The sequence below is a fragment of the Armigeres subalbatus genome, chromosome 2, assembly GCF_024139115.2.
Source record: "Armigeres subalbatus isolate Guangzhou_Male chromosome 2, GZ_Asu_2, whole genome shotgun sequence".
Taxonomy (NCBI): domain Eukaryota; kingdom Metazoa; phylum Arthropoda; class Insecta; order Diptera; family Culicidae; genus Armigeres; species Armigeres subalbatus.
In genome coordinates this window covers 1,652,784-1,774,679 of record NC_085140.1, presented here as the reverse complement: position 1 = coordinate 1,774,679, position 121,896 = coordinate 1,652,784, and the positions used below count along the sequence as shown (strand labels likewise).

Genomic DNA, 121,896 nt, shown 5'->3' with positions numbered 1-121,896 from the left:
TCAATCGTCTAAGACGAGTTAAGTAGCTCCATTTAATTCCATCAATTATTTCGATATCTTTGCAGATACGTATTTCAACCACAACTGTGTGGTCGTCCTCAGTGTCTCGTACTTGACTCGACGCAGTACGAGACACTGAAGATGACCACACAGTTGTGGTTGAAATACGTATCTGCAAAGATATCGAAATAATTGGTGGAATTAAATGGTTACGTAACTCGTCTTAGACGATTGAATATTTTGAGGTTGCAACAAAACAAATCGGAAAATTTAGAGGATTTTGAAAACATTTTTTAACAAATCCAAGCAGTTTTTTAATATTATTTTTCATTTTATAATTAATTTTTCATTATCACACCGCCCCCCACTAAACTTTCGGACATAATTTTAATTATATATTTTTCTTATATATTTGGATTTAATGAATCATTGCGTCCCCCAGAAAAAAAATCACAAAAAATCGAAAAAAATAAGGAGGAATTGAACAATTTGTGAAAATTAAGATATTGAAATTAATTAAATCCGTCCGTATACTACCTATATGTAAAAAATAAATAACCAGCTTTTCGAGATATAATTCTTAACCGACATTTATGCAACAAATAGAATGTTATTCTAATAATCGTGTTCCTTTGTTACGTCTAATATGTTACATTTACCATACGAGAAGTTTAAAATATTCTCACTTATTTGAATAAAAGACGAATATTTGAATCCTTTTTTCTCACTGCCAATGTACGGTACAGGCTTCATCCATTATCTGCGATTTAAGGCTACCCCAAACCTAAGCGATTTCATGTGACTCTACGCGTTGCAACGCAAACATATGCTATGTGCGGGCCTCTTTACGCTTCCATACCAACGGCAGCAGAATCGCAGTCGCCAAGCGACGGGGAAATTCGCGCCGCGTGTGTTTATAAAGCATGAATAAAATATGAGTATCCAAATCCAATTGGGAAAGCAATCAATTATACATTCAATTACAGCTGAACTAGGGTAAATTCTATTAGGTTATGTTACTACTCTTCGACTTCTGAATCGAGCACACATTCATCACTTGATGTTTTACTGATAGTGATTACAGGAATTTTCTCCACCCAGGAAGACGTTTTCTGTTCATTTATTGTTTTAATGGATATTTTGTTGGAAATGGGGTCATTTTGATTCGATTCAATTTGGTTATTATTGGTATTTTGTATAAATTTTCCAACTGCAACACATTCATCTCCAACTGCGGATTCTGTACTACAGTCCGATGGTTTCTGTAACGCTTTTTGCATCATTCGCTGCAGTAGTTGACGATGTTTATTGTTGGGTGTATCGGAATTATGGTTGCTATCGTTAGATGCGGACTGTATCTTTTGATTTGTAGAATCCAACACTTTATGCCATGAATTTGAAAGTCCATTGATTCCCTCATTTTGTTGACAATGCTGATTTGTTGCTATTTTGAACATTTTTCGCCTTTCTTCCGTACGCTCTTTTCGTAATTGTAATTTCAAATCTTGATTTGCTTCCCTCAGTGATCCTGTTAGTGATATAAGGTAATAAATGATCAAAATCAATAACATCAGTAGTGGAATTATTGCTGCTGGTGACACAATGTATCTAGTTATAGCCTCCGGTATAATATTCTGAGTCGCGTTAGTAAGGAGGTGGTAAATTCTACTAGAATGCGAAAATGGTCCACAATGCCAAGATGGTTCTAAGAAAACAATCGCGTAGCTTACAGGAAGCACACATAGAAACAACATAGTTAGCAGCAGCGCGAAGTAGAAGTTATTAGATCTCGATGCTCTGTAAATAAGTGGATAAAATATTCAGAGATTTTAAAATCGATTTTGAAGGTGATATTTTACCTAAATACAACCTCGTGTGGCACATTACATGTGAGAACCGTCCAGGATCGAAGATACATTATGATTATTAATTTAAATATATTGATGACTGCTAAGCCTGGTGAAAAAAACATTCCCATCCAAACCATTCCTTGATTGTTTACCAAGTGGAGAATATTCTCTGCTATTTTGAAATCGCCATACTAAAATTTAAGGATAATATTTTAGTCGATACTGCATGCTTTTCATCTAATTCTTTTTTACTTTTGGAAACACTTTCTCCAAATCCCAACACCAACAGTTATTCATATAACGAACGAACAGTGCTCTTATAAAATCGATAGTTATTGTTGAGATGATAGTCATGAGCTGAAACGATAACAAATATTGCCTATAGTTTTATAAAATATGTGAGAAAACAGAAGCAGAACGCCAACCAAATAAAAACTGAATTACGTATTTATAAACTGCTTACTGAGTGTATCCATTGTAGATGCAATTTAAAAATCAAGAATGCAAGAAAGATATAACGAATGTGGTAGGTAATCTGGAAGTGTGACAATAACATACGACATACAAAGTGGTATGAGATAGATTTGATTTTGTAGATGAAATTTTTGTACTTTTTGCTATCCCATGTTACTTGTCATAAGACGAGTTTGTAGTATACCACTTGACTGTAACTTTACAGATGCGTATTTGTTACAATCAAGTTTTCAATTTTTGATAGAAACCTCTATTATGGGTGCTATTCACCCGGGTGGTGTATAGGGCCAACTTGAAAGATCTACATCCTGAGCGATGTTCAGCTATCGCTTTAACCTGTTTCCAGGTTAGATTTCGGTCGACTTCTTTTATTTTTTATTGAGGCTGCGCCGCCATGAGCCTGAGCCTCTGGGTCTGCCTCTGCTGTGATATCCCGCTTGGTTCCAGTCTAATGCTTGTATACAGATTTCGTTTCCGCCCCTACGCAAGGTTCGACAGATTCGGCCCACATCCGATACCGAATTTCAGTTGCTATCGACCATTTGTGATGCCACCAGGCACAAATTATGTTCCGTAGGTTCTGTTGATAAAAACCTGCGTTTACACATTTTTTCCTGCTCGAGTGTACTACTGCGACATTAGTTATTAGAACAATTGTAGTTTTATCCGTATCCTTAGTGTATGCGTGCATGTTGAATCACTCCATTACTATTGAGAAGCAATGCAGTATCGGTTTCGATACAGTTCTTATTTTGTTTTCTCAAGAGCATTATGACAAAGTCCCGCTATTTAGACCCTTCACAGAGAACAATCTCATTGAAGGCGCGCTCCTTATCAATAGGAAATATATCCTTTTTTGTGCATGTACATTAGCATTAGCATTAGCATTGAGCAATTCGCACAAATTCGTAGGTGGTACAAGCCAAGACTTGCGGTAAGACGCGCGGCTTCAAAGCAAGACCATGCTGAGGGTGGCTGGGTTCGATTCCCGGTGCCGGTCTAGGCAATTTTCGGATTGGAAACTGTCTCGACTTCCCTGGGCATAAAAGTATCGTCATGTTAGCCACATGATATACGAATGCAAAAATGGTAATTTGGCTTAGAAACCTCGCAGTTAATAACTGTGGAAGTGCTTAAGTAATGAACACTAAGCTGCGAGGCGGCTCTGTCCTAGATGTAATGCCAATAAGAAGAAGAAAACAATCCAAGACTATTGTATGAGAGTAGCATCATTTTCATCCGATACCACAGATATTGATTTGGGACTAATCACTATCTCTTAGATGGAAGCAATGCGCTCTCCAATAGTCGAGATCTGTCCTGGCCACGTCCTTGCGAATGCTGGAAGGGGAAGGATGGTTAGTTGGACACCTACTTAAGAAAGATGCAGAGAACTCTACGACCTAGGTGCCACGGGAGGTTTTGGGAATGTGTGGAATAACCTAACGGTAGGAATCGTTTTTGGTAGAACGTAAGACACAGAAAGAGCTAAGATAGAAATACAAAGTAGGAAAGGGACGAGCCTGGAATTGAATCCACGACCTCCTGCTTATAAGGCAGAAGCTATAGCCACTAGACCACCGAGCTCGTCTTATCCTTTTTTGTACATGTGCACATTAATAAAGAGAAAAAAACACCTGCAGCCGTTAAGTGTCCTCCACCTATACACACCATGTTTCGATAGCATATAGCAGCTCATATTCCTAGTGATGAACTCTAGTCAATAAAAAAAATCACTTAAATATATTTGTAAAGTTATACTTTATAAAGTTAAATAAAACCCGGATTTCACGTTAGAATTAAAAATTCGGATTTTGGTTCGTTCACTCATCTGCCTGTTTTTTCTAGATATTTCGTAAAATCGCAAAAGCAGCCCTTTCTTTCTTGGTCCGGTTGCCTATGTCGATGTTAGTACTGCCGTCTGACACCCTTGGGCTTCCAAAATATTGAAAGCTTTCAACATTATTCACTGATTACACGGTTACTATAAAACTGGAAGGGATGGCCGCGTTTACATTCAACGATTTTGTTTTGTTAACGTTGATGACTAAACCTGCCTAAGAGGAGCCTGCAAAGTCGTTGTGCTTACTCTGCATATCAGAGCGCCGTTGAGCTAGGAGTGCAACGTCGTTCAGGTGCTCCATATCCATACCATTACAGGCTACCATATCAGCCCGTGGTTTGGTTCACGGTCAATCACGGTTCACGGTCCTTGCCTCACACTGGCTACGACCCGGATGGGGTCTGACAAGACCCGGTTGTGCAGCACTCTACACGAGCAGACCTCGTCGAAGCAGAGTACGATTCTCTCAGGAACCCCTTTGCGTCTCAGAGCGCCCCACATATTCTCGTGATTAGACGGACGAAAGCTTTTTCGTAGTCAATGAACACCTAGTAAAGCGACTCTTGGAATTCGTTGACCTGCTCCAGAATTATACGGAGCGTGAGAATTTGGTCCACACATGATCTGCCGGAATCTGGCGTGTTGCCGCCGGAGAGTCGATCTTCTCCTGAATTCGGGCTAGGATAACTTTGCATAGAAATTCGAGAATGGTACACAGCAACATAATGCCTCGCCAGTTATCGCACCCTTCACCCTTTTTCGTCACCTCCTAGACCCTAGTAGCACAATTCACATGTGTGAGCCGAGTATCCTTGACTTGACTTGACTTTTCACCGAGGATCTTATTAAAACACAATTAATATAAAAACATTTCTTCTCAAAAACTTGAGCACATGTTTGTCCGTGTCCGTGGGTACTGTTTTTTGTGTACAAAAAATGTCGTCTATTGATTTAAATGGGTCTAATGTACTTTATATTTAAATAAACATCCATCTTTTTAGTATTATGTTATTCAATCCAATGTACACGTTTCCGTTCATAGTGAAGTAAAAACATCTTCATCTTATCTCAAACCAATAATTTTCAGAATATCCACGAGTGTTTGATCTAATGTCACATCCTTCTGAACCCAATGTCATCCCAGATGATGGTGCTCATTATAAATGAAATGTTAAACTTACCAAGTCCATGATTGTCAGCTTTGCCAGTTCCTGTCCGAACATAGTTTCCCAACATAAAGTTCGTATATCTGCATTCTTGAATTTGCCTTCATTCGAGTTTCGCAATTGTATTCCTCTGCTTGTATCTAATGCAATTGCTACAACTTCTTTGGTGCTGTCAGTTGCAAATGGTAATTCTGTAGTATTCATCAAATTATCTAGGTGGGGCGCTTCGGTGGCTTTTGTAATCTCTGTTGTAGAATCAGGATCGTTTTCACAAATCCATTGAAAACATTTATTTTCTTCTTGTTCATCTTGTTCTTCTGAATAGTAGTAAGATTCTAAAAATTCATCATATTTCTCAGTTACATAAGTATGCAACTCTGTGTAAGTCATTGTTTGAAAATCAGTTATTTCTGTGTCCGAATGAAGAGCTCGTGTTACTTGTTCGACGAGTTCATTGGTTGTCATGTTAACATTTTCATAAATGGCACTCATATTCAGTTCTCTTTTATTAATTGGAATATCTTCAAATTCATCATTTGGCAATTTTCGCATTCTTTGCTCCAAATAATAAGCAATATCATCTTCATCATAGTCGAATTCGTCATCGGGTGTGTCGAGTTTAAATTTTGTATCACTATATGGTGTAGTACTAGTAAATGTTGCAAATGATGAATTTAAATTATCGTTTTCTCTATATGATGTCATATATGACGAAGTGGAAGAATCATACTCTGAAGTATTAGATGCAGGTAAAATTGTGTTGGACATATTTGAAAAAATCATAGTCAAAATGGCAGCATTTATTGTAGTTTGTGTGGGACACTTTATGAATAATTTGTAACAATTGCTTGACGTTTCAAAAGCGTCTTGCGACAATGTGAGCGACATAGGCTTAAGAATATAATCCGTGAAAAATGCCATATTGGAAGTACTTATATTGTTGAATGAATGGTTTTTCGCTAATGTCAAACAAAGACTGTCACTTGTAAAATTTGAGGGTTTCATTCTACGGAGCTCTTCTGTCATGTGACTAATCTTATCAAATAATGCAAAAATGAGAGAGTACAAGTTGAGTAAATTTAAAACCATAATTCGTGCCAATTGTATTCTCAACTGTTTTCTTGGGTGATAGTATTCAAGCAATCCCAACGCTTCGAAAATAATTGGGAAGAAAAATGTAATCAATGACATTACAATAGTTATTTCGTTTCTGGTCCACCATGAATCTGTTTCCTTGATATCCATCGAACGCTTTACGACATGTACTACAGCGAAAGCCGATATAGCTAACAAAGCTAGTATAAGAAAGTTGACAGTTATTCGTAATAATATTATTCGCCAGCTATAAATAAGACAACATTATTAAAACACGTTACAAGACTTAAAAATAATTCAAACCTTACTTTCTAGTATCTTTCTTTTTCTCTGCTTCCTCCAGCAGCGCTTCTTTAAAGCCCAAAATAATCGATGCCATTCGGTTTTGTGAAGTTTCAGTATGACCAATCATATAATCCCAGCCAGTGAACAACTTCCAAGCGAATACATATTCATCATCTTTTGATGATAACTTTGACATTCGTGAATTTTTGGCCATCCTTCAATTGAATTAGGTAAAAATCTATGTTCATCGAATTTATTATCAATTAGATCACTTACTTCTTCAACGTAGCTACGAAGCTGTATATGTATACTAGTAGACCAGTCAGAAAATATGCTAAAGGTAAGTTATATCCCCATGCAATTGCTCCCGAAAACGTCGAATAGTAGCTGAATAATTATTTTGTTGTTATTCAAACAAATTTTAATTTTGAAATATGAATCAAAACTAATATTTACCCATAGAATAAAGAAGAATATTTTAGTCTTCCTTCGAACTCCCAAATGGTACTGAAATTCGAAGAAATCGCCTGCTCTTGTGGGGACATGGTTTTTCTTATATCGCATTTAGCACGCTCTCGATTGATATAAATTTCTTCTGGCATCATTACGAAAAGAACTAACGTGAACGATATTACTACGTTCACCCAGAATAGCCACCTGAGAAAAGTAAAATATGAAGCAACAACCGATCCAAAATGTGATTCGATTTCTTTGATTCTAGATTCCCATGGAATTAGATATGTAGAAAAATTAGTCATTTCTCGTAAAAGCTGTCGCCATTTCTGAAATTAGAACATATAAAATTAATTGATTAGATTATAATTAAATGTATACACACCGTCGCAAGATAGATGTTGAATTGTGTGAGTAAACTTTTTGCCGATCGGGATGTGAAGTGTTCCTGTAAATCACCTTCATGTTGTACTACATAGCTTTTGGCCTGTATATGAAAAACAATTATTTTTTTCTAATGTTCACCTTTTCGATTAACATGACCTACTTGTTTTACAAGCTTGATTTTACGTTTGATACTCCATGGCTCCATTTTGACGGATTGCAATACTTCTTTATGTAGACGTATATTTTCAAATATTCTATCTTGTTTTGAATCATCTCTTCCGTCTTCCAATGTAACTGCTGTTCTGAAAATTTATTAACACTAAATATGACCTTTAATATTATACCATTGAAGCGGTAACAAAATTATGATAGTTTCTATATTTTGAGTGTTTTTGTCTAAGTACATACTCGAATTGTTGAATTAATAGGGGAGGTGGTTCGGTTGTGGGCACCGTTCGGTTGTGTGCACCCCCACGTATCTTTTGACAGAAAGCATTTACTGTTATTCTGACATCTGTCATTCATTTGCTATCGAAACACGATGTTTTGTGCAGAATACCAAACTAGATAAACTACTTTGAACTATGGGCAATTTTTTTTTTCTACATAAAAATCAATACATAAATTTTGTTTGACCTTTTTCAAAGTGTCATAAAATGGTGTGATTGAATTAAAAAAAAAACTGAAACGCTGCCAAATTCAATTGTGGGCACTTTTATTGGTTCGGTTATGGGCACCTTCTACATCTAGCTTTCCATTGGTATAAAAATGTAGACATAATACCAACTAGAACTAAAGTTATGGACTAAATTCAAAAGGGTGCTCACAACCGAACCTCCTCCTCTACGAATGATACATGGAAAAAATCCGTGGAAGTTTTAGACAGTTAACCTTCTGTCTGTGCTCAAAAAAACTTACGTTGTCTGTGCTCTGGGGTCAAATTGACCCCAAATTGAAATTGCTATAACTTTCTTAATGTTTGACCGATTTTGGATTTTTGGGGCTGTTTCGAAAGATATTTTAATCATCTTTCAGGTCGTTACCAAAGATTGATTATTGGTGGGCGGGTACATCGCGGGGAGGGGTTTTAGTGAACAAGGGTACAAAAACAGTGATTTTTTATGAATATATTAGTTATATCCGAAAATCCTACCCATTTTGAACTGCACCTTTTTAAAAAAGGTTATATAGGAAGGTGTGTGCTTTGGGATGAGGCGTTGATAAGTTTAGAACTTGGCCGCCAGGTGGTGGTATATTTGAATTCATTATTTTAGACTACTCAAGTAATTCCGATATAAAGAATTCTCCTCAGTGTAAATATTCCTATCGCACAAGTTTCAAATTTGTTAAAATGGCGTCTTGATCAAAGGTCGTCTAGTGGGAATGGACTGTCTTGTGACGGAAGTAATAATTGGGAATTTTACAAATAGGCGGAAAATTGTCTGATCTTTGGTTACGCATGTAGACCCAAAGGCCTTAATTCCGGGGTTTTCCTGGATGACCTAAAACATATTCTGCGAACACATTCTTTTATTCGCAGCATCGCTGGAACAGGTTGAATACAAAGAAAACTTTTGATGAACTTTACCACAACATTCATGTTTGTCAAAAATGCTACAAACCAAAATACATCAGATCTCACAAGAAACAATATACTCAAATATAACAGCTCACTAGCGCCGCATCTTGGAACAAGTGCTCATTATATTGAGCACCGCTTTGTAGTCCTGAACATGCTGAACAATGTTGCCGAATACAACTTGGGTATAGGTATGAGGGATCTCAAGCTAAAGCAATATTTCAAACATGCAAGAATATTGCAAGCACACTAGCGCCGCCTGTTTGTAAATTTCCTAATTATTTATTCCGTCACATGTTAGACCATTCCTACAAGACGAACTTTGTTAAAGACGTCATCTTTACAAATCTCAAATTTGTGCGATAAGAATATTTACAATGAGGAAAATTCCATATATCGGAATTACTTGAGTAGTCTAGAATAATGAATTCAAATATACCACCACCTAGCGATCAAGCTCTAAACTAATCAATGACTCATGTCAAAGCACACGCCTTCCTGTATAACCTTTTTGAAAAGGTGCAGTTCAAAATGGGTAGGATATTCTGATATAAGTAAAATAAGCATGAAAAATCACTTTTTTTGTACCATTTTTACGAAAACCCCTCCACGCTGTGTACCCGCCCACCTATAATCAATCTTTGGTAACGACCTGAAAGATGATTAAATTATCTTTCGAAACAGCCCCAAAAATCCAAAATTGGTCAAACATTAAGAAAGTTATAGCAATTTCAATTTGGGGTCAATTTGACCCCAGAGCACAGACAACGTAAGTTTTTTGAAAAAAGTACACTGCAGCGCATATTTTCAAGATTTTTCAAGCAAATTTGCACCTAGGAGACAGATCTCGGCGAGTTTTATCAAACTACCAAAAATTAGGAGAATCGGTTGAAAACTAAAAAAATGGCAGCCACTCAAAGTGGCCTGGGGTCATATTGACCCCAGAGCACAGTCAAAAGGTTAAAATGCTTCCATTTACCTCCGTTACATTCACTTTAGTATCAATAGATACGTATTTCGTTTTCTACTTGAAAACTTCTTCAGTGTTTTGTTATTGAGTCGATCAATTCGCTCACTAATTAGGCAATCTGATCTGTACCGTTACTAGGGATATAAGGAATAGTCGCGCAGCCAAAAGTTATGACGATTTCCGTCGTCTCTTCTTCACATAATTGCTTGCACGTCATTATAGATGGAGTGGTTAAAAACATAATGGCGTTTAAAACAAACAAATAGTAAGAACTTTGGTAACATACATGTTTCGATAACATTTATAACGTCTTCATTATTACCATGAATTAATAAAAATCTTCGCATGGCAGCTGCCACTTTAAGAATAACGATTTGGTTGCACGTTGAAATCTAACGTCGTGCGCGTCATTGACGATGCGTAGAGTAGCAATGAAGACAATACAACTCGTCGCTAGTAGGCTTTTCTTGCTGCGACGATGATTGTCAGCCCTGGATATGAGTCATGCTCGTAATTTGAGTCAAAAAGGTATTAAAACTTTTCCATATATTTTTTTGTATGGAGCATAAGAAAAAATACGCATTGTTGGATACGCCGTGATGATGAAAATCGCAATCATTATGAAATGTCTCGGAAAAAAAGGTGAATTTAAAGTTCAAGTCGATTTTATAGGAGACCCTTGAAGACATGTTTCAGTCAATAACTTCGACATGCAATGGCCGATGGGGCCAATTTTCAATAAAGAAAAAATAAACGGCCTTTTTCGTCGAATGCAGCTTATTACAAACAAATCAGCCAACAATAAGTGTTTCCAAAAAACGTGTGCCCCACATTTTTGTACACATACATACATTACGTCAATTCGTCGAACTGAGCCGATTTATAATTGTATATTAAGGTAGTCAGGGATAAGCTGGAATTGGTAGATATTGTATTCTACTTACTCTCCAGAGCTAGTTGTGTACACGCTTGATCGTCTTCTATCGCCACTGGTTGATCCCATGATTTGGCTTACTGGACTTGAAGCTCTACGATGTCGTCTAGAACCACGTTTTTTCTTAATGCTTGCCTTTCTTTTGATAATTGCATTCAAGCTTGCAGAATAATCCTCGTCTCCTGTTTCTTGAATTTCAATCTTACTATAAAGGCACTTGTTTATTTTGTGAAATTATCAAATGAAAACACAGATTACTTAAAAATATTACCTTAAGAAATTTCGCTCTTGTGGTTTCATGTCTGAAAGGTTTTCAGATGCGAAAAATACGTCATTAATAAAACGCTCCCGTTCTATTTCTTCACAATCATTGCTGCTTTTGTTCACATGTGTGGCCCATGTGACCGATAGTTGTGGAGAAACTGATGAAGGTGAAGAAATCTGTTGAATGGAATGAATTAGATTTAAAATAATTAAAATGTTTTTCGAAAATCAAATTAATTACGGTAGTGTAGAGAAGAACCGATGAAATATCAAAATTCATGGAAAGACAGAAACAAAAGAAGGTGTAATTGTCCATTGACCACTCGACATGGTCATTACAATGTTGGAAAGTCAATTTGTGTATGCACAGTATGACTGAGAGTTGTGGGTTCGAATTCCATCGAAGGAAAGTGGTAACCTCCGATACATTTTTTGAATTTTTCACATACTGTGCATATGCACATCGAGTTTTCACCATTGTAATTAAGGTTATGAATTGTCAAACAATGAATGAAAAAAGAAATTTTTCTCATACTGATAAAGGACTATCCTTAAGTACGTCACGCCTTCATAGGAAGTGGGAGATTCGATAAGCGTGACAGTTTTTTATATGAACAGCTGATCGGTGAGGTCCCTTATTTTATGCGTGGCTTTTATCATTTTCTTAATAGAATGCTTGTAATTACTACATTTCCAATCATTCTGCATTGGAAACAGAATTGCAAGGAAATCAAATAATCGCTGGAAATGATCGCGAAGAAAAAAGGTGACCAATATGCCCACGGAATAAATCCACTGTTTTTAAACGATGATTACGAATAGTCGGTATGCTCTGGAAGTTGAGTCAAGTTTGAGACACTGAAGCAAGTACGCCATCTTTATTTATTCATTTATTTCAATGTTTAGTTTATCTTTGTAAATATATTTATTTTGTTATTTAAATTATAAAACTTTGCATGTATAGTTGCGTCTTTTGAAATAAACCTTTGTCTTGGATCACCGCAAGAATAGTCTAGAAGAAGTACGCCATTGAGTTACCTACGCTAAGAATTGAGTCTTATGAGTTCGCTACAGTCAGCTACCAAAGAAACACATGGGCTTTGCCAGCATATAGCGCATCATGACGCCAAAAGTAGCGCGTGGCTTGCGGCCAACGACCCGCACGCCGGTCTTTTCAAGTTGCGTTGACCTTTGGCTTGTCCGGCATTCCACGCTTGGCACGATTCTTAGCGAGCAAGCTTACTGGCTAATTTGAATCGTCTGTGGGAATGAGATGCACGATTTTGGGGGATTTCGTGGATAAATTCTTTTGATGCTCGGGTTCGCAAATTTCAACTTCGTTGAATTTCGCGAACTCTGGAGACAATGTCTAAAATTCCGCGGTATCTGAGGAATTTTCCAACTCAGAATCGTTCACTTTGTTCCGTTCCGTGGAAGAGGCAAAAGCGGTCACTTTTGATCCGTGCCGTAGTGTGTTTTTTAAGGTGAAATGTGACATAGTTTCTTTGTAGGTTGTTAGCTAATATACGTTCTTTGTTTCCCTCTAGTAGAGCATAAGTTAGTAAAGCTCAGTATCGTCTATCTTGTGAGAAAATTGTGCAAGTGCAGATCCGTGTTAGAAGAGGTAAATCATTGAATTTGTAATATGTTAGATAGTGTCTCCAACTTCGTGCGTATGTGCTATTGTGTCTTGCAAATTAGGTCCGTGGCAGCATTGGTGAAGCCGACACACTACCCCTATTATTACGCCGTTTTTGACCCCACGCAACTGCTACAAAGGTTCCCAGGGTACACTTGGCCGGAGAAGGTTGCGAACCGTCTATTGCGCACCTTTGGCAGGCGAAGCCAACCACCGCAAATCACCGTAATCAACCATCGAAAACACCATCAATTTCCATCGTTTCATCGTCCTCCTACGGCATAGCAGCAAATCGCCGTTGTCATCGTCATCGTCAAGCAAAGTACCGACGGCGCATCAACTTTCGTTTGCGCGCCAGGAGGACCATCGGCGCTGTACCGCACCCACGCGTAAGCCCGCGCACCGTATGAGGGAGTGAGAGACCAGCAACATCGACGCAATTAGCCGTCCGTCGGCGTGAGTTCCGGCCCGGAGTAGTGCTTAAAGCAGCTCCGGCCCATCCGTAGGTCCTCCCCATCAAATGACTAGCTAGTACAGAGTGAGTAAAATGCATGCATAATTGTTTGTGTCGTCCATGGCCATGTGACTCAGTTAGAGGCACAACAATTTGTTTTCGTGAGTCGTCAGTAGCCCATTGAGGACGGCTCCGTGTGAAGCTCATCGCATGTGAGAAGGTGAGTGAGAGATTACCGGAGAAGTTTGTCGGGTAAGCAGATGCCGGAGATACCGCTGGCGAAGAGAAATAGCGAAGAAGAGGTGTAAAGAGGTGTACGCACGTAGAGAGTAGAGATTAGGGAATTGCACGCACACTATAAAGCGAGTTAGAGGGAAACCAGAGGGAATGCTAGGCCTAGGCAAATGCAAGGAATAAAGAAAGTGCATTAAAATCCATGTAATCTTGATTGGGAGCTTCATGTATGGGAGGAATCAGAGCCGAAATAAAAATCTAAAGTTAAAGCGTTAGACTGGTTCAAATGACAATGCGTGCAGTTTGAATGTATTTAGTTGATGTCCTTTAAAGATTTTATGTCGCTTCGTGGTCGAGTTTAGTTCTTTGTTGTTGTTGTATTTACTGGGTAGTCACCCGATAGGTAGCCCCACGTTGGGCGCCAGTTATAACGGGTCGGCCAGTCGCGTTTCCGGTTTAAAATTGGGCGGCTTATGCGCCACTCCTGGAAGGAGACCGCCCAACAAGTTTTCGTTGCCCGGCTTGAGACCTTCTTAGGGGAAGGGTCACTTTTCTTAAAGAGAAAGCTGACCGGCTAACCTAAATGCGTCCGTCGTACTTCTCGTTTACGAGTGGACTGCACCAATTCCAGGAGATTTCCTGGATAAATTCCTCCGATATTCGGCCTGGCAACAAAATCATTCAGGCGGGGTTTTCCTCATCGGACCAACCCAAAAAGTTCCTGTTTCACCCCGTCCAAGATTGGAAACCGGTCAAAAGTCAAATCGGGTGACTACCCAGTAAATACAACAACAACAAAGAACTAAACTCGACCACGAAGCGACATAAAACCTTTGAAGGACATCAACTAAATACATTCAAACTGCACGCATTGTCATTTGAACCAGTCTAACGCTTTAACTTTAGATTTTTATTTCGGCTCTGATTCCTCCCATACATGAAGCTCCCAATCAAGATTATATGGATTTTAATGCACTTTCTTTATTCCTTGCATTTGCCTAGGCCTAGCATTCCCTCTGGTTTCCCTCTAACTCGCTTTATAGTGTGCGTGCAGGTTCCTAATCTCTACTCTCTACGTGCGTACACTCTCTTTACACCTCTTCTTCGCTATTTCTCTTCGCCAGCGGTATCTCCGGCATCTGCTTACTCCGACAAACTTCTCCGGTAATCTCTCACTCTCACCTTCTCACATGCGATGAGCTTCACACGGAGCCGTCCTCAATGGGCTACTGACGACTCACGAAAACAAATTGTTGTGCCTCTAACTGAGTCACATGGCCATGGACGACACAAACAATTATGCATGCATTTTACTCACTCTGTACTAGCTAGTCATTTGATGGGGAGGACCTACGGATGGGCCGGAGCTGCTTTAAGCAGTAGTCCGGGCCGGAACGCACGCCGACGGACGGCTGATTGCGTGGATGTTGCTGGTCTCTCACTCCCTCATACGGTGCGCGGGCTTACGCGTGGGCGCGGTACAAGCGCCGATGGTCCTCCTGGCGCGCAAACAAAAAGTTGATGCGCCGTCGGTACTTTGCTTGACGATGACGACGACAACGGCGATTTGCTGCTATGCCGTAGGAGGACGATGAAACGATGGAAAATTGATGGTGTTTTCGATGGTTGATTACGGTGATTTGCGGTGGTTGGCTTCGCCTGCCAAAGGTGCGCAATAGACGGTTCGCAACCTTCTCCGGCCAAGTGTACCCCGGGAACCTTTGTAGCAGTTGCGTGGGGTCAAAAACGGTCGTAATAATAGGGGGTAGTGTGTCGGCTTCACCAATGCTGCCACGGACCTAATTTGCAAGACACAATAGCACATACGCACGAAGTTGGAGACACTATCTAACATATTACAAATTCAATGATTTACCTCTTCTAACACGGATCTGCACTTGCACAATTTTCTCACAAGATAGACGATACTGAGCTTTACTAACTTATGCTCTACTACTCTACTCTACTACTACTCTACTACAAAGAACGTATATTAGCTAACAACCTACAAAGAAACTATGCCACATTTCACCTTAAAAACACACTACGGCACGGATCAAAAGTGACCGCTTTTGCCTCTTCCACGGAACGGAACAAAGTGAACGATTCTGAGTTGGAAAATTCCTCAGATACCGCGGAATTTTAGACATTGTCTCCAGAGTTCGCGAAATTCAACGAAGTTGAAATTTGCGAACCCGAGCATCAAAAGAATTTATCCACGAAATCCCCCAAAATCGTGCATCTCATTCCCACAGACGATTCAAATTAGCCAGTAAGCTTGCTCGCTAAGAATCGTGCCAAGCGTGGAATGCCGGACAAGCCAAAGGTCAACGCAACTTGAAAAGACCGGCGTGCGGGTCGTTGGCCGCAAGCCACGCGCTACTTTTGGCGTCATGATGCGCTATATGCTGGCTAAACCCCATGTGTTTCTTTGGTAGCTGACTGTAGGGAACTCATAACACTCAATTGGGTTGTTTAGGGGTATATATGTTTTTACATATTTTGAATCTGCATAAAAAACTAAGCCTAACCCCAATTTTTCAGAATTTTTGGAAATCCGGAACTATTTTTAATTTGCATTTTAAATTTATATGGGACTAAAAATTTGTTCTTATGCTGCATGGGCCAACTGTCATTCTATGAATCTTAGTGTCATTCTATCGATTGAAATGGCTTATTGTTACCTGTATAAAAATGTAAATAAAAGGTTTACAAACAAAATAAAAATATGTTGGAGATCAGAAAAACATGCTCTTTATGTTAAACTATAAAAAACCTCATATTTTTCTTTGCTAAACAACCCAATTCTTAGCGTAGGTAACTCAATGGCGTACTTCTTCTAGACTATTCTTGCGGTGATCCAAGACAAAGATTTATTTCAAAAGACGCAACTATACATGCAAAGTTTTATAATTTAAATAACAAAATAAATATATTTACAAAGATAAACTAAACATTGAAATAAATAAATAAATAAATATGGCGTACTTGCTACACACTGAAGAAGACTTTGCTGTTCAGGCTAAAAAAAATTTCTCTGTTTTTTAATCTGTAACTGATTTTTGCAATATCAATGTTGATTCATTTAAGAAAAATATATAGAAAACATCTAAAAACAGTAATTTTGAGCTAGATGGCACAATTTAAAATGAAGAACTATGATACTCATTCAGTTTTTTGCAGAATTTGATACGAAATGTTATGCTGAAAACCGCGAGAAAATTAGAGTTAAACCGGTGAAGTTATTAGCATTCTCTGGAGTGTATTTTGCGCATATTTCGTTTCTTTTACAATAGAAAAGTAATAAATTCACCCACACAACACTTGAGAAAAATGCTAATAACTTGCTGGATAAATTCTAATAATATCGCGGTTTCCACCGCGATGACGTATTTGTTTTTTTTTTTTTGCAAGAAGAGGGTGAGTATTTTAGTTCTTCATCGTAAATGGTGCCTTCTTCTTCATTGGCATTACATCCCCCACAGGGACATTGCCGCAGCTGATTGTTTATTAAGCACTTCCACAGTTGTTAACTGCGAGGCTCCTAAGCCAAGTTACCATTTTTGCATTTGTATATCATGAGGCTAGCACGATGATACTTTTATGCCCAGGTAGGTCTAGAAAATTCGCAACCCGAATATTTCCTACACAAGACTTGCACTATACGATTTAACCTCGCGAGCTTTAACTGTTTAGTCGACAGTACATTTGTTTACACAAATAAAATTATATATTTCTCAAAACTATCTTCCTTATCAAAATAGTTTGTACTATCATAATGCATATCTATGAATAATATTTAAAAAAAAAAAGTCAAACCTTATCGAGTATCTCTTGCTTGACCGTTTGTGTAGCACGAAAGACAATTTAAAACTAAAAGGCTGTTCTATGATGCTCTATTATTGCTATGGTCGGATAGCCACCCGACGTGAAAACGCATTTTACGGTCTGAGGAAAATTAATTTCTTTTTCTTCGCGGGAGCTCAAATGTTGGTGGCATGCATGACAACGACAGGAAATACATTTATTAATTTTCAGTTCACCCTGAAGTTTGCCTCTCGAAGCTCAGCATAACCCAAAAAGGATAGTTCCACCTACATTTTCACTGGCCGGTTATGCTTATATATCTGTTCCTTTTCATTCCCATTCTTCTGGGGAAATCTTGTAAATGATTAGATTTGTGATGATGATAACATTGAAGTGATAGGCGTTTTTGCTACATTCTTCCATTTATATTTATAATAAAGAGTCACGCGACCCACTATTATCTGATACTGAACTTATTATCCGTGTTATAGGTGCATCTTTTAGGGCTGAATCTATTTTGAAAATCGACACTCTGATGGATACTATACATACCTCGTCATCTAACGCTTTTGATAGTTTAACATCTATGGATAATCCAGACGGCTTTCGACTTTTTAGTGTATCTGATTTCAAAATTCCAGAAACCTTTCGTTTCATAGTGGGCTTTGATTCGTCTTCAGCCATTGCAGTTCACACCTGTTGCTGGCTAATGTGTGTTGCGAACCTTCACTCTCTCAATGAAAAGGGAATAATGGCGATAGAAACGATGATACACCTGCTAAAAGTCATGAATTTCTTTCACTAGACAAGTAAACATTTGCATTTCATGTTTGATTTTTTTACACGCGAAGCACAAGATAAACTCCTTAAAGTGACCGATGATTCTTTCCTGGTGTAAATGCAAACATGTAGCTATGTAATATATAAATACTCTTTGAAATTTCATTTCAATTGAGCATTACTTTTCAAGAACAGTTTCAAACAGTTGTTAGAGTACTGAAATGTATGTATTAATTATTATTGATTGAGTTGTTTTTATATCTAAAAGAATTAATTATTCTCTATCTATGATCAAATTATTTTCACAACGATGGTTAAAAAATATTTTTGCTAAATGATTGTCTAAAAAAGGGAGAAATCCAAACGAAATTAAATATGCGAATGTTTGACTTTCTACAAAGTTTCAAAGATAAACGAGCTCCTAGAAAAGAAGGTGGGAGCGACTGCATATATTTCCTCTTTCCTTTGTAATAAAAGCACACGCAACGATATTAACGTTGAAAGGATAGAACTGAGTTATATTAAAGCAATATGTAACACCACGTTAAAGCAATATGTAACACGATATTAATAAGTTTCCGAGCCTCAGCAGTTTATTTCTCGATTGAAATGGTAGTCTTTCGAAAAAACTACGAGAAGTATAATTTGTCTCTGAACTACAATTAAGGGATTGAAAAAAAAAACTGATTTCAATTGTTTGAAACCGGTAGAAAACGCCTTAAACTAAACTAAATTATTTCAATCTATAATGTCCAACTCGAAGTTAAATGAACACATTTTTCAAAATTATTAGATTGAAAATATGTGTGTTACATTTACTTCCACTATACATATACAATGTATGTTATACATACATACTTTTGTGGTATCGAAATACGTATCTGTTTTCTGCGCAACATTTCATATAGTGGAAGTAAATGGAAGAAAATTTGTTATTTTATAAATGTGTAATTTCCGCTAAGACACTCGAAAATAATTAATTATCGAATGTTTCACCCAAAACATGTTCAATTAGTTACAACATGATTACAATAAGAATCGATTGGAGATTTTTCTTGAGAAACAGCGGTAGAAAAAAAACAAAAGTGGTAAACAAGAAAATGCTGAAGGATCGATATTCGGTCCAATCTATGAAATTTTCTCGACTTTCCTGGGCATACGAGTATCATCATGTTGGCCTCACGGTATTTGAACGGATGTGAGGTAAGGATGTGTTCTATTACAGCTACTATATCATCGACGAGAATCTGATAGGTGCGATTAAACGAAATCCAAACCGCGGGCTGGTATAGTTGCCTATAACCAATGGTTATTAACAATGGAGTATCTAATAGCCTATTCAGATAACGACCATTTACAAAGTATTTGAGATGAAAATTGACAATGAGAAATAAAATAAAAATTAGATGAGTGAACTTTCACATCAAGATAATCTTTATCATGTCAATAAATTCGTAATCTGAATAGGCTATATAGGACTTCAAAATTTTGATGACGTTGCACTCATTCTTCTTCTTCTTCTTGGCATTACATCCCCACACTGGGACAGAGCCGCCTTGCAGCTTAGTGTTCATTAAGCACTTTCACAGTTATTAACTGCGAGATTTCTAAGCCAGGTTACCATTTTTGCATTCGTATATCATGAGGCTAGCACGATGATACTTTTATGCCCAGGTAAGTCGAGACAATTTCCAATCCGAAAATTGCCTAGACCGGCACCGGGAATCGAACCCAGCCACCCTCAGCATGGTCTTTCTTTGTAGCCGCGCGTCTCACCGCACGGCTAAGGAGGGCCCCAGGCGTTGCACTCATACACTGATGAAAATGGACGTAAGATTTTCAAAAGTGAAGTGCGGCAGATTGGGTTCGAATCATCGATGTTGAAATCGAGAGGCCTGTATAATGTAGACCATACGCCCATCGATATTAGTGAGCTCAACGACCTTGCCTAACGCTCCTTATCGGCATGTTTAGTCTCTTCTCTTGTTTAGCATGTTTAGTCATCAACGTCAATTAAACGAAATTATTGATTTTTTTTTTAAATCTTTATTAAAGTGGTTTTTAAATTAAAAATAAAGTGCATCACTAAAAATTGAAATTATTGAACATGAACACGGCAGCCCCTTCAGCTTCACAGTACCTGAATAATTAGTGGAGATTTTCAATATCTCGGTAGCCAAATGGCGTCAACCGGGGGTATCAAGATCGACATATGAGGGGGGATCGTGAAGGCATTCGCACTTGCCGTTTTTCATACAAAATGGTCAACTTTGGAGATCTAGATCTCGATTGCGTGTGAACCAATTTTGCTGAAAATTTGACCAGAGCTCAGATATAACTTGAATTTTACCACACCTGAATTTCGACCATATTGATTCATAGGGTAAAAAATTATCGCGGTAATACCAAAACGATTTTTTTGGCAAAAATTGATTTTATAATATCTTGAATACTACAACTCTTAGTGTACAAGTATATTCCGCAAACTTTTTGTATTGCCAAAATACGCGTACAGTACAGTGTATCTTCTGAACGCCTTGGCCGATTCAAACAAATTCGGAACACAAATTCTTCATCATAAGGAGACGACGATAGAAGGTTAGGGAAGCTCTTTGGAAAAGAGGGGAGGTATGGGGGGAGGGGTATTGTTTAGCAATCGATCAACTTAATGTAAGTCTTGAACCCCATGACCGATTTGTTTCAAATATTGTCTGTTCTGATCAAGCGATTTTAGTGGATGTGGATAGGTCATTTTGAAATGGGGAGGGTGTGAGAGAGGGGTATTGTTTAGTTATCGATCAATTCATAACTTCTGAACCCATTTGTCGATGTTCACCAAATTCGGAATGAATTATTTGAATTGTTGAATTATTGTGTATTTGTGATCTTCATAGCTGAATAAAATGGATCCTGAATAATTCGCTAGACAGATTTCATTTCAGCATTTGATTCAACTAATATTCGACTTGGCCTATTTATTTGTTTACCACCTTTATTTGAGGTCAAACTAACGTTTTAGTTTTTTCACATTTCAGCACATTGGAGAAGTTTATCAATGTGCTGAACTAATTATTTTCTAAATTCTCTGTTCGACTATGATGTGATGCTCTAAAAGGGTGGTCGAATTGAGTTTGAATAGTAGATTAATAAGCAAGCATTAGACATTCTTCTTGACCTTTGTCCTTCTTAACCATTGGATTTACCCTTTGTCGAATCTATCGCACAGTGGAAGAAAACTTTTAGTTTTTCCCAGTGTTCGATGGTTATGACTTGCTGAACAATGGTTGAAATAAAAATCTCGTACAGTTATTAACAAACTGTAGTTTGACAGATTGGCTTGTTGAATAAGGGTCCAATAATGATTCATATTCAGCCATACGATTATTTATGTTATGTGTCGAGTTGGCCATAACTTATAAATCAAGGATGGCGCGGATGACAACGTTACCGGCGGATGATCAAATGTCAGCAGTTCGAAACCCGATTTAGCATGTAGCTGAATTAAGGCTAAGTAAAATGCTTATTAAAGGATTAACAAATCAGGTAATAAAGTTGTTTTTCAAAATAAGATGTTGGAGCTATATAACTTCTCCAAAATTGTGTGAACAAAGCCTGAACAGAAGTTGCGATAAGAAATAGTACAGACATTATTCAACACAGTGCTGAATTAAGTCATCACACTGATGTTAGTTAAATTAGTGAATGTTTGTTGGGTAAGCAGCGATGCGGCAATGTCACAGTGGGGGATGTAATGCCAATAAGAAGAAGAAGAAGAAGAAGAAAACGAACAGTTTAGTATACTTTTTTATCGCATGGGTCAATTCAAACCAAATTTGTAAACACGTAATCTCTACCCAAGCAGCACAATTGATGCAAATTTGGTTGCTGCGACTTAATTGTACCCATGTGCTGCTCGGGTACTCAAAGGAAACTGAATCATTTGCTTGAGAAACTGCATAAGTCCATTCTACACTATTTGTCCATTCATCTGTTGTATGGTATCTTTAACTTTTTTTTAAATCCTTAAATTTAGTTCAACATTGCCTCACTGCCTATGTTCTCAGCGCCATTTAATAGTTCCTCGAAGTGCTGATTAGACCTTTGGATCACCACACGTTCGTCCGTCTAACGTTATATCTATCGTATTTATAGCTACTGCTCTTATTTTCAACTTTGCGCCCCCGGCTTTACAAAGGAATCGCTATAACATATACTCATCAACTTTCGCGAATTCCATATAGCGGGTGGTATGGACTTTAAAAACCCTGATTAATCCACCTAGCGGTGTTGGTACCTTTCTCGTGCAAAAATAAAATAATGAGAAATATGAATGAATGCTTTTTAGCGTGTTTTGCGCATAGAAAATAGTATTTTGATCATAACTTCTGATGCCATAGTCCAGTCTGGCCAATTTTCGATAGCAAACAATGGGACAGGATTCTTAGTCGAATGGAACTTGTTGCGAGTAAATCGGCCAATGCTAATTTCAAAAAAGTGTGTCTTCAAAATTTTGTGCACACACACACACACACACACACACACACACACACACACACACACACACACACACATACACACACACATACATACACACACAAACAGACATCACCTTAATTCGTCTAGCTCGAGTCGATTGGTATATAACACTATGGGTCTCCGAGCCTTCTATCAAAAGTTTAGTTTTGGAGTGATCATAAAGCCTTTACGTATACTTAGTATACGAGAAAGGCAAAAATATGATTAGTGATGATGGAATTATTCCGTTGCTGAAATCCTTCGAGCAGTATGGAGCTGACACATACATACATACACACTTAAAGACATACACGTTCTCAGTTCGTCGAGCTGAGTCAATATATAGCCTTTTTTTTTCTTCCTGAACAATGGAGGGGGAATCTGCTCAACAGACAACCTGGGTTGACCAGGAAGTGCGGGGTTAGGGATCACCGAGGGAGGCAGGACTACATCACCGACCCGCTAAACCGTTTAAATTGCCGCCAAGCCCATAGTCCCTTCGGTACAACCAGAAAGTAATGCTTCAAAGGGGGGCCATGGTATCGTGCCAGCGAGTTGCCGGCTTTCCAGGTGGCCTTACTACGCCCTATGTCCTCGAAAGGTGAGAATGGTTGACTTCGCGCCTGCTTCCCTCTGCACAACTGGTATCAAGAATGATGATGCCGCGTGCACCCCAAATTGACCTTTCTGCGATAGGGCCTATTCGCCAGCACACATAGGGACTTGCCGACGCGAGGCCTACGCCTGCCCCAGCCTTGACGAGGACCCCTTTCCGTCCTCGGGCTCGGAACCCGCCCGGTTGACCGACGCCGCGAAAGCGACGATACCATGTTGTTCTTTGCGCGGCCACTTGTTCGATAAAAGGATCGAGTTCGACCACAGAGCATGACCACCGGTATGACCCATGAAGCCGACTCCGATCCCTTGGACCACCTCTTATTTGCGCCTGAACTAGCCATCCTTGAGTCCACGCGCCACCTTCTGTGTAGCTCCGAGACGATTTGGGCGATAGCCGATAAAACGGCGTTCCAGCCAACTTCATCTTTACACATCCTCCGAACCTGGGAGGGAGATTCAGATTAAAAAAATATGAATGTCAGTGCAGACCTAACTTTAGTTGTCATGAAACGTCACCGCAGACCTAGCTGAAAATGTTTAATAAATGGGGAGTATCGATATTGATCATTTGCTTGAAAACTATAAAAAGCAGAAAATTATATTGAACATTATCAATCTATATTTGAAACGACGGTTGTTGAACAAAAAAATGCCTAATACAATCGAACTGTGAAACTCGTTTGAAAATGGTGTCCATTGTAGAGAGAATAGGAGACGTCTAGGATACATCTTCTTGCAATGATTCCCTTTGTTTATCGCTTATTAATTCATTATCTGCATCGCTCGTTTCACGTTCTTCAAAGTCAACCCAATCCGCAACTACAGTAAAAAAAATTTTCGTGATTTAATTGTGAATAGTCGGATTTTGACAATTTGAAAAATCTGTAAAGTGTTCGTCGTCCGAATCTGGCATATATGGTGAATGAATGGAAGATAGATTTCGCTTTGCAACTTCTGTCTTTTCCCACCCGTTATGAAACAAGCTACTTCGAAATGCAAAAGAAAACAAAAACACATTTGCCAACATGAATAATCAATCTGTGCCAACCATTTCTTTAAGTTTCTTCAAAATTCTTCATATCCAATTTTAAAAGTTCCTTATGAATCATCGATAGCGATAGATGTTGTTTCATAAAAAAATTTAAATTACTCAAAAATTGCAAAGGATCTTTTCCAAAATATCGATACCGTTAAAACGGTTAAAACGATATGATTTTTCACCGTTATACTTTATCGATAGGTCAGAATTTTTGATAAGAACTTTAATTTGAGGGTTCTTCAGAGGAACATCGAGAGTTATCTTTTGTGCAGATTTTTATTTATTTACTAGTCGACCCGCCAGTTGTCCTGCGTAGTAGGCGTAAATGCGCGTTGTGAACTGCCCATGCGAAATTTCCATACGATTCATAATTTTAGTTTTTCAACGATTTACTCAACCTTTCTCGTGATTTTGCATAAGGGAATATCATATAAACCCGTCGGAAACGATAACGAACATATTTGCTGAAGGAATGAAGAAAATCCATCCAGCCGTTTTCGAGTTATGCGGATACGAACACAGATCATTTCATTTTTATTATATAGAAGATTTATTTGCTTAATCGTTTATCGAACCTGGAAGAAATAATACTGTAGAACCTTTGCTCAGAGATCTTAATCATTAGACCACAATGTAGTTTTGATTGGTAAATAATAGCTAAATTGCATTAACATTCTATCCCATATAATTTTCATTCAAATATAATCAATATGTTGGGGAATTATTTTCCTTACCCCAAAACATCAATTACCGGCAATGTCCTTGTGAAATGGTTCTTCATGACGACAAGGCTATCCCTTTATAATCAAAAAGATAATGTCGTTATATTCAATAAATTTTTATCTCAAAAATATAAACAAGATAACGGAGATAAACAAACGCCAAAATACCGATGATTCGATGAACAAAAAGGGATAAAGGTGCAGTGGTGATCATTTATGAAATTATTTGCCAAAATATATCATTGCATTGATATCATACTTACGAGAATTTAGATAACGATTCATTGAAATTTATATCATTATAAGGAATAAATTAGTGTGCAAAAATATCGACAAAATTATTAAATTTTATATAAATGACTTTGAATGAGTTTTAATTGTTGAGTTGGTCGAGATAGATGCTGACAAGAGATTCGTATTTCATTTATACTGAATTTAATCCGCCGCATTTTGTGATTCCCTCCATATGGAAGGGAAAAACGACTATGTTTCGGACACTTCTTAATTCAATACTCCGGGAGAGAGAGTTTCACGAGACACTTCAAATTTCAAATTCCCGCGCTCGGAACGTTATATGAAACTTGAGAAAGTCACGCACCGGCTTCAATGAAATCAACGAAAACATCGATGACACACAAAACAAAAACTGGTCAGTCCGTGTTACGCTTGCTTTGCTATATTTTGCTGGTCGATAATTTTCTTGCGTCATGACGTTTAATTTTATTGTTATTTCGTGTGTAGTATCTGGATCTCCCTCCCAGCTCCGAACTAGGTTGTCCGGGGTAGTGTCCAGAGCACATGTGGCAAGCATGTGGTCACGCATTGCGCGAAAACGTGAGCACACGAACAACACGTGTTCCGCAGTTTCCTCTAAACCTGCGCACACCAAACACTCGGGCGAAGCCGAGCAAGCCAGCTGCGTTACCTGCACTTTGATTTTGCAGCACGCTTAAACGCCGGGCACATCGAACCCCCCATGGGGTGCTTGCTGTTCACAGCTTTGCTGGAACAAATCAAACAATTGGGAGGGTTCGTGCAGCATTATGCCTTATGTCCCTCCAATCCGCAGCGTCGGCAGAGATTGCTTCTGTCAGGGCCTTTGCAGTCCCATTGCTTGTGCCCCGGTTCCAGGCACTTGAAGCAAACTTCGGGTTGCTCGTATATGCCCACAGGGCACACCAACCATCCCACCTTGACGCTCCCTAACTTGACCACCTTGGAGGCGTCCGCTGCAGATAGCCGAAACAATGCTACCTGCGTCCCTGTCGGACCTTTCCCTAGCCGAACGGCTGCGGTAGGCGTCTCCACTTCACACCGTCGCCGCAGTGCAGTGACGAGCGATTGGCGCCTACCCTAGACTTCTTGCTACCCTCATTCGCCTGGGCCTTCTTTTCGGCCCTTAACGTCTTCGGTTTCCTCTTGTTCTTGACCAGGGTCCAGGAGGCGTCATCCCCCTCTATTTCCCTGGTCTGAGGCGGCTGAGAGCTCTCAGCCTGCCGTAACCCTTTACCACCGTCTTTCCTAGGTGGACGGACCTTTCCATGTCCTTCCTCCCCCCGTTTTGGAGGTACCTGACCGGGGTTCAGCTTCCCAGCCCCACTACTCCTTGTTCGGGTAGTAACCTCCGCGTTTTGAGCGGCCCCCAGGAGCTCATCCCCTGGAGACTGTCTCCCCGTTTTGTGTCTGCTCCTTTGGAGCAGTCACCCCCGACGTACCCGCAAATACTTGAGCCTCAGTCTGGGTAGACTTTGGCACCACCGTCTTCGCTGGCACGCCTTCGGTCGATTCGACCTTGCCCGATTCCGCGAATCCTTGGGCCTCAGTCTGGGTAGACCTCGACTCCACCGATTTCACGGGTTTACACTTGGCCGTCCCGACCACCCTCTCCAGCTTGGCGTCCAGCATCGACTTTCGAAGTTTCTGCAAGCTCCTCTTGAGGTCCTTGCTGATATTATGCTTCGATGACGCAAAGTCGATGATGGCGTCCAGCTGTTCTGTCGCCACCTCGAAGGCCGAAAGCCCATTGCGTTTGCAGTTCATCGCCTCTACAAGCCATGGGCCGTCAATAACCTTTACCGGCGTTTTCTAGCCGAGAGGAAGGTTGAGTGACCCACGCTGGCGCTGCGCACTCAGCTGCCGACTATTGCCTCTGGCCTCCTAGGCGGAGACCTGAACAACCCACCTCTTGCGAAGGGGTTGTCGCCTACACTACTACCACTAATTGAAGAATTGACTTGGTTTTCCATTTTGGTCCCACGAGTTGATCGGGAAAAGAGGTCCACCACGCCAGAGCCCAGCATGACGCGGTAAGGGACAATTACTGTGGAGGGTGCCCAGGTACCCCACAGGCTCCGTTAAAGGCCTAGCTTATTATTTCACCCCCCTGGCCATGCATCCCCTCGGCACGGGTCGCTTGACGCCTTGGGATTAGGGGTTAGGGACGATGGTCGCGGTCTAACTCGCAGTGGCCATGGGGAGGGGTCGTCAAGCCCTTGGACAAAGTCCCTGCTGCCCCCCCCCATATATAGCCTTTACGCGTACTTAATGTACGTGAAAGGTAACAATGAAATTATTGAAATCAATGAGTAACTGCAGTTGAAAATTTTTTGTACTCACGATCCCCTGCTTATATGGCAGAACGGTAGCCACTATACACTTGATTTTTTTCATCGAGATCTCAGCATTTTTTGTTTATTTTCCGGAGGTGGGCACCGTCGAGCTTCAACAAACATGATTTTTGCCGAGATATCAGTAAAAGTGACGTTTCGGTTGCTGAGATACAGTAAATATTTTGCTGAGAATAAGTAATAAAAAAAATTTCCGAGCTCAAAAAAGAAAATCTTAATGTGTAGACAACCGAGCTTGTCCACGATTTTTTCATATTATCAATTAGCTATAAATTATTTAAGGGGAAGGGGGCTGGTCTTTGGATTGTTAACAAAATCAATAACAAATAAATAAAATGAATAAAACCAATAAATAAATTAGTTGTTTATTACTTATATGAACGTGGGCAGCAGGGATTATTTTCAAGGGCTTGACGATCCCTCCCCAGGCCATCTGCGAGTTGTGAGGCTTGCCTAGGATGTGGTGGGGTTGACAGTGGGCCCTGTTGAATTCCTATAAAAAGCTGCATGTATCCGCCAGTAGGCCCCACCAAAGCGACCGTGTGCCGCTCAAAGCGCACAAGCCCAAGTCCTGGTGTTAGGTGGGACGCTAAACAGCCCTGACACGACGGCCCTTCGACGAGATAGGAGGTTTGCGCAGGCCCAATAAGCCGCCTGGAAAACCAATCATTACGAACAATATAAGAGATAATGCGACTCGATATAATCGGCAATGACCTAGGCGACGAATAAAGGATCACGATTGGAAGCTTGGAACATGGAACTGCAAGTCGCTAGGTTTTGCAGGTTACGACAGGATAATCTATGATGAATTACATCCCCGCAACTTCGACGTCGTGGCGCTCCAGGAGATTTGCTGGACAGGACAGAAAGTGTGGAAAAGCGGGCATCGAGCAGCTACCTTCTACCAAAGCTGTGGCACCACCAACGAGCTGGGAACCGGCTTCATAGTGCTGGGTAAGATGCGCCATCGTGTGATTGGGTGGCAGCCAACCAACGCAAGAATGTGTAAGCTGAGGCCGTTTCTTCAACTATAGCATCATCAACGTGCACTGCCCACACGAAGGGAGACCCGACGACGAGAAAGAAGCGTTCTACGCACAGCTGGAGCAGACATACGATGGATGCCCACTGCGGGACGTCAAAATCGTCATCGGTGACATGAACGCACAAGTAGGAAGGGAGGAAATGTATAGACCGGTCATCGGACCGGATAGTCTACACACCGTATCGAATGACAACGGCCAACGATGCATAAACTTTGCAGCCTCCCGCGGAATGGTAGTCCGAAGCACCTTCTTTCCCCGCAAAAATATCCACAAGGCCACATGGAGATCACCTAACCAAGAAACGGAAAACCAAATCGACCACGTTCTAATCGACGGTAAATTCTTCTCCGACATCACGAACGTAGGCACTTACCGCAGTGCAAATATTGAATCCGACCACTACCTCGTTGCAGTATGCCTGCGCTCAAATCTCTCAACGGTGTACAACACGCGTCGAAGTCGAACGCCGCGGCCTAATATTGGGCGGCTACAAGACGGTAGACTAGCCCAAGAATACGCGCAGCAGCTGGAAGCGGGACTCCCAACGGAAGAGCAGCTAGGCGCAGCGTCTCTTGAAGATGGCTGGAGAGATGTTCGATCCGCCATTGGTAGCACCGCAACCGCTACACTTGGTACGATGCCCCCGGATCAGAGAAACGACTGGTATGACGGTTAATGTGAGCAGTTAGTGGAAGAGAAGAATGCAGCATGGGCGAGGTTGCTACAACACCGCAAGAGGGCAAACGAGGCACGATATAAACGGGCGCGGAACCGACAAAACTCGACTTTTCGGAGGAAAAGCGCCAGCAGGAAGATCGAGACCGTGAAGAGGCGGATCAACTGTACCGCACTAATAACACACGAAAGTTCTATGAGAAGTTAAACCGTTCACGTAAGGGCCACGTGCCACAGCCTGATATGTGTAAGGACATAAATGGGAACCTTCTTACGAACGAGCGTGAGTGTGATCCAAAGGTGGCGACAGCACTACGAAGAACACCTGAATGGCGATGTGGCAGACGAAGATGGCGGTATGGTGATTGACCTGGGAGAACGCGCGCAGGACATAATATTACCGGCTCCGTATCTCCAGGAAATCCAGGAGGAGATTGGCCGGCTGAATAACAACATAGCCCCTGGGGTTGACCAACTACCAGGAGAGCTATTTGAACACGGTGGTGACGTACTGGCTAGAGCGCTGCACTGGGTCATTACCAATATTTGGGAGGAGGAAGTTTTGCCGCAGGAGTGGATGGAAGGTGTCGTGTGTCCCATCTACAAAAAGGTGATAAGCTGGATTATAGCAACTACCGCGCAATCACACTGCTGAAAGCTGCCTACAAGGTACTCTCCCAAATGTTATGCCGTCGACTAGCACCAATTGCAAGGGAGTTCGTGGGGCAGTACCAGGCGGGTTTTATGGGCGAACGCTCCACCACGGACCAGGTGTTCGCCATTCGCCAAGTACTGCAGAAATGCCTCGAATACAACACATATCATCTATTCATCGACTTCAAAGCCGCATATGATACAATCGATCGGGACCAGCTATGGCAGCTAATGCACGAACACGGATTTCCGGATAAACTGACACGGTTGATCAAAGCGACGATGGATCGGGTGATGTGCGTAGTTCGAGTTTCTGGGGCATTCTCGAGTCCCTTCGAAACCCGCAGAGGGTTACGGCAAGGTGATGGTCTTTCGTGTCTGCTATTCAACATCGCTTTGGAAGGGGTAATACGAAGAGCAGGGATTAACACGAGGTACAATTTTCAATAAGTCCGTCCAGCTTTTTGGCTTCGCCGACGACATAGATATTATGGCACGTAACTTTGAGAAGATGAAGGAAGCCTACATCAAACTGAAAAGGGAAGCCAAGCGGATCGGACTAGTCATCAACACGAAGTACATGATAGGAAGAGGTTCAAGAGAAGACAATGTGAGCGAGTTTGCATCGGTGGTGACGTAATCGAGGTGGTAGAAGAATTTGTGTACTTGGGCTCACTGGTGACTGCCGAAATTGATACTAGCAGAGAAATTCGGAGACGCATAGTGGCTGGAAATCGTACGTACTTTGGACTCCGCAAGAAGCTCCGATCGAATAGAGTTCGCCGCCGTACCAAACTGACAATCTACAAAACGCTCATTAGACCGGTAGTCCTCTACGGACACGAGACCTGGACGACGCTCGTGGAGGACCAACGCGCACTTGGAGTTTTCGAAAGGAAAGTGCTGCGTACCATCTATGGTGGGGTACAGATGGCGGACGGTACGTGGAGGAGGCGAATGAACTACGAGTTGCATGAGCTGCTGGGAGAACCATCCATCGTTCACACCGCGAAAATCGGACGACTGCCGTAGCCAGAATGTCGGACAGTAACCTGGTGAAAATGGTTCTCGACAACGATCCGACGAGCACAAGAAGGCGAGATGCGCAGCGGGCAAGGTGGATCGATCAGGTGGAAGATGACTTGCGGACCCTCCGTAGACTGCGCGGTTGGCGACGTGTAGCCATGAATCGAGCCGAATGGAGAAGACTCTTATATACCGCACAGGCCACTTCGGCCTTAGTCTGAATAAATAATAAATACTTATATGAACGTCTTTGTGGAAAATGCACAATTATTGAGTGTACATTTTTTCTTCACTTTACGGTGATTATACAATCAAGCCAAGTGGTGAATTTCAAATTCACCACACGGTTTTTACTCCTATTATCAAAAGTTCAAATCTAGCGTAATAATGTTCGTACAATGCTGAAATTAAAGTCGATTGTTTAGCATAAGCAAGCAAACGATCTACGGATGTTTTATCCCCATGGGTGTATGTGGTTCTCTCAATTCGTGCTCTTGAAAAATCACTAGAAAAAGCACGTGGTTTCCAAGATGGCCGATTTGTGGCTTTGTTGTATAACCACCTTACCTCCACTGCACAATGTTATTTGTATTAACAGATGCGTATTTCATTTCCTACATGGAAACAGTCGATAATAAAACACTGGCAAAGTTTCCAAGTCGAATATGAAATACATATCTGCTGATACCAACCATTCCGTATAGTTGAAGAAGAAAGTTTACATTCAATAATTAAAATATTTGTCAAATCAGGGTTTGAGATAAAGACACAGAATGGCTTCCAAAATAGTACCGAACAAATAAATAACGAAAAGTACCCATTACTTAATTTAGAATTTAAAAAACACTTTAATAAAGTTTAAAAAAAAGTACGAAGTTTGTAATAAGGCAATATCTGATGTTGGGAATGTTTCTCTATCATTTCAGACAAGCTAAGACTTCAGATGCGAATCATGAGTTTTATTTTGAATGGAAAATGAATTATAATTAAAATTTTGTCAGTCTTGAACATTGTTCTAATCAAATAATTATTGTTCAATTGTCTAAATTACGTAACTTAAATTAAGTATTTTTATCCTTATGTTTTATAATATAAATGATTTTTTTATTGTTTGCATATTAGTCAGAAATAAAATACTTTTCTTACTGAAAATAGTAAGGTTAGTTCAAATATTATAGTACCATATGATAATATATTTGTATACGTAGAATTTCAAATAATCGATCAATAAGGAATAACAGTTTAGTACGTACTACTTTTTCTTCCTCTCCTTTTATATTGAGTTTAGTAATGACACAAAATATGTCATTTGTTCATTATTATATTTCAGCTCTTCTTATCTACAGTTGGAAAAAATTCGCTTGTCTTGTCATTATTAGCGAACAATGCTATGGCGAATGGGAGAGTAGCTTAACAGTTAAAAATTTTCTACTTCGCATTTATTACTTAAAATGCAGTTTTAAATAAAATTTATTTGTACTTAACGAAAAATATAGTTTCAATATTTCTCTTTCAACTCTTTCGCAAAAGTCAAATCATTTTAAAAAGTAGTTACTTTCCCTAGTTTCATACTTAGCAGTTTTTTGCGTTTTTTCACATTTAATTTACTCCACAAATTACTAGTTCCTTCAATCAGAAGATATTCGTCACATAAATCTATATTTTGATGATGCTGTTGATCTTTGGCTAGACTATCGGTAATGTCTGCTTCTGATTTTTGATTTTTTTCAGAACGAGAGTCCCCTGAAACGAAGCCACTTTCTGGTCTTGAGAGTGTCTGATTTTGGTTTGTCCACTGCAGTTGATGAAACCATCTGGCTACCTTTGCCGTTGATGAAAGCTGTAAAAGAAAGAAAAAAAAACATTAAAATACGAATTAATTTTTTTTTGACGGATTAACTTGACTTTTAGAAAATTTGAATTCTAATCTGAATCTAATTAACATAATATAATCCCCTGTCATAAACAAAAATAATCACCCTTATTCTTGTTTACGGACGAACGATACTTTCGAACGAATGCGATTCGTTCGAACCGTTCCTCCATTTGATTTTGCTGGCGTAAACGAGAATGCACTTCAACTTTCGTTCGAAAGCGCGTTCGTACGTAAACAAGAATATGGGTGTTAAACTTTTCCATTTAATTCCTCCACGTTGTAAACTTTACAGAGACGTATTTTGACCTCAACTGTAAGACCGTCTTCAGTGTCTCGTAATTGACTCGACTTAGTCGGGGAAGTCTCGTGGACTTTTGGTATACCTGTTATTTTTTTAGTTTGTTTAGGTGTGTGTTTTTTTAAATTCATGACACCAATAAGGAAAGGAATAAGAAGGATTCTTTTCGCGGGCCTCACGTTGTCTTCTCTTGAACGTCATCTTATCATGTACTTCGTCTTCGACGTGTTGATGACTAATCCAAACCGATCAGCCTCATCCTTCAGTTTGATGTAAGCTTCCTCTAACTTCTCAAAGCTTCGTGCCATAATATCTATGTCGTCGGCGAAACCAAATAACTGGACGGATTTAGTGAAAATCTTACTACTCGTGTCGATCCCTGACCTTCGTATTACTCCCTCAAAAGCGATGTTGAATAGCAGACACGAAAGACCATCACCTTGCCGTTATCCTCAGCGCGTTTCGATGGGACTCGAGAATCCCCCTGAAACTCTAACTACGCACATCACCTGATCCATCGTCGCCTTGATCAACCGTATCAGTTTATCTGGAAATCCAGTGTACGATTTACCATTTTAAGGGCACAGAACCCATACACAAACAAACTCACATATTGCACCTTTTTCTCTGTGTTTGAAATGATTTTGGTTATTCGAAATAAAGCATCATTTGATGTCTTTTTTTCAAAATTTAAAAAATAATTATTTGTTGATGCTGAATTTTTCTACGGACGCGATTCATAAGCACCAGGAGAAAAAATAAAAACAAACCGTTCTCAATCCTGGGAGTAGGAACGGAAGCGTGCACCTTACGGAAAAACGCTGCCCAACACTCCAACCGAGTCTAGAGCAATTATCTGTGAAATCGAAGATCGATTTTTTTTGTATTTTTTGATATCAATGAAAATGTTCATATACATTCTTTGTGATCAAAAAACATAATTTGCATAATTGATTTGCCATTTTGACTCTAGCCTAACCTTTGACAAGAGCCTAAGCCAAAACACATTGAACACTTTCAAAAAAATATAATATGAAAACAGCTTGTCCGATGCTTTTGGTGTCTTCGGCAATGCTTTAGGTAATTATTGGGGCTATGTGAAAAAAATATACGCTGGCTCGGGAACGAGTGAGCGTACTCAAGGACTGAATCATTTCTAAACATTTCTCATAACGCAAAATTTTCAATGAAGCTTTTGGCAGCGCTGAAGTTGGTTCCTTTGATATAAGTCGTACGACTGATGAAAGCTTTATGTGCGATGTTTTGTTTTCCGTAGCAGAAACAGTTTTCCTGCTCGGGAAGTTCTGATCAATTGATTTATCAAAACAACCACGCCTATAATAATCCAGCATGTCCATGCAAGTCCCAAGTCCCAAGAGCCCTTGAGAATGCTTCACCAATTCACCATACTTATGTTCTGGGTTCTCCAATTTGTTTTTGAGTATAAATCAATTGGTCTACCAGGCAATTCTATAAAGCTCATGTGTATAATTTGGAATCCAAAATGGTTCAATGTAGACTAGATCATATATGCATCGAATTTATTTGGACATAAAAGCGTACGCAAGATCTCTATGGCCTTACACGGACATACTGAGTTGCTATCGGATTGTTAACACGCGTAGTTTACCTTGTCGACCAATTGTTCTGAACTTCTGAACAATTTGGTGAACAAAGCACATCTGCATGGGGGAGGTCCCTTCATCAGTGCTGCCACCTGGAAAAGTTTAGAGAAAAAGTAGAACCATGGAAGTTTGACATGGCATGATATAGAAAATCAGAATTAAAATGTCTCTAGAAGGTTATGAAATTTTTTTTGTCAATCAATGTTTAGTTTGAGGATTTAGGAATTCAACAATCTTAAGCATTAACTGCTTTTTCGAAAAAAATATAAAAATGGAGATATCATGTCTATTTTGTGTGCTTTTAAAATTCTAACCCCGTAAACCAAGATTTTTTTGACGAATGTCCTTAATTTTTGTTTAATAACAAAAATATACTTCATTTCCTATACCACACCGTGTGAAATTTCAATGATTCTACTTTTTCTCTCGATGACAGTTGGTGGTCTTCTCCTCCCCTATTGGAGATTGTCTTTCACTTGATCAATCAATCTTTCTCGCTGCGCACCTCGCCCTATTGTGTCCGTCGTAACACTATCGAGAACCATTTCTAACGGGATATTGTCCAACATTCTGGGTAAGTGCACAGTCGTGTGATTATGGCGATGTTAACGATAGTTGGTTATCCCAACAGCTGAAGCATCTCGTTGTTCATTTGCCTCATCCATATACCGTTTTATATCGAAAATATCAAATTGGCCTTTCACGAACATTGTCCCGATGTCGAGTCCATTACTGCCGTAATATGGCAAAGTTACGTATACGCCATTTTCCAAAATGGTGTTAACGAGTAGTACTCATCGTACTCTTTATCAGGAAAATGGAAAACATGTATGTTGTAAGATGGATTAGGATTAGATTAGGGAATACCGATCTAATGAGCGTTTTGTAGATGGTCAGTTTGGTACGGCGAAGAATTCTATTCGATGCGTTTTGCGAAGTCCACAGTACGTACGATTTCGTGCCACGATGCGTTATCAGTGAAAACACTCCCACAATTTCATTACTACTGCGAAAGAAGCTTTTCGCAACTTGTTACAATGATGAACTGATTCAGGGGGCTCCAATTGCGAGAGCTCGGATCTGATGATGCGTTTCAACTTGTTTTACTGTGCGAAAAAATGCTCCCCTAAGAAAATAAGCGAGGCGTGCCACGATGCGTTATCAGTGAAAACACTCCCACAATTTCATTACTACTGCGAAAGAAGCTTTTCGCAACTTGTTACAATGATGAACTGATTCAGGGGGCTCCAATTGCGAGAGCTCGGATCTGATGATGCGTTTCAACTTGTTTTACTGTGCGAAAAAATGCTCCCCTAAGAAAATAAGCGAGAACGAAGCGGTGTATTATAACTTATCGGTGGAAGTAGCCTATCAAATTCTTTTTCTTGTACTTGTATGCAAGTTTTTGTCTTTCTTTTATCGTTGTGCGTTATTTATTGAGAGCAATTCCTGCAAACAATGATCATCTAGATGCTTGTATCTTCACGTACTCTGCCACCTGAGCACCTACTATACCTGTCTTGACACGGTGGTTTCCATTTACTAACTAAGACGTGGGGCCTCCCTTAGCCGTGTAGTAAGGCGTGCGGCTACAAATCAAAACCATGCTGAAGTTGGCTGGGTTTGATTCCCGGTTCGGTCTAGGAAATTTTTGGGTTGAAAATTTCCTTGACTATCATCGTGTTAGCCTCATGGTATACGAATGCAAAAATGGTAACTTGGCTTAGAAACCTCGCAGTTCATAACTGTTGAAGTGCTTAATGAACACTAGGCTGAGAGGCGGCAATGTCCCAGTAGGAGATGTAATGCCAATAAGAAGAATAACTAAGACGACCATCAGATTTTCATGTTCCATTTCGGGATGTTCTTCTTCCCTCCACAAAACATTCTCATAATGAATACTCTCTTGTTCATTTTTGTTTTTTTTTATTAATATTGTAGAAAATCATCTATATTTACATTCCATGGCATTTCCAATGCATGTACCTAATCAATTTTTTAAATGTGAATTAGATTCTTTAAGTTGAAAAGCAGGCCAAGTTCCAGTTGGAATGTAGATGAGAAGAAGAACCATTTGAAGAAGAAGAAGAAGAACCATATATGGCATTCTATTTCTCCATTTCACATTATTTCGTAACATACTTGTTCACAATCTATCGAATGACTTTCAAATCTTTGATTATAATAACTACTTTCGATCTACTTCCTCATACTTTGAGTAGGATAGACCAATAAACAAATTATTCAATATAAAAATCGAATATAGATAACACTGCATTATTGTTCTATCTATCAATAGATAAATTGAAGTTTCTTTTCTAACGATTTAGATCACGAGCGGTTCGGATTTCTATTGTCCAGTTTGCCACAGGCCCTACAGTGCTTATACAAAAAAGTCAAAAAATCTTAGAAAGCTCGAAAACCGCGCATATGTAAATTGTTGGTGATTTGTAAAAAAATAAACAAAAATCAATTTGGAGAGCGGCGCTGCGAATATACCGTTTTGACTCAAATTTTGAACATAATTCATATTCCGAACACTTTTAATAATGGCCATTTTGGCTTTATTCATGTAATTCTTTCCATAGGATCTTGAATTCGTTTGCAATCTTGTTCCTCAGTATGGAAAACCGATGAAAGTTTTATTCTCAGAGTGCCAAGTTCCGGAATATGAATCATGTTCATCGGGATTAAGGTCAAAACGATATGCACATGACATTAACAGACAAAGCCGACTAACAGCGAATTGTCGGTTTCAACTATTCTCATGTGAAAGAATTGTGCAAACCAAAAAAGACTAAGCCAGTGGCGTTACCTCCACATGTGCAACCTGTAAACTGCAATTTGCACTTAAAATTTGAATTTTCGATTTCTTCATGCCTGCCGTATCCTAACGGAACTATCAATTCTATACTTTCGCGTCTAAGATGATATTAGCATTTCCATATCATTCGATTTCTTGTTATTTTAATCTAAAAATTAATTTGCATTATTGTGAAATTTGGCGATTGAGTGAACATAATCGGAAAATATGCATCTCATTTTTGAAGCCTGCAGAAAAAATACTATGATGGGGGCGCATTATATTTTACTCCATGATATACCGGAACACTCACTTCATAGTTACTCGCTATTTGGAAACGGGACTTTCCGCCGAAAAGGTTTCGACATAATACATAAACGGGTTTGGTGGTCATATGGCTACCGCTTCTGATTTATATGCAGGAGGTCGTGGGTTCAATCCTAGGCCCGTCTTATTCTTCTACTATGTATCTTGCCCTATACTTGTTGTGTTCTAGAAATCAGTTGAACTGGAAAGAGAGTGAGTCCATATCGTTTACATATTCTACTATACCTTCAACTAGCTATTCTGCCATTATGTTAGATTTCGGAATGAACAGAAAAGTTCATTTCCTGTAAATAATAAATTCAGTCCTATCACATTGGCAAAACCGTTAACCAAGGTGAACCTCTCTACCATAGAGAGCCCCAGCCCCAAATTCCAATCAAATTCCGCATAAACTCGTGATAAGGGCAAAGGTATTCTCGGATTGCAATGCAGTAGGCGAGTGATTGCATCATCATTTCATCCCCCCCCCCATCCCCGATAGACCGTAATTGACCATTGAAAAGTCGAGAGCTCTCGGACTGTGCACATTGAGGTTGGAAAGTAACTCCCATTCTCCATCCATTGGTTCCTTGTGCAAATACGATTGTTCTAGTCAATAATGGAGTAGCGCCTACGAAATGTTGTCATGCATCATACAGCATTTTCATGATGAACGTCTATATTAATGCAGAATTAGCGTAAATGAAATTGGTCAATATTTTAAATTTTGGTCAATACTTATTTATTTTTTCTGATGCTTTGTTTGCTTGAGTTCAATTCGGAAAGTGAAACAATTTTCACATGGCTTCGAAAGTTCGTGGTTAACAACTGAACAATAATATGTCAGATTATGACATAAAAAACTTATACAAATACAAGGATATGTCATTTATGAACTGGAAGATCACATGACCTGACAAAAAATTGAAATGTTTGGAGGGTCTGATATGGGAATAATTTCGGATATATGATCAACAACACAATAATAATAAAGAAAAAAAAACAGTTTTTAAATATATTTATTAATATATAGCTTATTGTAAAACAAAGTTAATTGCCTACTTTTCCAGCTTATAGTCGGCATGGACTATATCTACAATGTTTATAATCTCGATGTGCAGGTAGCTTAGCGGCAAAGCACCCGTCAAGCGTGAGTTTGAGTTCTATCAAAAAATAGTGGTTGCCTCTAAAGCATGTTTCGAACTAAATTTTCCACATACTGTGCATCAGCACACCAAGATTTCAAACATTGTTAACTTATTGTAGATTGTAATATTCAAATGTTATGCTTTTAAAATACATCTACAATTGATGTTTACAATTCAATGGGTATTTTACTTTGTAGTATGACGAGCCCATTGCGTACGCTGCACTTGGCTCATTATCTGACTACGATTTGGAACTTTTTCACTGGTACTACGAGTAATAAAGCTTGGCGTTGCAGGTAACCTACGAGTAACAGTACCGCTTTCATCAGTTACTTTTAATGTTACCAAACTAGGGATTGAAGTTTTCTTCTCTTTAGATTCCTTCAGGATTGAAACATTTTTACTACTACCATCATTACTTGTACTAGCAGATAGTTCCAAGAATGATGCGGATTTTTTATTTATTGTTTTGCAAACATCTATTTGCTCATTAGGGTTAACAGGTACAATAACTTTAACTTTTCCATCACTATCCATTGTTGTTAAAGTTCCAACTTGAGATAATGGTTTTATGAATTGTGATGTTTCTTTCATAGAAGTTTGATTGTGTTGATGGGAGTCCAAATCACTTTGATCATTTTTAGACATTTTGTAATCACCGGCTGGTTGCCTGTTAGATATTTTTCTCTGTTTATCATTTGCCCCGAGTTGAAAGTCTATATACATCGATTTTGTGTTATTCGTAGGTGATGCTTTTCCACCTTCTGCCGCTAAAGGTTTAGAGTTGAAACCAGGTGCATTTTGATTAGCATACATAAAACTACTAGGCTGTTGACTAGATCCTATATTTGCCGAAGAAATTGTAGAGTACATAGGGCTTAGATTGGGACTTGTGATTTGATTCAAAATATTTTGATTTAATTTCAAAAGCTCTTGTGTGGATAAAGTTCCAACCGTTGATCCAAGTATGCTGGACGGCGATTGTATATTGTGTAATTGATTAAGTGTTGAAAAACTGCCGCTACTGGTGTTATTCATCGAGTGTTGATTGGTATTGGTAAATTGCTGATGCATTGGAGAAAATTGATGACCCACATTGCCTAGACTGAGTATATCGTTAATAATCTGGTTATTCTGTAAATAAGGATACTGAAGAGAAAGATCAATAAATAACAGTGTTGTCATGATTAACAAGTCATAACATCAGCATGCAGAAAAGTCAATATCAACCATGCATATTTCTTACTTACCTGCACAGAACTTTTTTTTTACACACTACACCAGCATCACTGACAAAATATTAGTAATTCATAACGCGAAAATATACACTGTTATAAAAAGATCACATTTTCTGGATTAACTGCGATATATCAGTTTAAGCAATAAACAAAACAATGTTAATTGGTAGTTGAAAACGTTCATATGCAGTCATATTGAAACAGCGACTCACCTGTGGTGCTAATCCAATGGCTGTTGTAGATATTGTAGGTCGATCCGGTTCGTGATACCCGCCAAGGGATGCAATATGCTCTAGCAACTCACGATTTTGTTGTAGTAATTGTTGAATGCGAGCCTAAATTAAAATATTAAAAATAATACATTAAAGTCTGACATCAGCTTAAATTTGATCTATTCTATCTGATAAGCATTTTTTAATTTGTAATAACTTTGTTAGGTGTTGATTTGAGGCCGTTTAGAAAAAAAATGGTCGATTAGAGGGACCCTAAAAACCCATTTAAAAACGGAAAATATGAGCTGAGGGCTGAGGGCTGAAACTATCAAGATTGATTATGTAAATGGCAATGCAATTATTACATCGTGGCTAATAACCTGAAATTAAGCAATTAACTTTGATTTGTCTTGGTATCTTCCTTGGAAAATGGGGTGCCAACAACCGACCATGTTATCACGTAACTATAAGTACGAGCTTATTTTTTTTGTTATTATACTTGTTTTGAGTGCTTTTTTTGGCAGCTTGCTGTGAGTTCAAAAATTAATGTTGATTTTATTGTTCAAATTTTGGCGAAAAATAAATGCAAATTTATCCGAAGGTTACATCATTCAGCAGTAAATTTAGTCAAGATTAGGATGCCTAACTCACAGTAAATAATTATGATAACAGGAAATAATATTTTAGTCATTTCTTGAACATGGTGAAACGGATCAATGTTACCCCGGTGATCAATGCTTCCCGGTACGGTACTTTATTTTCGTGATAATGATGTCGACTGTTTTCGATGTATTCATTCAAAACCAGACTGAAACGCCAAATAAATCACCGAAAAATCACACAATAGTGTAAATTCACTTTGTAAATACGGAATAAATATACCTTTTCGATCGTTTTATAACACTAAGCAAATAATCGAAAAAAAACTTTCAAGCATGGTTGAAATAGACAAAAAATGTTTTCTTCATTAAACGAAACATGGACATCTGTTTGGATCGGTAGTCGGCACAAAAAGAACGTGCTTATATAGCGAATGCTTGACATATGTCAAAATTTTCATATCTGTTTTCGGTCAAAAGTTATGTGGGGCTGCCGACACCCGACCAGTGCCACTTGCAGTACTCATCAAGTGGAAGCCAATTAAAGGAATTAGAAACCTTACGATAATTCAATGTTATGTGCCGACGGATACTGTTGAGTTACATGACTATCTGAACCACAACCATCTGTTGGGCGCCTTGAGATGCAAGAGAGTTCCGAACAAAACCGTTGGCTTTATAAAAGCGCAGTACGATGCTTTTACAGTTTGTCTGGACTAGTCCGGGAAGTTGCTGATGTGATGCAAGGATGTATTCTATCAAATCTACTGTTCGTAATCGTAATAGACAAGATCATAGTGGATGCGATTGACCGTATAACACACCATCAGCTGTTCTGGCAGCCTATTACTATGGAGATATGAATATCCTGGATCTAGCTGATGATGTTGTCCTACTAGCGCAAAGCTAGCTAAACAAACTAGCTGAACGCTCCTGTACTGCCGTTTTCATCATCAACATCAGTAAAACCTTATCGTTCGATTTCAACACGAGCAACCCTTCCAACTTTACGGTAGCCGGACAAAGGTGATATCGGTATTGTCATAGGCCGAGTGAAACTATGTGTCAGAAACTGCAAGTATTCCTAAATCGATTTCTACGTTTTATATTTCGGGCCTGGTGGCCTCACAACTGGATCTCGAATGCTGAGCTCCATCGACAATGTCATCAAAGCCGATATCAACAGAAATTTGAAAGCATAGATGAAGATGGATCAGCAACATATTGCGAAAGAGCGGGCAAGAAAGCTGTAAGCAAGCGCTGGATTAGAATCCGGCAGAACATCGCAGCAAAGGCAGACGCTTGGGTTCGTGACGAAGAAGCATCAATAAAGAAATCTCGCGCTTAGGATCATAAGGGCTTAACTGTGTTGTTCGATTCCATTTTTCGTTAATATCTCAACTGTTTCAATAGTTCCAAACGTGCTAGTTACTGTTACCATTCTGGTGCGTTCACCCTATTTCCCCAGTCCAGAGCAAGAAAGCATAGAGAGCAGAAGAGCATACTGCTGTTCAGCTGTTCAGTATGAACTTAAAGAGAGTAAACCGCTGTAATAAATATTTAAATTAGCCACTCCCAATAAACCAACCGTCAAATCAAATAATGTAATCATTAAGTTAAGCACACTTCACACATTAAACACACGATACAATAATCTACGGGATGACAAAGGATTGGGAAGGCATTGGAGTTGCGGAAAGGATATAGGAAAAGGGAATGGGATGAGATTGCATGAGGAAAGGAGGGGTCTTAGGAGTCTTAGCTACTGGGTTAGAAGATCACTCTTTTCAACTCCAACCGTCATAGTGATCGGATCAAGTCTACCGAAAGATAGTAAAAAGTTAAAAGTTTCTAAGCTACAAACGACAGCATCTTTGCTGCTTTAAGAGTGGTAGATACCACATCCAGTGTTTTTGGGGGCATTCAGAGCCTTAAAGCAAACATCGAGCATAGCTTAATGTATTGGAGTCAGGTATGAAACCAAAGAAAACCCCAGTAGCAAAACCCTTCCTTAAATGCCATGTCCAACCTTTATTAGGACCCATCGTTATTGATCGCAGAAGTGTGGTTCATCCACCAGCGCCGGATTTGGTCCCCGTACGGCCAATTACGCTTGCCCCTTAGTGGGAAATCGCACCGCGTCGTAGAGCGACATCGTTCACCGGCAGCCATCTTGGCCGAAAGGACCACGTCGTTTGGTCTGCAGTGCCTCCCGAGTACTCCGCCCGCCCAACCCATTCTATCTCGAGCATCCCGTCATCGCTGGCCAGCCCTACACCTTACATGAGACACGCCACACAGTAAGTCTAATAAAAATAGTTACTAAAAGTGAAATCGCGGTGTAGTGTTTCTTTGTTCCTGATTAGCTGAATAGTGAAGAGCCGACCCTGGGAAAATAGGTGGTTGTAACCCACCCCAGACGACTTCCGTGGCCATGACCAGAAGTCAGGGGAACCCCGGTGGCGAGGCCCTTCTGGCCAAGTCACCCTAAAAAGTAGTATTGTTTTTTAACTTTACTTGTGGTGAAAGATGAAATCATTTTTCATTCCCCCAATCCATTACATCTTCGGAAAACTACAGCAAGTGCATAGTAATTTTGGCACATCTTTTTGTAAATATGCGCATTCGCTGGTTAAAAAATGAGCATGAGCATGATGACCGTGCATTTCGTAGTTGCTACTCCGTGATTGACAATCGCAATTGCACAGGGAACCAATGGCTGGAAGCATGGGATTTGCTCTCCAGCCTCAATGTGCACAGTCCGATAGCTCTAGTATTTTAAATGGTCGATAACGGCTGGCCACGTCCTAACGGTCATCGGGGATTAGAAGGAATTGTTGATGCAATCAGTCGCCCACTGCAAGCCGAGAACACCTCTGCACTCGCCAGTTCATGCGGAATTTTATTGGAATCTGGGGGTTAGGTTCTATGGCAGAGGCAGGCGTTTAAAGCGTAATTGAAGCGGACGAGCATTGATCTAATTCAATCATAGCATCCTACGCCAGTGAATGAACAACCTTGCTCAAATTGATGTCTGTCTGACCTTCAACCGTCTAAGACGAGTTAAGTACTCTCGATTTAATTCCACCAATTATTTTCGATATCTTTGCAGATACGTATTTCGACCACAACTGGATGGTCGTCTTCAGTGTCTCGTTCTTGACTCGACTTGAAGAAAACAATTGCAACTTACACTATTTATACTACGCTAGGTACATAATCTAATCTTATTAACTGTATAGGCAAATAAGATTAGATTAGGTAGGGGGAAAGACGGCTTTGGCAGGTTTTGTTCTATTATTGGCAGGGGGGTTTTTGTCGACCAAATTTTATGAAATTTGGCCACAATATTCTTTGATATGCAAAGAATGTTTAGGCCAAATTTGAGCTTAGTCAGTCATAAAAAACCCCCCTGCCAATAATAGAACAAAACCTGCCAAAGCCGTCATTCCCCCTACCTAGCGTAGTATAAAAAGTGTAAGTTGCAATTGTTTTCTTCCAGTCGAGTCAAGTACGAGACACTGAAGACGACCACACAGTTGTGGTCGAAATACGTATCTGCAAAGATATCGATAATAATAAGTGGAATTAAATGGAGATTAATATATTTTTCTGTCTGACCTTTCTAGACTCGGAATTCGCTGAACCGATCAGCGCAAAATTTTGTATACAGGGTTTTTTTCGGGCTGGGAAAGTTCTTAAGGTTGTTCAAGACCCCTCCCCATTCTCGAAAGGAGGGGGGTCCCATATAAATAAAAATCAAATTTCCACATAACTCGAGAACTAATCAAGCAAATGGAACCAAATGTGGCATGTGAAGGTTTTTGATGACAAGAATTTTTTCTATGATGGTTCGAGACCCCTCCCTGCATACAAATATAACAAAAAAATCTGCATAACTCGGGAACTCAATTCCAAATTTTCAAAACGACTTAACTGCTCTTGTAAATAAAGATTCAAACGTCGATTAGACGAATCTGATAGCACTCCCACGCAAACCACCACGAACAGGTTGCAAAAGCTTTCATCTACGTATTGATGGTGTTGGTTTGCGTGGGAGTGCTAACAGATTCGTCAAATCGACGTCTGAATATTTGTTTACAAAAGCAGATAAGTCGTTTTGAAAATTTTGTATTGAACTAATTAGGCAAATTGAGCCAAATTTAACATTTGAGGGTTTTTGAAGGCAAGATATGTTTCTGAGGTGATTCGGAACCCCTCACCGCTATGAAAGGGGTGGGGGGACGCTCATTTACAAATGAAACACAGATTTTCTCTTGAGTCGAGAACTAATCAAACAAATGGAATCGATTTTGGCATGTATTAATTATTGGCGAAACGAAGATCGGCAGGTCAGCTAGTAGGTTTATAATACATATGTATTCGCCTTGATTATGACTATGTTTGTTTGATTTTTCTTCTTCAAGTCAACGTATGCGAAAAAATTAGGATAAATACTTTCCTGTGCCTCGATTCTTGCATTGGTTTCTGTAATCAATTGTTCTCGAACCAGCATCAATTGAGTCAAGACTTGTCTAGTGCTAAGTTGTTGTTGATCAAGTTGCTCTTTCAAAGTTATTATCTCTTTTGATGCAGAGAGAGGAGTCTTTTGGAGTATTTCTGATGATTCCTAAAAAAATAATCAAATGTTAAGTCATTTTTAAAATTAAAAGAATTTATAGATTAATACTGGAGTTCGCTGAGGTGATATTAGATTTGTTGTTATATCCAGGTCCAGATGAGTAGGCCTAAGTTGTCGTGGTGATTCCTGAATTGCTGTAACATTGTCTGCAAAAAAATAATAATAATTAATATAAAAATGTTCGATGCTTGTCTAATATTCTGTAATAATGTATGTTATCTTGACATTTGGTTACAAAAGAAACAAATTGGAACGTCGTCGACAACATTAAGAGTAAACTTTTTCGAATGCAAACATGGTTGCTTCTTGTTCTACTTATTCGAAGGCACAGCAACCAATAAATATTCAGTCAACGAAAGTCGATCATTTCACTTCAGTAACTACCTTTTAATGAAAAGCTCAGCAACCCGAGGTGTTATATACCAATCGACACACCTCAACGAACTGAGCAAATGTCTTTCTGTTTAAGAAGAACGCTAGGTAGACACCTTTGCGTTGTGTGTTACAGTGTAAGATCTACCAGTAACATTTTCAGCTACAGGCAAATCCTAACCCAACGAATACGTTCCCAATATCTAACTCCGTGGTACTTATGAGGGTGTCGCTGAGTTGGGGGCCTCTCATAAAATAAGTACTATATCAACACTTCCTTCCCCTCCCGTTACGGTGAATATGGGCGTGGCATCATGCTTTTGTGATTTTTATCCTAGATTTAAATCAAGGACCACACCCACCTTGATTTCTGATAGCAATCTGAATAAGGATTTCAAAAGAAAAACATGAGTATCACTAGTTTCCAATCTACGAAGTACACCGTAACTATGCTATGCTATGCTAATAAGAAATTAAACAAAGTATGCTATCAATATCATAATAGATCTGCCACCAATGTACTATGTTGAATTGAAAGAGTTTTCTTTATTTTACTGATTATGGATCGACTGTACGTTTTAATTATATTTATTGAACGGCTACTCAGTTTTGCATTATTACAACGAGTTTTTTATTTACCCAACGTTTCGACACGTTCGTTGTTTATCGTCGTATGTTTAGTCAAAATGGCACCGTATGTTTGTCTAATTGTCCGTACATGACTTCGAAAGCACTGTTTCTCGTACTCTCGTTCGTAGCCGCTACCGTTGCAATTCGAAACATTTGGATAAGACGGTAGAATATACTTCATAATGCAATTTACACAAATTTCTGTTTTTTGATAGTGAGTTGTCATATAAGAATATTACGAAGAATACGTAGTTAAACTTTTTAAGGAAAATCATGAAAGAATTGTGATGGGGTGGAATCCCCTATGAGCTGGTCATAAAAAAACAACATAAGTCCATTTAAGCGGATATGAATTACATTTCGATAGTTTCAATATAATTTGGAAGCAAAAAGAGCATGTGTACATGGCATATCGTCCTGCCTACATTGAGGTGATTGGACCAATGAAATATATTTCCACCAAAGCAGAAACCGTGATGAACTTACTTTTAAGATAAAAAATCACGTTAATGGGGAATTACTAAAAAAAACCAAAGCAGAAACTTCGCAAAAAGCTAACATAGAACCAACATTTTCTAACGAACTAGGGGGAGATCCCCTAGTGGCAGATATCTTCCAATACGGGTACTTTTTAAAAAGACACTTGTACTGCGCATGATTTCATAGTTGACAAAACGACCATCGGGCTTTCCACATATTTGTGATGATTTAAGCATTTCAACCGGTGAACATCTCAATGAGATGAAAAATGCAAAGTGCTGATGTTACAGCAGTTGAAATACCCTAGTAAACGCGTAATAAGTCAAACTTACTGCAAAGTTCTCATTAACCTTTAGCCACGGGCTGAAAGTCTTTTCAATAAAATCAAAAAAATTGAGGTTAAAAAAAAATCTCAAAATTTAACTGCTTTAGCTTATTTTAAAAGATTTTAATCCATAATATTAAAATCGATCGAACGCATTCTAACTTTGTGGAAATGATATTTTTTTTCATGTTTTGAATAACTAGCATGATTTGATAGTTAACACAAATTTCGTTATCCGAATTCCGAGCAGCTATCCTCCAGATCCGGAAAGCAAAGTTTTTCATATGACCAAATAGTATTGTTTCTTGCTGGTATTATAAAACATACTCTATATTAGCGTTGACGTTGAAAAAGGTGGAAATGTTGAGTACGATGTATGCATTTTAATGGATAGTTAATATATTGCGTTTTAACATCTACACGGTGGAAAAAGTATGATAGACTCAACCATATTTAATCTAGCTCATTTCAACCAACAATTTAGGTTGATATAAGCCCGATCAAACAAATTATTTGACCATATGCAATAGCTGAAACAAACTAAACTTTAATGTGGATGATTTCGTATGACTCAGGTACTTTCAACCAAATCTCAGTTTAAATTAACTATTTTGTTTGTTGTTGTATTTTGATAGCTTATCGTAGAAACTAATAGATTAGTTGTTTCGAATAACACATGTAGCTTGACACAAACAAATATTAGTTTAAAACAAAACTTAATATTTTGTTGTACCGAAGTGCTATACCTGTACCGTTAACCGTTCATCAGCAGCTGTACTTTATTCGTCTGGATCCTGGATGGTGAAACTATGATTGCTAAAAAAACGTTTGATAGAAGGCCCGGAGATCCATAGTGTTATATACCAATCGGCTCAGCTCGACGAACTGAGGTGATGTCTGTATGTGTCTTTTTTTTAAAGGAGATTTTAGTTTTAAACAACCGCTTTACATCAAACTACATCTTTGAGTTACATCAAGCTATCAAGATAGGTATTTCTAAACACATTTTCTTGCTAGAAATAACAAATAGTTTTTGACGTAAACTACGTCTAAAGATAAGACTCGGATACAGGGTGTAAAACGAAAATTTCCAAATTCGAAATTTTCGAAAAATTTCGAACGCTAATAGCTTCTTTATCTTTCTATGGATTTTCGAGATTTTCTTATCAATCGATTCAGAAACTTCCCAGCATTTTTTTAAATCTATTGAAATTATTGATTATTAACGTTGAACTATTGAAAATGTCAAATTTCTAATCCCAGTAAAACGTTCAGAACCCACTATTCAATAATTGTTAATTGCCTACATTTAGGATATTACCTGTAATTGAACTATTGATGAGGTGGCTTCAGCTGCTGGATAGTGAAACCCTCACAGAGTGAGAGGTGCTACTAAAGTCTGGTAAGAGTGTCGGTGGGATGGTATCTCAGTCCACTGCAGGTGTGGCCATCAAACCGGAAAAACGGGAAAAGCGGGAAAAAGACGGGAATTCAAAACCGTCGGGAAAAAATCCTAGGAGCTGTGTACAAAACACAACAGTTAAACGTAAACTACGTTGAATACTATAGAGCTATACTAATCATCTCTTACGTATTTTTTTTATTTTTACTTTTACAATGCCAGTCGCAATACGCAAATGATTAAAAATTATGAGTTCTAACCAAAACGTTTTTCTAAAACTTCAGTTTCCAACGAATTTAAAAATAGTTGGGCAATATTTAGCGACACAAATAATGGTACCACTTATTTCAACCAATCTTAAAAGATCCATGAAATACGGCAAATGCCGCAATAACTTTTCGGAGCCGAAATTTGAAATCAAGTGATGGCACTTGAAACTTGAATGCACTGAATTGTTTTACGTAGTTTACGTCGTGCGGTCGTGTTTTGTGCTCAACGCCTCTTATTTTTCAACATCAAAAGTTTAGTTAAAAAAAACCAAAAGAATTTCACCAAAATTCACAATAAAAACATCGAAAAGCAATTGCTCAAATGGTTTGTATAAATCATATGGGAAGAGTTTAGGTTGTGGACATCGTTCGGTTATGGGCAACCCTATCAGGTATCAGAGCGTCGGCTCCAGGTTCACCTCAATTTGGGAGATTTGTGCCAACGCCTTCACAGCCTTTTTCATCACACACCTGACGGAAAAGGAAGTGAACAAAAAGGAAAGGAATGTGGATAGGAGAACAAAGGGAAAGTATGGAAAAGGGCCCTTGAAGAGGGCATACAACGCATAACCGTACAAGAGCTTATAGCTCCTTACCACAACGGGTTATGAAAAACAAAATTTGGTTCAGGTTTCTGAAGTCAATTTCACTAAGTAAGTGTTTACCAAATATTTGAAAGCGCAATTGTGCATATACTGAGTAGTTACATATTAGATGATAAGAAGTTCCATAATCGGATTCACAACTATTACAAACAAATGATTTAACGCGTTGAATATTTGCCATGTGATAGTTCAGTCGGCAGTGACCTGTCAGAGCCTTGACTGAGACACTACAATTCTGTTTAGACAGATTAGCAAAATAGCTTGCTACTACCGGAGATGGCTCCCGGATGTACAATTTTGTTTGATGACATGAATCCAGACTACCACAATACCATTTGTGCTGAGTGACAGCCCAAGATCAAAAGCTTCGCCTAACACTTGGATATTGGCATAGCTGGCGGCTCAGAACCTATCTCATCAGCTATGGAAGAATTGCCAGGTACCCATATAAGGTGTAAAGTATTAACTGAATTCAGTTCCTCAATTTGAGTTCGACATGCGATTACTAACTTCAACCTTGAGTTGGCCGAGGCGAGAACTTTAATGAGTGCTTGGCTATCTGAACAGAAGTATATTACTTTGCCCATAATGCGTTGCTGCAGTGCAGATTGCACTCCACACATGATGGGTAATATTGACTGTTCCAATCGCGAATAGACGCCTGCACCTGCTCTACCTTCGAGGAGGGAGCCGTCAGTGTAATGTAACAAACAATGCTGTCCGACATACTTCTCTCCAAATAGCCAGATGTCCACTCATCCCGCGAGGGGAATTGTGTTGAAAATGTCCTATAAGGAAAACTACTAACGTTTGTGAGATCACTTGGATCAAGGAAAATTTTGTCCCAATTAACCATAAGCGGTAACAACGAAGTGTGTGTGTAGAACTGCGGTTTACAGGATTCTCTTCCAAAAAACCGAGTACCCATAGTCGGTAAGTTCCACAAAATGCTTCTTGTTTGAGATGTATGTGTAGTGGGGCCACGTCGAAGAGAACTTCGAGAGCAGACGTGGGAGTTGGAGAGAACGCACCAGTCATTGCCATTAGGCACATCTTTGAAGGTGGCCTAATTTAAACTGAATTGTCCTCACTTCCCCCTTTTGCCACCCACAAGACATCCATAAGCCAAAACTGGTGTTACCACAAAAGTTCAACTCAATGGACGCAGTGGTTCTACGCCCCAACAAAAAAGCCAAAACTGGTCATACAACTGTTATGTAAATCCATTTGATATATTTAGGTTTAAGACCTTTACAGTGACATCCCGCCAGGATATTGGAATATACCCAGTAGCAAAACTGCATAGTGAAAGCTTTTTCAAAACATGTTTGATATGCTCAAAACCTCTCTGAAGTAAAACGGGATAAATCCCATCCTCCCCTGGAGATTTGTAGGGAGCAAAACTGTTAAGTGCCCACTGAATCGATTCAGTAGTTATTATTCTACGTGCTTAGACCCATAGCTATATGAAAAGACATAAGGTTCATCCGAAGATGTTATATCGACACATCCAGGGAAGTGAGTATCAAATAAGTGTTCTAACGATTTTTCATCAGAAGAAGTGTAGTCGCCATTTGGCTTGCGAATTTCGCCAACTTGGAAATCCTTGGATCTCGTAAGAATTTTATTCAATCGATTGACTTCACTCAAATTGGAAACATTTGCACAAAGGTTTTTCCAGCCGGATCGTTCAGCAGATCGTAGAGCCTTCTTGTAAACTTTGTGTGTCAACTTGAAAGAATCCGTCAGCTTAATGGCGTCTGTTCCAACTCCTTCTACACTGCTTCCTTAGCTTAGCCAAATCGGAATTCCACCAAGGGGTTCCTCTTGAGGTTTTTACAGAACGCAAAGGGCAAGCTTCTTCGAAAGCTTCCACGATGTGCAACGTTGTAGTATCAACTGCATCGTCCAAGTCGGTAGGAGTTTCTATAGAAGGTAGATATCTATGAAATTTGATAGAGAGCAACTCTGTGTAAAGATCCCAGTTGGTTGAACGAGGATTTCTAAAACGCAACGTCTGCGAAGTAATATTCAAGGGATCAATGTAGATGTAGCCATGGTCAGATATTGATTCCTCATCTGACACATGCCAATTCGTCAACTCGTGACTGATTCTATTGGAGCAAAGGGTTATGTCTAACACCTCTGCTCTCTAAATTAATTATTTCGTGTGTGTTACTTCTACGTGAAGTTAAACGATTTACAATGATATGGAAATGCTAATATCATCTTCCAAACTTGGACGTACATGTTCATGATAGAATTAGAGGCGAAAGTATAGAATTGATAGTTCCGTTAGGATACGGCAGGCATGAAGAATGTTTTTACAGAAGTCGATTTGAAAGCGGGCGGAGGGCAAAATTTGTGATGGCACATATCACACGGCATTCCTTCTGCCAAGCTCACGTATGGGGAGGTAAGAATATCAGTGTGGAAGCTGAAGTGATTTAATTGAGAAGATTTTGTCAATGCGTATTTGTACTGCCAATTGATTCTATTTTGAGGTTAAATGATGAGTGCCATCAACATTTCAGCACGAAAGCTTTTTTTTCTCATTCCAAAAAGGCTGCGAAATTTGATTGTTGTAGGTATCTTTATTGGCTACGGTTATAGGTACACTGAGGAAAATGGACGTATGATTTTCAATCAAACGCCTCATGAAAATTTGCCACAAGGAATCGGTATGAATTTCAATAAGTTGCCTTATGAATGATGATATTCATTTGAAAAAAAAGTGAAGTGCGGCAGACTGGGTTCGAACCATGGACGTCGAGGTCGGGAGGCCGGTATGTAGACCACACACCCATCGACGCTTGATTACTCAGGAACGTAACTGCGTATAAGAATTACTGTTGGTGGAATAATCAGTCGAAGATTCATAAGGCGCCAGTTATGAATTTCAATAGTCCAGTACGCTGAGGTACGCTTGTTTGATTGACAAATGGTTCAATATCGCTGTAGTTGCCACCTAACTTATTCTAATGACGTTTTCATGCAGTTTTATAGAATTATTTAAACATAATTGATTGAAGTAATGAGTTTTACTTTTTTTTGCTTTTCGGGCATCTATAGCTATTGTATATACACTTTTTGGAATTACACGTTGACCAATTTACGCGGAACAAATTGCATTCGACAAGGAATTCGATCCCATTGTTTGTTATTGAAAATTTGGCTGCACGAGAAAGCCATCATCACTGCTAATTGTTTTTAGCACCTCATTGCCATTAACAAAAAAATTAATCCTCTTATTTAAATTTGTACGGTTTTCATGATATCAAATTTGCAAAACTGTCAATATATTTTTTAATTGACAGAGTCAAGTTCATTTATTCGCTAGTAGTAAGTTTGTTCGTCTATTTTTATTTTTTCCATTGGAATTATACTAATGTCATGAACCAAAGACAAAAAGGTGCCCACAACGGATCCTCTTTGGACACATAATACCCAACTTAAAGAAATTTTGAATGTCAAATGACTACACTCTTCCGTAAGACGTCATCACACACCTTGAATCAAACGAATTAAGCATGATTTCAATCCTCTCATAAAATAAGAAGGAATTGAAAACGACATGCTAAGATTGTGGGTCTCATTGAAACGTGTAATAGTTTATTACTTGAGCAGAATTTTCGTTTCACGCGCACTCCATACACATCAACGTAAATAATCTCGATGCACACAGTCGTATATGAAGAATATTACATTCTTATGCGCATGTGCATAACATATTAGACATTCAACATTAACGATTCATCTATGATTAGAGGTATAGAGTAACATCATATGCCGGTGTTCAATTACTTATTAGCTAAGGACAGTGCTGTTTATTATTAGATTTTTGAACTATTGTTTCATTTCACTATTCGGTACAAATTAATTCATTTTTCAGATTATAGATTTTATTTAATTACCAAGATGAGTCAGAAATCAGGGGACCTACTTATCATGGCAATAAGATGCACGGTTACAAAGAAAGGCTATCCCGACTAGTTAGTCATAACAAAATTATATCACAAATAAATCAATATCTGTTACAAACAACAATATCTGGAATTTACAATGTTGTGAAAACTCATATGTGAATATGTACGTTATGTGGAAGATATTGAATATTACTTTAGGGTAATGGGTTCGAGTCCCATCGAAGGAAAAGTGGTTACCTCCAATACATTTTCCAAAACAATATCTTCCTCATAACGTAGGGGGAATGACGGCTTTGGCAGGTTTTGTTCTATTATTGGCAGGGGGGTTTTTTATGACTGACTAGGCTCAAATTTGTCTTCTTCTTATTGGCATTACATCCCCCCTGGGATATTGCCGCCTCGCTGCTTAGTAATCATTCAGCACTTCCACAGTCCACTTTCACAGCATTCGACGTCCCTGTCCTGTCCCATTGTTTCCTATTAAAAACGTGCCAGATTACAATATGGACTCACAACTTCTGGCTAAACTATTATTTTTATTAGACACGAAAAATGCATCATTATTGCTAGTTGGATTAATTGGTGTTAATATGTTATAACGGAGAAATAATGTACAGAAAAAATACAATTTTTTTTAAAGAATTCAGATTTTTAAGAATAGTGGGAATATTTTTGTTTTTTTTTCATGGGATTTTATAAAAAAACGCAGAGTATACAATTATAACCAAATGAATCTACCTAGTGGTAATGGTACCGTTCTCGTATATTGTATAAAATGCATCAAGCTTTGGAGCTCATGTTCTAATCCAGCCAATGCGACAAGATTTCCCGTTGCATACAACTTGTGACGAGAAATAACTTAAAAGTAAGGGCCATAAAATGAATTAGTGTTCCTTGCGCCCAAACATACATACATACACTCACATAAACACGCACACACGGACATAACCTCAGTTGAGAAAATAGTAATATGGATCTCCGGGCCTCCTATAAAAAGTTTTTTCTTGGAGTGATCCTATAGTGAATGTACAAAAAAGGCAAAGGTGATACCGTTTCCAAGGTACAGAGATTTCAGAGTTCCTTAGACGTGCGGTAAGATGCGCGGCTACAAAGTAAGACCATGCTGAAGGTGGCTGGGTTCGATTCCCAGTGGGGGATGTAACGCCATTAAGAAGAAGAAGTAGAAGATACTCAAAACTTTGTCTATTCAACCTAAAATTAAATTCAACTGGAAGCGTCGATAATTATTTCTCAGAATGATTGTAATATTTTTGTGGTACAGTAATATTCTGAGGAGAGTTTTGGACGGTAAAAAAGGAAATGTGACAAAATCGGAAATAAATTTGTTTTCAATTTTTTTATTTGTTTCACAAATATGAATGTATGAACGTAATTTCTATCCGAATAAGCTTGCAAAACTCTTGACAGGTGATTCAAAACAGATCCATAATAAACCACAGGCGTGTGGTGAAAATAGTCCACCGCTTTGGTGGCGACGCGTGGTACTTTTTGCGGTCGCATTAAGCGAGTTCACTTCGTATATAAAGACGGTGCCCACTAAGGCAATACTTAAATAACTTATTACTTTTCAACGCAATTAATGCAAACTTTGTTTTATTCTGTACTTCAAAAAGTCGTAAATGCATTGCCTGTTAGTAATCGTATGAAAATATTACAGAGAAAACGTAATAAAGCCTTTTTTAAGGCATGAAAAAAATGATTTCAACAAGTGCCTGGTAAAACGCCCCACCTTAACCAAAGACGTTTTATACCCCTTCATTAAACAAAGGTTACAAGCCCCTATGTGCTTGTCATTTAAAAACCAGCATAAGTCCATTTAAGCAGGTTTGAATTACATTTCGATAATTTCCATATCATTTGGAAGCAACTACCGCTGAGTACGTCGAGCTTGTATACAGTTGGTAAGCGCATATCGTCCTGCCTACATTGGGCCGCTTTAACTAGTGAAACATTTTCGAAAAAGGAAACATTTTTGCCTTTCTCGTACAACAAAGTTGTACCGAAAGGCTATCATTTCACTCGAAACGAACTTTTTATAGAAGCTTCGGAGACCCATAGTGTTATATACTAATCGACTCAACTCGACGAGCTGAACAAATGTCTGTCTGTCCGTGTGTATGTGTGTGCACAAAAGCTAAGAAAAACATTAGACAACTTTTCATATAGTAATCATCTGAGACGAGACCTGCAAAGACGCTGCTTCTTTTCTCTTGTTTTGGCACTTGTTCTTCTTTTCATCACAGTTGACCATCGAGTTTCAACTGTTTACTTGACTGTTTCACCTAAGCCCCAGGTGGACCCTTCTGAGTACAATAAAAGTGTATCCAATTCACGAAATAGTTAATTCATTTTCATAAGGATTTTTATACCGGGAACAAAACACAGGTTTATTACTGATTATTAACAAGCTAAACGGAAGGTTTGGAATACTCGTTAAAGTAAAAAAGTCTTGGTAATACCAATACTTGGGATACCAATACTTTCACTCAAAAAGCTGCTGGTTGCACCTGACAGTTCGTGACAGCAGTTGGCTGGCAGCAGCTGAAGTTACATTTTTTCCTCTTTGCAGGTCTCGTCTCAGGTAATCATTACCCGATTTCCTCGCAACAAGTTCCATTCGACAGGGGGCAAAGGCTAGTTGATCACTATTGAATTTTAAAACGATCGACCGTTGCGTTTAAAAGTTATAAAGCAAATGGTACTTCGAACCATATTCACCATATAAGGTTGGTGTCCTGGCTAAATGCGAGAAAGGCAGTATCACTACACGGTGAATTAAGTTGGGTTTTTGAAGATGGAAGCAATTTTATATCATATTAAAAGCTGATGAAAATTAGGAGGTCTCGTTTTGACCGTCGACCAGTGCGGTTGGTTCTTGCGCTCTACTTTTGTGCGGTGATTCGCACGAAAAGTAGAACAATAGAACCAGAGCAATGACCGCGGTTGAAACAAAAGTATAGTTAGTGTAGTGTAGTTAATGTTGTGAAAAAGTGCTGGATACGCGAACATGTTCGTACAAGCAAAAGGTGATCGATTCTTATGCAATGACCTTGCTAATAATCCGATCAATCTAATGTTATTGCACAAACATGTTTATTATAGGATTATTGAGGAAAAGAGGTAAGACTTTGATAAAATGTTAATAAATTTAAACAAAAATACTCGCACCCACATGAAGGCACACATACACATATACACACACTTTCACATACACACATACATATACACAGGCACACATTCACATTTGGGCTTATTCTACGAGTCGAGTGACGTGAGGTGAGTCGATTTTAGCATTTCTCACGTGAGGTGACCATGTTATTCAAATGGGGCTATACGACTCTACTCACGTCATTCGAGCAATCTCACGTCACTCCACTCATAGAATAAGCCCAATTAACACATACATGCACATATACACGTACATAAACATATACACCCTCACACACATACACAAGAACACACAAACACATTTTATATTATCTATATTAGGTATCTATGTTATTTATGGAAGCGTTTGGTACGGAAGGTCCACGCTTTCTTCCTTTCCCCTCGATTCCAAGCTATTAAGGGACTTTAGGTATTCCTGAAGTCGCTCAATATCTAGGAGTCATCTTTGCGGTACATACTGCGTAGTTGGCCTGGCCGTATGAAAAGAAAAATGATGGAATATAGAAACCGTCATTTTCCAGGATGCTTTCAAGTATTGGCTGCGCAAGTATGAGATTAGATTAGATATTAACAACTGATGAAAATTATTTTGTTGCCCAACTGAGTACTCCAGTGCAAGATTTGGGGACTGTATAGCAGCCTCGCTCCATAATGTTGAGCAACCAAACATGGAAAGTTACATGAAATCTTTAACTTTTTTAATTTTGCTATTATTTCCATTATGTAATACAACAATACTTCTACATTCACATAGTATGATGGTCTTACAAATATTTAAAGGTAACAACTGATTTTTAACCTTAGCAAGTTATAGTCCATGGTCGTAAGGGCTAAAACCAACGAAAGCAACGTCCATTTGCTGACCATGTCGTCTGTGGGCGTGCAAGGGGCATTGTTGTCTCAGATCTGCGCTAACTGAATACATATCCATTGTACAGGGAATAAATATTCGAGCATCCCCTGACGATATTTCCTTTGTCATCAATAAGGTTTGTTACGGACAAACGCACCTCGCAACAAGTGTTTTTCAGAACCCGAACACAATATAACCAGAACAATTTTGCCTTGCGTGCTCTGATATTTCCGAGAATACGATGCTATTTTCGTAATCAGAGTTAGATCCTCGAAAACTTCCATAAATGCAGTAACTACGATAGCAAAAAAAAACGAAGTTTGCTGTAGAGATAAAGCAAAATAAAATTAGGTTAGCATCAATATTGTCTTTCTAACGTCCATCCCTGTCTGTCGTACCCCATTAAGGTGAATCGCGCTGGAATCCAATTTCAAAACTAAATAGCGCGTTCAGGGGCACATAACTCCAAAAGTAAACGACAGGCAAAAGCGAAAAGCAGTTTTTCAGCTTTGCTGAATTGCAGTATACACGATGAAATGGTTTTCAGATGTGCTGATCACCTATAAATACATTTGTACAAGCAAAAACGCGAGGTGAGTGCCAGTACGGCCACTGTGGTAGCCATTTTTGAACCCTGTCGTAATTCACCTTATGATTGTCTTCCCCTAGTTGTCTATTTCAATGTCTATAACTAATTCTTCCTCGTTGTTGTCTCCCATAAAAAAGGTTGTTTGTCCCGTTACAGATGTGAAATATCGCCAAGAATGTCAATTGTTCCCCAAAACTAATTGTTTCGTCCAGGGTGGGATGACCCTAGGTTGTGTTGTTTTTGCCTTTCTCGTATACTAAGTATACGTAAAGGCTATAATTTCACTCCAAAACCAAACTTTTGATAGAAGGCTCGGAGACCCATAGTGTTATATACCAATCGACTCAGCTCGACGAATTGAGGTGATGTCTGTTTGTGTGTATGTATGTATGTATGTGTGTGTGTATGTGTGTATGTGTACAAATTTTGTAGACACACTTTTTGGAACTTAGCATTACCCGATTTACTCGCAACAAGTTGCATTCGACGGGGAATGCGGTCCCATTGTTTGCTATTGAAAATTGGCCTGATCGAACATTGCATTTCGGAATTATTGAAAAATCATTGTTTTTTCCCAAGGGTCCCCCCTTGGAAAAAAAATTTTAAAACCGAAAAAAAATTTTTTTTCAAGAATGGTGGGAATGCATAGTAATTAATGCAAAAGCATGCAAAATGATAGAAAAAATGCAATCTATCCCCCTAAAGTGCTTTTTTGACCTTTCCTATGTGATTTTTTCAGTACATTTTACGATGCACGAGAAAGGCATCATCGCCGCTAGGTGGATTAATCTGGGTTTTATATTAGTTTCAGGGCGGCGAATGAGGAAAACTACTGCTTCTGAACCGAGAGGCAGCGTGCTTGCTCGGAGTTTACTATTGCGAACACCGTACAACAAGCATGGTAGAGAGTCGCCTTTTATAAGCAACGTCCAGTACCGTCGTTCGGGGTGACATTGGGCCTAGGGGGTAAGATTGGGCCAAAAACGAAAAATGTTTCAACTCCTAATATCTCAGAAACTATATTAAAATTATATTAAAATTCACGTCTAGGAAATCACAAAACAAATTCCAAGAACTAATTGTGCTCGTACGATAATGGTTGGAATTTGAATGTAAAACTATTGATCGAATGAACCCGTATTAAAATAGTGTCAGTAATGCCCCACAAATCTATTACATAACTAGTATTTAGATCGGTGGATACCTGGTTATCATGTTACGATAATCTGTTGTTGTTTTATCGAATTTTATTAATATTTATATAACGGTTTTGGTTTTTCGTAGCAACGAGCAATGCACGCAAAAAAGTGATGAGATTGGGCCAAGCCTTCAATTGATTTGCCTTACATAGTTGGTAAGAACCGTAATGTAGGTAATTATTTTGAATGAACGATTGAATCGTTTCATCGTCACCGCTGAACTTTTTCATTTGGCCCAATGTCACCCCCTGTGCGGGGTGAGAATGGGCCAATTTTGAACAACATATAACTTTAAAGAATTTCCATAATTCATTACTTTTTCCCCACACAGCGGTAAATTTATTATTCAAGCTTGTACCAAACTAATTAAAACTTGATTCCAATGTTAACTACTAGAACTTTGTAACATTTACTTGGAGCATACCACATGTTGGCCCAATGACACCCCAGTTGGCGGTACTGAAACAATATTTACATTGATTTGGGGACGTGTGCACAGCATTCAAATTTTAAATCTAATTAGATTTGCAGCGCGCCAAACGCTACGTAGGGAAACTGTTCCGTTTCCATCTCACTTAATAGGGGAAATGTTCCGATCTCCATCTCACTGTACATATATCCATCCCATCGCTAAACAAAGAAATACGGCACCAAATTCGTCGCTTCCTTTTGTCAACATGCGTGCTCACTGCTGAAAAAAATCTCAAAAATAATAAACAAACCAAATTCCTTTCCATTGCTTTGCTTTTGATGGGATGGAAATAGGAGCTATGAGATGAAGTGGCGAACTGTTCCCTTACTATATAAGGTACTCCGGGACAAGTGGGACCTAAAAAACGCTAGTTTAGCAAAATTGTTAACGCATACTTAGAAAACAGGTTATTTCAGAACAGTGGCGTAGCCAGAAAATTGGTCTGGGGGGGGGTTTTCTGAACAATTTTTTCTTTCAAAAAAAAAATTTGTTCTAAAAATGTTGTCTCTGGGGGGGGGGGGGGGTTATGCTGTTTCAGAACATTAACCACGGATACATCATTATATGCTTCCATTGTTAAAGTTGTAGAAGTGTTGGAAGCCATTTATTGAATTACAAAAATATTGGTAGTGCAAGAACCTAATAATTCCATGTATATTTCTAATTGTATTCATTTAATCGTAAAGCATGAACGAAGTTTGTAACAAATGCACATAACGTTTTTTTCTATATAGGGGAACGGTTCGACACTTTATCCCATAGCTTCTATTTCCATCCCATCAAAAACAATGCAATGAACAGGAATCTGGTTTGTTCCTATTTTTTTTTTGCGAAAAGAAGCGAAGAGATTGGTGCTGTATTTCTTTGTTTTGCGATGAGATGAATATATGTTCAGTGAGATGGGAAATGGAACAGTTCCCCTACATAGTGACAAAATATCTATCGGTATTTTAATGGGCAACATTATCACAAATTCCAGTGCACAGGTTGCACGTATGTGGATCAAAGGCTCATCCAGACCTAAGCGATAGAATCGTGCCGCAATTGTCGCGTCGGGTGTGTCTGGGAGAATATTTACTGTAAAATGATAACGTATGCTGCTCGGCATAGAAATACTCCATGCTGTCTTAATAATGTCAAAATATGTACTTTAAATAGAATAAAACATTTCAACAGAAATCATGATGATTTAACTAACGTTAATTACCTTTTTTGTTTTCTCCCTCGTCGCTTATTCTATCAAAACTTCGATCCTGTTCGGATATATCACAGTGAGATAATTCCGAATGCTCATCTGCGTTGTCACCGCTGTCTTGCATAGATAACTTGTGACACACCTCAAAAGCTTGTCCAACTGTCCTTACTATGCGCATTGCTTGTGACTGTGAATGAAAATTAAACAAAATGTGTTCAAACAATTGAATGATTTGAATTGATATTGTGCTATTATAACGCTTTGTCTCTCAAAAAATAAAGAAAATAAAAAAGATAAATAAATATTGATTACCTCAAGGTCTGAATCTAGACTCCCACTACGTGGACGTAGCATTTCCTTATCTAAATATTCGTTTACACTTTGATCGCATTCCGTTTTCCTAAAACCTCTTCTGCTCCGAGGTAGTGTATCACATTTAGTTTTATCGTCATATGTTGGTTCTTGAAAACATATCTTTTTACTGTATCGCTTATCACTTGAATCGTCGTTGCTAGATTGTATTGTACGTACTGGCCGTTGGTCCATTGATTTGCCATATGAACTTGAATCAGTATGCATGTCATTTGAGGGGTATCTATAATCTATTGAATAATCTCTAGATAATCCTGGTCTAGATATAATTGTTTTCTGATTTGTTCTTGTTTTATCGTCTACATTAGTCCCAGGTTTGAAGGGCTTCACTCCAGCTTTGTTCAATGTTGGCTCTATCATGCATTGTGACGCATTTGTACCAGTCATCATTTTATCATCTCTTGAAGCTTTTCGAATTGTCATTGGAGTTGAATCTTGTGGCTTCTTGTTGTCTTTTGTTGACAAAGTTTTAAATGGAACTGTTTTGTGTTTGTCCCTGCTGTAATGTTCACTTGATGATTTTGTTTTCGAAAGACGTTGGTTATCCTTAAAGTAGAGAATATCATTCTCTTCGTTAAACAATATATGTTTCGCTGGTACAGGACTAGATGGATTGGACGATTTTCGACCAAGTCTTGCATTTTGTTCAAAATTTTCTTCATATTGTTCACTATATTCTGTAGGATCGCGCGAATAATGATTGTAATTATGAGTATATTTTTCATTATAAGATCTTGGACGACTGTCATAATATTTTTCACTGCTGCGCATGTTATCGCGATGCAGGTATTGTATTCCATCTTCCATTGACCGACTCAGATCATTCTCAGTTTTGAAATCAACTACTCCCTCCGAATATTCAGACGAGTACATATTTTTTTCTTTTTGTATTTGAGGTTGACCACGAATGGGAGACATGGTGTCAGAAGTTGTTTTTTTCTTCACAGTTCCCGTCGATGATAAAGTTGATCTTAGGTTTTGTATGTGAGACATATTTTTTCGCTCACCATCAATTTCTTCCTCGTGGACATCACTCAGCTGAGGTTGTTGAGGTTTGAGCTTTTCTTTTTTGACACTTTTAGAACTTTCTCTACCTTTTGTTTTAGACCAAGGGAAAAAGTCCAGCGTACTTTTATCTTTTGGAGTTTTTGGGCTTCGAGGTGGAGTTGCAAAATATTGGTCTGTTTCTTCATAATTGTAAAACTGTTCATTTCCGGAACCACTTGTAATTGGAGTATTTGGAGCACTCTTACTTCCCTTCAAAACGTCACCCAAACTACTCAATGTAGATCGAGCTTTACCCATCATATCATTTTGTAGCTGCCGTAAAGTCGATTCATTTCTTCGTTTGCTGTTCGGTGATATTAAAGGATCGATGCCTTCTATTTGCATTTCTTCAGATTTCTGTTTAATCATGATGCAACGTAGAATTTGTTCAGCGATACAATACACACTTCGAAAAAATCACTTTTGATTTTCCTGAGATTACTATTATAGTGTTCAGAAACTATTCAATATTTATTCACAGTTATCAGCACTTTTTCTAAGACTCCGATGAAACCAAAAAAATATAATGTTTGGCTAACTTTTGTGTCATCCACCTGCACATAAAATTATTTTCCGACTCGAGTGTCATCACAAAACGAAAATACCAATATTATTGTCTAGTGGATAATTATATTCCATCATTACCATCACGACAATCGTCTAAGTAGACAAATCAAATTCAAAAGGTATATTTAGAACATGTCATGATTCTCCTGTTTTACTTCTCACTGTTGCAGTATTTTATTATTGCGAGAATTATTTTTATCCGCAACTATAAACATGTTTCCATCAAGTGACAATTATTCGTTGTTCGAATAATAGATTTTTTCTTTATTTTCATGCGATTATTGTAAGTACACTCACAAGTATCCATTTAATCCCAGGTGTAGTATCCCAAGTCAAATTCAAATAATTTTTAATGAAGTAGCAAGAAACGCATTCACATCTTAAATTTAACTACATATTTTACCATAGTTAGACATAAAACATTGTGTTTACGCGACAGCACATTGGTAACATCATTTGATTGACAACATCTCGATCTTTGCTTCTCCATGTTCAAAACTAATATGCAACTGTGGTCATATATTATATCTTCTTCTCACACTGACATTCGTTCCTTATTTTTAGCACAAGCTTAATTTTTATCACTCTAGAATTAAACAATGTCACATGATGCCTTCACTAGGACCTGCAACAACAATTAACACCTTTACGCAGGTTCCTTTATGGTTGTGTAGGAAGTAAATCCTTTCTGGTTTATTATATAACGCAGTACTCAACAACAGAGAATCCTTTTAGCCTAATCCGATAATCATTCGCTGACACAGAACATTTGTCAATTGCCATTATATGGAGCACATTTACTCCATTTTTTACTATTGTCGCCTATAAGTCGTTGAAAATAGGCGTACGTTCTTGTGCACATTCACTTTCTTATTCAATCAACGAGAAACTAAGCTTTGAAGTCCTTTTAAGCGTTCCTCTGAGCAGATAAATATGTTATTTCACACAGGATAATCATATTAGATGCTGTCACTCTGCTTTTCCACAACAAACCATACAGCTATGAACTTCAGTACGCACTAGCTCCGTGGAAACCACATTGAGAAAAATTTCGTCTTCTTCGTTTTATGAATATTTGGTATAATTTTAAAATTCTGCTTCATAAACCTTCGTACACAACAGTGCGCGAGTTTTTTTTTTATGACCAAATGTGTTAGTGAGCCAAGCGTGTCTATTTGTACATGCGAAAGATCGCACAAGAGCAAGAGAGTTTTGTCGAGAGAATTGGAAAAAATAATATTCCACGATCGAACTGAAGAAATGTCTATATACACTTAGAGGGTGTCTATAACGCACATTCGCAGTTCCACAACAAGTGTTTGTATAGAACAGTAGTGAAGCTAGGTGATTCGGCTTCGGAAATTTATTTCCTTCATTATTTATTATCTTGGGAACAATCTACTCATAAAACTCAGAATCCAAAGCGTAGTATTTATATAACTAAATTTACAATCTAGTCCATAATTGACATTGCATGATAGTTGATTTGTAAAAGAAACGAGAGAAAAGCGCACTCATTTAATGTTTAAATATTTACCTTTTTATTTGTTTTAAACACACAACATTTGAACACATCACTGCTACCATCTCTTGCAATATAGCTGAATATTTTCAAATCATTGCTATCGTGAGATACGTAGAAAATACGATATATTGGGTGACTTAGAATCTCCATTTCCGGAGGATCGTTCCACTGATGTTTTCTCTGTAATATATAAAAAGAAATATGAAGTATAAAATAGTACCTTTCTTTTAGAAAATGTAAACACGTATGTAGTGGACGTCATATTTGAACGCCCCAAATATACATTTTTTGCAAACCAACATTCAGGTAACAATGGACAGTCTGAAGATCTGGCCGGCGCATACCATGTCAACTTATTTGTTGACTTAGACTTTTTGGAGAAAAAAAAACGCTCAGACTAAATCCTTCAAAAAGGCCTTTGATAATTTAGTTTCTTTAGTAACGTGAATTTTGACAGAGAATCCAGTTCTCACTATTTTATTTTTATTTTCAGATGCGTATAATACATTTTAGAGACATTTTAAGTTATTGAAACAGTGACCTACTCGCATCCGCTTTTGACCCATTGTCATCCCTGATGACGATAAGTTCTTTCTTTTATTTTGCGTAAAAAAAATGCATTTCTTCTATAAAAAACTATATTTTTTCGCGCAAAATTTTAATAATTAAAAACATATAATTATTTTTGATTATAATGTACCTACTATATTTAAAAAAAAAATAGACAAAATAATGAAAAGTTTAATACATACCTTCCGCCTTTTCCGTTTCAAACAGACTCGTACTCCATCCACTGAGATATAGAAAGAAACTTTTTTTTTCTTTGCATTTTGTGTTTTGCATTCATACTAGAGATAAACGAAAATGCAAATTATACAAAACTCACAGGTCTACTGGTAAATGTCTTACCCGGATTCTACGCATTGCTTGAACTATTTCCGTTCTGCTACTGGGACGTGGAACGATTTGCCAACCTATTAACTGGAGATATATACAAAAAAAAACAAATTAAACCATGATTACATCATCAGTGAGCTGAAACATATTTTGGCCTAGCAAAATAAAATTTTTATGGAGAATTAGAAATTTTCCATAAAAAATTTGAAAATTGGCAATAAAAAAAGGTATGAGCAATAAATAAATATAAAATTTCCACAAATAATGAAAAATTTCCATCTTCATTCTTCCTCAATGGCTCTACATTCTTACTGGAACTTGGCCTGCTTTCCAACTTAGTATTCTATTACCATTTCCACAGCTTTCTACGCCCGCCAATGCATGAGTATGTATTTCATGCGGCAAGTACAATGCACTATGGTCCAGGATACAGATTTAGGCGGAAAGATGCATTTTACGCCATAACTATATTTTTTAGAAAAAAACTGTTGTTGTACAAAATTGTTCGAAATTGTAAGGCCATTATTATGGTGCAACCAAAAAAAAAAAAGTGGCCCATAATATAAAAAATATTAGAGAATATTTTTTTATTTCTCGAAATATTGACATGTTATGTTCTACAAAGTTATAGCGCAGCTTATTCCAATCAATTTTGCTAAAAAAATTATTCTGTAGCTCTTAAGTTGGCTGATTTAGAGCAATTTTACTTAATTAGAGTAGGGTGTACCTCAAAAAACAGTATTTTTGATCTACTATTTTTGTTTTAGATCTGCTGAGGAGCAAAGGAGGCTTTGACCGGGCAAGATGTGTTTTTCTACGCTTGACAGAATTTTTCTTCTTTCAGGATGAAGATTCTTGAAATATAAGGAAATAGAAAGTGAAACTACTCCAGGATTTCTTAGGACGACTGCTTACTCAGCGAATTATGGATTTGTGCTGATTGACGTTGAGAATGCTTTCGTCAGGAAAACCAATAAGTATACTTTAAATATTAATTAATTCTACTTCAACCACTCAGTATCAGTGCTCATATCTAAATTCACAACTTACTGGTTTTGTTCTATTCTTACAATTATAATGAAAATTTTAGATTGTATATAGAAAATTTTACCCGAAATGGAGTTAAACCTTTCCCATACGTAAGTTCAATCCTCTATTTTCTGGTTTTCCGTTTAATCGGGAATTTTTTGCACTAACATGGATTCATGAAGCAGATGTTTCATAAAACGGAACTAAAACTCGACAAGCGGTTTCCGGTTTACATTTAAAACATCCTTTCGTTTGTAAATATTGCTTTTCAAAATTTTTAGAACTAGTGTTTTAGTAGAAGTATTTTTATTACGTTTGTAGTGTGTAGCGGGTGTAGGATATTTTGGTAGTGTTGTGTAGGAATCTTGCGAGACTTAATTAAGATCTTGGCATGTGCTGGGTTGCCAGATTTTTATAAAAGAAATGTATAAAATACTAATTACTCTGCGGAAGAAGGATTCTGATAGTTTTGCGTTTACCTTCTTCTTCTTCTTCTTATTGGCCTTACATCCCCACACTGGGACAGAGCCGCCTCACAGCTTAGTGTTCATTGACCACTTCCACAGTTATTAACTTCGAGGTTTCTAAGCCAGGTTACCATTTTTGCATTCGTATATCATGAGGCTAGCATGATGATACTTTTATGCCCAGGGAAGTCGAGACAATTTCCAATCCGAAAATTGCCTAGACCGGCACCGGGAATCGAACCTAGCCACCCTCAGCATTGTCTTGCTTTGTAGCCGCGCGTCTTACCGCACGGCTAAGGAGGGCCCCTTGACCTTGACCTTGTGTTTACCTGGATTTTTTTTAATTTCTGTGGGAATTTCGTATGGAATTGTGGCACCTATTTGTGATTGAAACGTATTAATATCCTATAAACTTCTTCGACCTGAAGTAGTAGTGTGGATGTATCATCTGAGGATATTATGCGAGACTATTTTTAGTTTAATATGAGAGGAATCGGTAAAACTACCCACAGTGCATTCATGTTTGTTTCACCAAATGAAATAATTTTATGCCTTCTCCTCAATGGTTTTCCCTAAAGTGAAAACATATGTTAAGCAAAATAAAGTTGAAACAACGACAAACATGAAGAATAAAACTTTTCATGAATTGGCTTGATTATTAAAAAAAAATGAAGTCTCACATATATAAATATTTTATTTAGTTTTTCCTTGAGTAGCGTATATTACTTAACCCCTTTCATCCAAGAAACACCTTGTATTGGTTTTTATATAACTTTTTGTTTCATATAATTACATGGTATGATGCTAGAAAATCAGTTATAATTCTTATAGCTTATCATATATATAATAATATTACATAGATTTTATATTCAGAGGAATATTCAGCATCATATTAGTATTTTGCATTGTGAATCAACAAAACAGTAACTAATACGTTTCGATGTCAGCGATTCAAAAAAAATTCACACTCTGGGCGATTACTTAACTCAACTAAAAAGAGCTTCAAATTTGAGCATGCAACAATAGCGTCCAGTATTAGGGTACACTTTTATGAGCCGTGGAATTTAGTATTTTTTATGGTGTTATAATTTCGCTTAAAATGGTTATGATGTCTAGTATTGAAGGATCTTCCCCCTCCTATATTTACAACATTCAATCTTAATTGGGTCATATTTCTAACTTTGAGCTCGTTTTCAAAATTTTCTCTTTGTATCTTTTATGAGGTATTGTTTGAATAAGAAAATTCAGATATTAGGTAGAAGTATTTTGCTAGTACTGATCAATCGACAGAATATTCTTTCAAAGGTTTTTATTCAATTCACGTTTCTTTAAGGACTTAATTTCCGTCTAGGATTATGTAACCACTATACTATAGAATCCTGATTTGCTATATGGAGGTTGGGGTGTACAATATAAAAATAAGAGAAAGATAACCGTAAAGCTTTATTATGATGAGTTTAGAAACAAAAGCTCAGTTATTTACTTACAGCTTAAAATTTTAACTGCAACTTGAAATTGAAATTTTTTGTAGCTATCAGTGGAAGCAAAATGAAAACCTATTTTGATGAAATTTGTTTTTTTATCCATAGGAAAAACTAAACTATTATATCTGATATTTTATTGGGAAATCAAGAAATCCACCTGAATAGTAAAATGGCATACATCAAAATAAAAGCAACATTTTCATTACGGACCACTGGGCCAAAACATCAGAATTCTTGATCATGTGATGACTGATCGGTTCCTACTGGATACCAGCTGCTGACCATTGGACATTTTATATCATTAGTCGTAGCTGCCGTGCCCTGATGAATTTCGGAACCAATTTATGGTGAACTCAAGAATGGACGAATTAATTTGGTGAGCATGTTCCAATTATATTATGTTGTATTTCATTGATGGTGCCCCATACATAAAAACTAAATACGCACAGGGCATCGTTTGCTGCTATTGCCGCGGATATTGTGGGAGTCCCAGATATCCGGTTCAAGCTTTAGTGGGCAACGGTGGCTCTTCTCGACCTTCTACTCCCCGAGTTGTTACTACGAGTAAGGGCGTCCTTGTGAAGTTTTGCTGTACCTGTTATGAAGAACTAGTGCATCCCATTCCCTACACTCTCTGAAGAAATCTTTCTTCAGTAGTGAATCCTTTTTGTAGTGCTAGTCTTCATAACAAAAAGGGCACCATTACGGAGCATGAGATATGATCAAATTATTCGTAGTACTACTTAACCAACGCCCCCAGATGGGTGAGGGATAGAGGATGAAGCACACACACACACTATTTTTGTTTTAGATCTGCTCATTTAATTTTTTATTTTTCACGGATATCACCTTCTGAAGACTTTTGGGGCTTTTAAAAACGCGTGTTTTTCTATAAGAATATCGTTCTTCCGTTGTCAAGTTAAATCAATTTATTTGAAAAAACATGATTTTAGTAAAAGCAAAAGGTGCATTTTTTTGAGCTCTAAAAGTCACCAAAGACGACTTTTTCGAGAAATCCAAAACAAAAATAGTAGATCAAAAATACTTTTTTTTAGGTACACCTTAATCCAATTAAGTAAAATTGCTCTATATCAGCCATCTTAGGTGTTACAGAAGAAGTTTTTTTTAGCAAAATTCACCTGTCATAAGACGAGTTTATACAATCCCATTGAATTCCACCACTTAATTGTATCTTGACAGATACGTATTTCGACCTCAACAGTAAGGCCGTCTTCAGTGTCTCGTACTTGACTCGACTTAGTCGACTTAGTCGAGTCAAGTACGAGACACTGAAGACGGCCTTACTGTTGAGGTCGAAATACGTATCTGTCAAGATACAATTAAGTGGTGGAATTCAATGGGATTGTAAAAACTCGTCTTATGACAGGTGAAAACATTCCACTAAAAAGCTCAAAATAATTTTCTTATTAGCAAAATTGTTTGGAATAAGCTGCGCTACAACTTTGTAGAACATAACATGTCAATATTCCGAGAAATAAAAAAAATATTCTCTAATTTTTTTATATTATGGGCCACCCTATTTTTTGGTTGCACCATAATGATGACCTTACTATTTCGAACAATTTTGTGGAACAACAGTTTTTTCTAAAAAATATAGTTATGGCGTAAAATGCATCTTTCCGCGTAAATCTGTATCCTGGACCATAGTGCAATAGATACACTATGCCTAGAGAGCCAAGAATGTCTGGAAACATCCTGGACCAGACCAAGAAGTGAACTCGCCATCTCCTGATTTGCAAACCTACGCCTTTGCACGCAAGGCTAACTGGAGGCTAAATAGAGATTCATAATTGAATTTTTTCCACAAAACAAAAATAAATTAGCACTTTTAAAAGCAAAACAAAAAAAATAAAAGCAATTATAAATTTTTTTTTATATAGAAATCAAATCTCAGCCGAGCAGTTGTGAAGCAGCAAGCAAAGAAAAAAAAAAGAAATCAAAATGTTCCAAATACAAAATTTCCATAAATTAAGAGGTGACCCAGCCTAGGGCTGAAAGCCTCTAAAATAAAGACAATAATAATAATAAGTAGGTGGGAGCTCAGGTGAAATACCCTGGGCGTCCATGAAAAACCACCATTTCGAGTAGGTGGGAGCTGAAGGCCCAATTCCTAAGCACCAATGAAAAACCACCCTCGGGCGAGCACTGGCGCTTGAACCTAGCTATTTAGCACTGTAAAGAATTAAATAACTTTACAGAACCCGTAGCTTCCGGGAATGAAAGCACACCCAAATATGAAGTTACGCTCAAGAACAATACCACCCATGCGATTGCCCCAGGAGGGAGCCCCTACTGGAGCTGGTCCTGGAACGGGGGACAGAGCGAGCGGCCAGCGGCTAGAGGAAGGAGAGGTGCAACAGCGACCCTCTAGTCATCGGGCTTAGCCCGTGCCGACAAGGCGAAACAGAAACGGCAGCAGAAGAAATCACCAAGGCAATGCTGCACCTGCTGATGTTGCTGTGGTTGATCGACGTCAATCACTCACGTTAGCGGGCTGCCGACGGCAACGGATCATGTGGACAAGGGAGATGAATCAGTACGTGATCCGTTGCTACTACGTTTGCATCAGGATGGAGACGGATATGTCCGGCAGACCGGCGATGCTGGAGATGTTCAATGAGAGGTTCCCTCGGTTTGCACCCCAGCTTGACCAGAACAAGTTGTACACACGCCAGAGAGCTATTATGTCACATAATATGCTGACTCCGGAAGACGTAGAGTACATCAAGCGGGAAGTGCAGAGGGAATTAGGAGAGGAGGAGGAGGCAAGATCGAGCGATACGTCGAGAAGGAGTTCTGTTGGGTTGGATGCATCAATCGCAAGTAACCGTCGCGATTCGATTGCACCCGCCGCTCCAGGACCAACAGTGGAATTGCAACGATAGCAATTGAAGGACGAACTAGCCAATCATATGGGCACAGCAGTTACACGGTTCCGTGGGACAGACCCCATGTCCCGACACCGGATACCCAAGTTGCAGTACTCCTATCGGTTGACGAGTATAGTAAGCATCCTTAACCAGGATATTTTACCACAGTACTTGGAAACCGTGGAGAACCTTGAGGAGCTGCAATTTATCGTGTATTCGGCTGCAGTGGCTGTTGTAAGAACGTTGGGATTGCGAACGCGCCCACAAGGTGAGAGTCATGGACGCGCACGCCCCAAAGCACGAAAACCCGCGTGGATGCGACATCTGGAGACCCGCATCGCCATACTGCGGTCAAAGGTTGGTCGATTAACACAGTACAAGCAGGGGAATCGATCAACCAGGCTAGTTCGGAATGTTGCTGAAATTGTGAAACCCACAGAACTCCGTGATCTCACCGAGGCGAACATAACTGAGATCCTCGACACCCATGTACAGCGGTTGAGTGCTCTTGCTAAACGACTGCGACGTTATGGAGAATGTTCGAAGAGGAAGGAGCAAAATCGAATGTTCAACATCAACGAAAGGGAGTTCTACAACCACATCCGAAACGACAAAGCCGACTTTGGCGAGGGCCTTCCGGAGATTGGAGAAGTCACGCAGTTTGGTCCAATCTATGGGAGAACCCCGTCATACACAACGGCGATGGGGTGTGGATGACAGAAGAAGAGCAATATCGTGGTGGAATTGGAGACATGACCGCTATCAACGTGACCGCCCAAGACATACGTGAGGCTACTCGGTATACCAGGAATTGGTCTGCACCAGGACCCGATTTTGTGCATAATTTCTGGTATAAAAAACTCACAACGGTCGACGGGCGGATGACGGAATGCTTCATGAGCATGGCGTATATCGACTATAAAAAGGCATACGACTCAGTACCTCACTCGTACCTTCTTAAGGTACTGTAGTTGTATAAGATAGACGGTAACGTCATCAGGCTAATGCAGCACGCTATGGGGATGTAGAGCACATCCCTACACATTACCGACGGAGAAAAGGTGTTACGGTCCAGGACTCTCAGCATTAGGAGGGGCATATTCCAAGGCGATACCTTTAGTCCTCTATGGTTTTGCCTTGCCATGAACCCTCTTAGCAGAGCACTCAACCAACACAACTATGGCTATCATTTGAAGAGTGGGGAAAGGAGTACAAACATTACCCATACCTTCTTTATGGACGACTTGAAGCTGTTTGCGGAATCTGTGGAGAAGCTGAACCAATTTCTGCGGCTTGTAACGGTATTCAGCAACGACATCCGGATGGAGTTTTGTATCGATAAATGTCGATCCATATATCTACACCAGGGTCACCTGGTGGGTGCCGACAGTTTCCGCGTCAACGAACAGGAGGAGATTCGAAACATGGTTGAAGGCGAAACGTACAAGTTCCTAGGTTTCCTACAACTGAAGAAAATTCGCCATACGACAATCAAGAAAGAGCTGCAGGAAAAGTTCTTGCATCGTGTCAACGGTATTTTGAAGAGCCTCTTGTCGGCCGGCAACAAGGTGAAGGTGATAAACACGTTTGCTGTGCCATTGTTGACATACAGTTTCGGGGTGGTGAAGTGGACCAAGACTGACTTGGAGGCGTTAGAACGAGCAGTAAGAGTGGCGTTCACTAAGCATCGCATGCGCCATCCAAAATCGTCCATTGAGAGAGTCACCCTGCCACGTACAGTAGGAGGAAGAGGCGAATGTGTTTCCCAGATCCAGCAGTTGCGAAGATACTTCGTGGAAAGCCAGAACCGCCACGAAATCTATCGCGCTGTGTGTGAAGCTGACCACGGATTCAGTGCCCTGCATCTGGCGCAGGAGGACTATCAGCTGAATTGCGACATCAAATCTGTCGACGAGATGATCGCATCGTGGAAGCAGAAGGAGTTACATGGGACGCACCCCCATCGACTGGAGCTGGAATATATCGACAAAGCGGCGTCGATTACGTGGCTGGTGCGGGGTGAACTCTTCTCGGAAACAGAAGGATTCATGGTAGCCATCCAGGACCGGGTAATTGCGACGAAGAACTATCGGCACTATATATTGCACGAAAAACTTGGGGGACCGCTGCGGGCAGCGCACTTCAGTAGGAGAGCCGATCGAACATATCATGTCCGGGCGGTCAGCCTTAGCTGATTCAGCCTCTCTCGGTCGTCATAATGAAGTAGCCAAGATTGTGCACCAACAGCTTGCTTTAAAGCACAACTTGGTTAACCAATTTGTCGCCTACTACAAATATGTGCCTGACCCGGTTCTGGAAAATAGTTTCGTGAAGCTGTACTGGGATCGCGAGATCATAACGGATGTCCTCATTCGTGCCAATCGGTCCGATATTGTGGTCTACGACAAAGGATGAAGCAGGTAACCCTCATCGACATTGCTGTCCCGCTAGACTATAATGTCAAAACAACATTCTCCAACAAGATAACGAAGTACCACGACTTGGCGGAGGAGTTGAAGCAGATGTAGTACCTGAAGGACGTGTGTAATTTCGGTTATCTCAGCAACCGGAATCGTCCCGAAATCTCTTCTGAGATCCTTAGGTGAGCTGGAACTATCTCATAACCTCAATAGCATCCAAAAGACAGTGGTTATTGGAACTTGCAGCATAGTAAGAAGATTCCTGAATCACCATAACTAATTCATCCGGTGAAAACGTTTATTATATGCTTTTTAAGTCAACCGGCGAACGAGATCCACGGAGCCTAATCCCCTTTGGCATTAAGATTGCCCGGGGTAGGTGAAAATTCTCAGCACGCTTGCTGAGGAAGTGCCAAAAATCTATAATAATAATAATAAATTTCCATAAATAAATCAATATAAGCAACAAACAATTAAAAAAATCCACAAAAAAAAAGAAAATAAAAAAATCCATAAAAAAAATTCCACAAAATAATCTAAAAAGAGCAAAAAAAAAAGAAAATAATAAAATGAACTTTGAAACGCTATCTATGGAGAAATGCTCATTTTTATTGAAGTTTTTTATTTTTTATCGCTCTTTATTGTTTTATCGAAAAAAGGAATTTTTAGTGTTTTTTTGTGTAAAATCTTGTAATTGTTTATTGCTAATATTGATTTATTTATGTAAATTTTGTAATTTTTCTGTGGAACATTTTGATTTTTCATGGAAAATTCCTCTTTTATAATTGTAATTTTTGCTTTTGAAAGTGCTAATTTATTTTTTGTTTTGAGGAAAATTCTTAATTGTTTGTGGGAATTGTATATTTATTTATTGCTCATACTTTGATTTCCTTAGTGACAATCTCCTTATTTTTCTGGAAAATTTCTAATTTTTTAGGGGGAGTTTTTATTTCATTCTTTTGGCCTAGATTATGTGGAAACTTGATTTAAAATAACAAGTCAGAATGTTTAAGTACCAACGTGTGGAACATATTTCTCTCAGGGGACAGAGCTCCATTTTTTTCTAATTCATGTTTATTAGAATGGGGCGCAGCTCTATGATAAAAACGCAAAATTCTTCTTCTTCTTCATTGGCATTACATTCCCCACTAGGACATTGCCGCCTATGTTCATTAAGCACTTCCACAGTTATTAACTGCGAGGTTTCTGAGCCAAGTTACCATTTCTGCACGGCTAAGGAGGGTCCCGCAAACTTTCACTCAAATAAAACCAAAAATTTTTAATCGTTATGGGACTTCGAACAACTAGTGCAGAAGATGCGCTCGATCGGCCTGCTGTCCGCACCGCATTTGAAATTTATAAGGAAACTAGGCGAACCTGCCCGATCTCGCTCGGGTTTTATTTTCGATTTGTCAATCTTTTAGTTTAGTCATATATAAACACAGCTGATCCCAAGACGAATCGATTAGTGAGGAAATCTTACAAATCGGTCGATCCGTTCATGAGTTGTATTGCCTCAAAGGAAATGCAAACTCATTTTTATATATAGAAGAAGATTAGTAGGGGAAAGTGGGTAAAACCGACACCTTAAGCAACTTTACAGTTCCCCAATATATGAAGCAATTTTCCGGTCTAGAAATTTCATACAACCATACTTTGGCTCTTCATGCATCAGTCTATGAGGTCTCACGACAATACTTCTTGATAAAATTTGATTTATGATGAAAACGCGAACAGTCCATCTTCCAGCCCAAACAACTGGGGTGCGGGTAAGATCGACACAACATGAGGGTAAAACCGACCATCAAGTCGTTATGGAATCGAACATCAGAACAATTCTAAATGATGTTACAACATGATTGAAAATGTTTAACAATATCCATTTTGATTGTGTATGAAATTCATGTTGGTTGATGGTTGATCACGATGGTTGAACAAAATTTTATATATTCAAAATCATCACCACATATCATATTTTATTTAGTTTCTTTAGTGGGTCGGGTGAAAAATATATAGAGTATAAGAATGTTAGTAACAAATCTACTAACTGCTGTAAATATTGACCTACATTTAAATTTCACTTATTTTAAAAAGTAGTTTATAACGGCGATTTAAAATAAATGCGTATAGTGCAGTTATAACAAGAAATAAAAATGACTAGTTCCGTAGGTGACAAGCTACATGCTTACAGGGGTGAAAATGGATCACGAAAGAACAACACTTGAGACGGGATTGAACATATCTAAGAGCAAAATAAGCCTAAAAATACGGTTCTTCTTTGATCGCTATTGTTATCCGACCTGTAGGTTTTCCTTGATGACTCAATATTACCCCCTAGACCTATTGTCACGTCCAATGATGATATGGTATGTAATCAGTCTATGATTAAGTTATATTCCCCGGCGCCTCGTTTTCCAATACTTGAATGATATTATGCGAATGATGAGTCTAATAAAACAGATGTATCTCGTGATTCGACGGCAGGTGTCGAATTTACCCCAACTGATAACATAATAATGATAAGATACATGTGGATGTTTATAATTAAAAAAGTTAACTATTTTTCCACAACATACACAAAATGATGTTCAATTATGGATCAGAGATGGATTAAATACTGAAAATCAACAAATTATTGTCGTAAGAGCTTATACACCGATGCCAAAATTTTACATAACTCATCTCCTCAATGGTGATCAATGCTAATTATCTGTTTATTATGACTCTTACACGTCTCCACCAGTTACAAAATGACAAGAAATACAAGAAATCAAACGTTTATTCAAAGTCTGTCGAAATTCTGTCCGATAATCACTTGAAATCAGAAATTTGAAGTGGTGTCGGTTTTACCCGCAGTGTCGGTTTTACCCATAATTCCCCTATGCATTAGTATGCATGCATTTTTGCATTTTTGCTCCTAGAAATTTCAATTAATCGTCAATCACGTGGCTGAATACGATAGTACATAGTCAGAAAGATGCTTAAAGATTTTGCCAAGGAAGATACGCTGTTGGAACGTCCTTAAAAAAGTTATTACACTTCTAACAGAGGCCGCATCCGCATATGCAACCTGTGCCCTGCATAGGTAGCAATTTTGTCCCTAACATTTAAACTCTCGATAGATGTCATTCTTATCCAAATATATATTTGGATTATGTGCATTTATCATATGTTTTGTACAAATTTGACGAATAATAAATACATAATCGTAAAATATGCATAGATTTTTTTTATAGGCGGCATATGATATGAGGCAGGCAACTGAAATGCTGCGATGGGGGCGCGTTATATTTTACTCTACAATACCGAAACGACGCACCACTACATGTTGTCCAACACGTGCACTTTCAGCCGAGAACGGTTTTCCATGCATCATACACGCATTATTTTATATGTGTAGGTCACCCGCTCTAACCGCAATCGGCGATGTATAGGTAGTCAAAGCGTTCTCCGTTGGCAGTGCACGGTTTGGTGCCGATGGAGAAAAGTATTGCGATTTGCAAATAAAATTAGCAATGCAGACAACCTGCAGAAGCAACTTGCACAGGAACGAGCTGTCAAAATTCATGCTGATTCGTCTGTTTTAGGCGTGTTATTCAATGGATTCACGTTAGTTTTAGCTTGATGTGTACATCAGAGCAGTGGTGCTATCATATTTTACTTACTTTTCAGGGGAAGTATGTCAAACATTGGCACTTTATTTATTAGTTTTATGATACTTTCCTGTAAAAAAATAACTTTCTATCACAATATCTTAAATGTGGAGTAAGAGCTCATTATATTTTGCTTAAATAGAATATCAAATCATTACGACTTCAATTATAACATAATCTTCTTAAAAGATAAAATAGCCAGCAACACTGTATGCAAGATCTTTTGCATGTTTGCTGCAACTTCGTGCATTTGGCGAACTCAACGCAAACTGCAATAACATCGGTTTGGTGCCTACCGAGTAGATATACCTATACTGCCGTGATATGCATAACAGTCCCATGTACATAGGAAATCCCAGCAAACATGGGACAAATATGCGTATCACGGCAGTATACCGCTTCAAACAGCGCATGCGTGCTTGGGTAAAGAGCTCGCGATCGGAATAAAATAGAAAGAGAAAAGAGGCTCTCTCAAAGCGTCCTATTGGGAAAGTCCGGCTTTGAATAAGCACACCGGAGCAAAAGCGTCTTTCATATTGATTGGGATTTTAGCTTATGAAGAATTTTTCGTCAAATCCAGTAGGGTAACCGTACCCTTAGTGGAGGTAGCACCAATAGTGGAGGTAGTGGGGTTTTAATGCGATTTATCATAATTATACACTTTACGATGGTTTCAATTGATGCGTCGTGCTTTAAATATCCTGTCAAATGCAACTTATACTAAAATTTCGCTTGAAAAACGATTGAAAACAATGATTTTCCTTAATAAAATTGTCTCCTTTGCACCTGTACCAATAGTGGCGAGTCTCATAAGAAATCAATGGATAGCATCACCATGGGAACCAACATTAATTTTTACCGCCACTAAAGGAACAGTGTACCCATAGTGGTGCAAGCAATATATGGTAATTGTTGATGTTAAATGACATCAATATCATTTTTGTTAGCCAATTTATTAGTTTATCTATTGGCTAAAGTAATAAAGTTGTAAGTTTCCCGTAATTATCAATTTTTAAAATTTTTATTAATTATAATTATCAATTTTTTTCGTAATTATCAATTTTTTTCCTTTGTGGATCTACTAATACCTCCACTATCAGTACCGTTACCCTATATAAAATATTTAGGAGCTATCCGTATACCATGTGAACAACTTAGGCGGTAGAAGGGTATGAAGAATGTCCATCGTTCAGACAAATTAATAAAAAAAAATGCATGAGCAGATGTGTACGCTGATGGAGGGAAGTAACACATCTAAAACTGTTTGACTTCTGTCCACGTGGTATGAGAACAGCCCTTCCGAAAGAAAATTATTCGTCAAAGGAATAAACTAACAGCGAAAAAAATGATAATTGAGGAACGTTCAGTTTATAAACTTCATTGTACAGACCCATGTTTTTGATATGTATGACATGCTAATTACAAATGTGTATTAGTCATTTAATCATTCTTAATATATTTCAATGTTCTGGTTAACATATAATAATATTGTCGACACTCGTCTTATTGTACGAAATAACTTGAATTAAAATTAAAATAAACCGTTCCATTGAATAGATAGATAGATGTCTTATCTGTCATAATGAAAAGCATAACGATTGTCCTGGTGGTATTTTTTTTAAATTTAACGCACTGTCACTTTAAGTGTAGGTAGTTTGAGTCAAATTCGATTTTTTTAACCTTATTTTTGTGGGATCTCCAATAGCCTTGATGGCGAGTTCGATTCTCGGTAGGGTCTAGGATGTTTTCGGATTGGAAACTTTCTCGTCACACTGGGCATAGTGTATCCATTGTACTTGCCACACAAGATACATACTCATGCAATGGCGGGCATAAGAGCTTTCAATTAATAACTGAGAAATGCTAATAGAATACAGAAGAAGTTGAAAAGCAGGCCAAGTTCCAGTTGGAATATAGAGCCATTGAAGAAGAAGAAGAAAAATAACCTTATTTTTGTAAAGAACATAATATGTTTTGCATATTACTTGCACAACCAATCTTTGATGTGTTATAACTATTTCTGTAAAGATTCCAGCAGCGTTCTTCAGTATCCTTTGTGTGTGTGCATTTAATTTTTATTTTATTTTTTCTTCCTAAGCAATAGAGGGGGAATCTGCTCAACAGGCATCCTGGGAAGCCCAGGAAGTGCGGGGTTAGGGAGCACCTCCATCAGCAAACGAGGGAGGCAGGGCTACATACCCGACCCGCTAAAGCGTTTCATTTGCCGCCAAGCCCATCGTCTCTTCGGTACAACCGGCCCATTGCCGGCTTTCCAGGTCGCTTTACCATGCTCTTTGTCCTCGGAAGGTGGGAAGGGTCGACTTCGCGCCTGCTTCCCTCGAATGGTATCAAGAATGATGATGCCGCGTGCACCCCAAATTGACCTCTCTACGATAGGGCCTATTCGTCAACACACAGGACTTGCCGACGTGGTGTCTACGCCTGCCCCAGCCTTTGCGAGGACCCCTTTCCGTTCTCGGGCTCGGAATCCGCCCGGTTGACCGACGCCGCGAAAGCGACGTTACCATGTTGTTCTTCACGCGGCCACTTGTTTGATAAAAGAATCGAGTTCGACCACAGGGCACCGGTATGACCCATGAAGCCGACTCCGAACCCTTGGACCACCTCTTATTTGTGCCTGACCTAGCCATTCCTCGAGTCCACGCGCCACCTTCTGTGTAGCTCCGAGACGATTTGGACGATAGCTTATAAAACGGCGTTCCTCCGGGGTAATGTCCAGACCACATGTGGCAAGCATGTGGTCACGCATTGTGCGAAATCGTGGGCACACGAACAACACGTGTTCCGCCGTTTCCTCTAAACCTGCGCACATCGGACACGCATTTTCTCGTGCTACTGAATCGAATTGAAAAATTTCATTTTCACCTGATGTCTGTCTGACCATGCGTCAAGTTTTTCTTAGTGAAGCCACGGATTTGTTTGTTATTTTCTAACAGCAAACAAGAAAAGGTGGAGTCAAGTACGAGACACTAAACACCACCTTACATTTGAGGTCGAAATACGTATGTGTAAAAGTAATACGAGGTGGTGGAATTAAATGGAATTGTACTAAACTCGTCCCTCACTTAAAGGTGCCCTCCTTAGCCGTGCGGTAAGATGCGAAGCTACAAACCAAGACCATGCTAAGGGTGGCTGGGTTCGATTCCCGGTGCCGGTCTAGGTAATTTTCGGCTTAGAAATTGTCTCGACTTCCCTGGGCATAAAAGTATCATTGTGTTACTCATGATATACGAATGCAGAAATGGTAATTTGGCTTAGAAGCTTAGTTAATAACTGTGGAAGTGCTTAACGAACACTAAGCTGTGGGGCGGCAATTTCCCAGTGGGGAATGTAATGCCAATGAAGAAGAAGAATAAACTCGTCTTATGACAGGGAAAGAAAAACTGACAGTTCTAACAGCAAACAAAGGGAATGTTTTGTAAACACTCCACACATACGGATGTAGATGGGAACCTTAATAGTATGGCTCAAACCTTAGCTCATTATGCTGCGGTTGAGCATATTTAGTGTTGTACATCAGCATATATTGGAGCTTTAACCAATATTATGCCATCAAACGACTTGCCTATGGCGCCATGTAGTTAAAAACAACGATAATTGCTCACAATTGCTTATTTTAGCCTTATTTGGGACAAGTGGCTGTTGATTTCGAACATACGAAAGATTTTTTTAAACTTTATTTATGTGTTTTTTTAATCCACATATTAAGTTCAACAACGATTATACTTGTCATAAGCAGTGTTGTGCTTAATCATTATCAGACGATCATGATTGCAATTTTCATGTGAAAACTTCTCACGTGAAAACAGTAGGCGAGTTGTCACCGGCGACAACTTCTCAAATTTTGTACTCAAACGATAATAAACACAGAATTTTCATTCAATCATTAATCTGCACTAATAATAGCTAATTGTTAACAGTCCCGTTATATCTTATATTTGGCATTATAGCTTCATGCTAGTGAGGAAAAAGAGTTCAAAATGTAACGGTAAATGCTTCAAATCAAGATACGATTTTCGAACGATTCTTAATCGCTGGCGAGTTTTAATCACTTGATAATTTAAAAGTAAAATCGCGGGTGAGTTTGATCATTCTCGATTTTTCGAAAATTTGATTTTTCCCAACCCTGGTCATAAGACAAGTTTGTACAATTCCATTTAATTCCACTACTTTATTGTACCTTTGACAGATACCGATTATACGAAAGATAGAGATAGGTTGCAATTTTACTTACGTTAAACAAAAGCAGGAAATCAATACCTGCACTCATGAGAGATTTTTTTCAAAAACGTAAACAATAAGTTAGGTGGGAAAGCCGCAAAAACGCACCAACGGAGAAATTCAATTGAAAACCTTATTCTAGGCAATTACATGCTTATTATTTTGCATAAACAGCTAGAATTTTACCTCCTGTCTGATATTATTACGCCAAGATACATAATTAGGGGAGATATGTATAAAATGCGCCGGTTGGGTAAAATACGCAACTACCTTCTCTTGGTTTCCAAATTTTGTCTCAAAATCGCAAGCAGCTGAAGCCAAAAAAAAACATTGTATGCCTTCAAACGAAAAAAAAAATCAGTCACAAACTCTGTATTAAAAATTTTAAAAATAAAATATTATTTTGCCTCATTCCAACGTAATTTCGGCGTTTACGTCCTCAATGCTTTTTCTTTTTTCTCCTTATTACAATCAGTCTGAGCAGGGATTGAATCCTAAAGAGAAAGAGAAAGTCTCTCACTTATCATCTCTGCATACTAGACTGGCCCAGGATTCAAAAAGTCGTCCGATTCTACCCCCAGGATTTTGCCTTTGGATAAGAAAATCATTCTCTGAAAATTTCAGCCTGATCGGTTATTGCATAAGCTGGCGCAATTAATTTGAAGTTAATATGGGGGTTTCAGCCGAAATATATGGGAAAATACACCTGTGTTACTATTTCGTACTGGAAATTGGATGGAAAAGCCCGATTGAGCCCAGATTTGCAGTTAACACGCCAATGACATAAAATTCTACTATGATTAAACGAGTGTAGCGGGTAGGCACCGCGTGGCACCAGTACTTGTGCACTGCGGAGCTGTCATGAGTTTCATATTAGGTTTCTTATTAGGTCATTCGGGTAGCTTTGTTTTTATTTTATTATCTGCTGATATCTATGCCTCATTGAAATTATAATACTTATTATAATTAATATAATAATATAATAATTTGTATCAATGTTATTTTAGTAGAATATAAAGCTGCAAAGAATCTTTATCCAAGAACTTTCTATAAATGTACAATTTGTTATAATGTTTATGAATTATTCCAAGTATCAGTGAATAAAATAAACGCCTGCTTTTCAACTTAGTGTTCTATTAGCTTTTCCTCATTTATTAATTCAAGACAAAATTTTCAAAACGATATATCTGCTTTTGTAAACAAAGAATCAAACGACGATTTGACGAATCTGATAGCTCTCCCACGCAAACCAACACCACCAACAGGTAGCGGAATCATTCACCTACCTATTGATGGTATTGGTTTGCGTGGAGAGCTATCGATTCGTCAAATCGTCGTTTGAATCTATGTTTACAAAAGCAGATAAGTCATTTGAAAATTTTGTCTTGATTTGAAAGCTTTTCTATGCCCGCCATTGCATGAGTATGTATCTTGTGTGGCAAGTACAATGGATACACTATGTCCAAGGTGTCGAGAATGTTTCCAACCCAAAAACATCATAGATCGAACTGAGAATCGAACTCGCAATCTCCGGATTGGCTATCCTACGCCTTAACTCGCAAGGCTACTGGAGAGGCTAAAAACTATCCACATGAAGTGATCTTCAAATGATCCATTATATCGTCGGATTATTATACATTAGGGTGGCTTAAAAAACACTTTTTCAATTTTTTTTCGGTTCTATTTGATACTCTGATGCTCTGGACAAAATTTCAGCCAAATCGGTTAACGTTTGGGCGGTGCTAAACTCGATAGAAGTTTATATAGAAAAATGTATGCAGAAACATCCAGAAACAGTGTTTTGCAGTTGGACGACACATTTTACGATGTAGAACAGTGATCCCCAAAGTGCAGCCCGCGGCCCGCATGCGGCCCGGCCCTCAAAGCCTTTTCCTGCGGCCCGCGAAGAATTTCTGGGAATACACTACATGTGGCCCATTGATAAGCATTGCATGACAGCAAAAGCATTTCAACATTCCTATTTTTTTTTTCAGTGTACTCGGGAACCTGATGTTGAAGCACGATTTATGTATCGTGAATAGTTTCATAATTATGATTCAAGAAATTCGTTACTTTATACATAGATGTTATGTAGGCTGACACCAAAATACACTTCGATGTCTAGAGTACAGAGTACAGAATTGAGTAGTGTAGAATCCAGTTTTTTTTAATACAGATAAACATAAATTTATTACTGTAACTAAGATAGTGAACACAGTTTTAGCTGCATCACATGACGATGTCGAGCAAGGTTTCTCTATGTCAGGGAAAATAATGAGCGATAATATGACATAAAGTACTTTAAAATTGAACTTTGTGAGTTTCAATCAGTTGAAGTTGCATTAAATTAACTTCATATTAAGAATTCTTACAGAGACCGAGTTACTTTTCACACAAAGTTTATACAAATACCCATAGAAAACTATCGAAAGGATTGGCCGACCCTACCTAAGCAAAGACTGTTTTGATGTCTTAGCAATATATACAACAGTTAAACAATATAGCTAGCCGATTCCATCTTAAAATTTTATAAAATCTCAATTATATTGATAATAACATTTTAAAAAAATGGGCTATGTTACGATGCCGGACAACTCATAAGGCAAACCGCTTTTTAGTTGGCAGCTCTTAGGGAACAATGCAACACGCATCGGTGGATCAGCATTTTGGTGCCGTGCATGCAGACGCGTATTGCATTGTCAACTAATTCACCCACTTTAAGCTCCTACTGTTATTGAAAAAATCTACCTATTGCTGGAAAAATCTTATTTTAAAAAGTTCTTCATTATTTTAATTTCTTTAAGTTTTTTAACTACTAAAGATTTATAAGCTTTGTGAGTTCAAATAATTCTCTATCTAGGAATCAATTAGATCATTGTTTTTGCAGTTTCACGGAAAACTACCTGTTTCCGTGACGGCTGATATATACTTTTTTGTGGTGTGACTAAATATGATTTATCTGATACGGGAGCTTGGCAGAAGGAAGGTCGTGCGATATATGCCATCACAAATATTGCCCTCCGCTCGCTTTCAAATCGACTTCTATAAAAAAAACATTCTTCATGTCTGCCGTATCCTAACGGAACTATCAATTCTATACTTTCGCCTCTAATGCTATCATGAACATGTACGTCCGAATTTGGAAGATGATATTAGCATTTCCATATCATGATTTATCATGGTCAAACTGCAAGCTTCTGGCTTAACGAACGAATACCTTCCCCAATATCCAACTCCGTGGTACTTATGAGGTTGTCACTAAGGCGATGACATCTTGCTAAGTTCCATCCTTTTCCTGGTTACCGTGAAGATAGGCGTAGTAGTAATCTTCGTGCTCTTAATTTTTTTAAGTTTTTGTCTTTTCTTGATTTATGATAGCACTCTAGATAAGGATTAAGGATAAATATGAGTATCGCTACATAGTTTTTATCCTTAGAATTTCACCATAACAATGCTAATACAACTTGTAGCTCACTATCTGGTTATAAACTTTATACAAAAGTCACTATTTGGTCACTTTTCCTGAAACTAAAAGTCACTATTTGGTCACTTTTTTAGTCATCGTTGGTCACGAAGTCACTATTTTGAATGGCATTCATCGCTACCAGGCCTGCCGCTACTAATGGATCTAAAAGTCAGCTACGGCGATAACACGTTATATCATTACAAGTACATATTTTATTTGAACAAGATTCACAGAAATAAAATATTTTGTTCAAATATACAATAATCTGTAAAATGCATTATGAACTGAAAAACAAATGTTGCAAACATACTGTGGCCCACTCCAACAGCTCAAAATTTCTATGCGGCCCTTTATAGACAGCATGCTGGGGACCACTGATGTAGAACTATGATACTCGTTCAGTTCTTGTAGAATTAAATACAGAATGTTATGCTGAAACCCGCGAGATGATTGAAGTTTATTAGGCAAAAATATTTGCATTTTACTGGAGTGTTGTATGGGTTAATTTTTTTTAAATTTTCAAACGTAAAAGAAACGAAATTTGCTCAAACCCCACTTCAGAAAAATGATAATAACTTCGCCGGGTAAACACTAATCTTCTCGCGGTTTTCAGCATAACATTCTGTATTAAATTAATATCATAGTTCTTCATCGTAAATTGTGTCATCTGACTGCAAATGACTGATAAGAAAATAAGTTAGATAAGTTAAGATAAGTTAATTTAATGCAACTTCAACTGATTGAAACTCACAAAGTTGCGGATAGTTGCAGCTGCAATACACATGATTTCATAGGGTACACCGAAAACAACGATTCTGTTGATGTTTTAGGGTGGAACTCGTTGGAACTACTTTAAGTTTAAGAATCTTTATCGATTAATATTTCAACGAATTTAACAAATGACTGTTTTTGGATGTTTCTGCATATATTTTTGCCATATAAACTTTCAACGAGTTTAGCACCGCCTAAACATTGACCAATTTGTTTGAAATTTCGTCCAGAGCATCAAGACACCAAATCGAAACGAATAAGTGGGCGGCCCATCTTAAAAATTGGAAAAAGTTTTTTCCATACTGAATTGAGCCACCCTATTATGCATATTAGCAAATGCTAATATAATCGATTTATTTTCGTCTGGTTATTAGGAATGTTATGATTTTCGATTTTCTTCTGCTGCTACGAATCAAAATCGCATTTCGCTATTCAGCAATGGGTACCCCCAATATAATCCAAATTGATTTGATTGAGTTGATTGATTTTTAACACTATGTATACTTTGTATACCCACTCGCATGTCAGTCCCATACTGTTTTTTCGCATACTGAGATAATAGCCATTGAAGTTTCAAATCGCATCTTCCATTTAAAACTTAATCAAAAACCTAATAAATTTCAAGATGTAATCTAACTTACCTAAAAAATTGAAACATCGTCGTATCTAGCTGAAATTTTAATGAGTTGTTCATCATTCGGTAGATAACCGTGAAACAATTTAGTTTGATCGAAACATTGTTTAGTTTTGTGCAATCAGGTCATGTAAATTCTTAATAGTAGGACTGTTATGCGGGTACTTTCAATATGGGACGCACATGACTTGGTATTAATACTTGATAAACGTTTAGACTATAAACTTTATGTACATACTACAGACCCCATTTTTCTGGTAAGATATGCTAATTACAAACCTGAATCATCTAATCATGCTTAAAATATTTCAGGTACAGCATTCTATTTATTGAATTTTCATCAAAATCTGCGCGGGGCTTCAAAATCGTTTTGTAAATCAGCGCCAGTCGTAACAACCCTGTTCATTGGGCTTACTCAAAAGTTATAAAAATTTTAAATGGAACTGTTATGCTAGTGGGCAGTGACATCTAGTAGCATCTACATATTGATATTTTTGCTAATTTTTAATAATTAATGCATATTTGTTCGTCAGGTACATTGCAACTATTTTGCAAAGCCATTTTGAAATATCAAAATCTAACTTAATTCACCGAGTAGTGATACTGCCGTTTTCGCGTTTAGCCAAGCCGCCAAGCTTATATGGTGCTAATATTGTTTGATGTACCATATTCTTCATAACATTTAAACCCAAGGGTCGATGGTCATAAAATTCAAAAGTGATCAACAAGGCGCAAAGCCTTTATCGAATGAAACTTGTTGCAAGAAATTCGGTTTTTTTATATTTTATTACTGCGACCATTTTTTTGATCTATTGTAATATATTCCCCTTTTTTTCTTGCTATGTCATTATGGCGTATCGCTATTGGAAGTGATCGTCATTGTTTGACTAACAGCTTCTCCCCAACACGGCTCAGCTGTTCGAATGAAATGCACCACCGAATTGGGATTTGTTCTACCAAGCTCAAGTGGTTCTATAAGCCCCTTGGTGAAGAACTTTTGTCTTGTTCGAAAAATTGCCCGACAACGGCATAACAGATGCTCCGAATCTTCTTTTTCTATGTCGCAGAAGCGACATAGATCATTCTGAAGTTTCCCTATAAGCTTCAAATGATATCGACTCGGACAATGACCTGTAATAGACCCGTATAAGTGCTAAGGTCTCTTTTAGATAATTCTAAGATGTTGCGAGTCATGGAAACATTCGGAGTGATAAAACGTTTCGATTGCCTGGCATTAGTTGCGTTCCTAAAATTGGTTTCTATTTTCATAGATTCCCATACGTTCAGCTCCATACGAAGAGAAGAAGTTGGCAAACTGCACAAAAGTTCCGTTCCTGTTAACCTACTTGATGATCCGAGACTCGCAAGCATTTCGGCTTTTTCGTTACCATATATTCCACAGTGTCCTGGAACCCAATATAGATTAACTTGATTCCGACAAGACAATTTTGGAGGGACTGAATGCATTCCCAAACTTGTTTTGAAGTGCATGTTGCCGACTTCAGAGCATTCAAAGCTGCTTGGCTGTCGGACATTAAGCATATATTTGAGTGTCTGTAGTTCCTACGCAAACATATTACAGAACACTCTAGAATTGCGTGAACTTCCGCTTGGAATACGGATGGCCAACTTCCCATGGGAATCGATATGTCTATCCCAGGGCCAGTAACTCCTGCTCCCACATGGTTGTTCAATTTTGAACCGTCAGTATAAAACGTAATTGATCCTGAACGAAGTGTTGGTCCTCCATTCAACCATGTATTGCGCCCAGGATCAATTACTTTGAATAGTCTATTGAAATTGTATTTTTCTCCATCCAGTCCTCATTGTTTATTACTAGGGAGTTTATACTGAAGTTTTTTAGAATGTTAAGATGACCCTTAAGGTCACCTCCTAAGAGGTTTTCGGATCTTCTGATCCTCAAGGCAATCTTTTCAGCTTCTAATTGTACAATTTGATGCAGAGGAAGCATGTACAGTAAAGCATTTAGTGCACTCGATGGTGTACTGCTCATTGCACCTGTAATTGAGATAGTCGCTAATCGTTGAAGTTTTTCGAGCTTCATCTGAGCACTCTTCTCTTTCGTACTTGGCCACCAGACCAACGAACCATAGGTAATTCTTGGTTTTACTATAGCTGAATATATCCAATGGATCATTTTCGGCTTAAGTCCCCATTTCCTACCAAAAGTTCGTTTACTAATTCGGAACATGTTTATCACGGATGTTCGAGGTGTTCGAGCAAGAATACCTTTGTTTATAGTTATTGTGTTTATCAGAAGTGAAATTTACCCATTGTATTCGAAATAACCACAAACTCGCGACCGTGATTTTTACTCCCGAACAAAATACTGCCCTGCTTTTTTACTTTGCTCTGCCCGTACTCGCAAACAAAGCAAGCACCAGAAAAATGCAGGCAGTAGGTTCGCGCGAGTGTGGCATTTTTTGTAGGCCCAATTACACTCTTTTCTTACTCGTGAAGCGAGTATTTCCACCACTGCTTGCTGGGCAAGAATATTTCGTTACCAAGTCTAAGTTCGATATTCCGGAGGATGTCAGAACGAAAAAGTTATCAAAATTTGCAAAGAGATTTGCGGATGTGGTAGAGTAAGCGCTCCCTTCACTACTTCTGAAACAATCAACGGTACGACTTACCCCGAAAAGTGCTTCAAGAAGCGTCTTTTATCATTCATAAGAAAACACATAGTATCAACTCTGTTTTGGCCTGATCTGGCGTCCTGCCACTACGCTCGAAACGTGTTGGAGTGGTACCGAGCTAATGGAGTTAAATTTGTGCCAACATATATGAACCCATTAAATTCACCGGAACTTCGCCCAGCTTGAGCTTGCGCTTGATTGACTGCCCGTAGTTGCTACTCCATTATGACCAAATTCACAGGAACTTCGCCCAATTGAAAAATTCTGGGCAATTGTTAAGACAAAACTTCGCAAACGTCCCAAAATTAGTAAAATAGAGCTGGAGTTGAAGAAAATTTGGGTAAAAACAACTAAAAAAAAGGGAAAATCGATTGTACATAATGTGATGGGTGGAGTGCGAAGGAATGTGCGCATATTCAAGATGGGTGATGAAATCGAATAAAACAAATGTTGTGAATTATACCTAAAAAAATGTTTTCCATTCCCTGAAAATTTCAAGTAAATCCGATAATCGGATTGACATCAGACAGACATTTGCTCAGCCGATTTCTATATGGTGCCCATAAATGCATAACAGTCCCATTTAGATAGGAAATCAAGCAAACATGGGACTGTTATACATTTCTGGGCAGTATGGGTCTCCTACGTTTCTATAAAAAGTTCGTTTTCGGAGTGAAATGATAGCATTTCGGTACAACTTTGTTATACGAGAAAGGCAAAAAGTAATGTTCTTACCTTTTAATTATTCGTCATTCCATTAACTTCAGAACGATGAATGTAAAACTGTTTGATATTAATTATTATTATGATTCGCTATTTATTTATTTCCTTGCGATGTTTGTAAAATATCCTTCGCTTCTTCTTTCGGAAAGCAATAATCGACCTGTGCAATTTAAAATAGAAAACAATGGGACCAGAATTCACGCCGTATTCAACTAGATGTAAACAACTCGGTTGTACGTTTTATTTATAAGGATCAAATTCTAAAGTTGTTGGTTTCAATACGTGTCACAGGACTTGTTCTGGTTTTGGAAATTAAATGTTTACTCTTTACATATTATATATATGTATATATATACAAAATGCACCTGCTCTCAGCAGAGAAAGCAGCATCACCTGAGAATGCACGATGAAAATGGAAATACGACGTGGAAAAAAAATATAAACATGGAGAGATAGGCGTATCAACATCACTTCAGCGAATCATTTTATGAAAGCATACACATCATCATTTCATTTTTGACTTATTGAATAATCTTGAATGTATTTTGGTTGAGGCTTATTGAATACATCATTATTAAAATTTGCCAAGAAACGAACAATATTTGTTTGATTTATTTGTTTATTTAAAATTCATCTGACATTCAACAGTCTTAATGAATAACAAGAATATTAATATAAGGAATAAGAACTATAAAAAAGTGAGTCATGAAAAGTATGAGATATGCTTTATCATGTAGTTGAATTGGACTGTTATATGATCGTCTTGATAAATCCATAAAACTCATGATAAAATGAAAAATACATATGCTAGTGCTTAGTTGGGGTAATGTTTTCTATGTCACCCTCTAACCGAACTATAAAGGAATGTGACTCACTGTATTGAAATGCAGTTATTATACTACAGCTATTACAAATAAGGTCTACTGCTGTCGTTCGCCTTACAACCAGTTAATGCACGCCGACTCATGTTGTACCAGATCAACTACAGTTTTGTCTGACAAAGAGTCAATTAAAATGCTGTTTCAGTAGTTCATGTGGTTCAAATAACTACAAGGCTTTCTATCCAGAAGTAAAACTTACCCTTGCTTGGAAAGTGATTCCATTTCCGTAAAATGCTTGCTCAGGATACATAGGCACCCGTATGTCTTGGTCATCCTTTACCAAATCGTAAGGTTGAGAAGGCATTTTGTTGCTTTTGTTGAAATGTTGATATCACTCTTTTCAAAGCTACACTTTTATAGCATGGAAGAGCCACTAGATCATTTCTCTCTTTACTGTAAAATTTCTTTTCACTAGATATATATTATCAACGTTCTTAATAACATTTTCACATTTAATTACTCATCACTATTTCGTTTTCAATCTCACTAAAATTTTAAGGAAATCATTTTAAATAAGTCCACTTGATTTTCAGTAACAAGCAACTAAAGGTCAATTACTTTTGGGAAAAGTTGTAATGCTGTAACACAGAACACTATTCGGAGGGAAAGAACAACGAAGGCAGCACAAAGTGGAATAGCGCAATTTCAGCTTTTCTTTTCTACATATTTTTTCGAGAGTGTTTTGCTGCCACAAATCAACTGGAATTAATCATATCTTGAGACTGATTTTCCTTCATTTCTTTTGATCATTGCCCAGAACATTCAACATCATCAAGCTGGGTCATACATATAATAACTGTGGCCATCATACACGCGGTTCAGGTGTAGAAAGCAATGTAAGAAAGAAAAGGTTTATGCTCTTATGCCTTATTCATCTTCCTTTTGAGGTATAAACTGGATAAACCGGTTCTCAATTTCGCGGCAGCTTTCCTATATAAAAAGCATAACAAGAAGTAGAACCTATTTTTTTTATCTTTGTTGTCATATGTGCACGTTGATACAAAAGGAAACATATGAAACTCTCTGGGTTTCACATGTCGTCGTGTTTTCTTATGTTAGAATTCATGCTGGCAAACTAACACTTTTATTGGGGTGAACTATCTAATGAATAAACGATGCAACAGTACAATTAGAATCAACGTCTCTCAGTTTAAATCTGACTATCATACTCATTTATATTTCAACAATTCCACGAAACTATATTTTATATTGCTATGAAACTAAACTTCTTTTTCAGAACATGGTTTAAAACGCGACTGTAAAAAAATCAAATCGATATTGTAATTTTGAAACAATTTGCTCAATTCCGTCTAGCCATTATTATGTACTTTTTAATACTTACTAATGCATCGAACACACATTTTGTGATAACTAATTCAATTTATTGTTGAATATTTATTATCGTAGTGTGTTTTATTTCATTGGACATGCCAGACATGAAATCTATTTTTGAAACTGTAACGATGGAGATTTTGAAGAACGATCCAAACTTGAATAAAAAAAAACTCTATTCCGACCGGTCACACATATATTCTCTCAATCTAGGGTGTACCGATTGAAATAAAATTATTCACGCACGATGATTTACACTGGAAATCAAGTCTAAATCATAAACAAATTACATTCCTTTGTTTCATCGTAAAACAATTAAGAAAATTATCACAACTGCATGATATCTATCATGCCTAACGATGACTAACTTCAACAGATTCAATGAGTCATATCGCTGCAGAAACTATAATGCATTCACTAGTCGCAATGCACGATGTGAAAGAAACATGAAACAGCTTCCGGTTCATTTAACTATTTTTCTTCCTGCGCTTAGAACACTATACACTGGAAACAACTATGTCGCGGATGTAGAAAGAATAGAAGCACACAATACTAAACTGTGAACGCGTTGGTTTACGGTAAATATTGCACTTGTTTGTCACTTTACTTTCTAGGTAAGCATTAATACACATTTACAGCACTGCTCCAGCTATCTTTGCTTCTCAGGTGTAGAGTGCGTGAACTAATTGAGCTGAATTCCGGCATTTTTTCAACTCTTGTGTTTTGTGACATTCAACATACATGATGATATGATTGAACATACTTCAATCATTTTTTTTATAAAACTATTTTATTAATATGCACATTTTCATCTTGTCTGTATATCAAAACTCATGGGTCAACACACCCATCTAGCCCGATACACGCAGAACAACTGACTGTCTGGATTGCTTCGAATGCTTGAATGGAATTGACAATGTTCTCAGGATGGGTGTGTGTTGCGATGCTATGTGTTCATTAGGGTGCGATCAGATGTTATAGACGAATCCAAGTAGAATAAGGAACCTTTAACGATAAATAACAATATACGTCAACCTTTTTCAAATTCTTGTAAACATTCTGGACAAAATGTAATTAAATATAATTAATGTAAGATTCGCAAAAAGTTCATAAATATCAAAATGTATAAATATATATAGAAAATAAATAACTGAAGTTCCAACAGAGCTTTTTGGTTTTATACATCAGTTATTTTTTAAACCAATTGTGTTTAGATCTTACATGCCATTTAAAATGATTTTGGCCTTGATTGGAACTTTAACGGAACTACACTGCCGTGTCAAGCATATCTGTCCCATGTCGAAAAATATGCAACTGAGAAAAATGCGATTGAAGTTGGAAACATATTTTTCAGTTTGTAGCTAAATTGCCCCATGAAACCTTCACTAATAAACGTATATCGATGAAAATAGTGTATTTCTAATGGCTTAGTATGTTTCAAAGGATAAACACTGTTTTTTAGTGAAATTTATTCAGTGGGACATTTATGCTGCGAAATTGAAGACAAAATTGATAATTCCAAGCATATTTGTCCCAGTGCTAGAGTATCATCAGATTACTTTGCGCTTAGCAAAAGTTCAGTTGGGTCTGGATAATAACCTGATTCAAATTAGATGCATTAGGTATTTTCAAAGCGTATTGTAGTAAGGGGCCATACACCAATAACGTAAGCTTTTGGGGGAGGGGGCTCTTACGCTCCATAGAAAAAATGTGTATAAAAAAGCTGACATGGTGACGAGTGTGTCTGATATTATACCTTATATAAGGGTAAGAACAGTGAGAATTGGTTCCTAAACATAATTTGATCCTGAAATAATCTTATATATAAAAATGAAATGGTCTGTGTTCGTATCCGCATAACTCGAAAACGGCTGGATGGATTTTTTTCCTTTCTTCAGCAGAAACATTCGTTATAGTTTCCGACGGGTTTATATGATATTTGCCCATGCGAAAATCACGAGTAAGGTTGAGTAAATCGTGAAAAGCTAAAACTAAGATTTGTATGGAAATTTCCCATGGGCAGTTCACAACGCGCATTTTCGCCTACTATGCAGGACAACGTCTGCCGGGTCGACTAGTACAGGATAATTATGTTTCAGCGCAGAAGCATCAAAATCAGGTTCCGTGGTAACTCAATACCGCAATACTGCGAAGGTGTTTGATGATTCCTATGAAATTTATTTCAGATTAGCATCTGATGTGTCGAGTGGAAAATTCCACCTGCGTGTATAAACCATTTTTTCGTAGTAAGTTGCACTCGACGGGAAGTTCGGCACCATTGTTTGCTATTGAAAATCGATTAGAAGTGACTAATTCCGAAGTTATTGCAAAAATCTTGTATAAATGTAAATGAATTGGGCCCACCTTATAGCCATGCGCTTAGAAGCACGACTAAAAAGCGATGATGCTTAGGTGGCCTGGTTGGACTCACGGTCAAAGGAATTTTCGGGTGCTATTAGGCATAAAAGTATTATCGTGTTAGCACAGACAAACAGAACTCGTCCAATTTCCATCGTTCACTGATTTACTGGTCAAATCAAGAAATCATTAGTTGGCCAATCGAACACTCGTGGCACGCGCGTCGGATTTGCTCTAGTTTGACGTTTGCTCACTACTGCCATCTGGTTCGTGATTTTCCCAAATAACAGAAATGAGTGAATGATCATTGTGTTATGTCTGTTTGTCTGTGGTGTCAGCCTCATCATATATACGAATGCAAAAATGGTAATGCCAATAAAGGAAAGAAGAAAAAGTGTAAATAAATACATCTTCTTCCTCTTATTCTTATTGACATTACATCCCCACACTGGGACAGAGCCGCCTCACAGCTTCACAGTGTTCATTAAGCACTTCCACTTAACTGCGAGGTTTCTAAGCCAAGTTACCATTTTTGCATTCGTATAACATGAGGCTAACACGATGATACTTTTATGCCCAGGGAAGTCGAGACAATTTCCAATCCGAAAATTGTCTAGACCTGCACCGGGAATCGAACCTAGCCACCCTCAGCATGGTCTTGCTTTGTAGCCGCGTTTTACCGCACGGCTAAGGAGGGCCGAATAAAAATGCAATGCGAATAAAAATGAGAGACTATTAGTTATAAAACTTAAGTGAATTTTTATATAAACATGCTAAATATGCTTCAATTATTACTTTTCAATTTTCATGATGTACAAGAAAGGCATCAACGATGGTAGGTGGATTAACCTTTTTTACCCATTGAAACTATATACCACAACCCATATTATATATCTGAATGATTTGATAATGAAAATTGGCCTCTTCGTAGTAATTTAATACATGTTGCATGAAATTTGTTTTAATGGGACAGTTATGCTTGGAAATTCTACAATGGGACAAAATGACCCGATATTTTTTCGCCAAGTTTTCGAACAAACTATATGTATTTATTTGTTCACAATGAAATATACATTAATTTAGAACGTTTGGTGCAAAAAACTCAAAAATGATAAAAATCGACATGGGACAGATATGCTTGGGACGGCAGTACAGGGGTTAGACAAATCTCGCATTAGTTTGGCGTACAGTTTGTCATAATTTGCGACATATGCACAGATTGTGTTAAATAAACGACAGGCCCTTGTATTAGGTCTCCGGTCACGAGAAAATAAGAACTGGTCATGTGTTAGTGGCTACATTGAATCTACTTTTACACTCCCCCCATCGAGGAGTGAAATGCTGTATACTTCGACAACCTCAGCAACCATACAAAAAAAAATGGGTCAAAGACGGGAATTGAACCCGGCCCATCCACACTTAGCACATCTAGACGGACGCGCTAACCATTTGGACTATTTACCAGATGAGGAAAGACGCGACCAAAGGCAAAGGCAATCGATTCGTTTGGATGTATTGATCGAAACCAAATAAACCGACTTAATGCAATGATCTGTATTACCAAGTATGACATTCTCTGATCGGTTTGAATGCGAGATTTGATACAAAATGCTTAATACAAATATTGTCATACAGATTTGTTTAGGGTGTACTGATACTGATGTCATATATGCGGCAGCATCTCCCTCCGACGCGTGCTACGGACGGAAACTTTCTGCGATTGCCAAGCAATTAATTTTCACTTTGAACCAAATTCTTCCTCAACCATCCCTTTTATAGAATGTTGGGTCCTGAGAAGAACCGAATAATATAAATAATGCGCCTTCCGAGTCACTAACACCAACCACTCAATAGTCCGACGCGCGCTTGTGATTCTGCTGCCGAAGTCAATTTCCGCTGTGGCTAAGCGATGATGATTTGTCTTTGATGAAAATATATTCTGCGCAACCTTTTTTTTTTTAAAAATTGAGGTTCTAAAAAAAACGAATAATTTTCGAATAATGTGCCTTCTAAATTAACTACAACAAATCCAGATCCCGAACCATGCGAGAAATTTTCACTGGAGTGCCGATGACGCCGAAGATAGTCTGTTTGCCGCTGAGCCGCTACGGATGCAGCAAACACCGCCTTCACTGCCATCTTTCTGTCCGCTCTCCGTGGATCCTCGAACCGAAATGACGCGCGGGCGCGAAACACGGGTCTATTTATACCCAGAGAAAATAAAACAGTGGGTCAAAAGGCCCGTGGCTTATATCATTCTGATGTCCGTGTTGGGAATGCATGAACGGGATTGGTTGATTCTGATATTTTCACGGGGTAGGACAAGAATTGAAATTTCTAATAGCTTATCGTGAATAATCAAAAGTTTCAATGAAATTGACAAATTTTTGGAGAGTATCCGAGTCGATTGATATATAAATCTCAAAAATCCATCGAAAGATAAAGGCTGTATTATCGTTCAAAATCTTACATGGTTTCGTGACGGTCTCCAATTTTATTTTCTGATGTGACACCCAGTACCTTCGAGTAAGACGTTATCCAACGTTAAAAACCTTATAAGTTATGGCAAAAACCTATACGAAAATTCTAATACACTTCATTATGCCACCTAATGAATGATCCCATACCAAAAAGCTAATAATATTCATAAATTAATGAAAAGTATAAGTTTTGGAATGTATGTGGCTAATGCAATGTATAAGTTTTTGCCTTTCTCGTACAACAAAGTTGTGCCGACAGGCTATCATTTCACTCTGAAGACGAACTTTTTATAGGAACCTCGGAGACCCATAGTGTTATATACCAATCGACTCAGCTCGACAAACTGAGCACATGTCTGTCTGTCCGTGCGTATGTATGTGTGTGTATGTGTGTGCACAGAAGCTAAGAAAACCATTAGAAAACTTTTCATATAGTAATCCTTAACCGATTTTCTTGCAACAACTTTCATTCGACTGGGGCCAAAGCCTAGTTGATCACTATTGGATTTGATGACAATCTGTCATTGCGTTTAAAAGTTATGAAGGAAATATTACATTGAACCATATAAACCCATATGAGGTTTGTATCTTGGCTAAACACGACAAAGGCAGTCTGTCACTTTCATAGAAGAATTGTCAATAGGGGAAGAGGCCCCAAAACGCCCCCCCGATGCAAAACGCCTTTTGTGGTTTCCCTCATATTTACCATCATTAAGATGTCCGTAACAAAACTAGATCTAAAATTATGTAGGATAGGCGAAGAAAGTTTCAAAAAAGTGCATGGGAAGGTCGGAAAAATCGAAAATTTTCACATTTTGAAGAAACATCTAACATTTTGGCGAGGCAAAACGCCCTAGTGGCAATAACCTACAAAGTACTTGCGTCTCCACGGACTATCCATACTAGAATGCTGATTCGCCGACGCGTGGTACTTTGTTCCCTAGGAGCTGCCAGCTAAAAGGCGTTTTGCCTCATGAGTTTTCCGGCAACAGAATATCACCACTTTTTTGAAATGTGAATATTATCAATATGGTTGAGATTTTTGTCAATTTTTGAATGGCATCAACTAGCTATCTTGTTTAACTGATACATAATGTAAAAATACCCATGAATAGCTTTACAAATAAGACAATAAAGCAGTGTTTGCTTAGCTAGGGCATATTGCCCCCCCTTCCCCTAACGATAAAATCAGCTGATTTTAAATGTCTTGTAAAAAGGCCTAATTTGGGAGCTGTAAGACTCACTGGACAATTCGTAACAGCTTCCGGGTGTTCTGCAAAAATGACATGTGATCTAAATGTACGACCAAATCCAGGACCGTTTTCACGGAGATGGCGATATCGCTGTGTATACCTGACGGATCTGACGATCTGCAGCCAACATTAGTTGTCATATTAGTTCGGATCGCTACGAATCGTTCCAGTAGTAGAAGTCCATTACACAGGTGATCCTTAATTGTTCTTCTTCTTCTTCACATTTCCGATTCGCTGCTTCGTGTTCATTCAGCACTTCCACAGTTATTAACCACGAGGTTTCTAAGCCAAGTTACCATTTATGCATTCGTATATCATGAGGCTAACACGATGATACTTTCATGCCCAGGGAAGTAGAGTTAATTTTCAATCCGAAAATTGCCTAGTCTTCATTAGTCATTAGAAAGCAAATAAGGATTGGTTTATTGAATATAGCTTGGATTAGGGTATCTGTTCGTATATCAATAACAATAAGGCAATAAGCACAAAAAGTACATTGATTTCTCATCCAATTATCTAGCACCGTGTGAATAGAATCACATAATTTATAATTGAGAAGTTTGATGACTTCAAAAATGAAATTTATGTCACATTTATGAAGTACTAGTCGACCCGGCAGACGTTGTCCTGCATAGTAGGCGAAAATGCGCGTTGTTAACTGCCTATACAAAATTCTCATACAAACCTTTTTTTAGTTTTACACGATTTACTCAATTTAACTAATAATTTTCAAATGAGGAAATATCATATAAACCCGTCGGAAACTGTAACGAATGTTTCTGCTGAAGAAATGAAAAAAATCCATCGAGCCGTCTTCGAGTTATGCGGATACGAACACAGACCATTTCATTTTTATATATAAGACTACCTGAAAAACATCATCACCACCATGCACCCATTTCAATAACATTCTAAAACAGTTAATCCTATGCCTGTACCTAGTTCAATAATACTATTTCCAACATAAACTACACACACTATTACGTGATGATATGATTGCAGTGATGCCGAATTCTTAAATGTTTTGTATTTATGTAGGAACAACTGAAACATTATCAGAAATACAACAAATTATAGTATTTGTTGCATTTTTCCATCTTATCAGTTCAATTTTATGTTTGTCATAATTTATCTTTTCGATATACTTTATTTTATAAACATAAGAGTTGAATTTCACAATGAAAGTTCGTTCAAGCAATTTTGAAATAAAAATCTAAGTCGGCAACCCGTGAGGATACTGCAAGCCATGTACACAGTTTGGAATACGGACAAGGATAATTGAAACCTATTGAGACGTAGCTGATGAAGAATGTGTGTAGCCGCCAGACATTCTAAATACTCACGCTTTTCTAATGTGAACGTGTACTGTACACATGTGGAAGTGTTGGCTTGACAAATGGATTGCGAGTGATTTGAATACGCGTCCAATTTGGGAATTTCGAGCTCATTCAGTAGCCGCTAGGTTGCGAAGGCCGACGGAGGTCCTTCGTAGCTTAGTTGGTTAAAGCACCCAGTCTAGCGTATTGAGGGTCGTGGGTTCGAGTCCCATCGAAGGGAAAGTGGTTACCTTCAATACATTTTGCAAATGGATATCTTCCACTTAATGTACATATTCACTAGAGGCCTTAATAAGAGAAATGCGGATAGAAAATGTAACACTGCAGCCAAACTTCTTTATTAAAGAACAACACATGAAAAGGAAGAATTGGTTTATCTAGGTAAAAGTTTACATACCGATATTTAATGTGTTTACATCACATGACAATAGAATCCAATAAACAAAGCAATTTAATTTCATAATCTATCATTGTCTTGCATATACAGGGGTTGTTTGGACAGAATGATCGGCACAGGCAAAATTTTATCGAAATTGAAATGACCATAACTCTGTGAAAAATCAACCGATTTCTTTGGTTCTTACAGTGTTCGACTGAAAAATTAATCAAGTTTTGGGAAACTGTTTCAAATCCATGTTCAGACAACTGGACACCGGAGATAATCCGGATTATTCGAGGGCATGTCAAAAATGCTTTTTTTTGAGCGCTTGTATTTTTTGCTTGGATCTTGGGTGAAATGTTGACTCTTTTTATATTTTTTACATAAACTAGAGCTTTTCCTGAGTTGATTGATGTCACAGATCGGACACCAAAAGCCTGAGATATGACCATTTCCGTGAAATCCGTGAAACCAGTTCCATCCATTGTCGCATGCACGCTATTGTTCTAGTAGGCAGCGTTCTTGCACCAAGTGGTATCCTGTGTTTCTGAGCATATATTTAAATTTAAATTGTCCTAGACTACCGTCATACGAATATGTGTCCCATGTTTGCTGAGATTTCCTATGTACATGAGACAGTTATGCGTGGAACGGCCGTAGAGGTGAGCGCGCCGGTCCGAAAATCGTCGGTGGCGACAGCGCACAATGGTCAAATTTCACGACATAATTCGATAACTCGAAAGCCATCAGCGCTGAAGTTTTGTAAAATGTATTGTATGTCAATTGGCCGAAATGGTTGTTTAAAAAAAAAGATATTTTCGGGCCAAATGGCTCTTTCTGCCAGACACGCCAAAAGTAGAAACTGATAATCCAAACTACAACTGGATTCGAATTTGGAAAAACATTTCAATCCCTGATCTTCTGCCTTCCCATAGAAGTATTCTCTACATGTGGGTAAATCAGAAAGTGCCACATCGTCGACTGCTCTTCAGGATGCAACGAACGAACGGAGAACAGTGTACAAACTGTGTGGGGAACATAGAAACAATACAACACAAATTCTTTGCTTGTCCAAGAGTAATCGACGCTTATCGCCTACTGAAACGAAAGTTGCATGAGATAACAGGCGGCCAGTGTTTCAACCATGAAAATCTGATGCGGCCCACACTGTATCGTCTTCGAAAGATGACGAAAGTATCACTATTAAATTATTTAGTGAATTATATTAGTTTTATTGATAGAAGCAATGGAGGAATAGATACTGATGAACTGAATTTCATTCTTGATGTCGGAGTTTAAACAATTACCTATTTGTAAATAGTTTTATAATCATAAATCGACAAATAAACGTGTAAAAAAAGTGAAAAAAAGACCATTTCTATCAAATGACATTTTCGGCCAAATGATCTGTTAGAGCAAAACAATTTTTCGGTCAAATTACCAGTTCGGCCGAATATACCTTTCGTCTGTTTGTCGCTTTCGGCCACATGACATTTTCGGTAAAAAGATTTTCGTCCTGATAACCGTTTCGGACAAACATTCAATTCGGTCAAGTGGTTGTAGGCCAGATGACTTTCAACTTTATCCGTTATTCGGCCAAGTGGAATTCGAAGATTTTCAGAGTTCAGTGCGTGATCTCTCATGTTTCGGACAGCAGAACGATCGCGCGGTCGGCCGAATTATTGTGTTCTGCATTGCGCGGCCGGTAATAAAATTAATCAGTTCAGTGCGTGATCTCTCTTGTTTCGGACAGCAGAACGATCGCGCGGTCGGCCGAATTATTGTGTTCTGCATTGCGCGGCCGGCAATAAAATTAATCAGTTCAGTGCGTGATCTCTCTTGTTTCGGACAGCAGAACGATCGCGTGGTCGGCCGAATTATTGTGTTCTGCATTGCGCGGCCGGTAGTAAAATTAATCAGTTCAGTGCGTGATCTCTCTTGTTTCGAAGCGGGCTTGGTAGTCATATGGGTACTGCTTCTGCCTCATACGCAGGAGGTCATGGGTTCAATCCCAGGTCCGTTCCATTCTCCTACTTTTTATCTTTCTCTTTATTTCTTATGTTCTAGCAATCGCTAGAACTGGAAATGGACTTCCATACCGTTTCCATTACTATTCCTATACCTTCAACTTGAGTATTCTAACAGTAATCTGTTAGAATTGGAAATGAACTATAGAGCTCGTTTCCTACATCCAATTAGAAATTCCATCAGTTACCTTCTCCTATCTATCACATTGGCAGCTCGTTAACCAAGACGGACCCCTGCCTCCCCAACCTAACCCAGAAATTCCAACAAATTCCGCATGAACTCGTGGCAAGTGCAGAGGTATATTCGGCTTGCAGTGGGTGAGTGATTGCATCATCATTTCCTCCCCTTCCCTACATTGACTTGCATTCTGACGTGGCAGGCGCCAGTATGACCTAACAAATGAGATCACCAGTACTTGTACATTGAAGATGTGTGCTAGTCCCAAGCAAACATCTGTTGGTTCCCTGTGCAAGAACAGCTGATCTGGTCATAATGGAGTAGCAACTACGAGCAGTCAATCAAGCTCAAGCTCAAGCTCAAGTGGAATTCGAAGATTTTCTTTGGATATTAAAACAGAGTTTCGCGTAGAAATCCAAATAAATTCTTCAAAATTCCGAATAATTTTCCATAAGTATGTCAAACATTTTTTAGTGTAAATTCAAAAAAAAATACGTAGAAATTATAAAGAATTTTTATGGAAATCCTGGAGAATTTTCCATTAAATAAAAAAAAACAGAATAATCCACCTAGCGGTGATGGTGTCTTCCTCGTGTATTTCAAAATGTTTCATAAAATTAACATAAGGGCATCTTTAGTAGAGTTATAAATTGTATGGGAGTTAGGAAATGAAATTGAAACTGTAAAAATGCCATCTTCTACAGACGTTATAGTTTCAAAAATTCGAACAGTTTCGTCGGGAAATTTATAACTGGAATACTGCTCAGTTGTATTTTTGCACGAATTTGCAACAGAATTTTCTCTAGTTTTATTTCGTTCAAAACAATAGAAGATGACGTCATCAGCTACAAAAAATACGACATCGAATCGACATCATAACAGTTTGACATTTGAATTGGCCTCGGATGATTATTTTTTTGTTTTCCAGTATAAAACATGTGCAGCTTCAAAACTGCTACTGAAGTTGCATTTCTTGTTCTATTTCTTTGACAGTTATAAAATGTAAAACTCGGGAAATTAATATATTTATAACTGTAACATTACTAAAGATGCACTTTATGGAGACAGATTCAGTTGTTTCTTTCAATTCACATTTATTTGCATTCATTTGCAGCAGCTTCAGAATGTTTGCATTTCTCGTATACAAACTATACGTAAAGGCTCGTCAAATTTCCATTATTTACTGAATTACTGATCAATTCAAATAATCATTAGTTGACCAAATACAGCGCGCATCGGATTTCCTCGAGTTTGATATTTGCTCACTAACGCCATCTGGTTCGTGATTTGCCCAACTAACTGAAATCAACAGATGTCGTTAGTGTTTAAATGACGATGAATTTGATGTGTAAATGTTCAATGTGTTATGTCTGTTATGTTTGTCTGTGGCTATAGGATCACATTTGAACCGAACTTTTGACATAAGGCCCATGGTCCAATGCACCGAGTTCACCATTGACGTTTGAGCGGTGCGCTTTTTCATTCATCGAGTTCATGCAAGTGTTCATGTTTAGTAAACAGCGCCCGTCTCAAACGTCATTGTGTTCATTCGGTGCATTGGACCATAGTGTTATATACCAATCGACTCAGTTCGACGAATTGAGGTAATGTCTGTATGTGTGTGTACAAAAATGAACGACACACTTTTTGATACTTAGCATTTTTCAATTCGTTCGCAACAAGTTGCAATCGACGCGGTTTGCGGTCTAGTTGTGTCCCATTGGTTCGATTCGATCGGCCATTGCGTTCCAGAGTTATTCAAAAATCATTGTTTTTTTTTTTGACAAAATTCATCCCTTGGAAAACAAAATTCCAAAATCGAAAAAAAACGCAAATAGACATACATGCAAGAAAAAAGTAAAATCTATCCCCCTAAAGTGCAAACTCGACCTCTCTTGTATGTTTTTCTCATTTTTATAATGCGCGAGAAAGGCACCACCAACACTACACGTAAAAAAATAACCTTATATGTTATGGCAAAAAACCATTCGAAAATGCTTATACTCTTCATTATGCCACCTAATGAATGATCCCATATCAAAAAGCTATTAACATTCATAAGTTAATGAAAAGTATAAGTTTCCGAATGTATGTGACTAATGCGACGTATAAGTTTTTTTTTATACGTGTCATTAAGCGCTTGCTTTGGCAAAAAAGTATTAGAAATATTAAAACCCAGATTAATCCACCTACAGTGAGATTTTGACCCTTCCTTAGTTATAAGGAAATTATTTCCAGATCCAGACTGCAGTATTTAAAACGAGATAAAACTATTCAGCTTCCCACGGCGATTTACCGTGATAGTGACAAAATAATTGCCTACCCAAAGGCGGATGTCATGGGTTGAGTGACAACTCAACGAATGATAACGTACTGTACTTCATGCTGCCTATCTATAAGGCGCTCGTCGGAATGAATAACTATTGTGACTTGGTTAGTAACTATCGTAACGCTGGTTGCATATATTGTACTCGTAATTTCCAGAGACCTCGATATTAATTAATCCAGAACTAACTAAATCAGTCATTGATCTGAGCGAAACTCAATAGCGTTCAATAATAACATATATTTCGCCTTATGGATGCCTAATTTGGTAAAACCAATACCTTCAATACCTTAAAAATGAGCGAGATTTTTATGGTAGTAAATTTCAGAATTTGCACACATACGCACACATACATGCATACAAGTGATCTATTAGTGTCTCAAAACATGCTCATATTTGCTATCTAGCTTCCACTGAAGAAATTTTTGAAATCCCTTTAAATTTTTACGTTTTTGCTTTTCTGAGAAGATTTTTTTGTACATGCTTCTATATGATCCTCAATTAAAATCATTTGTTTCTTTGAAACAAATCAGAAAAATAGGCATAATTCCATGTCATATCATTTGTTATAATTATATTTTCAATGTAAAAGTGAATTTGTTTAAAATACCATACATTTTATTTAATAATTCACGAGATTTCTTGATAGATTAAAACGTAACACACCTGCGTAACGCATACAGAGTGAAATTATAGACACTTCCGAAGGAAGGGTCAATAAAAACAACATTAATTTTTTTTACGTGTAGGTGGATTAATTTGGATTTTTGTTTAATTTCGAAAAAAAACCAGCTTAATTCACCGAGTGATGATACTGCCTTTCTCGCATTTAGCCAAGACTCCAACCTTATATGCCGCTTATATAGTTCTACTATCGACAGACATATGATTTCCGCACAATGATTTTCGTATCACGCTGTACGCGTACAGTGACAAGATGACACACATCTTTTCTTTCCACCGTTGTATCTATTAGTCAGCTTGTTTTGAAACTAATTCTACAGCTTTCCAAAACTATATTTTTCATCAAAATATATAGAAATCATAAACTGTTACTATGGTTTTTATAAGTATTGCACAATATTTATCCATATCTTTTTTTAATAAATTGTGAATTCGCGTCAGCAGTTCATTCATCGATATGAAAACGTCATTGATTTCCAATTCTTCGTATAGGTATTTTAGCAGAAATATGCGAGTTCTTGCAAATTGCAAGGCAATTATTTCTGTGGATGTTATTCACTCTATTCTATGGTTTGGGGCGACTTCAGTGCAAACGGCACTGATCGTTCAACTCATTTGAACATTTTGAAGGATAAAGCCAGCATTGTTCAATTGGGTCATAGATCCTGTAAAGGAACCGTACAATAATTATGTAAGCATTTTTTGTGGGTTTTACAACCCCCCTACCCCCATGTAAGATTTTTCCCATACAAATATTTTTTTATTTATATGGAACGTAAGAAAATGGCAGACCCCCCCCCCTCTCCCCCAAAGTGTTTACGTTAGTGTACGACCCCTAACAGGTTTATTCGGACACGGAACTCCAGGTTTTTCAAACACTTATTTACTTCGCGCTGATTACCGTTTATATCTGCACTCCACTTTTACCTCCACGAGATCCTCCTCTCCTCTTCTCCCTCCCTCTCCAAACACTACAGATCCAATTTTGAATTTGTCCAAAACAACGGTACAAAACATTCTTCCCATCTAAAAAAGTTGATTCTGACTAATGGCAAATCAAAGAGCCCGCATCCTTCCCAATCCTTAGACCTCATTCCAATTAAAACCCATGGGATCTTTGAACAAAATGTTCGAAATCACACGATACAGAACTCAAACCATTGAATATCATGCAAAAGTGACGGTAGATCTTTCCCGGAAACAACCCAAGAACTGGCAAAATCAATAGGAAGACATATTCAGCGCGTAATTGTAGCAAATAATGGACTTACGAATAATTATTTTGCAAATGTTGTGAAAAATATCATCCGGAATTGCAGAAAAACGAATTTTACTCAATCAGCTTGCAAATGTTTGTTTTTATTTCATATGTCAAACGGCGTATTTGACATTTCAAAACAACAAATTATGTTCTGTTTCGTACAATACAACGGTCGCAGGGCAGGGTACGGAAATCATCGTGCTATCGTGATACCAGCGTGATTCTGTGTGACAGACATATGATTTTATGCTGTACAGTGATATTGGTATCATATATGTGTCACAAGTATTCGATTCCATTTTCTTAATAACTTTTAAACGCAATGGTTTATCGTTATCAAATTCAATAATGATCAACAACCCGAGCAGCACAAGTCAGACAAAAATGGTTGCAGCAACTTAATTGTGACTGAATCCGGTCACATATAAGTAGCAGTAGCTTATGTGGAACATGTGTGCTGCTAGGAAAGGCTTTGTCCCCTGTCGAATGCAACTTGTTGCGAGAAAATCGGTCAAGAATTACTATATGAAAAAGTGCTAATGTTTTTCGGTTTTTGTGTGCACACACACACAAACAAACACACGGACAGACAGACATTTGTTCAGCTCGACGAGATGAGTCGATTGGTATATAACATCATGGATCTCCGAGACTTCTATAAAAGTTTGATTTTGGAGTGAAACAACTTTGTTGTACGGGAAAGGCAAAAATTCCATAGGAAAAATGGAGAAAGTTTTTTTTTGCAATAACTCCGGAATGCGGTTGCGCCAATTTTCAATAGCGAAAAATTATGCCGGATTCTGCAGTACAAAAAAAACGATTCCTATTGTTATAACCTTCCACACAATCCCAAAACCTCCCGTGGCACCTATGAGAGGTCGTACAGTTTTCTGCATCTTTCTTAAGTAGGTGTCCAACAAACCATCCTTCCCCTTCCTCAGCATTCGCAAGGACGTGGCCAGGACAGATCTCGACTATTGGAGAGTGGTAACGGATGAAAGTGATGCTACTCTCATACAATAGTCTTGGCTTGTACCACCTACGAATTTGTGAGAACTGCTAAATGCTAATTCTAATGCTTTTACCAAAAACGTGTCTTTTGCGGCGAAAACACCGTCTAATCATAAACTCTAGTGATAAATTTCACTGACTTGAAGATGGTTCTCCATTTCCGATATGGCCATCATAGATTTCGATCAGAAAAATTTTGCTCTCATTAAACACCATTTTAAACCCTTTGCAATGTAAATATTCTTATTGGTGTTATTCATTTGACCACATTACGACCAAAAATTATGGCTTTGATGGCTGAGCAACTAGCCATGGTGACTGCTGTCATAAGTCCGCTATAAAAATTAAATAAATCCAACAAGCATGAAAATTGTTACTTGGGAAGTGTGTCTCACATTTTTTCGTAACACACACATACAGACATAATTTCTATTCGTCGAGCTGAGTCGATTGGTATATAACACTATGGCTCGGTTTTGGAGTGATCGTATAGACTTTACATATAAGGTACACTGGGGGAAGTGGAAAAAGGGGGTAAGTGTAAAAATCGACTCCAAAAATTGGAATTGTACATACTTTACAGTTTTTACCACATCATAACATTATGCAAGAATATACTTTGATGCACACACTAATACTATGTTGAAATTTGTATAATACATACACTAACACGGTTAACGCATGAACTGTAATTTTAGGTTTCGCGAAAAGTTGATTTTTGCATTTATCAATTCTTATTTGCACCAATTGTCCCTTTTTCGAGTGAATTTATATCACAGGAGACCATTATAATATAATTAAACTAATCCCATGCAATTGGTAGTGATTTGTACCAAGAAAGGAAATAATGCAAAGATTTTACACTTACCCCAGGTATTAAACACTGCGGGGGAAGTGGGTAATGTTCTAATTACGCAATTTTTTCTTCTCTCTAGGGTTTATTTTGATGTGTGTGAATCTTAATATGTTTCTTCTTTGTTATCATTGTGATTCCAGTGATGATTGTACCAATATAAAGTAGAAAACGCCTGATTAATCCACCTATCGGTATTGATGTCTTTTACATGTTTTACATATGAAAAAAAATGTATAAGAAAGTTAAAAATAGCACTGATAGGTAAATATATTCTATAATTCACATTAATTTTTATTCATAACAAGTTTCGCCGTTGAATGCAATTTTTTTTGCGAACAAATTCGTTAAGGACAAGTGCTTAAGAATAGCTGATAATTTTGTACGTGCTTTCTGCTTTGGCAAAAAATATTAGAAATATTAATAATAAACAACATTAAATTTTTTTACGTGTTAAATACCGTTTTGAATAGAATTGATTCTATAGAATTTTTGAAAAGAGTTTTAAAAACTTCTTCGTATGGTTTCTCGTGTAGATTTTTTCGATTATCATCTTTCTGCTTCTTCTTCTTCGTGTAACATCAAAGCGCCAAATCGGATTGGCAGATAAAAGTGATAAATTGATGATTGACGCGTTCTACGCACAGTTTTTTGTTTTTAAAATATAAGAAAATGTTTGGTAATGAAAACCCTGTTTTGATTTTTTACAATTGCAGTGATAATAAAGCGTAAATTTTGATTCCAGTTTTGAAATTTCTCGAAACCTAACCTCACTTTTAATTTCCAATAAAAAAATCCACGTCCGAAACAGGTACACGGAAGAAATAAACTACCCAATAGTGAGCCAAAATTGAGTAAGTAGGGTCGAAGTAGTTTGCCTTTACTCCCATGTTAAAAAAGTACCCAACGGAAAATTTATTTACCCAAATGTAAGTTTAATTCACTCAATTTCAACCTCAGGTAATAAAACTCAAAATTGGCTTCCCGTATTGAACTGGCGTCGCTGGATTGTTTGGCTCTTTTGTTTTTGACAACAGAAGAAATAGTGGATGAAAGAGAAGAGAAAAAATAACTATAAAAAAATAAGTTTAAAAAAAACTCAACGCTGGGTACTTTTATTCTTCCGTGTACTGTCAAAATTGCGAGGTTAAGTTTGCCCTAGAGTTTGCCGCGCGCAATGACCTAATTATATAGTCATTTTAATTGTTTACTATGTTAACCGTGCTTTTGTTTGCCGGGTTGAAAATCGGTAGTTCGCTCGGTAGGAGTTTCGAAAAATCTGTGTTTTCGATTTTTCGTCTGTGAATCGGTAGGTGAGTCAAAAATCGGTAGGTCTGGCCACCCTGATTTTGACACTTGAATTTCTTAGGGGAGTTCATTTTGCGCTGGTCCATCAGTAAGTGGACAAGTGGTAAATCGAGATAAAGTGCTTTCAAATGGTAACATTTATATTATTCTTATACAAATCAATTATAATTTTAATTGTTCAATTTTTAGTATTCCTTACTTCATAAAGAAGAAAATGCTCACGAAGAAAGCATCTGGTCATGTTCTTGGGGTAGAGTTGCTTTGACAGTAGAAAACGAAGACAAATTGGACGCTGATGAAAATGATTCCCGTGATTCAGTTGGAAATAAGAAAGGTGAGGAATATCGCGATTTCATTGTAACCGGTGGCCTCGATGACCGCGTCAAAGTATGGGACGTAAAAGATAACAAACTGAAACTACGGAACACGTTTACCGGCCATTCACTTGGCGTTGTATCAGTGGATGTTAGTAGTAGTGGAGAAGGTAAGACTGGAACTAATCTTCGCATCCTGTTAGGTGTTGATTGTTTGTAATTGCAGTGATTGCCAGTAGCTCTCTGGATTCTGGTTTATGCATTTGGAAAGCAGATTCAGGTCAATTGCTGAATCAGATTTCCCTCGGACCTGTGGACTTGTGGACCGTCGCTTTTTCTCCTTGTGACAAATACATTATTTCCGGTTCTCATGAGGGTAAAATCTCCTTATATAGTGTCGAGAACGGAAAACCGGAACAAGTGTTGGATCCTCAAAATGGAAAATTTACACTGAGCATTGCTTACGTAAGTTAATATTTCATTATAGGTCTAAGTAATAGCCAATTCAAACCTCGTGTTTTATCACTTGATAAAGTGTATCTTGATATAAATCATCCTTATTCCCAATCGAAATAAGACGTGTACCACCAAGCTAATCTTTGCCATATGATACAGCTCGTAGTCTGAATAGGCAATAAACAAGAAATCGTGTTTTCCATTTTTTTGCAGAGTCCAGATGGTAAATATATAGCCAGTGGTGCAATCGATGGAATAATTAATATTTTTGACGTAGCTGCTGGTAAAGTCGCCCAAACACTCGAAGGACACGCAATGTCTGTTCGTAGCCTTTGTTTTTCCCCAGACTCCCAGATGCTGCTAACTGCTTCGGATGACGGACATATGAAGCTTTACGATGTAGCACATTCTGACGTTGTAGGTACTTTGTCTGGTCATTCATCGTGGGTTCTTTCTGTATCGTTCTCTGGAGATGGAAAAAACTTTACATCCTCGTCCAGCGATAAGACCGTGAAAATCTGGAATGTAGCTGAGCGCCAATGTTTACACACTTTCGATGATCACCAGGATCAAGTATGGGGCGTGAGATATAGTCTGGACAGTTCAAAGGTCATATCGGTTTCAGAAGACAAATGTGTGAATTTGTACGATTGTCCTCCAAACATAATCTAAACTGATGAAAGAAATAAAAATGCAGTTTCATCCTTTTTAATTTTGAAGACTTTTATTCGAATTTATTTTCATCAAGAGTTTCCTTTTTTCGACAGCTTTGTCTGGGAGGTGTATTCCAAATGGGTGAAAGTGTTTTAAAATACTATTAACTAGTGTTTCTTTCATAGCGTAATCATTAGCAATTTTACTTGATGTCCATATATCTGGCACAGTATGATGATTCGAAATAAATTCAATTGCTTGACGTAATGTGCAATGTCCTTTAGGAACAGATTGTGGTTCCATGTGCCCATATTCAAACTCTTCGCTAATAGTTCTCAGCAGTGGTAATGGCTTCTTTGAGGCTGGTTGTGGAGTCTAAAAATGTTCAAAAGGAAAAAAATATTAGCTAATACACTAAAGCGATTCGCATAAGAGTCCCATGTCGATTTTTGGAACATTAGATTGATGATTGAGATTTAGGAATAAGAGCTTAATTTTACAAAGTATACTTGTTTGAACACTTACAAGATTACAAGATTAGATTGATGATTGAGATTTAGAAACAAAAGCTTAATTTTACAAAGTATACTTGTTTGAACACTGACACATAATTATCAACCGAGCAAAGATTTCACCTTATCAGTCAAGACAAAAACATTTTTGGCCGATCGTAATCAAATGCAATAGTGATCAACATTCTTCTCTTCTTGTTATTTGCATTACATCTCCCACTGAGACATTGTTGCCTCGCAGCTTAGTGTTCATCAAGCACTCACACTTAATTTTTTTTACCGGGATCTCAGCAAAATGTTGAACTTTTACCGAGATTCGCACAGCCGTGCCCCAGCAAACATGTTTTTTGCCGAGATTTCTGTCAAAGTTGCTGAAAATCAGCAAATAATTTGCCGAAACCCAGCTAACAAACCTCATTTTTGACGGGATATCAGTTTTTTATTTGCTGGGCACACGGCTGTGCGGATTTTGCCGAGCTGCAGAAATAAAAACTGAGTGTGCTCCAACAGTTATTTACAGCAATTCTCGAATCGGACCATTGAAAAAATATATGTTTTACTTACCACATCAGTTGAAGTCACAAACACCTGCTTTAATTTATTGTCCAATGCAGTATTTTTCTTATTCAGCTCATTAATTAAATCTGGATTTTCTGAAAAAAAAAACGGAAATTTTAAAGCATGTATTGTAAAGTCCGTAATTCTTTGTTTTTTTTTTTTTTGAAAAAAAGGCCGTAAACTATAATACGGTTGATCATTAGTTATGCCTGTAAGGCCTCACAATTAAGGTCGATCTTTGTACATATGTCAAAATATAAATAAAGAAACTTGATTGTTATGTTTCTTTATTCTAAAATGCCACCCTAAAGTGATTAAGTATATAAATAATGTTTCAACACGGAGTCTATTCTTTCGCTACTATAGAAAAACAAAACAGTCATTTTGAGATTCTGTTTCTACACAAAGATTGAATAGGTATTCAATCGGTTAATACGACACACGTCCTCTAAGTGGAAGAGTGTCCTCGTCGCAGAAACAATAACCTGGAACCGACTCCCGTTGTTAGTAAAGCAGCAAAACTCCATCAACGCATTCAAAAATTCTCTTAGAAGGATTCGTTAAGAACTAATTTGCGTAATTCCAATTAATTGGTTTTCCTTTGTATAAAATGTTCGTGTACATTTCCTTGCCCTGAAAATAAAGTCTGTGCCTAAATAAAATTACAAATTAGATGAACAAGTGCATCCGAGGGTTATTCCTACAGTTTCTGTGGATCCAGTTTTGACAATACCATGTTGTAGGTATAGATATTAATGTACCGTAGTACCGCACTAAACAATTTGTAATTTTATTCATTCAGTTTTACGTGATCCTGTTACAGACCTTATTTTCAGGGCAAGGAAATTCAGGATTTTTTTATACATAATAGAAAACTAAGCTATCCCTGGCATTTTTTATCGAATTAAGTTATGCTGTGCTGATGCATTTTTCTTAACAAGTTATTTTCTCATCAGACATCATGAGTAGAATTGCAAGCAATCTTCTGGTAACTTTGAATGACCGTCAGTGCAGTGCGGAATAGGCATCGCGTAGTTATGACCTGACAATGTAACGACCTAACAGGTCCACGTAAATTACAATTACAAGTTCCGTTAGTGCAAATACGAGACGTACGTGGTATTTATGTAGGTACTTCCTTACCTATTTTTTTTGTAATTGATAGTCTGACATTAATCGATTAATAAAATTACAAAGTAAAAACTTAGGGTTAAGTGAACGAAGAAACGAATACGAATTACGAGGCTACATTTTAAAGGAAAAAAAAAATATTGTGAATGTGAAGAACTATATTCATTTCAAAATTTGCAGAAATAATGAATATAATATATAATATATATATATAATATAATATAATATATACATATATAGGTATATTTACCATCCAAGACTCTTTGAAGATCATTTAAGTTTGATTGAAATTTTGGAGCCGGCTTTGGTTTGGACTGGGATATCACTTTTTCAGCACGGCTTTCGACATTAAATCGATTTACTTGACGAACAACAACTGATAAAACTTTTCCCATTGCAAAAAATTGATTTCTTTTCCGTGGAAATTTATATAATTATTATACAATATCGAACATTATTTACGCGAATCAAGAATCCGCGACCTTTTCCTGCACGCTAACCTGAAACAACTCGCTGGGTCGTTTGTATTATTGTATACGTATGTTCGAGGTTGGGTGAATTAAACTCATTATTGGGTAGTTTATTTCTTCCGTGTACGGGAAGCCAAAATTATGGTCCAATAGGCCTTTTCACGAGACGTTTAAAATCAGCTGATTTTACCGTCAATTGACAGTTCTTCTATGAAAGTGACAGCTTCGGACTTGCAGGCCTGTTCAGCGGTTGTAAACAAGTGCAGCCTCGGCAGTGTCACATGAAAAGGTCTATGCACCGAATGAACACAATGACGTTTGAGACGGGCGCTGTTTACTAAAAATGAACACTTGCATGAACTCGATGAATGAAAAAGTATTAATTTTTAGGATCTGTCTCATTTGGAGAATTAAACTTAAAAGTGACAGTTCGAAAATTAAAAAAACACCTCGTTATAAGAATGGCCGGTGCTACCCAGGAATTCCAATAGACGAATCCAAGTAAAAATAAGAAGAAGACACACGACGGTGTTAACTTTGACAGATCCTACAGCTCAGCATAGGGAGATCATTTTAAAATGCTTATAATAAATTCTAGGCAAATTGTAATTAAAATCTGATTGATGTACGGTACGGAAAAAGTTCCGAATTACATATCTGGAAGCTTATCTCAATTTTTTTATTTTTTTCCAAAAATGTATCTATCATACAGTTCGGAACTTTTTCCGTATCATACCTCAATCAGATTTTAATTACATTTTGTCTAGAATTTATTATAAGCATTTTAAAATGATCTCCCTATGCTGAGCTGTAGGATCTGTCAAAGTTAACACCGTCGTGTGTCTTCTTCTTATTTTTACTTGGATTCGTCTATAAGACATCGATGCAAAATGATTCGATATCTGTCAAAAGTAATTTTGCTCTGTGAGCAGGGTTATTCGATAATTATTGAAATGTCACTTTTAAGTTTAATTTCAGTTTAATTATCCAATTGAGACATTAAAATGAGTAGTGGCACTTTTTCAAGAAAATGGGTGAATTTTTCACGGTGGGAATAATATCAACAATAACATAGTGCCCATTAATGGGTAAAGTCATCTAACCGTGTAGGGTCGAAGTAGTTTGCCTTTACTCCCATGTTAAAAAAGTACCCAACGGAAAATTTATTTACCCAAATGTAAGTTTAATTCACTCAATTTCGACCTCAGGTAATAAAATTCAAAGTTGGCTTCCTGTATTGAACTGGCGTCGTTGGATTGTTTGGCTCTTTTGTTTTTGACAACAAAAGAAAGAGTGGATGAAAGAGAAGAGAAAAAATAACTCAAAAGTTAGTTTAAAAATACTCAATTTTGGGTACTTTTTTCTTCCGTGTACGGATGTTCGAGGTTGGGTGAATTAAACTCACTATTGGGTAGTTTATTTCTTCTGTGAGATGTGCCGCAAATTAATCGATTACTTCGAATAATCGATTCATCGTTGTGATAATCGATTAAATAGGGGAGGAGAAGACCACCAGCTGTCATCGAGAGAAAAAGTAGAATCATTGAAATTTCACACGGTGTGGTATAGACGAATCCAAGTAAAAATAAGAAGAAGACACACGACGGTGTTAACTTTGACAGATCCTACAGCGCAGCATAGGAAGATCATTTTAAAATGCTTATAAGAGAGGCTAGACAAAATGTAATTAAAATCTGATTGATGTATGGTACGGAAAAAGTTCCGAACTGTATGATAGACATATTTTTGGCGAATATTCAAAAAATTGAGATAAGCTTCCAGATATGTAATTCAGAACTTTTTCCGTATCGTACATCAATCAGATTTTAAATACAATTTGTCTAGAATTTATTATAAGCATTTTAAAATGATCTTCCTATGCTGCGCTGTAGGATCTGTCAAAGTTAACACCGTCGTGTGTCTTCTTCTTATTTTTACTTGGATTCGTCTATAGGAAATGAAGTATATTTTTGTTATAAAACAAACATTAAGGAAGTTTCTCAAAAAAATCTTGATTTAAGGCAAGGGGTTAGAATTTTAAAAGCACACAAAATAGACATGATATCTCGATTTTTATATTTTTTTCGAACAAGCAGTTAAGGCCCAAACGCAATACAACGGAACGGCGACGGAAACGGCAAATTTGACAGAAAATATATGGGCTAACTGTCAAATTTTCCGTTTCCGTCGCCGTTCCGTTGTATTGCGTTTGGGGCTTTAATGTTTAAAATTGTTGAATTCTAACGCCACAAACTTAAAAATTGTTTAACAAAAAAAAAATTCTATAACGTTTTAAAGACATTTTAATTCTCATTTTCTATATCATGCCATGTCAAATTTCCATGGTTCTGTGGTTCTACTTTTTCTCTAAACTTTTCCAGGTGGCAGCACTGATGAAGGAACCTCCCCCATAATCAACAATAATTGAGAGTAATCGATAAGTTAATAAAATGAGATGTCGCTAATTAATCGATTTATCGTTGTGATAATCGATTAATTTCGAATCATTTTTTTTTTTTGAGTGATTTTTTCCTAAAATAATAAGTTCATCACTAATTGGCCGGGGTTCTGCCAAATCACACCAAGCGCCATTAAAAAATAACCCATTTTTTCAGCCCAAGCTTTCGTTTAGCAGATTTCATTGATCACAAATCGTATCAGATATCTCTTAATTCCATAACTAAGGATATCCTACAACAAATGTATGCATGCATTGATGTTAAATTATTTCCGTTTTTCTTTTACGAGCAAAATATCACAAGTTAGTCAAAAAGCCGCTTGGTGCGGTTTGGTAGAACCCCGACCAATTAATTTTGAATCGATTTATATACAGCACAGACATAACACTTGACATATTTCCATCGTTCACTGATTTACTGATCAATTCAAATAATCATTAGTTGGCCAATCGATCACTCGTGGCGCGCGAATCGGATTTGCTCTAGTTTCACGTTTGCTCACTACCGCCATATGGTTCGTGATTTGCCCAGCTAACTGAAATGAACAGATGTCGTTAGTGTTTGAACGACGATGAATGTTATGAGTGAATGTTCAATGTGTTATGTCTGTTTGTCTGTGTATACAGTATATACTCAACGATTAATCGATTCAATATCGAAATCGAAAATAATCGATTAGCTACACGCAAAAAATATTCACTGAGAAAAATTTTATAGTAGAAACTACCATTTCAGGGGTAATATTGAAAACAGTACCGACGTTTTTCAACCGAAGTGCCAATCGTCTTAAAATAACTAAAATATGGTCTATCTTACTATAAAAATAGTATATTCCACCGCTGACATGGTTTTTCTTACTGAAAATATAGTAAAATTGTGTAATAAAATCAACTATTTTGTTTGAGTCTATTCTAAATAACAATTTTTGTGGTGAAATTGAAAATAATATCAATCAGATTTACTACATTTATGGTAAAATTAAGCGATTTGTCCCTGTAGTTGAAAAACGTCGGTATTGTTCTTAATTTTACCATAAAAATGTAATTTCTACTACAAAGTTTTTTTCAGTGCTGTCGAAACTACACGCAAAAAAATGTTGCGGTCGAAACTACCATTCCGAGGGTTAATTTAAGAATACGCACCGAGGATTTTCAGCAGACAACAAATCCGTTTGCACTTGTCATAAGACGAGTTTATACAATCCCATTGAATTCCACCACTTAATTGTATCTTGACAGATACGTATTTCGACATCAACAGTAAGGCCGTCGTCAGTGTCTCGTACTTGACTCGACTTGAAGAAAATGATCGCAGCTTACACTATTTATACTATGCGCAGGTATAATAATTTATCTAGGTACTTATCTTACCACGGTTTATACCTACGCATAGCTTGAGCTTGAGCTTGAGCTTGATTGACTGCTCGTAGTTGCTACTCCATTATGACCAGATCAGCTGTTCTTGCACAAGGAACCAACAGATGTTTGCTTGGGACTAGCACACATCTTCAATGTGCAAGTACTGGTGATCTCATTTGATAGGTCATACTGGCGCCTGCCACGTCAGAATGCAAGTCAATGTAGGGAAGGGGGAGGAAATGATGATGCAATCACTCGCCCACTGCAAGCCGAATATACCTCTGCACTTGCCACGAGTTCATGCGGAATTTGTTGGAATTTTTGGGTTAGGTTGGAAAGGCAGAGGTCCGTCTTGGTTAACGAGCTGCCAATGTGATAGATAGGAGAAGGTAACTGATGGAATTTCTAATTGGATGTAGGAAACGAGCTGCATAGTTCATTTCCAATTCTAGCACATTACTGTTAGAATACTCAAGTTGAAGGTATAGGAATAGTAATGGAAACGGTATGGAAGTCCATTTCCAGTTCTAGCGATTGCTAGAACATGAGAAATACAGAGATAGATACAAAGTAGGAGAATGGAACGGACCTGGGATTGAACTCACGGTTTATACCTACGCATAGTATAAATAGTGTAAGCTGCGATCATAACTGCAACATGTTCGATAACTGCAACATGTTTGCTTTTCAGTTAACGAATGCCGTTCGATAACTGCAACGCATTCTAGACAACGGCTGTCAATCGACGTCAGATGCAATAAAAGTGCATCTAAATGTGCAGCGTAATGCAGCTGTCATTGAGTTTGACATCAGTTTGAAGTTTAGCTGTCCGATAACTGCAAAACTGTTGCAACTATCGAATTGCAGTTAAAAAGCATTGCAGTTAAATGGCTTGCAGTTATCGAACGTCTACTGTACTGGTGTAATGATGTCCCATGAGGTTGCTCCAACTAACACACAAGCTCAGGACCGTATGAATCACTCTATTGGTGTTATAGACCTTCAATATCTGAACTCAAGAATGGTTTGGAGTACCAGAGCTATTCTGGGAATGATGAATTTTTAAAATACTGATGTAATGATGTCCCATGGGGTTTCTACAACTAACACACAAGCTAAGGAACCTATCAAGCACTCTGTTGGTCTTGAAGACACCCAAGATCTGAACTCAAGAGCTGTTTGGAGTACCGTAAACATTCTGGGAATGGTGTATTTTGTATATACTGGTGTAATGATGTCCCATGGGGCTTCTCCAATTAACACACAAGCTCGGGAACCTATGAATTACTCTGTTGATCATGTAGACCTCCAAGATCTGAACTCAAGAATAGTTTGGAGTACCGTTGATGTTCTAGTAACACTGCGATTTGAAAAACTAGTTCAATTATGTCCATTGTACCATTGCCAACTTCATATTAGGATTGAGGCCCCGTAAAACGCTTTGTTGTTTATGTAGATCATCAAGATCTGAACTCAAGGAAGGTTTGGAAGCCCTAAAAGATCTCAAAACAAATATTTTTCCCATATTTCAACTTTTTTAGGGTTTGCATCCGTTTTTGAAGTAATATGTTCAAAATTTATACTGAAACACGACGAAAAAAAATCCGTATTGAATCGGTTAAAACACGCATATGCCCAGAATAAGGCAATAATACAGATGTAAATCGAGCTTTTGCCTAGAATTTTTATAATTTTATGCCAAATGATAATGATGATGATGATGATACTACCATCTATTGTAGCAAGGCACCTGCCGATAGCACTGGCCATATCTGACAAACGATTCGATCATGTTTATATTATTGTTTGCATTTCATCAAACTCCTGTATGAAGGGCCAAAAATAGGTGGGGTGGTTCCATAAGCAAAGACACTTATGCGAAATCCACGGGATGAATAGGGAATCTCCTTCCAGAAGAAAGTTCGAATAAATAATAATATAAACGAGCCCTCGTTTCCCAGATTGACGCAATAGATGGGAAGAAGAGCCCGCCCTTTATCCACGAAATGTTAATTGCATATTATTCGGCAACTTGGCCGTACGAAAACCATTTTTTTGTTAACAAAAAAACACGAAATTTTAACAATAGGAAGTTGGGGATTCCACTCTTCCTATCCAAATCGCTTTAATCGGGTGCTCTGATGGTTTTTTTGTATGGTATATAATCATATAGTTTCAATAGAATTTGGTAAATATATCTTATATATAAAAATGAAATGGTCTGTGTTCGTATCCGCATAACTCGAAAACGGCTGGATGGATTTTTTCATTTCTTCAGCAGAAACATTCGTTATAGTTTCCGACGGGTTTATATGATATTTCCTAATGCGAAAATTACGAGTAAAGTTGAGCAAACCGTGAAAAATTAAAATTGTGATTCCTATGCGAACTTTGCATGGGCAGTTAGCAAAGCGCATTTTCGCCTACTATGCAGGACAACGTCTGCCGGGTCGACTAGTATATATATATATAATGGAATTCTCTCACCAAGTTTCTATTCCATGTCCTGGACGACAAAGGACCTTTCTTCAACACCAGCTAGTTTTAGAATTATGCCTTCAGAGATAGAAAACCAATAGCTCTTCAAGAGACGTTTTGGTTTTGATCGGGGAATATGCTTCATTCTGGTTCAAAAATCGAGGATCAATGCACTATGGTCCAGGATACAGATTTACGCGGAAAGATGAATTTTACGCAAAAACTATATTTTTTGGAAAAAACTGTTGTTCTACAAAATTGTTCGAAATAGTAAGGACATCATTATGGTGCAACCAAGAAATAAGGTGGTCCATCATATAAAAACAAATTTGAAAATATTTTTTTATTTCTCGGAATATTGACCTGTTATGTTCTACAAAGTTGTAGCGCAGCTTATTCCAATCAACTTTGCTAAAAAAAAATTTTTCCTGTAGCTCTTAAGTTGGCTGATTTAGAGCAATTTTACCTGATTGGATTAGGGTGTACCTCAAAAAACAGTATTTTTAATCTACTTTTTTGTTATGGATTTCTCGAAAAAGTCGTCTTCAGGTGACTTTTAGAGCTCAAAAAATGCAACCTTTGATGGGTAAATATGCTAAATATTCTTTTCCGATCAAAAGTTATAATCGTTTTTCTGTCAAAATTACATTTTTTTCATAAGTTGATATCTCTGGTTAGGGCAGACCAAAAAAATATATTCACACGGCATTTGAAAGAGAAATTCATATTCTTTATTATGTCAAAAAATGGGAGATATGTTATTTTTTTATCTCAAGTTTTACTAATTTTACTAAAATCATGTTTTTTCAAATAAATTAATATAAGGCCCAAGTATACAAAACAGCTTTGTAGAACAATTTTTTTTTCTTAAAAGTATGCTTTAGGCCGAAAATGCTTTTTTTCTCGTAAATCTTGCAATACGATAATAATGATAAAACTTATAATAAGTGTTGAAGCTGTAGATTTTTTATTTTTCATTTCTCACAAATGTCGCCTTTTGAAGACTTTTAGGGCTTTTCAAAACGCGTGTCGAGTTATATTAATTTATTTGAAAAAGCATGATTTTAGTAAAATTGGTAAAACTTGAGATAAAAAAATAACATATCTCCTATTTTTTGACATAATAAGGAATATGAATTTCTCTTTCAAATGCCGTGTAAACATATTTTTTTGGTCTGCCCTAACCGGAAATATCAACTTATGAAAAAAAAAATTTGACAGAAAAACGATTATAATTTTTGATCGGAAAAGATATTGAGCATATTTACCCATCAAAAGTTGCAATTTTTTAAGCTCTAAAAGTCACCTGAAGACCTCTGAAGACGACTTTTTTGAGAAATCCAAAACAAAAAAAAGTAGTGATTAATTATTTTAGAGCGTCTTAGGGGAAATGCTACAAGGTTAAAAGACTATTATTCTTCCATTTACTTCCACTATTAACTTTTTTATGTATCAACAAGCAGATACGTATTTCGTTTCCTACTTGGAAACTTCTTCAGTGTTTGTTATCGACTGAAGAAAAACATTGCTCATTAACTTTAAATCTCGCTTAACTTTTGAAAAGGACCTAAGTAACATTTTTTTCATGAATTAATTTGAGT

At 37.8% G+C, this 121,896-nt stretch overlaps 4 protein-coding genes across 8 annotated transcripts; 1 reads left to right on the top strand and 3 right to left on the bottom strand.

Moving 5' to 3' along the window:
* Window positions 1-225: 225 nt before the first annotated feature.
* On the bottom strand, window positions 226-18,149 carry LOC134213926 (transmembrane channel-like protein). Of its 2 annotated transcripts, none has more exons than XM_062693388.1 (12): window positions 17,987-18,149; window positions 11,308-11,477; window positions 11,047-11,241; window positions 7,714-7,855; window positions 7,552-7,653; window positions 7,170-7,495; window positions 6,990-7,100; window positions 6,737-6,928; window positions 5,349-6,675; window positions 2,103-2,207; window positions 1,860-2,041; window positions 226-1,797 (listed from the first exon to the last, which is right to left on the bottom strand). In XM_062693388.1, the coding sequence occupies exons 1-12, from the start codon at window positions 18,116-18,118 to the stop codon at window positions 1,020-1,022; spliced, it is 3,762 nt and encodes a 1,253-aa protein (XP_062549372.1). In that variant the 5' UTR covers window positions 18,119-18,149; the 3' UTR covers window positions 226-1,019. The 2 variants fall into 2 exon arrangements, with proteins under 2 accessions (XP_062549372.1, XP_062549373.1); XM_062693389.1 differs by lacking the exon at window positions 17,987-18,149 and adding an exon at window positions 17,447-17,465.
* A 13,934-nt stretch (window positions 18,150-32,083) lies between these two features.
* LOC134217415 (capon-like protein) lies at window positions 32,084-93,326 on the bottom strand. Of its 4 annotated transcripts, XM_062696159.1 has the most exons (10): window positions 93,058-93,326; window positions 91,318-91,604; window positions 65,813-65,884; window positions 65,656-65,751; window positions 64,916-65,083; window positions 61,405-61,579; window positions 45,935-46,032; window positions 45,709-45,874; window positions 40,646-40,770; window positions 32,084-32,979 (listed from the first exon to the last, which is right to left on the bottom strand). In XM_062696159.1, the coding sequence occupies exons 2-10, from the start codon at window positions 91,420-91,422 to the stop codon at window positions 32,680-32,682; spliced, it is 1,305 nt and encodes a 434-aa protein (XP_062552143.1). In that variant the 5' UTR covers window positions 91,423-91,604; window positions 93,058-93,326; the 3' UTR covers window positions 32,084-32,679. The 4 variants fall into 4 exon arrangements, with proteins under 4 accessions (XP_062552143.1, XP_062552140.1, XP_062552141.1 ...); XM_062696158.1 differs by lacking the exons at window positions 32,084-32,979; window positions 40,646-40,770; window positions 64,916-65,083; ... (2 more) ...; window positions 91,318-91,604; window positions 93,058-93,326 and adding exons at window positions 61,705-62,310; window positions 63,457-63,471; window positions 64,372-64,387 and having other exon boundaries at window positions 44,734-45,874; XM_062696157.1 differs by lacking the exons at window positions 32,084-32,979; window positions 40,646-40,770; window positions 64,916-65,083; ... (2 more) ...; window positions 91,318-91,604; window positions 93,058-93,326 and adding exons at window positions 61,705-62,310; window positions 63,782-64,365 and having other exon boundaries at window positions 44,733-45,874.
* A 16,612-nt stretch (window positions 93,327-109,938) lies between these two features.
* Window positions 109,939-111,387, top strand: LOC134217429 (superkiller complex protein 8). The gene is made up of 4 exons (XM_062696194.1): window positions 109,939-110,036; window positions 110,095-110,389; window positions 110,446-110,684; window positions 110,889-111,387. The coding sequence occupies exons 1-4, from the start codon at window positions 110,034-110,036 to the stop codon at window positions 111,345-111,347; spliced, it is 996 nt and encodes a 331-aa protein (XP_062552178.1). The 5' UTR covers window positions 109,939-110,033; the 3' UTR covers window positions 111,348-111,387.
* LOC134217431 (protein NDUFAF4 homolog) lies at window positions 111,384-114,046 on the bottom strand. Its single transcript, XM_062696196.1, has 3 exons — window positions 113,781-114,046; window positions 112,406-112,494; window positions 111,384-111,704 (listed from the first exon to the last, which is right to left on the bottom strand). Exons 1-3 carry the CDS (start codon window positions 113,923-113,925, stop codon window positions 111,384-111,386), a joined length of 555 nt encoding a protein of 184 aa, XP_062552180.1. The 5' UTR covers window positions 113,926-114,046.
* Window positions 114,047-121,896: the final 7,850 nt, after the last annotated feature.

What these genes read in the sequence shown, in the direction of transcription:
- LOC134213926 (XM_062693388.1), bottom strand. Translation starts at nt 18,118, where the DNA reads ATGGCTGAAGACGAATCAAAGCCCACTATGAAACGAAAGGTTTCTGGA. An exon ending in CAAAAGCGTTAGATGACGAG is followed by an intron (nt 11,478 to 17,986) that starts GTATGTATAGTA and finishes TCCATTCAACAG; the next exon opens with ATTTCTTCACCTTCATCAGT. An exon ending in TACACAACTAGCTCTGGAGA is followed by an intron (nt 7,856 to 11,046) that starts GTAAGTAGAATA and finishes ATAAATTTTCAG; the next exon opens with AACAGCAGTTACATTGGAAG.
- LOC134217429 (XM_062696194.1), top strand. An exon ending in TGTTAGTAGTAGTGGAGAAG is followed by an intron (nt 110,390 to 110,445) that starts GTAAGACTGGAA and finishes TTGTAATTGCAG; the next exon opens with TGATTGCCAGTAGCTCTCTG. An exon ending in TTACACTGAGCATTGCTTAC is followed by an intron (nt 110,685 to 110,888) that starts GTAAGTTAATAT and finishes ATTTTTTTGCAG; the next exon opens with AGTCCAGATGGTAAATATAT.
- LOC134217415 (XM_062696156.1), bottom strand. Translation starts at nt 63,180, where the DNA reads ATGATTAAACAGAAATCTGAAGAAATGCAAATAGAAGGCATCGATCCT. An exon ending in GTCTAGATTCAGACCTTGAG is followed by an intron (nt 61,580 to 61,704) that starts GTAATCAATATT and finishes TTTCATTCACAG; the next exon opens with TCACAAGCAATGCGCATAGT. An exon ending in CGAGGGAGAAAACAAAAAAG is followed by an intron (nt 46,033 to 61,404) that starts GTAATTAACGTT and finishes ATTTTTTTGCAG; the next exon opens with ACAATGTTACAGCAATTCAG.
- LOC134217431 (XM_062696196.1), bottom strand. Translation starts at nt 113,925, where the DNA reads ATGGGAAAAGTTTTATCAGTTGTTGTTCGTCAAGTAAATCGATTTAAT. An exon ending in TCTTCAAAGAGTCTTGGATG is followed by an intron (nt 112,495 to 113,780) that starts GTAAATATACCT and finishes TTTTTTTTTCAG; the next exon opens with AAAATCCAGATTTAATTAAT. An exon ending in TTGTGACTTCAACTGATGTG is followed by an intron (nt 111,705 to 112,405) that starts GTAAGTAAAACA and finishes GAACATTTTTAG; the next exon opens with ACTCCACAACCAGCCTCAAA.